Here is a 143,330-nt window from a genome sequence, read left to right on the forward strand (position 1 = left end):
TGTTAGACCGTTCATCCAGTTATTTGACTTTACTTTTTACTGATTTGCACGGTTGCAGTGTTGGATTTTGATTGTCCTAATGCAGGGACTCATTTGGTTGAGTTTTAATATACAAAATTGACGGAACTTTAATGCATGAATAGTGTATTTAATATCAATCTTTGGTACTTGGAGATTTAGGGCACATTTGTTTTGCTCCAAGGATCCAGATTAATCTGCGACGAAAGCTTATAGGCAAAGGCACTCTGATCTTCCAAATCAAACGCCATAAGCCTTTCCACACTCTTGGACATGGCGGTTTCGGGAGATTTTTTATTCGTTATTATTATAGTACTCCTTCAGTAGGACAGGAAACTGAAATCTAAAGAGACAAGCTGATTCTTGTGGCTTGGGACGCATTGCAGAACAGCCTGTGTGGCAGCACTCGAGCACATGATGAAACAGTCAAGGCCAGCTTATCTTTTGTGGGTTTAGTAGTTATGCAAGTCAGAAGCCTAGTTCTGTACTGTTTAGGCAAGAATCCGCTTGTGTTCAAATAAAACTTTTATGACACAAAATGTTCCGTGGGGACGATAAATCATGCCGCTGCTGCTGTCTACGAATGTCGCATGACTCAACAGAAGGTTATGCATACTTTGTGATAGTGATGTTTCTCACAGTCACCACTTTACCTTGCTTTCATCCTGTCTGTGTAGGGGAAGGTGATGGTGAAATAACCGAGGCAACACTTTCCTCATCATCCCTTCAAAAGTGTTTCTTTGAACCAAAACATGTACTTGAGAAATGCATTTGACATTCATTCATTTCAAGACATTAAATAGTTACACCAATCAGATGAAGAATTAATTTTTACAGCTTGGCATTCACAAGCACCCACATATCTGTCATAGATATGGGACTCATTTGTCGGTTTACTAAGTGATGTAAAAAAAAACCGTTTAGGCTAATTCACACGTGCATGTGTGTGACAGAGAGAAAGACACTTCTTCGGCCATTTGTAACTCAGTTTGTATTTTGATATGCATTTTATACTGCATCATGTGTCTATGCGTCTTCCATACATTAAAAAAGACCTATTCAAAATGAGGTGTATATGTGTGTGTGATTAAATTGAGTCTACCATACATTTGCTATTCTGAATGACATGTTTCAGCCTATGTGCATGTATCCTAATAAGGCCACAGCAGCAGCAAATTTGCAGTGCAGGAAATAGTCGAGAGGACAGTTTTGATAGACATATTCATTAGCTGCAGTGTGAAAGAATCTTATGACAAGTTGAAATGAAGATCTCATATCTAATGTGGTGTTAAGAAGCTTTAATCTGCTACTGGTAAACGAAAATAAGATCTGGACAGCAGGATCAGCCAGGCTTTCATTTTATCAAGACCTCTGGCTTGGTGGCATAAATGTTTTTTTGTCAGCTTGGGCTTTGGAGGATTGGGAATTTATTTTTTTCATTATTATCTTACACATTCAGTAGGCTATCATATGGTAATTTACAGGCCTACACTTGTTTCTTTTCTTGTCTTTAATATATATATGAACAATAGGCTACTATTGTTGTGTTTTGTATATCATTTTTTTTAATGCAGCATTAACTGAACTGAGTAGATTGTAAGAAAAAAATAAGTTAAATGTAATGTGTGCATTTTCTTGTGTGAGACATGGATGTATTATAGGCTATTTACTTGAGAGGCTAACAGTTACAACAAGACAGTTCCGGGTCAAGGTTACAAAAAGGGGGGGGAAAAAACGTTCGATTTTTTACGGCACGAGCGTGGTGTTGAGATAAGCTAGTTGAGGTTAGATATTGACTAACCGTCACTAACGTCGGTTTGCTGTTTGTGAGTTTGTTGAAGTTGTGTCTCATCAGTGACAACAGTGTACATACATTAGAACAAAACCACTAGAAGTTAACCAACATTGGCTAGCTGACGTTACGTTGAATGTGAAAAGTTTAGGCGGTTGGGATAACGTCAGCCCCGCCTCGGCTGTGTGGATGTGGATGTTAGATTAACGCGGTAAACCTGTGCTATTAGCTACCATCGCCGGGAGTGTACGAAGAATCGGCAAGATATACTGAAGTAAAACGGGTGAGTTTTTTTTGTGCCAACTCCTATCGAGTTAACGCTATTTGTAGCTAAATGACTGGTCGTGCTAATCAAAGTTAGTTAGTACTCCTCCACTGTATCCAATGACGGAGTTGCGAAAGAGTCCTCGCTAGCTAGCTAGTTTAGCCCTTGCAACTCAACCCATCTAGCTACCTAATACCATTTCAAAGATTGCGGTGCTGAAGTAGCTAGCTAGCTAGCTATTCTAATGGAGGTTCGCTGACTTTAGTTATCGTCTAGCTAAAGGTAACGTCAGCTAGCTTACGTTAACCTTAAACAAAACCATGCCCTTGTTGTGACAATGTTAATTTAGTTAACCGTGTTTTGAGTTGTTGCTGTATTGTTCTGGGAAAAAAAAACTGTTTGAATGTAATAAATTAAACTGATTCGTAAGCCGAGTATATTCGAAAAAAATGTTACCGTCGATTAACATTAAAAGCTCAAACCAAAATTTGTGTGCTAGCTTATTGTAAGGCTTTGTCGTAAATTGGTGTCATCTATTTAACGTATAACGTAACACTAACGTTACCTCTGGCTGGTGTTTAGAGACACCAGACCACATTGATGTTAACATCACACCCCTAGCTAGCTAGGTCTAATTAATTGTAGCCTATTCAATTAGCATAGTTAAGGTTTGGTCTATCAAGTCCCTAATATTCCTCCAACTAACGTTAATGTTAGCTACTTCTTTTTAACAAATGAAAAGGTCAAAGTGCAACTTTTTTTGAAAATCGCTGATTTTTCTAATGTTTTTCTCTCTAATATAAAACATATGGTCCTTTTCTAATTTAGCCGAAGGATATCCTTCGGAGACCTGGCGTTACATATTTGTCCTCTGTGGGGGACATAACACTGAGGCCTTTATTTCAAACACCATGCATGCCCTCTAACATTGTTTGAGTCCTAATGTAATGTACTGTGAAAAGCTTTCTAGCGATGTAATACACATGTGGGTGTTTCCAAAAGGATCTTTTCATGGCAGTAAGGCAAATAATTGATTTTATTGATATAGCGTTTTTGTTCTTCATAGGGATGTTTTTTTATTCACGAGAGTCAACTATAATATATTAAGATTTTAGAAGTGTATGTGTATGTTAATGTTAAGCCTTTCAAAATACACATTTTAACCTATGTCCTTTTTGGGGGATGGTGTGACTTGCTTCTTCTCATTTCAACCATTTCACACTCCAGGAAACGGCAATGACAGAGGGGCAGAAAAGATGTTGCTACATTATTGAGCAAGAGTCAGACATAGATTATTTGTCATGTAGTGATTAACTGATATTGGTTTCTCAAGGCCGTTACTGATTAGTAGTTAATGAAACCGATAACCGATATTTTGAGCTGATATGCATTTACAGTGAAAATGAAAATCTTTAAGTCAAAATTAAGATTTTGGAATGTTACAAACGCCAACACAAAACTTTAGGATACACAGTAAAAGATAGTCAGATAGTGTTGTGGGCGGGACTAGGCCTATAACAATTCCAAATTTTGCTGGACAATTGATTGTCTCTGAAATAATTGCGATTAACAATATCATTGTCTCTTTTAGTGAAATCATATTTTTTATTGATTACTTTTTCAAACAAATTAAAGTTTAAATGAATGCCAGTATACATCTTTTGTTATAAATCACGGTTATGTGACCCAGATACGCAGGTTCACAGCCTACGAAGTAAACAATCCCTTTTTATTATCATAAAACATTTTTTGCCTAATATGAACAAAAAATTGAAAATAGAACATTTATTCCCGTCAATAAAAAACCAAGCATTAATCATAAACATAAACATCTTTTTAGCTTAGAATTGACATCACGATTCTCTGCCACAATTTTTTTCCACCATGGCATGGCATGAACCATGGCAAGACAAAACAAATTGGCAGTACCAAACATAGAATTTGTTTGGCACCTATAGCACATTGTTCATCACCACAAGCCTGTAAACATAAGAGGCTTCAATGAATAAAGAAAATAAAGTACATACTGGCCATTTAAGTACAGTAGGCTACCAAAAATAGTGACATATAACACATTGAACTAAATATGGCCCTGATACAGGCTCTATCTGAACTCCTTGAACATGTCTTTACATAATTTAAACATGTCAATCAACATGCTACAGCTTCAGTCTCTAGAGAAATGGTTTTTGTCAATTGCCAATTTAAGTACAGTATGGAAAACAGAATGATTTCTTAGCACACTCTTTAACTGCTTGCCTTTTATAGAATTAACATTCAACTGGCCATTCACGTAGCTTACCAAAAATAGAAGTTTAACGCACTGCTCTGAATATGCCCCTGAACATGGCTGTAAATAGGCCAGTTGAAACGTCTTTCGGACCTCTTTCCTTGTACGGCTGTGGTTGGCTGATTCTCGTCACTAGTACCTGGGTTTTCATCAGTATCCATTTGGTTTATTTCCGAACTACCGCGCTCGCTCGATGACGTGACTAAAAGGCGCATTGGCTGAGGGTGAAGCCCTGAACTTTGTGAGAGCTGTCCTACCAAAATAAAGGCTGAAAATGCCACAAAAAAAAAAAAAAAAAAAAAAAAAAAATATATATATATATATATATATATATATAATTTTTTAAATCAAAGTCATTTAAAAATCGTGAACAGATTTTTGTAACGATTTATCGGGCAAATAAAACGCCGCTACAGATAATCTGCAAACTGCCAAAAAACGGCCGGCCAGGGCCAATAATCGGTCTATCCTTATTGTCTTACACACACACACACACACACACACACACACGGTCTTTGGTGTTTTTTGCCCCCAACGTCTCCTCCCAGGCAGCGCGGCAATGGTTATGTTTAGGGTTAGCTGCCTGGAAGGCACCGTTGGAGGCAAAAAACACCATCGAGACACACACACACACACACACAATATAACCAGGTAAAAGCTCAATACTTATTATTACATTTCTTAAAAGTGAATTTAATCATATAATGTCAATGTACTGGAATTTACCTTTTGTGGATAAGATTGATTAAGATTGCTGCAGTGTGTTGGCTTCTGGCTGAACTTTGTTTTATACTATTGCATATCTTCATTATTGCTTCTCAGTATTTAATTGCATGCAATGATTAACCGTGTCAATGTGAGTTTCTGTTTTTTTTTTTTTACGTGTGCTTTGGGCCTGTTCTCAGATTTCCCACTGCATCTGCTCTCAGCAAGATCTGGGCAGGCTCTGTCATCGTCCGTGAACATCAAACGCTGTGAGTATTTTGTAAATTTGCAATGGCCAACAATTTAATAGTTTTTGCATCTTTTGAGCTTAATTCTCAGAGTTACAGTAAGGGATTCGCGGAAACACGTATGATTGTTTTTTATTTTATTTATGATCGGATAAGATACTTTTGTTTTATTTGTTTTATTATACAATAGTTTGGTTTAATTTTCAGGAAAAGCAACATTTTTATTGCCTACATTGCTTACAATATAATCTCTCAAAACTAAACATTAAGTGCATTATGGCCATATTACATTGTTTTTAAAGAAAACATTTTCTGAAATGCAATAACAACCTCAAACTAAGGCATTAAGACATTAAACATACATAAACATGACCTTAAGTTGTGCAACTTAACTTTCAGAACTACAAGTTTCAACCTGAGACTGATCTGTATTTACAGGCCTATATGTAAATATTAGTTATACTCAACCTATTTTCATTTATATATTTGATTACAATTAGAGATGTTCCGATACTGCCTAAAACGCTGGTATCGGGAAGTACTGGAGTTTATGCACCGATCAGATACCATGTAAGAAAGCCCTAAAGAAAATCTACGTTAAAGTAGTTTATTTATGTTCTTTTTCCGTTATAACTGACTGTCAAACTGGATAATAAAAGAAAGTTCCGTGCCATTCATGTTTCACAAAGAGTTTAACCTGAGCCAGACCGACAACAAAGATATAAATAATATCACATCCATACAGATGATAGTATTCAGCTGTTAAAATATGATAAAATATATGACACACTGCTATCGGATCGGTACTCTGTATCGGCCGATATGCAAGTTCAGGTATCGGAATCGGTATCGGGAAGCAAAAAATGGTATCGGACCATTTCTAATTACAATGTCACACAGCTCTGTTACACTTATGCTAGTAGATCGTTGATCAGCTTTTTCTCCGTGAAGAGAGAGTGAGAGAAAAAGGTGCGCAACAATCAGCTATTTTTCCGAAGGGATAGTCAACAAGTCGGCTCTTTAGATCAAATTGGGGTCACCACTACGTATTTTCCTGTCTTTGTTTTTGGCAGTTGTTGTGTTTGGTGTAGTTTCATCGTCCAGACGACTCTGTGATTTACTTTTGTCGGGTCCCCTTCGTGGAATGGATGATTAAGTTAGACTCTTTTTTCTGTTGAGATGCTGAAGCATTGACGTCGTGCTATTATTGTGGTAAGCTAGTTCCAGTTTGCAGTAGACACACTGTACAGAGTTTTTGTTTTAATTACGTTTTCACTGATTCCAAACTTTGGACACTTTGTCGTTTTCCCCAGCCTGTCTCTTCTCTCAGCCCCTCACTATTAACGCTCTTCATTTTGTAATCTGCGCCGTCAGTCTTCATGGCATGTGTCGCCAGCAGCGTCAGCCCGGTGTGCGACAGTAATCATCCGTGCGGAAACACCGTGAGCGATACAACCTTGGTAACATTGGTTAAACAAAGCTTCGAGGCAACTCATTTTACATTGAGGTTTTTTAGTAATCCAATTATTGGAGTTACTCGAGGAATCGTTTCAGTCTATTAGGTTGTACTGATTTTAGGGGAATAAAGCATTTGATGATACTCCAAGAAATAACATCACAATAAGCAAACATACCAAAGTAGGCACTGGCCGACCAATTCTATTGCAGAGTTCAAAGGGTTAAGGCTGTTTGACTCCCTGTGGTCTGTACATAAAGAATCATACAGATGTTTGTAGCGGTGAACCTGCTCAGCCAGTCTTCCCAGCTGACCATGTTGAACTGAAAGCGACCATGCGCCGCGACAACTTGCGGAGCACTTTCTACCGTCAAAAGCCGCCGTTAAAGGCTTCCAAACCAAATACTACACAAACGGACATGTTTCCGCAGGAATGTGACTCGTAATTTGGGAGAAATTGGCAACATTTGCAGCCAAGATTACAGCTTTCTCTACCGTAAGCATGTGGCTACATGTATCAGTGTGTGTAACGTAAACACTGCAGTAGCGGGCCTGCCTGGAGCAGATTATCATATAGAGAAAACCCAGCTCGGTATAACATGATGCGGAGCCGAGAGTAGAAAAAAACAGGTGAAACCGAAACTTTCTAAACAGTTGGAAATCTGAGGTTTAATCTCACAGGAATTTCTTTTAAATGCGGTTACCTCAGTATTTGAAGCTTCGGCCACGTTTAACGTTAACATCCGAGATTGTAACATTATAGATATGACCGGAAATACAGAAAACCATAAAAAGGCTCCTTTAAGGATATAGTCTGCAGACATTTCTTGTGTAAAAAACATTTATAGGGTCTTTAATTGAATATCCTCTTGACAGAGAAACAGTTATGTAACGATCTCTAACATTTATGGTAAGATTCTTACTATGTGATATGTGTAACTGTATAATTTACATTTGGTACGTGCCTTTGCAGAAATATTTAAAGAATACCAAGAAGGCAAAAATGTATATATGGTAATAGAATTGCACATCCAATGATTACATCTAAATAAATGGTACCCAAGTACCTGGATTCAGACTATTCTAATGCTTTAAGCATATAACCCATTGAAACATTAACCATCATACAACATTATTTCCAGTGTTATCTTTTTGCATTTATGAATTACACTGCAAGTTGACACCAAGGTGTAGACTGAACTGCCCTAAGCATTTTAATGTCTCTTAACACAGTAGAATACACTAATACGCTACAATAAGTACTTGACAAAGTAGGCTAACTATTTAAAAGTCAGTTTATGGCCTTTGGGGTTTAGGCTCATTACAGATCAAAAACGCACACAAACACACAGGCTGCTCTCAGTGTGTGCTCCCAGTTGTAGACAGTTCCGTCCCTTATTGGTTGAGCCGACACTAAAGAATATAAATATGTATAATTACTTTAGCTTACTAGTGCAGTTAGCAAACGTTAGAAAATGCTACACGAGTTACGTCTAACTAGGATGTGTAACATCGCTTGACTGTGACTGAGGCACCGGTCACGTCAGCGTCTGAGGGCTGGTGCGCTGCGATGAATAGGGGCGAGCTGGGCGCTCCTTGTCCTCAGATGAAGATTCCTCATCTGATGAAAATGACGGGTCATTGATCTCTCCCTGATCCGATTCTCCCTCACTCATGTCCAAATCTAGCTTGTGATATGCCTTGTCAAAAGACGTTTAAACAATACGCGTTGCTAGGCGACCGGCTGTGTTGTGAATGCTGAGCGCAGTGGTATACAGCGGGGGTAAAGAATTACCCGCTGGCGGTTTTAGCTATAAAAGATCATCTTTTCCTTTTCTTTTTATACCACACCCCCCCATAACTCACTAAATGATTAATAAACCCATTTGAGTAATGGATTGAGAGATAAAGGGGTTATATAATAACAGTTACATGCATTTAAAAATGCCTTTCTAGTGTTAAAATAGCTATTGTGGGAAGAGCTGAACAATGAATTGATTAATCGATAGTTGATTCTTAATAATAATTGTTAGGGCAAAAATATCAAACATTTCTTTCTGACACTTTTATCAAATGTGTTGCTTTTTTGTCCTATGTGATGGTAAACTAAATATCTTTTGGAATGTTGGTTAGATAAAACAATTCATTGTCATAATTTTGTGTTTATGAAATTGTAATCATTTTATTGATCCAATGATTTTATTGTGGGGAAGTTAGCAGATTAATAAGGAAAATGGTTTGCATCCCTAATTGTTATCAGTCTTTTAAGTTGCAGGTGAACAATAATTCCAGTAGTGAGTGGCTGTGTTGTGTTCAACGTGTGTTTTTTTTTTTTTCTTTTTGTATGTGTGCGTGTGTTTTCCAGATAACCTTCAGTGCTCAAACGTCTGTGTTGATGAGAGGTGACAAATCATGGGAAGCTGGAATTCATGAAACTGCCAAAATGTCTTCAACCCAAGGACTCCCTACACGTGGGTCAGATGTAACAATTCTCATAACCAGGACTCACTTGCATCCCCAATGTGTGCTTGTGGAGTTTTGGGGAACATTTTGCCAGGAGAGGACAGCAGATTATGAGTGCCTTGCCGAAGACATTCAATCGCCTGGAAACGCATTTCAAGAGTTTGAAGGAAATCCTGGTGACCAGTGCTTGGTTCAGATCGATGGTACTTGGTACAGGTCCCGCATAGTCTCAAAAAATGGCTCGAAATACAGTGTGTTCCTTATCGACAAAGGAAAGACATGTGGCACCACCACAAGTAAGCTTGCCTGGGGTAAGAAGAAGCACTTCCACCTACCACCCGAAGTGGAATTCTGTGTGCTAGCTAACGTGTTGCCAGTCTTGCCTGAAAACAGATGGTCTCCTGTGGCTCTTGAATTTCTGAAATCTCTCTCCGGGAAGTCTGTGAAGGCACATGTGCAAGACGTACTGGTGGCGCACAGAACAGTTCTCCTGCACATCCCTTGCATATCCAAACAATTGTATGAGATGGGAATTGCCAAGAAGCTGTCTCCAGATGTGTTTCATGACTTTGTTCTTAGGTCACTGCAGTCCAACAGCGGGGCTGAGGTGGCTCCAGAGACTCGGATTGCCGTTGGAGCAGGCGAGCGACTTCATAAGAAAGAGGTCTTCATGTACCCTGAGCTGCCAACAGGAACTGTGGAGACCGTCATAGTCACAGAAGTGACAAATCCGCAGCGGATCTTTTGTCAGTTGAAGGTCTTTTCGTTGGAGTTGAAGAAACTCTCAGGGCTAATCACACAGTGCTGTGAGGGCAGAATAACCAATTGCATCGTAAGTCCAGAAATGATTGGGTGTCCGTGTGCTGCAAGAGGAAGTGACGGCAGGTGGTACCGCTCTGTTCTACAGCAGGTATTCCCAACCAACAATGTGGTGGAAGTGTTGCACGTTGACTATGGAACAAAAGCGCTTGTTCAAGTGGAGAGTGTAAGACCACTGGCTGCAGAGTTCTTCAGGATGCCCGTTGTGACTTACGTCTGTTCCCTCCATGGAATCCTTGACAAAGGGGTTGGATGGACTACCAGCCAGATTGACCATCTCAGGGCCCTTCTCCTGCAAAAGACAGTGATTGCCAAATTTGAGTACCAAAGCATCTTTGAGGGCGTTCACTATGTCACCCTTTACGGGGATGAAAACACAAACATTAACAGCTTGTTTGGTTCCAAGGAGAGTGAAAAAACGCATGGAGATTATGCCATCTGTAACCCCGCATACGGCCAACAGCGTTCGGCTCAGCTGGAGAGTGAAAAAACACTTGGAGATTATGCCATCCGTTGCACTGCATACAGCCATCAGCATCCAGCCCAGCAAGAAGGAACTCAAAGAAAGGTGTTAACTCCTGGAAAGGATGCAGAGGAAAAAGAAGGGAAAGGAATAGTAGGGAAGTTGCCAGCTGAAGACCTTGCTCTCAGTTCATCGCATGTGGCAGTTGTTCAGCATGCATCTGACCCATCACAGTTTTGGATCCAGACACAGAACTATGCAAATGAGTTGGATCAACTGATGGATAGTATGTACCATCTATACAAAGATTCAGTTACCACAAACCTGGTGAGAAATCCAACTGTTGGGCTCTACTGTGCTGCCAAGGCAGCCGATGGTGAGTTCTATAGAGCAACTGTGGCTGAAGTTGGTGAAACAAAAGTCAAGGTGTTCTTTGTTGATTATGGAAACACTGAAGTGGTTGACAGGAGTAACGTCTATACCCTCTTTGACGAGTTCAGAAAGCTGCCATGTGTTGCACTGAAATGCTCCCTGGCTGGTGTCAGGCCGAAAGATGGAAAATGGAGTCAAAGTGCATGCGAGTTTTTCATCAAAGCAGTTACAGATAAAGCACTAACTGTACATGTGAAGGCAAAATACAACAAAGGCTATGTTGTCCAACTAACAGACCCTCAAGCTCAGGGAGAAAAAGATCTTAGTACACTGATGTGTAGTTCTAGCCTTGCTGAAAAGGCTGAAACACAGAGACAACCCATAGCTCAAATGACCACGCAACCTGCTATTCCACCACAACTCCCAGATGCCAGGCTGTTAGGTGTACACAGGAACAAAATAATGCCTTTACAAGCCCTAAACACATTTGGCCCTGCCAGTACTGAAAGAATTAGTATATTCAAGGAGCACATGTTTCCCATCGGCAGTGTCCTTGATGTCTGTGTGTCCTACATCGAAAGCCCAAATGACTTCTGGTGCCAACTAGTACAAAATGCAGGGCACTTGAAATTGCTCATGCAAGACATACAGGCTTATTATGCAGGCAGTGAGTTTCAGCCCCTTTTGGAAACCGCTTGTGTTGCTCGCCACCCTGATAATGGAATGTGGTACAGGGCCATGGTAATTCAGAAACATAAAATGCCTGATGTGGATGTGTTGTTTGTTGACTACGGCCAGACGGAGACAGTCGCCCTCTCTGACCTGAGGAGGATCAGCCCACAATTCCTTGCTCTACGTGGCCAAGCTTTTCGTTGCAGCCTCTTAAACCCTGTTGACCCCACGTCTGCCATAAATGAGTGGAATGAAGACGCAATAGCAAAGTTCCACAGCTTTGTGGAAACAGCGGCATCCAACTTAGTGAGTTTAAAGGCCACCATATATGCTGTCATGTACAATGAGCAGAAGATTGTTTTCAACATTGTGGATCTAGAAACTCCATTCGAGAGTGTCTGCACCACTATGGCCAATCTAGTCAAAAGTGCTCCTCCCAAGAAAGCTGCTGGGCCATCTTTCCGTCTGGACACATACTATTTCTCAACCCACAACGTCAAAGTTGGAACTGAGGAACCGGTCACAGTGACATGTGTGAACAATGTTAGTCAGTTCTACTGCCAGCTCGAGAGGAATGCTGATGTGATAAAAGATCTAAATGTCAAAGTGAGCAATCTCTGTCATCAGCTTGAAAATGTCAAGCTCCCGACAGTCTTTGGAACTTTGTGCTTTGCAAAGTACACTGATGGGCAGTGGTACAGGGGACAGATCAAGGCCACAAAGCCGGCGATTCTGGTTCACTTTGTGGATTATGGTGACACCATTGAGGTGCAAAAATCTGACTTGCTTCCAGTTCCCAGAGAAGCTAATGACATCATGTCTGTGCCTGTGCAAGCAGTCGTGTGTAGTCTCTCTGATGTCCCTGCCAATGTTCCCAGGGAGGCCAACAGCTGGTTTGAGACAAGTTCTACAGAATGTACATTTCGAGCACTAATAGTGGCCCGAGAACCTGATGGGAAACTGCTGGTTGAACTGTATCAGGGAAACACTCAGGTTAATTCAAAGATCAAAAAGTTGTTTCGGATCGAGATGCACACAGAAGACAAGGTTGTCCACCATGGTAGAAGAGCACTTGAGGCTCCAGCAAATCGTACACAACAGACTCCAAAAGTTGTCCCACAGCAAACTAAAGAAATGGAAGATCACACTCAAACTATCAAGAAAAACGTCTCCGCCACAAAAGCAGCGCGTCAAATTAGGGATGCCGACATGAATCTGCAGTCAGCCCCAAAGCCTTTACGCAACGCTCCGTTAGAGCTGTACAGACCTCCACACCAAAGGCAGTCAGGTAGAGCGACGCCAATTAACACAGGAAATGGTTCTGAGCCGACCGGTGCCTTTATCACACCAGGAAAAGAGAGTCTTTCTACAGAAACGAAACCGCTCATCAAGTCCAAATCACCTGGCACAGAATGCCAGACAGAAAGCAATGCTGAAAAATTCCCTAAACTTGCAGACCTGCCATCAAAATCTATCACATCAGATATGGAAGCAGAGGTTTATGTCTCGCACTGCAACAGCCCTTTGAGTTTCTATGTGCAACTTGTCAGAGAGGAGGAGGAAATATTCTCCCTTGTGGAAACTCTAAATGATCCCCAGTCCACCCCACAAACCAACGACGTCAAAGACTTGCGACCGGGCGACCTTGTTCAAGCAGAGTTTGCAGAGGATTCCTCGTGGTATCGAGCAGTTGTCAAAGAGATCCACGGCAAAACAATGGTTCTTGTTGAGTTTGTGGATTTCGGAAATACGGCAGAGATGCCAATTTCCAAGATAGGCCGACTCCGAAAGACTTTCTTGCAACTTCCAATGTACAGCACACACTGCATGCTGAGCGAGGCTGCGGGTCTTGGAAAAGAGCAATTGCTTGACCCAGAAGTGGTGTCGGCTTTCAAAGAAGACATCGGCGATGGGGGCGAAAAGGTGCTCAAGTGCCAGTTTATCAGGCAGTCAGGGTCTGTGTGGGAAGTCAGTCTTGAAGACAGTGGCGAGACTGTCAAGTGTAAAGCACCCACTAAATGCTCAACTAATGGTTTTGAAACTGCCCCAGAAAAATTTGAACAAGTCGAGGAAAAACCTGGCCAGAACTCTGACACCAGGAACGTGCCCGAGAACTCGGAGAAATTGTTGCATAACCCTTGCTCTATGCGTTACCACCAACAAGAATTTTTGGAGGGACGGAAGTTGGAGGTCTACATCACAGCTATAAATGATGATCAGACCTTTTGGTGTCAGCCTGCGGACTCGGAAGAGCTTGATAAGATAACTTCAAGTGTCTCAGAAGTGGGAGATGCAGCCGATCGCAAACCTATTGACGCAGGCTCTCTCTCCCCTGGCAGCCCATGCGTTGCTCTCTTTTCAGACGACGATTTTTGGTACCGCGCAGAGGTTGTCGACAAAGATGGAGATGAGCTGTCTATTCTCTTTGTAGACTATGGGAACAAGTCCCAAGTCAACGTTACAAATGTGAGAGAAATGCCCCCTGACCTGATGGAAAGTCCTCAACAGGCATTTTTGTGCGCGCTTGAAGGCTTTGATGCGTCACGTGGATCCTGGGACAGCGGCGCAGTAGATAAGTTGTCAGCGCTCACAGCAGACAGTGTGTTACAGCTGACTGTCACCAGAGTCACAAGAGCAGAAGGACGCATCAAATGCCTTGTGCTGATGGAATGTGAGGGCCAGGTTCTAAATGAAGTACTGAAAACCTGGTGGAAGAGCTCCGCGAGGGAAAACGAACCTGGTGCAGTTGGACCGACCACATCATACGAAAGGCCACTGCAGCGTGACTCAACTGTGCAAGAGACTGCACCCCCCGAGGATCACCTCGAGTGTCCCGAAGGCCAAGGCCTGGATACCGCTGATGCTCGCATTCCCCCTCAGAGAGACCACGGTGAAGAGCAGAGCACCGCCGAGTTTGCGGACACCCACGCAGATGTCTTGCCGTGCGATAGTGGCATAGACGAAACCATGTTTCCTCCACTTACTGACAGAGGTGACCAAAGCACTTTGATCGTGAGCTGTGACAAGAGTGCAGTGGAAACGGAACGAAGCGCTGAAGAGGAGGGCTTTTCGCTGATGGACATTATAGGGCCAGATGACTTGAGTTCTCCATTGGATGAGTCTCTGCTTGGAGAGGTTAATGCCTACAGCATGGAAAGCAGCTTTGACGTCATACATTTTTCTGGTAAGCAACACATTAATTCCTTCTTTTACCTTTTTGTTTACGATTTAAATAAGCAGCTAAAAGTAAATTAGTAAATGGAAATCATGTTAATATGGGAAGTAACATTGTAAATCAATTGGGTCAAGTCACCACTGATGGTCACCTGTTAAGCTGTGGTCAGGGATTGTGTGAAGTTAATAATTTTTAAAGGAAATTCTTTTTTTTTTTTTTCTTTGCCTTTCCAGATCCGACTGAGGAAAGAGATGGCAGCGAGGTTACCATAGCAAGGGATACATATTTTACCAGTACAACAACAGCGAAAATGGTAAATTATGCGACAATGACTTTTGCAGACAGTACGTTGGTGTGAAGGTATACTTGAGTACATATGGGTAAACAGACTTGATGAAATCTAATTGGGCGATGCGTTCTTCCAAAGGTTTCCCGTGAAGCTCTTCGTCCCAGGGAGAGCGTTGATCTGCCTGAGACGCAGGATAACCTTTCTGAAGACTTGAAGCAGGTACATGCAGTTGTTTGTATTGCTACACACTGTACATAAAAGGACACTTTGCCCAAGAAGTAAATAAATAAATAGGCCTACTTCTTTTTTTCTTTTCCGATGTACCTCATTTTTGAATTTCTTGGTTTTACTTATGTGTTTATTCATCTTGTAGAATCAGACTGAATTGGTGCTGCCCTCCTGTGTGCTTCCTGCGTTGGGTGAGGCATTCCATATTCTAACCATGCACATTGTAGGCTTAGGCTTTTAAACTATCTGTATTTTTTTAAGGCAAGCTATCACATTAGCATACAACACACTGTAGCTTTAGGTAATTAAAAAGAAAAGACAGAAAATTGGAGTGCATCTTTGCTTTAAGGGCAATAGGTAAAAATAAGTTAAATAAGTAGTCACACTCAACAAAGGGTATGATATTGAAGGTGAAAATACATTTAAATAGCTAAAATAAGTGTGTGTTATACCTTGTGTTCTTAAATTACTGTATTCTGTGATTATCCCAATAGATGCTCCTACAGAGCAGGAAATTGACAGTGGAGGTGATGTCCCAAAGGAAGAGCTGCCATGTGTTGCCACACATGCTGAGGTAATGTTAAGGAAACGCAGTGTTTTGGATGGTGGTTCTTCCTTTACTTTTTGTTATAACCATAGTCTGTAAAGATGACTAGAGTACCAGTGTACTGTATGACCGTTTTTACAAGACTCATTGACATAGTGTGCATGTCAGTGATGGATAATATGTTCTGTTCTAGAATGACTTGATGACTGGAGAGGAGACCTTGGCTCATCACCAGGATACATATTCAGGTTTAATGACATTATCTCATTGTTTGACATATTGAATTGTTGCTTTTATTTTGATTTAGCATCTATGTGTACATACTCTGTGTGCAATACAAATGGAACAAGGCAAACATGAGCACAATGAACACACATCGGTAGGAGTGGTAATTTCTAGTCTTCGGTCGACACATTAGTTGCTTCTCTAAACAATCGGTCTTTGTATCTGCAGCCCTGCTAGCTGACTCTGACACAGCAGACAGTGAGCTGCAGACCTGCACAGCTCCCTCTCAAGATTCGGTAAAAGATTTGAATCCAAATAATTCTAAAATCACACTGCAAAAAAAATTAAAAATAAATTCTGACATGTTGACAAACGTCTCTATGGCTGCTCAGGGTGACGGGGTTGAAGAGGTCTCGTGTTCTGTTGAAGTAGAGGTCCCGTGTGCTGTTGAAGAAGCGGTGACCTGTTCTTTTGAAGTAGTAGTCCCGTGCTCTGTTGAAGAAGAGGTCCCGTGTGCAGTTGAAGAAGAGGTCCCGTGTGCTGTTGAAGAAGCTGTGACCTGCGCTGTTGAGGAAGAGGTGACCTGCGCTGTTGAAGAAGAGGTGACCTGTGCTGTTGAAGAGGTCCTGTGTACAGTTGAAGAAGAGGTCCCGTGCTCTGTTGAAGAAGAGGTCCCGTGTGCTGTTGGAGAGGCCTGTTTGACAGACGTCTGCACAGGTATCAGATTTCGGTGGCTTCTGAATGAACAGCTAGGGGTGCACGATCCAGAAAATGTCACAATTCGATATTGATTTTTAGGCTCAAGATTCGATTCACAATCGATTTTCGATTCAAAAACGATTCTCGGTTCAAAAATCGATTCACAGTATGTAAATGTAGTTACTTTTCCCATGTGATTGCAGTAGACATACAATTTAAAAAATAAAATAAAAAATGTAAAAAAAAATAAAATATAAAAGAATATGAATTGATTTTTGGAATTCTATGAATTGATTTTGAATGGGTAGAGCTTGAATCGCGATACAAATGTGAATCGGATTTTTTTTTGCACACCCCTTTGAACAGCATAACGTGCCAGGCATGCAATGTGATAACCATTTATACAGTGAGGAAAATAAGTATTTGAACACCCTGCTATTTTGCAAGTTCTCCCACTTAGAAATCATGGAGGGGTCTGAAATTGTCATCGTAGGTGCATGTCCACTGTGAGAGACATAATCTAAAAAAAAAAAATCCAGAAATCACAATGTATGATATTTTAACTATTTATTTGTATGATACAGCTGCAAATAAGTATTTGAACACCTGAGAAAATCAATGTTAATATTTGGTACAGTAGCCTTTGTTTGCAATTACAGAGGTCAAACGTTTCCTGTAGTTTTTCACCAGGTTTGCACACACTGCAGGAGGGATTTTGGCCCACTCCTCCACACAGATCTTCTCTAGATCAGTCAGGTTTCTGGGCTGTCGCTGAGAAACACGGAGTTTGAGCTCCCTCCAAAGATTCTCTATTGGGTTTAGGTCTGGAGACTGGCTAGGCCACGCCAGAACCTTGATATGCTTCTTACAGAGCCACTCCTTGGTTATCCTGGCTGTGTGCTTCAGGTCATTGTCATGTTGGAAGACCCAGCCTCGACCCATCTTCAATGCTCTAACTGAGGGAAGGAGGTTGTTCCCCAAAATCTCGCAATACATGGCCCCGGTCATCCTCTCCTTAATACTGTGCAGTCGCCCTGTCCCATGTGCAGAAAAACACCCCCAAAGCATGATGCTACCACCCCCATACTTCACAGTAGGGATGGTGTTCTTGGGATGGTACTCATCATTCTTCTTCCTCCAAACACGGTTAGTGGAATTATGACCAAAAAGTTCTATTTTGGTCTCATCTGACCACATGACTTTCTCCCATGACTCCTCTGGATCATCCAAATGGTCATTGGCAAACTTAAGACGGGCCTTGACATGTGCTGTTTAAGCAGGGGAACCTTCCGTGCCATGCATGATTTCAAACCATGACGTCTTAGTGTATTACCAACAGTAACCTTGGAAACGGTGGTCCCAGCTCTTTTCAGGTCATTGACCAGCTCCTCCCGTGTAGTTCTGGGCTGATTTCTCACCTTTCTTAGGATCATTGAGACCCCACGAGGTGAGATCTTGCATGGAGCCTCAGTCCGAGGGAGATTGACAGTCATGTTTAGCTTCTTCCATTTTCTAATGATTGCTCCAACAGTGGACCTTTTTTCACCAAGCTGCTTGGCAATTGTTTAGATTATGTCTCTCACAGTGGACATGCACCTACGATGACAATTTCAGACCCCTCCATGATTTCTAAGTGGGGGAACTTGCAAAATAGCAGGGTGTTCAAATACTTATTTTCCTCACTGTAGTAGTTGGCAGTGGATGCAGCATCATTTCTTTGTGTTATCACTGATTTGGCTTTTTCTCCCCCTTTGCACTGCAGATCCAAATGAGCCAAGTGGTGATGACAAAGTCACCCGTGCCAGATATCTCGGCAGTACGACAGTAGAGGAAATGGTAATTTGCTTCAAAAGGTCACTGGCATGTTTTTATACTGGCTTTCAGGCTTTGTGGTGTAGTTGCAGCTCAGCATGGGTAGAACACAGGCGTAATTTGAAACTTAAGGGCGCCTTCACATCAGGGGACCCGGGCTAGGGACAGGAGTGAAAACCAACTGTACCAAAATACAAAAGTGGACTGCTATTTAATGCGACTACAAGGACTTTTTAACCAGTTATGAAACAAGCAAAATTTAAAACTCGGGCACGGTACTGATCAATTGTACCTAATGTGAAAACGCCCTATAAATCTAATCACAGGGGATACCGCAAATTACCATATAAAAGACAGCATTCAAATAACTGTGGCCATCATGAACATTTAAAGGCTGGTTGATTAAACAGCCCAAAAAACAATGTGTGGGAGTTTTCCGGTTTTCCATGTTTTCAATTATGGGAATTTGATCAAGAAACACGGGAAAGGACTGGAATGAATTTGTGTATGAAAACTCCATTTTAGTTGAAGAAGAGAGACGGAGTACGGCATGATTCTGTTGCACTGACAGAGGTGGTGCTGTGGAAATATACAGTACATAATAGCGAATTTATCAAGACAAAGGGTAAACAAGTTTTGAGTTGTATTAACGGGAAAGCATATGAACTGGGAATAAAAGCCTCTAATACAGTTAATTTGGTTGTCTGAAATTGTGTTTCTTTACATAAAAAAACAAATTGCAATTTCTTAAATTGTAGGTCAAGAACGAATCATCGCCGCTCCCTTGTAGGGTGCTTCTTCATGAACAAATAATTGGTAAGTCATCTCTATCACAACATGCATAACACACCATAAGATGGTCAATAACAACTACTGCAGGCTTTGGTTACAAGGTTAATATGCTAAAATATTACAACTTGTTATAATTTTATCCACGGTGGCGGGTAAATAAAAGTTTAACTCGGACACTTTTAGAGGAGACGCACCTTCGTTGGTTAGCTTACGACGAGACAAGCCTGACAATTTTTGTTCGTTATGTAGTAAACACGCGTCAGGTGTCAGACAGGGTACCCTAAAGTTGCAGACCGCGAGCTCACAGAGCCGCCCGTCCAGGTGGCCATGTCGTGGGGCAACGCGAGACCGCTGTTCTGCCGCCTCCTGACTGAACCCAGCGTGAGGCTCAAAACATGACAAGCCATGGCTGAGGCGCCAATGTTTGTAGTCATCAAAACTTGCACTGCTTCTTTAGTGGTCAACCTGAGGTAGATGCTATAATGTAGTCACGCCAAGCGTGAGCAAGGTCGGCGGGGCCAGGCCAGATCCAGAATTGCTCAATGGGGGCGAAAGGGTAGATGTGCTTCCAGCCCATTTCAGACTCTTATTTTACTTTTTATGTGGGTAAACCATGTTAAAAAAAATATTGATCACAACAGAATAGTTTACATAGTTTAAAATGTCTCTGGAGTGGGACTTTAAGTTGTAATGTCACTGCCCAATGTAATAGTTTCTCTTCTTTTTTGTGTAGCTCCTGTTCAAATATGATCTGATAAAGTATGACATGGTGAATTATGAACCAGTAAAAGATCACAATGGAACTGATGAGGATGGGTGGAGGAGCGTTTGTTTAATCTGCCAAACTCATTAGGCTAAATGAACTTTGGTTTGTGTGTGTGTGTGTTTGCATGAGAGAGAGAGTTAGTATTTTCCTTAAAACTTTAGTGCGTAACTTTTTGAAATTGAGCGTCCGTTACATTAAGGTCATTGCCATGAGTTGCTATAAAGCTAATTAAGACTATCAGCTCCACACAACTCTCTCTGTATTTCTCAGTATGACTATGTTCAGAAGATTGTGGTCCGGTGACTTTCCCGCACATTAACTTATTTTTAGGGGCCCGAGTCTGTAAGAATGGGCAACAGCAAAGCTATGCCGTTTGTACAGCAGGGCTGTAGAATCCTATTGTTTTTCTAAAGATTTTTCATTTTTATTATTCTTCTCCGCCTAAAACTCCGACTACAGCCGAAACCATACATGGTGGGGGGTTGGCATTTTCAGGAATGGTCCAGAACTCCGCAAGGACCTCAGGTGCAACAATTGACCCACTTCCACCACTAGGTGGCGCTATAGCAGAAAAAAACCACGTTTGGCCCTATAACTCCCACACGTACACCGTACATTCAAAAACCATATATCCACGCGTTCCCTGGATCCAACTGAATCACGTGATTTAGGCCACGCCCATTTCCGCCTAAACTTTTAGGTGTGAAAAATCGCGATTTATCAAAAACCTACTTTTTCAAACTCCTCCTAGACCGTGCGACCGATCTTCATGAAATTTTGCAGGTAGCATTTCCAGATGGGCCTGACAAAAAGTTAATAAAAAGAATTTTGATAGGATAAAAATTGCACATATTACGCACAAACAAATTTGTGTAGCTAACTATGAAAACGGCAACTTTGCCAGATCTCGGACAAAATAAATGCCATCAATCTTTAGATTCTTCTTTGCCATGACCCTCTGAAGGTCCCCCACGCGTTTTACAAAAATTGGTCACTAGGGGGCGCTACAAGTACAAAAAGTTTATATCTCATGAACCGCTCATCTGATTTTTACAGAATTTGTTGGGTAACATCTAGGGCCACTCTTGAGACCATCCCTTGAGTGGGGTACTGAGGGGTCAAAGTGGGCGTGGCCTATGGGACCCAGGTCCAAATTTACTACTTACACTAAATTGAACAACTTTAAATTTACAGTGTAGATAGACAATGGGTCATGGACTACACATACCAAAAATTACACATGTGGACCACTAGGTGGCGCTATGTTTTTTGCCTTTAACTCCCACATTATACATTGCACATAAAAAATACTTACATCCACGTGTTCCTTGAATGAAGTTGAATCACATCATATAGGCCACGCCCATTTTCGCTTACATTTTTTTTCCGCAATATCGCGCAATGCGCAAAACCAACTTTTTCGAACTCGTCCTAGGCCGTGTGACGGATCAGCACGAAACCTGGCAGGTATCATCTCCAGATGGACCTGACCAAAAGTTACCCAAGGAATTTTGCTACGTTGAAGTTTGCGCATTTGACGACCAAACAAATGTTCCTAGCTAGCTACCACACACGTATCGTATCTCGGCCAAATTAAATGTTATCAGCAAATAAATTGAGATCATTGTTCATCATCCCACTACGATGCTCTGTACCAAATTTGGCAAAGATCGGCCTTTAGGGGGCGCTATAAGCAACGTTTATTTGTTTTGGCCAATAACTCAATGCATTTGAATGGGGAATTTGCAATTGCAATATCTCTGCCACAGTAAATGCAATCAACACGAAACTTGTACTCGTGCTCTGTGCTCGTTCGGCATGCCGCTCTGAGGCTCTGTACCAAATTTGGCGAAGATCGGCCATTAGGGGGCGCAATAATCAACGTAGACGAGTTTTGGCCCTTTTACTCAATGTTAATGGGATATTTGCAATGGAAATGTACCACAGACCTTGCAGCTCACACTTCTCAATATTTACTGAGGTTTGCCTCCTACCATTTTGGCTTTGGCTTTTGTGTGCTCCCCTGGTGTTGTACAATAAACAAACTACTTAACCCACTTGACAAAGTTGCTAGAACCTTCACAGTGGACAAATGCAACTCTTTTCTCTCACTTTTTCAATCCAAAATCAACACCATTCATAGGCGCCGATACTGTGCAATTAAACATTGCAGTTGGTGCTAAGTGGAGAGTCTGTCATAGTGTGATTGGTTATGTTGGTGGCATTGATTTTTAATTTCCCACGAAGCACCCACGGAGGAAAACATAAATCAGCACCTATGACGCCATTTGCAACATCTTGACCACCTCCCCTGCTCCTTCAACCACCACACCTGCCTCCCCCCTCCACCCTCTCGGTCACTCTCATTTCTCACTGCTGTCTCCTGCGGTCAGGGGGGTTAAGAAGTTTGTTTATTGTAGAGAATTCTTAAAGGTAGTCTGCATATGCGTGGAGGTGAACTGTTGACCGCTACGTTTGCAACAGCGACGTGCCGCAGACGTCGCGGCTCGCGCCTCTCGATATTTACCGACATTTGCCTCCCCGCCGCCCGTCTTCGGATTGCACTTTCGCACGCTCCCTGGGACGTCGGGGGCGACTTGCGTGAGTGGCTTGGGCCCTGTCATAACTGCTTGCAGTTCTAGTTTTTTTTTTTTTTTTTTTTTTTTTTTAAACGGTCATGGAAGGCTTGTATCATGTGGATGCGCTGACAGTGTTGTTGTCATTACTTAGAATTCCTCATGGGGGCGACGGAAACTACGCACTATAGCTTTAGGACTAGGAGCTTATGAAATAAACATGCTTGAGTATTGTTGATCTTGTATTATTTTTCACATGCAGTTACACACTGCACAAAAAAGTGGCTGGTAACAAAGTTAAGTGACTGGTAGAATTTTGGAATCCACCAGCCACCGTGGCAGGTGAGCAAAAAAGTTAACTTCCATTGTTGACACAGACCACTGGTGACTACCATTAGCTCCAAAGCTACTAATCATCCTGGTCTACAGAACGGTCCGCGATTGGTCTTCTTAGTCGCTGTTTATATCTTGTTGTGTTTTTGCATTCCATACTGTCTGTTTGTGATTGTCTTCACAGAAGCTCCCTCAGAGAAAGAAATAGGAGACTTTTCCCTACAGGCGATACATAACAAGGTAAGATACAACCCAATTTCTGTCAAATGGAAATCAGTTTTTAAGCAGTTTGAAACAATATTGAGTATTAGGGTTGGGTACCATTCATTTTTTTTTATTTTTATTTTTTTACCGGTACGTGGAATTCGGTTCCCGTAACCAACTATACCTTTTTTCAGTACTTTCCCTCTGTAATAACAAAAAATTATTTCAGTTGTGGTCGGTGAGCTCAGTTGGTAGAGCGGGCGCACATATCCAGAGGTTTATTCCTCGATGCAGAAGGTCCAGGGTTCGAGTCCGACCTGTGACGGTTTTCCTGCATGTCTCCCCCCCCCCCCCCCTCTCCCCTTTCATATCTCAGCTTTCCTATCGAATAAAGGCAGAAATGCCCAAATAAAAAAAATAACTAATTTCAGTTGTAAAAGTAATTCCAAACCTATTTATCTTCTAGTTTTTATTTTCTGTCTTTTTAAATTGCTCTTTAATGTTTCATGTAAAGCACTTTGAACTGCCTTTTTTGAAAACTGTAACCACACTTGCAACTGCTTTACCACGTGACTCACCGTGACTTAAACAAAGTGTGTGTGTGTGTGTGTGTGTGTGTGGACACTTGGCACCGTTTGATAAAGTGATTCGGTCCTCGGTAGTACCGATGTAATTCGGTCGGTACCTAAAGAAAACCAACCCTATTGCGTATCAAGCTGAATGCTGATTTGCTTTGAAGATTTCTTTCACTCAGCAGTCTGTTATTGGCGATATGTTGTGTTCTAGAATAACTCTGAGACTGAAGACGAGACCTCATCTCTTCATGAAGATACCTCATCTTCTCACGAGGAAGAACTCTTTGGTTTGTTGCTATCCTCTTAATTGTTTGTCAGATTCCTCTTGGATCCGTCTGCGTTTCTTTAGAGTATATTTAACTTTGGGTAACGGTTGAGTAAAAACATTGCGACAGGATATCTGTTTCACCTGCCTCTGTGTTTGCAGCGCCGTCATTTCACACAGAGCCACGAGCCTACACAGTTCCCTGTCCAGATTTGGTAATCGAGATCAACCAATGCAATTCTAAAATTAAACGCCAAAAACGTCACGTCACTGACAAAGGAATGCTGTCTTTATTGCTTTTCAGAGTCACCTGGTTGAAGAGGTAACCTGTCTGGTCGGAGAGATCTGTCTGACAGACGTCTGCAGAGGTATCGGACCTGACGAACAACAAAATGTGCCAGCAATGCATTGGGATTACATTCATTTCCAAATAAACAATTCATTAATGTCAAAATAAGTCCACTCCATTGTTTAGTTGTTGTAAAATGTTAACACTGATGCCAATTTACACAAAGGCATGCACGTTTGGCAGTACATTTAATTCCATTATTTTTCTGCAGAAACGGACCATCTTCTGCTGGGTTGTAAGCCTCATACAGATTTTTCTTAATTTCAGACTCACGACATGAAGGCAGAAGGGAGGAGAGCGAGCAGCTGGCGCTTACGCCGCCCGAAGAAAATGAGGTAACTGTTTGCCTTCAGGGAAAAATAGGATGCCTTTCGGTGGTTGAATTACTTTGAATAGAAGTCACAGAGTTGATGTCCAACTGTGTGTTGATACTTGCCTTATAGACAGGGTGTCTGGAGGTAAAAGGTGTGTATTTGTCATGGGTATCATGTAGCTGTAGACTCACTGACGTTACATAGTGTAAATTAGGCACTGAGGACGTACTAGTAACCAGGCTTTAGTTGGATGTTTGTCACAGTGCACTTTATAGGCTGTGTGGGACCTCAAGTGCTCGCCGTAACAGAAACGCAGTGTGACATCTACTGCACAGCTGGCCATGTAACAAACATCAACCAGCACAAGACTTCCTCTCACTCCAGTGATGCACAGCCTCCGCAGTACACCTCAATTAGGGCTGGGCAATATATCGATATTATATATCGATATCGTGATGTGTCTAGATATCGTCTTAGATCTTGGATATCGTGATATGGCAAGTGTTGTCTTTTACTGGTTTTAAAGGCTGCATTACAGTAAAGTGATGTACTTTTACCAGACTGTTCTAGCTGTTCTGTTATTTGCCTTTTCCCCACTTGGACATTATGTCCACATTACTGATGATTATTTATCGAGAATCTAAGTGTGAAGATATTTTGTTAAAGCACCAATTGTCAACCCTAGAATATCGCCTCGATATCGAGGTATTTGGTCAAAAATATAGTGCTATCTGATTTTCTCCCTATTGCCCAGCCCTAACCTCAATACACCTGAGCATTCAGAAGGCACAAAAGTAGCTGATGGTTTTTCAAATACAAACTACATTTGTTATTTCAGTAATTGCTTTGCAGCTACTGAATCCAGAATGTTTGACGTAGTTGGAATCGTGAAATCACTATCATCTAGTGCATTATAGACTGAATCCCGGTTTGTTGTGATGTCGCAACAATCGCTTCTGTGTCTTGACGACTGTTTTTTTTATTTACCCCAATTAAGGCCAACAAGGCAAGGATAATAATATAAAAATGTTTTTATTTTCAGCTGTAATGTTTAAAGATGTGTAGTTAAAACTGGCGGTCCAACCTGTCTGATGTTTCTGCTGTCTAGCATCTTTTCTTTCTTTCTTTCTTTTTTTTTTTTTTTAAGATTATTTTTTTGGGGCTTTTCCCTTTTGTTCGATAGTGACAATGGGGAGAGAGAGTGAGAGGGGATGACACGCAGCAAAGGGCTGCAGGTCGGATTCGAACCCGGGCCGCTGCAAAGGACTCAGCCTACATGGGGTGCGTGCTCTTAACTGGGTGAGCTAGAGGTAGTTTGGGTGGTGTCATTTTCTTTAGTCTGTGGCCCCGACGGGTGAATTAGGTCTCCAACCCAACGTCAGACAGGCATTTTAGAGGAATGACATGACAGTATGTCAGCTCCCGTTTGCTCAGCGCTGTTAAATTTGAATGTTTTTTTTTTACCCGGGAGTTATTGTAAACAAACATTTGATTGGGTCGATGTGCGCATGACTATGCCGGTTATTTGGGTTTTTGGAGTATTCTGGTGATGTGTTGCGCATGTAAACACCAATCGTGGTTTAAGAAACCTGGATAAGGGTTGAGTCTCAGATCCTATACTAAGATGCTATTCAGTAGGCTAAAGTGTGTTGATCACAGTATGTGAGATTTTTTTTTAGTATGTCTGAAACCTTAGTATGAGAACAATAGGAAGTGAATTGCATACTTATTACCGTGATAAAATATTGTAGTATGCAAACACTGGACGCTACACGGCGTAAATATCCCACAATGCAATGCGGTAGTAAAGACATTCATAACAAATGGACAGCGGCCAAGGCAGCTCTTAAACTGTGAAATTATTTTTTTTATTTTTATTCATTTTTTTTGTCACCTGCGGCCGTTGAAATAGTTGCTAACCTTTTCCGGTAATTTAGGCTTTATCGGACGATGCCTGTAGAGGGGAGTTTGGCACAGGTTACCATGGTTACACGTCTCCCACCAGCAAGGAGCCTCTCAGACAGTGACGTAATTACAGCTCAGTGTGTCCAAAAAGATGCATGCTACTGTTTATTCACTCAGACGTAAGTTGAACAATAGTGTACATATTGAGTATGCAGTTCACAGTATATGATATCAGACACAGCCAAGGCCTTATCCCGGTTTTGAGAGACCCGGATATGCTACCTAGAATCAGCGTTGCCAACTCTTTTCCAGCGAAAGTAGCCAGCACGAGTTCCAAAAGTCGCCAGATGACATCATACACTCCTTTGCATATTGGAGACGTCGACACGTATTATTTCCATAAAGCCTATTGGCTGTGTCGGCTGACTGCCTGTGGCCCACAGCGCAAGAGGAGAGGGAGAGAGACCCCGTGCTGTTGGCAGAAGAGCTGCCCTAATGGTCTGAAGTGGCTTTTTAGAAATAAAATCACGAAGGTCTGAAAAGTCGCCAAATCTATCGAGGTAGTTGCCAAGTTGGCAACACTGCTTAGAATACTGATACTGATAGAAACCAGGATACGGTGGCATGTTATCCAGGCCTCTGAACATTCTTTGTCTGAGCTGGTGCCCACAGATGCCCTGTAAACATCATCAAATCCACAAGAACATCAAAACACACTTATTGTCTAAACTCAGAATTTCTTGATGATTTTTCAGGATTTCAGCGAAGGTGTGCTTGAGGAAGAAATGTCATCTTCTGCTGATGACAGCTTTGGTAAGTGTTGCTATTAACAATTTATATTTATTATATCAGTTTAGGTGGAAATGTAACTCTTCGGAGGAAAAGTAACAAATTAAGCATTAAGTAGTAGTGGGATACATTAAAAAGAGAAGTTTCTCACGAGTCTCAAAGGGACAGTTAACCCCAAACTCTAAAGTACATATTTTTCCTCTTACCTGTATTTCTATGTATCAATCTAATCTAGATTGTCTTGCTGTGAGTTGCCTAGTGTTGGAGATATCGGCCTACTCTAGGATTATAATGGAACCAGGCGGCACTTAGCTTGTGGTGCTCAGAGCAGCAAAAAAATACAACTTGATACAGCAATGTCTCTTTCCAGAAATCATGACCTGAGGCACGTGACAGCACGAGATGTAAACATTAATGGCGTCCTTATCGGCAGAGCTATAACATTAGCTCAGGTTAGCTAGCAGTATGGGTTAGCTATAAACTAATCTCCAGCAGCTAGCCCGAGCCTCTCGTCCATGAGCTTGCTTCCCTCTGTGCGGTGATACGGATGGCAGGTGTAGTTTGGTTAAAAAAAAAATAAAGTAGTTCCTACATGAAAATCCTAACAACCAGGTCTGTGGTAACCCAGGTCATGATTTCTGGAAAGAGACACAAGCTAAGTGCCACCTAGTTCCATTATATTGGAGAGAAGGCAGACATCTCTGCAGCCTGTATCACCAACACTGGTCAACTCTGGGCAAAGCAATCTAGAAATTGATAAATGTCAATCTGATTTGTGTTGCATTTGATGCCAAGTAACTTTATTTTTTTCCTCCCCCTTTTAGAGGCCCAGCTGTCACAGATAATTCACCTCTCTCTGATAATCAATGACGACTTAGCTGACATTGTGCTAGTTGAGCAGCAGTCAGAGGAGTAACCAGCCTCTGATCCCTTCATTTGCCTTTTTATCGGCAACATTCTATCAACTGCATATGCCTTAAGTTAACAGGTTCAAGTTCTGTTTTTGTTTTTTTTCTTTGCTGCGTTTGTTCTGTAAGTGCTCAATGGCATTTTTGATTTGTTAGATTGACCTGGCAGGTCGTCTTTGTCCTTCTGCCCAGTGGCTAATTTCATTGTTCCTACTGGAAAAACAACCTTGTGGTTAAAAGTGGCGTTGTACAGTAATGGCTGTAATACCTCAGAGTTTGTCAGTATCCACGTGCGTAGCCAGTGTTAGTTGATCTGTTGTGATAAACTGCCACATCATTCTTTGGAATCTTTTGTTTAAAAAGCTATAATGGCAGATTTGAATGGTTGTCTGGTGAAATGCAGTTTTGTATGGATACATGCATGCCTTTAAGATATATTTATGTTGGCACAATAAATATTCCAGATTAATGGACATGAGTTTTTTTTCTTCCTTGTTTGGTGCAGCTCAACTTTACACAATGTGTAAAGTTACATCTAGGCTTTTATTTTGGTAAGAATAACACGATCACTACCAATAACTAGTTTTAGTCAGCTGGTATTTCTACTACCAAAAATCTAATTCTGATGGTATTTAATGAACATTACATTTACACTGTCAGAATTTCAACATGTTAAATGTTGCTTCAATCGCAACTTGCATTGTTTGCAGAATTTGAAAATCCACATTGCCACACTTTGAAACCATCCCAGTGTCTCATGATGAGGATGTGTGATGTTTGGTTTGAGGTCTGGTGCCTGTGGCCACAATGAGGGTATGTACTCCTGTCCTGCTGAAGAATGTTATGTTGGATTTCAGTAGTTGGACCAGGATGTGTTAAGTTGGCTTTGTTTCATTGAAGACTTTATAAAATATATATATATTACTCTGCTACACTTGTAGTAATGGTGTGGTTTCTCTAGGGTTAGGCATCGTTAGGATTGATTCCGATTCTTTGAAGGGTGGAGTTAAAACGGGGTCACATGCTTATTTCACAAATAACCGGAACGTTTTATTTTGATTCAATGGTGGGTTGCAGTTTTACCGGGCTTTTTCAACGTTAAATAAAGCCACACTAGAGCGCCGCTTACTGTGGCTCCACGGCTGCAACACAAGCGCCTGGCCGCTACGGAAACCAAAACTTGTGCATGTTAAATTTGGAACCCATGATCAGATTTGCAACCAAATCTTCCAAACGATTCCAATAAAGAAACCATTCCACTGGAATCGTAATTTTTAAAACGATTCCAAATAGGAATCGGCTCTTGATGCCAAACCCTACTGCCTGGTGGTTGTTTGGGGTGAAAGGTATGTGGTTTGTTGACTGTCCCCTGAATGAAGATATTTGGTACACAATAAACTTTTTCAATAGAGCTTAACAGTGTAGTTCTGGAAGTAAAAATCCCATTCATTTTCTCCATAAGGATTTTGATTATTAGCCATAATGTCTAAACCATCCGAGGTAGACTTACCATCAATTACGAGGTTGTGAAATGATGGTTTATGCCCCTGTAGAAGCCACAAGTCTGTATATCATGTACTACACTACCTACAATCCTAAGTGTAACGGCAACGTCCGGTTGGTGAAACTCGCCGTTACCATGGAAATGTTTACAGTACCTGCAGCGGCTAGTGAACTGCTACCACTGAAGTCGATTGTTTATCTACATTTTTTGCCGAATCACGTCTTATGGTCCCTATTTATCGTGTAGCTGGTTGGCTTGGTTCCAGGCTTAAAGCCTTTTTATAGAAGTATTTTCTGAAACGTCAATGGATGACGATGCACACTGCCCTTATTACACTGAACAGTTCTTTATCAAGGCAGTTTGTAAGCCTGTAGTATTGTAGACGTTAACAATGAGTAAGCAAACCTGGAAGATGAAGCCACTTAAATAAATGAGCAAAAAATGTATTTGTATACAAACCAGATTTATTCAATTTTTGTCATGGCAGATATTTCAGACGGTAGGTGTAGAAAAGTAGTAGAGGTCTGACGCAGGTTGAGCAGTACTGTGAGCTAAGGCGCATTTTGTCGCAATGCAACCTTTTAGTGTTTGGAAGCTTTTAATGATGCTGGTTTACTTGTGTAGCCGCCCCTCTGTTGAATCAATCAATTCATATCAGATCATATTCAATCACATTGATTGGTTGGATACATTTCTCATTATAGGTCTTGTTCCATAATCAAACTGTAATCATAGTGTAGCTCGTCTCTGTCTGGAGGTCGTAACAGCCTTGGAGACGTGCAGTATTTGTGTGAAATAACATTATGTTCATATACACTCACAGATGAAAATGAGAAATTGCTAGTAAGTAAAGAACAGTGAACAGAAGTGTTCAGCAACATTCAGGCCTTGTGATCTGTCAAGGAAAAGAAATCTATCCTGCTGATGACGTAGAGATGATCTTCTCTAGTTCCAAAAATGTTTTCCTTTTTCCGTTTTTTTTGAAATGCCAAGTAGGCCTGGCTTGACATTTTAGGGAACGTTGTGCTGACTCCCACGCAGGAGGCGGTCCCAGCTACATGCTGCAGGACATGACGCGGTTCAGATGGCAGACTGAAGGAAAGTGACATTAGTTCCTTGAATGAGGTGATCATCTTGGCCGTCAATCAGAGGGTCCCACTGATTAAAGTTCTTCTCTAGACCTGCAAAGTCCAGAATTAAAAAAATGTGCATTTGTTTCAACAAATTGTCAAAAAAAAAAAAATATATATATATATATATATATATATATATATATATATATATAAAAAAAAAACATGGATGGTTCCATGCAACGTTCTTTAGTGTAAAATAAATGATCAGTTCAATACTTTCAATTAATTTGGGTATTTAATTCGATTTTATAACAATTGAAAAAAATTTGATAGGTTGAAAAAAGTGATAAAAATGCTTCAAAAACGTAGGGAAAAAAACAAAACTTTTAAAAAAAAATCGACCATCAGAAAAAGTGACAAACTTCAGAAAGACAGAAAAAAATTCAGAAACGATAACAAAAACGTGAAAAGAAAAATCGAAAGACCTCGGAAAAAGCTTCAAACGTCAAAAAGCCACAAAAGTGTTGGAAAAGGTTTTCATTTTGACCCAGAATGACAAAAAGATGCGTGGTCGACGGGAAGTCAACACGAGGGTTAACAAATGATAACAGACTTATGATAAACCGGCGAGATAATAGAAATGAGTGGCAGCGATTGGGAGCGCTTTCTTGTTCTTACCAAGATGGCGTTGCAGGAAAGCTAGTGTTGCTTTGTTGCTGAGGTCTAGGGCGAGCTCCGGGTCGATCTCTCCCTTCAGCTTCATCAGCTTGCCGATCCAGTTGCCCGTCAGGAAGGTGAAGTCTGGGAAACTCTGGTGGACTGTGCCTCTGATGAATGGAAACATCGCCACAAAGTCAGGAATTTTTTCCATCGAAATCAACACGACCCGACGTTATCTCTGTCCGTTGTACCTGATGGTGATCATTTTCCTCTGGATGACGGCTGAATCCAGCTTCTTCATGCGGCTGATGTTCCCCGCCCACTGAAACTTCTCCGAGTTGATGAAGAAGATCGGCTGTTTGACCCGGGGAAAGATCTCGTCATCTAGAGGGTTCATCCAGGCGTCCAGCGCTACGCCGCACCTGATTAGAGACAGTTTTCAGGAAAGGTTTTTTTTTTTTTTGCAAAAAATACTGTAAATGTATCATTTGAAGGGAGACACTACAGAACACACAAACATTTTCAATTTTGAGGTTTTGGGCTATTTTGCTTCCATAACATGTCTTCTTTCAGACTAGTGGAAAAAAAACTTCTAAAATACACATTTAGGTGTATATTTTACTTCACTTTGTCTATTTGCGCCTGTAGATTTCTCCCAAATTCACCAAAAGTTAGCATTAGATATAATACTAAGATATTAGATAATGCCTCATTTGCATATTTAAACATTAACATTTCAGAAAACGTAATACAAGAAAATAATTGTCTTAATGTCACTGATCAACTGGGCAAGTGTCATGGTATCCGTCAGGTAAAACGTTAACCCTAGTCACCTGTAGTGTCTTCAAAATGTCTGAATTTTACAATCCATATATTTAAAGGCCGTTTGTCAAAATGAGTTTTTCTCAGACTCTGAACTAGAAATCTCCACTTCAGTAGCACATACAACATTTTGCACATTTTGCCTTTATTTATTCTGAAGGTTTTCACAAAGGGGGTTGTTCATAGATCATTTATAGACTGATTTATGTAACATTTTATACCTAAAACATGCCGAACACAGCTGTTGACTATTTTCTAATTTATGGAGTGATAAAGGGATTTCCAAAATTCCCTCGGTAAAAACCTTTAACTAACATGACAACAAAATTAAACAAGAATTTTTGAGCCTGGCTTTATCCAATGTTCAGATTTCTGATCTGCAGATGAGCACATATTTAACAACCGAATGCCTCATTTGCATATTTAAACAAACTTTCTGAAAACTTGAAATACAAAAAAAAAAAGTCTTCATGTAAGTAATCGAGTGGGGAAGTTTCATGGTGATATGTTATTTAAAATATTTTTCCAGCTGAAGTGTCTCCCCTTAAAGCTTTAGTCCGTAACGTTTAATATTAGTGAACGTGCGTTATGTTCAAGACATTACCAAATGAGTTGCTACAAAGCTAATTAAGACTTTCAGCTCCACAACTCTCTCTGTATTTCTCAGTACGGCTATGTTCAGAAGATTGTGGCGTCCGCCGACTTTCCCGCGCAGAAAGTCGAGTGAAGATAATGACCTCTTCTGACGAGTCCATGTTTTTTTTTAATCCTCCGTGTCCTCCTTGGCTACTAGCAACTGCGTGGGGGAGGGGGCCGCGGCGCGATCACGGAAGGCTTGTATCATGTGGACGTGCCAAAAGTTTGGTTGTTACTTAGAATTCCTCATGGGGGAGACAAACTACGCACTATAGCTTTAAGAGAACAATGTTGTATCATATTCCTGCTTCTCTGAAACAAGGGGATACTGTATGATCGTTGAGATCTGGATGTACATTGTGAAGCCACATACTTGAATTTAACCTCTTTGCACAGAGCTTCAATCACTGTTGCTCCACCGAAGGAATGCCCCATCACTGCTATCCGACACAGATCCATGGAGTTCTGTTGGCCAGGAGAAGAGAGGAAATGGACAGTCACATTCTCGTATACAGGCGGCCGCCGTCTTGGGAGCTACTGTCTTTCTAATAAACTGTGCGTACACGTACAATGTTCTCAATGCTTCGGTTAACATTTAGGGACCCTCATTATGCTACCGTTGAAGTGTGGTGATATTTTGAGCCTTTTTAGTGGTATAAATAGCGATTTGTTTTTACTTTCCCTGTGCCCCGAATACTAGCGTTGTAAGCTAATCAGCGGTCCGCGCTAGCTTATTTCAAGCTACAAACACATTTGATTAGCATGAAAACATGTCCAAGAGAACAATAGAGTGGGTACACATCTGTTATTAACCCCTAGGTTCATTTTGCGCCGGAATTGTCCTGTAATTGCAGTTACAAAAATGTACTTGCTTTTTAACCATTTTGTCATTCAAACGTCTCATGAATGAAAAGTGTTCTTAGTTTTACCTGAAGTTGGCGGTGTTATACACCTGAAAGAATTAGATTACAATGATTTGTAAGACGTTTTTCCCATTTTGTTGCCTTATTTTTGGTTTAATTTCCCCTGTGGAGACTTGCAAAGGGCTACGCTAAACAAATGACAACTTATCTACTGTGATCTAGAACACAAAAATACCCCTATGTTCCCATTTTTTCGGACATGATCCAACCTGTATTATCTCTAGCTTCCTGTCTTATTCAAAATTCTATACTGTCATTGTTTTGTCACTAAATCTTGTGTGGTGCTGCCTTGTTGGATGCTTTTAATAAAAAAAATTTTAAAAAACAATCTGATCTCTGTGAAACTAGACCAAGGTTTGTGTACAGGTTATACTACCTCCAACGTCGTCCAGTCAAACTGTGTTTGCAAAACATTTTGCACTGGTGTCCCTGAGTTGATTTCGATGAGTTTATCCAGAGCCAGAATGCATTCATCTGCTCTCTTTTTCACCTGGGAATGACACAAAGGAGTCCCACGGGTTAGGAACGAGAAGGCGAAAAGGAAACGCTAAATATTGCCACGTTGCCACATAAATCCAAGCCTTTTAAAAAAAACAAAGCCAATTTAATGGAGTGCATTATTTAAAAAATGATGGGACAGCATAGATGACATACCAAGATAAAAAAGAGAATACGCTGACGGAACAAGGATGTGGTTACATTGGAACATCGGTGTCATGCAGCATATCGGTTACTGACGTGTGCATTCCAGCTACAACCCACATTGTCCAAAAGAGGAATAAAGTCTCCACCTCTTAGCTTTTATACGACGACTGCTGACTCGTATTATGTAGAGAAACAGGGCAAATCGGGTTCAGCTCCCAAAGCACAGGCGCCCAATCAAAACGTAAATTCTTCTTACCTGTTGATTTCGGAGGGGGAACTCTCTCTCTCCGTGCTTCAGACCCCTGTAGTACATCCACTCTCTTACCAAGTTGTCTTCCTGAGCCGAGCCAGGTGTTTTAGGCACATTCTTCTTGTTTGCCTTCTCTGACTCGGTCTTCTCACGAAAATAATACGTGGCTGAGGCCGACTGGTCTCTGCATTAAAAAAAGAAACGCACAATGCTGCAAAATTAGAAAGAAAAGTAATATATAATTATAATATTGTTAACTGTCTGGTTCCCACTTCTCAACTCGCTGTTTTTCTTTGTCAGATATGAATTGAAATAGAAATTCTTAATGTTTTAGACTGTTAGTTGAACAAAACAAAAAAGCAAATTGAAAAAACCTCACTGCAACTAGATGAAAATAACTTCCTTTATGTTACTAGGAACATTTGGGTTTTTAGCACAGGCTAACAATGTGGTGAAATTTGAGATGAATATAACTTCCTTTATGTTACTAGGAAAATTTTGGGTTTTTAGCACAGGCTAACAATGTGGTGAATTTTCCAGAAACAAGTTGTTGGTAGGATGAGACAAGAGGAAAACTTGAGGTCACAGGTCGGGGGCTGAGAAGATCTGTTGGGCCATACTCCGTCACTAAACCGCTCCTGTGTTCAAGTAGGAATTGAAGTCTGTCTTATCTAGCATCTGTGTTTGCGGAGCCTATCACGTTATCGAATCACGTCATGTGACCTGCGTATTGATTTTCCGTTACTAGTTCTCTCTTTGCCAGACCTTCCTCCACAGTGCTGCAGAGGAGGGTCTGGCTAGTCCACACAGCATTCCGGGATGGGAGGAAAAACGGGCTCTGGTTTATTGGCATTTCTTTAAACCAATCACAATCGTCACTGAGGCTAAGCGCCGGACAGAGCCGCTGCAAAATAGCCTCGGGAAGAAACTTGTTTTGGTGGAACGTGCGTACGTTCAAAAGTAGTTCTAGTCGTGCGAGAGAAAACTCAGATCGGACAGATAGTCTAGCTAGCTGTCTGGATTTACCCTGCAGAGATCTGAGGAGCAGTTAACCATAGTCCTCAGAAATCAACCGGAGATTAGAACGCCAACACAAAGAAAGCGAAAGGAAACGGACATCGGTGAAAGGACATACATCTGGCGGAATTTCCTGTGGCACCGGAGCAGTCCCGGAAGTGGAACGTCGAGGATATAGACTACAAGTTCTCCATCTCTCACACAAACTCAAACGCCAACCCGGGCTCGAGCTTGTGTTTGTCCTCATTCACACTCGCTGCCAAAGTGAATGCCCTTTTTTCCTAGGAGCTCAGTTAATAGAATTGAAATTCTTCCAGACTGTCGTGGTTTTTTTGTGGAAACGGACTAAACAGACCAATGTGACTGCGTGACAAAAGCACAGCTGGCTGAGCGACTGGACTGACCTCTGACCATCACTGCTGTCTCACGTCACAGCTGTGTGGCCTCGGTCACAACACTAGCATGTGCCTTTTTTTTTTTTTTTTTCCCCCCTGTGGCTTTAGCCTGTAACCAGGGATACCACTTCCACCCACACGAGTGACGGACTAGCTGTGGCCATTATGTTCATCTTCGTACGGTCCCCTTGTGTCTACACTGAAAAGAAATGTGATGACCTGGTTCGTACCATTGTCTGCACACCCTTTCCACTCCTACTCCACAGATAAACAGACAGCCGCTCGTAGAAGAGACCTCTGTTATTACTGTCTGACGGGCTAACAGTCAACTGGAATCTCCTCAAAACTTCAGCAAAATATCATCTAACAGTAAAGCTATATTTCTCTCACTATGCGTGGTCACAAAGAAGGTCATTATGAAGAACGGGATCACTTTTAATACACGTAAACACTCAAATGTTCAGTGTGCATGTTGTCAGCCTACAGTTGGAGTATATGTCCAACAACCCTGCTATAAAAAGCTTCCTGTTTTAATGAAATAAATGCTGACATCAACATGAAGATTCAGCTAAAAGCCAACTGTAATTAATAAAAAAATAAAATAAATCTTGTATAAATACCTGTGTTCCACGGACGCCACAATAAAGCCGTGCGAGGCCAACTCTGCACATATAGCTGAATACAAAGTCCTAGGAAACACCAAGGAGATACAATTAAATGACAACTTCGTAGTATCTGAGAAGTGAGCAGAACATCCAATTCATAAAGAGTTAGTACTGTAGCAGTGTTAGAAGGTACTGTGTATACCTAAAAGCTCCAAGGCCATGGGAGAAGATGACTACGGGACATTTGACATTTGATTTAAACGGAGCATCCAAGGAGGCTGGAATCTTGAAGGACCCTGGAACAAACAAATGACAAAATAAAAGCTTTTAAAAGCACAATGGTTTTTGTACAATTTTAGTCCGTTTACTAGACGTTATAGAGACTTTAAAATGACTGATGTCGTGTTATAGATTCAGGCACCGTTCAGGCAACTGCTGGTACCCATACATTTCTACAGCGTGAACATGAACCTGTCTTGCAGAATTGAAACTCACCAGAGTAAGGTCATTTAGAACTGTTGTGGGCGCCACTTCTGCTTTCATTGTTGTCAAAGTGATTCTTGCTTGGCAATGTTACTTGAAAGTGCAACAATAACACAACGTTGACAACAAAAATACAAATGACATGGCACAAGCCAGTTTCTAAGCAGAGCTACAAAGATGAATCGATTAGTTGTCAACTTTTAAATTAGTCGCCAACTATTTTCAAAATCCGTTTGAGTTTCAACATTTTCTGATTCCAGCTTCTTTAATGTGAATATGTATTGGTTCCTTCACTTCTTTAGGACAGTTAACTTAATATCCACATTTTTCACCATTTTCGGACATTTTATAGACCAAACAACTAATCGCGAATATAATCGACCAATTAATCAACAATGAAAATATTCGTTAGTTACAGCCTTATTTTTTTTTTTTTTTAGATAATTTTTTTGGCTTTTCCGCCTTTATTAGATAAGACAGCTAGGTGAGAAAGGGGAGAGAGAGGGGGGAAGACATGTAGGAAATCCTCACAGGTCGGATTCGAACCCTGGACCTCTGCGTCGAGGCATAAACCTCTCGGTATATGTGCGCCTGCTCTACCCACTGAACCAACCCGGCCACTTACAGCCTTATTTCTAAGATGATTTAAACACTGTATAGAAATGAGGGGGGGACCAACGTCTGTTTGGAAGGAGTGGAAGCCATTCAAAACACTCTGGACCATTTTGAGTGAGTAATTAATAAATAAACATTTGTGATAAATGGACAAAAACATGCAACAAAAAAACATGTAGTATGGTAGAGGAAAGAGGTGTAAAACACATTTGAAATGTTCTGCACATTAGGAATTGGAGTCAAATTACCAAAGAGGTAGTTGAAAATCTTTTCACCGAGAGTCCTGTTGATGTTCATGAAGTCCGTTAGACCGTTAAAATACTCCTTGCACGGTACCCAGTCTGGTCTTTCTGCTTTTTCAGTCGTTTGACAAGGATAGTAAAGCCGGAAGAAGCTGCCCTGTTAAGCAAACACACAGAAAAGAGAGAAAACAAGTTGAATTAGCTTGAATGCAGAATTAAGCACACAAATACTAACTCTCCCAAATATCCTGCTCACAAAACGCGTGTGATTATATGTTTTTTGTGTCTCTTTCTCATGCTGAACTTTGAAACACTTCTGATCATCGCTGAACTGCATTTAGCTTATGAAAAAACATCGGTTATCTGAACTGCTGCGAGAGTGACTAATGAATGTTGTAATGGAACTGTTGATCATCTTCTCATTGCTGCTGACTAAACAGTTTTATAGCTGCTAGATTAACTGTAATCTATGACAGTACAGCATAGAGCCAGATATGCTGCCTTTGTCCATTTTACATTCTTTTTTTTAATGTACGGTGGCTTTAAACGGTGCTGAAATTCAGTAGCATTCTAGATAAAACATATTTCTCATGTTCACAATGAGAACGTTTTTTTTCTTTTTCTTATTTTGTTATTTTCTTCTTTATTTTTTCTTGCTGATATTCTGGGTTATTTTATGGATTGTATAGGAAAGCCTTTTTTGGTTGTTAATTGTGTGAGTAACATAATGTGGAATGGACTGGTGTAAACGTGTATCATGTTTTAGTCAATTACACATTCACACAAATTGTCATGCTTTTGTCATTATAATAGTTAACCAAAATAAACTATGAATTTAAGTAATTCTATTTAGTTAATATACCCCATTTCAAAATGTGTCTCTTTTTCTAATTTCTCACTTTATTTTATTTAGGGAAAGGAAGGCCTCTGCTACATTACTTACAGTCATTCCCATTCAAAGCATAGCAAATTCATCATTCATCTATCTAAATCAAAAGTTACACATTTACACGTACAGACCAAGTTAACATATGCTCTGTGGTTAGATGTGTGCTTGTGCTTTAACTAGGGATGAATGATTTGGGGGGAAAAAATTACGATTTTTCTGCCAGATCAACGCATTCTCACTCCCATTGTGTAAAATACGGACGCTTGGTCAGGTTTCTTTGGCGTTGATATTGACCCTAAAAGTCTCCTTTAGCGTTATATCTAAACGGGTTGGCCAGATATTGCGTATACGATTTCGATTTGATTTTTTAAAGTTTAGCTAAAGCTTGAATATTCACTATGTTACAGATTAAACATGTCATGGAGCTTTATAACATGAGACACCATCAAAACTGCTCTAAATTCTTATGTAAGGATGAGAACATAGGTATGAACTGCCAGCAATAAGTGTTTTTCTTTTAATAAGCATGGAACATTGAACAGTCAAACACAGAACATTTATCACAAAAACTAAAGTTATAATATAAAAAATAATTCCAGAGAAATATCCATACTTTCCTGTAAACTGAAATGTCTGCTATATGCCTCAGTTCAATAGCAGCATCTACATGTTGCACCTTCTACGATCATGTTAAATAAAGTAAAACTAAATAAAATCCACTGACAATAGGACATTTTAGCAAACAATCTGTGCTATGTAACATTATTCCAGCATTTAGCTTATGAAAAAACAGTAAATCTAATAATAAAAAGAGGAATAAAAAATAAACTAAATGTTACACCAAAACATTCAACTAAATATTGCACATTTGATTAATCACGCTCTTTCCGATCACGATTTCGGTTTGAAAACGATTCATCGTTCAGCCTTAGCTTTTACCTGTGCAGTGTGGTCCATCATGAAGTCAGTGCAGCCCACAGCATTAGGGCCCTTGGCTGGAGGGATCCCAAGATGATTACTGCAGGAGTTCCCCATGGCGAAGAAACCGAGTGTGTACCTCCTCAAGTCTGTCAAATACAGAGACGCTTGTTTGTTCGATTGAAACAATCATCCTTGACAGGAAGCAGTGGCAATAACCTATCAAGGTGCATAGTCATCACAGGGATAACATGACTTGGCAAAAAAAAAACAGGCAATCAGACTATTTCTGTACAGCTAAATGCTGTACTGATTGCTGATGGCAGATTATGAATACAGCTCCAATTTGAACACTTTAATTGATTGAACAGTATCACAATGCTTTTTCCCCTTTCCCCCCACATTATTATTAGTGAGTTTTACTTTTGTTAATGTATGAGAAATTATAGTTTATTGTTGTCAACTAACAAGTATGCTGTTATCTTCTTTTGAATGAATATTGAGTGTTTGTATGCTCCATGTTTGATTAAGCAAGAACCCAGATATGTAACTTGTTCACATGCTGGGTCTAGTTAGCGGCGTAAGGTTAACCGAGTAGTGATTAGGCTAGAAACTTGAACATGACATACTCCGGGGGTTAATAATCACTGATGTGTGCCGAAGTTCACTTCTTAAGTTTAACAACCATACGTAAACAGCTTGTTTTCAACTAGCTATAGCTGTTAAAGAATGGTGTATTTACGCTATCAATAAAAATGTGGCGTTTCAGCCCCTACCTGCCCTTGCCCAAGTACTCTTGACGAAGGTTAATAACTGTACAAATCCTCCATGAGACAACATCGACCTCAGTTCAAAAGCGAAATATTCTTTTTAACAGACGTTAGCTGTTTGCCACAAAATATAACTATTTCACAAAAAACGAGACCTACCGGAGATACGGAAGTTGTTAGGTACCAATGTTACTACATCAGTTTCGCAACATTACCACGTAACTAATTTGAATTTCTTAGATAAATGCACCGGTACAAGTCACTTGGGAGTGGTTAGTTAGGTGTGTAGATGACAGTGTTGGTGTGACAAGCCACTATTAGCATGGGAAGGGCTAAACCAGAGTGGTCAATAGAAATTGTTTGGTCACTTCGCCGCACGTAACAGTCGCCCGACAACTGGCTGTCTAAAAACAACTTCCTACGTAAACTTAATACAAGTTTATTTAACCTATATACCAAATAGTAAAGGACTGGCTACCAAGCTCATATTATCAGCATAGTCACAGTATTGGCGTCGTTATTACTGTCTTCCAAAGTCCCTCATAAAACTGGGTTAACTTTGTCTACATATGGCTCTAGTTAGAGCCAAGGAATGTGATCGACAGCCATGCACTCTATAGGCACGTGCATTTGTTGACAACAATTATTGACGCTTTGGCAAATATTTGTGTGAAGCACAGTGCACAGCACTCCTTTCAGGGCAGTTACAAACAAACCAAAGCGTGCTATTTTGTTCACTATTTGGCCTACTTGTATCAGCTGTGCTGTTGGAGAAACACTCCGTCTCTGTAGAGGGCAGTAGTGGTCAAAAGTCATAGAAACAAAGCCAGCGGAGTCGCGAAAAACATTAGAGAAGGATGCCGTTTTAGCGGAGTCGACTAAATATAACTAATTTATCCGGGTTAAACATGAAATTGGTGAGTTAACAGACTGTAAGCATAATTACTGTAACCAAGTCAACCCCGGCTGACGATAATAATACGTTACTAAATCGTTTAAGGATACCTCGGATAACGTTACTATGTTAGCTTAGCAGCTATAATAGCCCGGTCTGGTCCTGTCTCATCCACTGTTGTTAACTAGGCAGCTAACAGATATGCCATGCTATGTGAACTATTTAATGTGTGTGCAGTTCCCAGTGAGTGCAATTTGTTCTTGCAATGAGACAACGTTACAGCTGTGTGTGTGACCTACAGACTACAGACTCCGCCTGTAAAATGTGATGCCCTGTTTATCCAGCTTCTGCTCTGTATCTGTCATGTATTTTGTTGTTGTCACAGTAATGTGGTTTCCACGTGTGTATCTCATTTCTTTCCTCCCTTATCTCAGTATTGTCTGTCTGGTCATCCCACATTGCCTTGCAATGTCCTCAAGTTTAAATCCACCACTATCATGTTGGACTGTGGGCTGGACACCACCTCTGTCCTCAACTTCCTGCCCCTTCCTCTCGTGCACAGGTAAGTCCCTGGCATCAGCGTTAGAGGCTTCATGTATTTATTTATTTATTCATTCATTTATGGGTGGTGGATTTGTTCTAAATCACGATGACTTTTTCTTCTTTCGTTCATTTTCCCAGCCCAAGACTCTCCAAGCTACCTAGTTGGGTCTGTAAGGATGGAACAATAAACTTGGAGAAGGTATAAGAAGCTGTTTCTGTTGTATTTGATTCACTGAGTATTTCACCTGTATCTGAACTTCAACTTGTGCTTGATTGTTACTTTGCGTGATAACCTAAAATTGTTTCTGTTTATTAGGTGTATATGCATTAAGATTTGTCTGTGACGAAGGCCTACAAAAGTAAACAAACTAGTTCTTTCCATCTTTCCAGGAGCTGAAGGAGTGTGCAGGAAGAGTGTTTGTGGACTCACAGCCAGAGTTCTGTCTCCCTGAGGTAGTAAACTCCGCTGCCACACATTCAGTATATCGTTTTACTTAGACATTCGTTAGACATCAGTGAAATCAGTGGTGTAGTCTAATGTATTGTAGTGGGTATACTGTACTGTATATGTATGGGCCAGAATGGCACTTTGGGGGGGTGGGGTCTGGGTGTTGTGCCCCAGCAAAATTTTGAGCGTCAAATACTTCATTTCCTGCATTTTGATACACTTTTATGCACCAATTCACAGCTAAAATACCTGTTATTTAGCCTATGCAAAGAAAAAAAAAACACATGACAATTCAAAATATGTCAAAAATATAATGGAAAGTATGTTGTTGTGTGTCATTGCGCATTTTTAAGTGGGTATATGGAAATCCTGGAGCTTTCTTAGTGAGTATACTGCGTATACCTGCGTATCACGTAGACTACACCACTGAGTGAAATGCTTCAAACGAATGATTATGCTGCAGGAAATTATAATGCTAACATGTCTAGGACAGGGAACCAAGAGATTAGCCTGCCTATTTAACTTGTGTTCATCAGTAGGTTTCATTTTGACTGTATGAGTACACCAACGTACCAGCTCAAACTTTCCATTCACCTTTCCTGACTGTGTTATTGCCACAGTTATTGCTATTACTTCCATATGTCAGTAATTCAAATGCAAGTTCCAATGCATGCTCTACTGAAAAATAATAATACATATTTGGTCTAAATAAACTTACCTTTCCCATTTATATTAACTACAGAGAGAACTGCTGGATCTATCTACCATTGATGTCATCCTGATCTCCAACTACCACTGTATGATGGCCCTGCCCTACATCACTGAACACACAGGCTTCACTGGGACGGTGTATGCTACAGAACCCACCCTACAGATTGGCAGGTAAGGAGATACAAGGAACTTCAACTTCCTCATATTGTTTTTATGTTAATTCATAGGAAATATGCATGTTATTTTAAAACAGTCTTTTTCATTTTTATCATGGTTTTGTAAAAAAAAAAAAAAAAATAGATAGCCATAGGTCTTAAAGGTCCAGTGTGTAACGTGTTTAGTTGTTCATTCTCAAAATCTGTGTTGCCCGTTGACAAACTTGTCCTTTTTCATGAATATTTACCATCACTATCAATTCCAAGTATTCCTTTTGGCTTGAAATTTTACATTTGCGTTTGCATGAACTGGAGTAGACGCTCCATATTCATGCGCCATCTTGAAATACGTTAGCTAGTAAGGGACATACAGGACATACTGCTACGCCTTTCGTGTTTTCGCTGTCACACAATAAACTCACTGGTGCTGCTAATGCTGCTAAATGGGTATCGTCGCTTCCCGGCCCCGGCAAGTTTGAAGAAGGAAACATGGAGGACCACACGTATTCAAAATCCAAATTTCAGGAACAGGAGTCGTCTTCTTCAGAAAAATAAAAAGGATATTGAAAAGAGCAACAGACCGGCTTTTTGAAGCGTGAAGGCTAGCGTAGCTGTAATACGTACTTTGAACTGCGTGGCGTGAGAGAGTTGATTGCAATATATGATCTCAATGCTAGATGGGAGGAATTCCCTCATTTTAAACAACCTTCAATTTAATTTTGTGTTTTTTAAAAAAAAAAAAAAATGTATTTTGAAGAATGATGTGTAATGGCATAGCTTATGTTGTATTGGAAACCCAAAAAAACATTGGCTGTGGTTTCTGATGCTGATTCTAGCTGTTATTCTCCTCAGACTGTTGATGGAGGAACTGGTGAAGTTCATGGAGAGAGTTCCCAAAGCGCAGTCAGCCACCTGCTGGAAAAATAAGGAAATACAAAGGTAGGACAACTGTTGGAAAAAAAACAGAAAACATACAAAAAGAATAGTATCTGTGGGTAGTTGTTTATTAATATTTATTTCAAAATGTATGTTTTGAAATAAATTTCAATTTCCCATTATTATTATTTTTTTTAAATTTTAAAATCAAACACTTTGACGTACTAAACACAATCTCGTACTCCGTTTACCTGTAATTTGTCTGTTTTTCTGTCTCTCTATTCATCTTTTCCTGCTTTGGTTTTAATTAGCATCTTTATATCATGCAGTTTCATTTCACTTTCAGTTACATGTCAACAGATGCGTTTAACATATCGTTTGTATATCATGTGGTGATATTAGGATGCTCCCTGGGCCGCTGAAGGATGCAGTAGATGTGTGGACGTGGAAACGAAGCTACAGCATGCAGGAGGTCAACTCGGCCCTCAGCAAAGTGCAGCTTGTGGGTTACTCACAGAAAGTGGTAAGAACCGCTTTTCTCTTAGCCTAGAAATCTAGACGCACCCTAGCGGCAGCAAATGTAATTTGCAGCCAGGGTCAGTCTCTCCGTTGGCTTGCGAGCTGGAAAAACCAAATTCTGGTCAGGCCAATCACATCGTGTATAGAGTCAGTCGGTGGGCGGGCTTAACATAAGGACGGCAGAGTTGCGACGGCTCCGCGTGAATTCCCTGCTACTTGAAAACAAAGAAGATGGCTGCTGCTGCTGGCGAACAGCAGCCTTTCGAATCGGCTTTAGCCGCGACTCTGGAAGACTTAAGTTAAGCACTGAAGTCATTCTTAAAAAAGGAAGATGTGATTGGCCAAAGTTTAATCTATCAACTAGCGTTGCTCTGGTTGGCTACGAGTGCAGAGGGAATTTGAAAGACAACCGTTTATCCCGCCCCTCGGATTGAGCCCTGCCAATGGTGAGTTCCCAGACCCAACATCTTGATGTGGGTCTGGCTTGTCAGGCTACTTTTCTCTTACAATGACTGCACAGTGTAGATATAATACATAGGATGCATTCCTCTTATTTTTTAGTAACACTACAGGGGAAAGGTAGGGGTGAAAAAAAAAAAAAGAAATCGAAAATCATATGCATTGTGATTTCTTTTTTTGCGACGATTTTAAAATCTATTATTTTTTTCTCTAGAATCAGAGTTTTACCAATGATTCTCCTAAATATTTTCTGTTTATACGATAACGCCGACGGCGACTACATCATATCTGTTTCCAGCAAAACAGACCGAGAGCAGAAAATGCAAAAAATCCATGTTATGTACTTCTTTACAAATGAAATAAATGTCAGACTGACAGACATGTGATGTGCATTCTATTTAGAAAACAATTAGTTTTTAGAAATGTCTCATGATATATTGTCTTTAGAAGTGTATTTATTTAACTTTTGCTTTTGTTAAAGAAGGAAAACGAAAAATCGCAACACTCAATACCATCAATTCTAGAATCGCGATAAATGAAAATCACAATACAAATCGTGAAAGAATTGAATCGGGACAAAAGCATATCGTCCCAGCCCTAAGAAAATAGTGTGGTTTATATTTTAATAGAGTGTTTGTTTAAGTTTGTCAGGATCCTTTCTCACGCTGTGAGTGCAAGATTATTATTCTGCTTCTACATTCTACTAAAATACCTGTGTCTGTCCTTTCTGTTTTTCTGTGTTCTCTTACTTCTTTTTGTCTCAAGGAGCTGTTTGGAGCTGTACAGGTCTCCCCGTTAAGCTCTGGTTACTCATTGGGTAGCTCCAACTGGATCATCCAGTCTCATCACGAGAAAGTCGCCTATGTGTCGGGTTCGTCCCTCCTCACCACACATCCACAGGTAGGTCTAAAACAGGCCTGACGCTAGATGAAATTACACACAGGACCTGGGAAAAACCTGCAATGGTCAAGAATGTGATGCTAATATTTCTCGTGTGTGTGTGTGTCTAATGATTAATCAGACTCAGGCAACAAATATTGCACAAAGATAGTGAAACAAACGTGTGTGTGTGAGTGAAAATACTGTGGTCGGGGGGGAGAGGGGGGGGACTGCATTTTAATGAACATGGCAGATTCTTAAATGGTCTCCAAAAAGAAAATATAAACCCTCCTATTGTATGTAAGTTTTCAACCATCACTTTTTGTCAGTTATTTTAAACTCCCTCTGTACTCATTGTAGCAAATGTTAGAGACGAAATAGGAAAGACGAGCTCTTTTCTGACCCAGCTGTGTCATGTACTATAATAAACTCACTGAGACCTCTTTCACAGGGCTGGTGATATTGTTATAAAATATTTCTTCTTCTCTTCTCCAAGCCGATGGACCAAAGCTCCCTTAAGAACAGCGATGTTCTGATTCTGACAGGACTCACCCAGATGCCCACCGCCAACCCAGACGGCATGCTGGGAGAATTCTGCAGCAACCTTGGTAGGTCCAAATGTACCGGATGATGTGAAATGTAAACTGTGTTAAAGCTTGACGATGTTTCAATATTTTCATGTTCTATTTTCTTTCATGTGTATATAAAGTAAATCGCATTGTCTCTGCTGATTCTGAGTGTTCTAATGTATTTCTTATTATTAATCTGTGCCCGTAGCCATGACGATTCGAGCAGGAGGCAACGTGCTAGTGCCGTGCTACTCGTCCGGGGTGATATATGACCTGCTGGAGTGTCTGTACCAGTTCATCGAGAGCGCCAACCTGGGGACCACGCCCTTCTACTTCATCTCGCCCGTCGCCAACAGCTCGCTGGAGTTCTCTCAGATCTTCGCTGAGTGGTGAGGAGCTGTTTGTTAAAAATGAAATAGAATAGACATCTGCCATTGTACAGTACCTAGAAAGGAAACGGTCAATGAAAGAAAAGAAAATGATACAAATATGGTGATGGATTAAGATAAAACGAGTAATTTTTTTTGCCTGTGATTTATTATTCATTCACAACTGTTCAGATGCAACAGCCCATATAAGGGTTGATTAGTGTCAAACATTTACTGTTGTTGGTGCCGACTGATTATACTTTACTGCCAAAATGGTGCATTGCGGAAAATTGTCATTTCTGTGAAACTGTTGGGTTTTCACTTGATTTTCATGTTAGTTGAAAGCATGTAAATACAGTCAAAAACCAATTGTATATTAGAAGGGCACTCGGAGAGCGCAGAGGCCAAGGCATGCCCTATCTCACAATGTTAATGCAGTGAAACCTATCCGATTGTAACGACAAGCCATCTCGCAATGTTGACGAAAGTGAAAACTAGTTTGTGTATCCGCCCCGTGACTCAGATCTGCTCAAAAATGTAATGGGTTCTTCCTTGGCCCATTCTACACCCTTCGAACAAGTATGGAAAAAATCATAATCACAATTATTTTGGTCAATATTTAAATCACGATTTTTTTTTTTTAACATGATTACTCATTGGCTTTCAGAATGATGTTGTATTTGCTGAACTTAAAACAGTGAAACAAAACACCTTGAACTGTGACATTTCCCTTCATACGTTTACCTTTTGAATTCCCCTTCAGAACACAAGACAAAATAAGAGATCACTTACAAAATGTAACGTGCAAAATAATAATTTTTCTCGATTACATTGTTTTTGTGATCGTGAGGAGCTGATATCGAAAGTGCGTTCAAAATTTGATTAATTGCACAGCCCTAATACGTATCATGAGTATCATAAAAATCAAGCCAGTAGTTTTTCCGTAATCCTGCTGACAGACAAACCAACCAACCAACAAACGGACAAACCGAACCGGAAACATAACCTCCTTAGCGGAGGTAACAATACTGCTGATTGGCTAAGGCTGTTGAGAGTTGTTGTCACATGACACCGTACTTGTTCTCAGCCACCTTCTGATTGTTCCCCAGGATCATTCTGGGATATTCTGATGAGATTAACGATTTGTTTCCCTTTTTTTAGGCTTTGCCACAACAAGCAATCAAAGGTTTATCTTCCAGAGCCTCCATTCCCTCATGCAGAGGTGAGTCCTGCTGCTGTGTCTCGCACCAGTGAAGAACGGCACTGCATTTAAGACATAGTGGATATTCAGAAATACTGATTTTCTGCTAGCAAATGAGCACCGAAATTACCATGCAATCACAATTCCCCTAATTATATTAAAGTTCAGTGCCCAGTAATACATGTCAAAATCCTTATGTTTTCATTTACACGTTATTATTAATCAGCCTTTGCATTGGGACAGTATTTTACATTCGGGAAACTCTTTGAATCAGTCAAATACAATGGTAGAACAGGGCACCGTTTATCAGAATAGTCATTAAATAAAAACATGTTTGTAGCCACGAATCACTTGAAATATATGTTGTCTTAAAACAAACAATGGGCAATAAACAACGCTTTATTTTTTGGGCACTGTCAGTGAATAGAGCAGCAGAAGACGGTGATTTGTTAGGAAAGCCATCCTCAGTGAATCATCGTGTACGTGTGTACTCTAGGGCTGCACAATATATCGTGTTTTTTTTTGTTTTTTTTATCGTCCTCGCAATATCATCGTGAAAGGCTGCCACATTTTGCGGAAGACACTCAGAGATTTTTTGTGTTTGTTGAAATAACATATCAGTAGAAATTGTTGAATGACGTCATTCAAGAGCCGGACCTGATTGGTCCTGGTCAGTCAACCAAACTATTTAAGGCTATGGTTGAGGTGAATGTGTGAATTTACCTGATGAAGGTCTAAGACCAAAATGTTGTATTTTTCTAAATAAATTATTGCTTGCGTAATGGTCAGTGTGCGGGACTTTTTAAATTCAATGAGCAATTTGTTGTATTTGAGCAGAATACTGAAAGCAGCAGAAATGCAGAACTGAGTGAGTACCCACTTTAATATTGGTTTATTTATCGCAAGTAATATCGTTACTCGCAATATTCAACAACGTTACTGCATATCGCATGGTTTCCTCATATTGTCCAGCCCTAGTGTACTCTTCACAGCACAAATGGCCATGGTCACAGTCAAAGTGGTGGCAAAGCAGCTTAATTCATGTGATGTGCTGCTAGATGCTGGCTTTGGCTTTTTTTTACTGATGTCTTGAGCTGGTGAGAGAACATGCAGGAAACGATAATGTAGACTTCATTCTTACAACTCCCATGTTGTTGTTTTCAGTTGATCCAAACCAACAAGCTGAAGCACTACCCCAGTATCCACGGAGACTTCAGCAGTGAGTTCCGTCAGCCGTGCGTGGTGTTCACCGGTCACCCCTCTCTGCGCTTCGGTGACGTGGTTCATTTCATGGAGCTGTGGGGCAAATCCGGCCTCAACACCATCATCTTTACTGGTAACTACAGCTGCATTACAAGCACTCCCATGTCATACCCTAGACATGAAGGGAAGGATGTTGGGCTGTAAATATAAAGTATAAAGCTTCTACAATCCTCTGTGACTTTTCTTTCCTACCACCAGAGCCAGACTTTTCTTACCTGGATGCTTTGGCTCCCTACCAGCCGCTGGCCATGAAGTGTGTTTACTGTCCCATTGACACGCGGCTCAACTTCCACCAAGTCTCAAAGCTGCTCAAGGAAGTCCAGGTGCGGTCAACACTTGTTTGTCATGTTACCAACCCATTCACAAATGTACCATTAGCACTTTTTCTCTACCGATTACTGCCAGTTGTAAGAGAAATATAATAATAATAATAGTATTATTATAATAATATTATTGTATTATCTGCCATATTATTATAATAGTGAAAAGAGAAGATGGGACACCTTTTTAAGGACAGTAAAATGACAATGAGAAAAATACAAATAAATTAACAGATGATAGGGTAAAAAGGCGATTAAAAAGTAGGGATGCACCGAATCCAGATTTTTGGGGTTTCGACCAAATACCGAATCCACTGGTTAAGATTCTGCCGAATCCGAAACCGAATACCGAATCCTACTCCCATCCTCAGTCCATTAACACAGTAAACGCATTAATGAAGTAAACAACGTCCACAGCAGTGTATTTTTGTCCTTTTCTAAGGTTCTAAGGTTCGGCAGAAACCGAACCCCATCAAAAAGCCCAATATTCGGCCGAAGCCGAATTCTGGATTCGGTGCATCCCTGATAAAAAGCCTTATCTCCTCGGGCAGGTCGTTCCAAAGCCAAGGTGCCCTGGTGGAGATCACCTCTGGTTTGGAGTCTCGATTCTAGATCAATTAGAAAGGCTCGCCCGGGGATCTAAGGCTGCCAACAGGCTCATTTGTGGTCAGCATTTCAGTGATATAGTTGGGGGCTAGACCCTGACAGGCTTTAAAAGAGCTCAGTAAAATCCTGAAATTCATTTTAAAACAGACATGGAGCCAGTAAAGTGCATCTTGGATTGGAGTGATGTCATGTCGTCAGACAGGCTGCTGAGTTCTGGACCAACTGGAGGCAGAGAGTGAGTTCTGGTTGGTGCCAGTTAGAAGAGAGTTGCAGTAAACTTAGTCTATATCCACAACGTTCCACTTCCGGGATTGTTCAGGTGCCGCCGGATATTTCGCCGTACGTCCCTCTTTTTCGGCCAGAAGTCCGGTACCTTCCGCTTCCTTTGTGTTGGCAGTCTAAACTTCGGTTGATTTATGAGGACTATGGTTTACTGCTCCTCAGATCTCTGCAATCTGTCCAATCTCAGTTTTCTGTTGCACGACTAAAACAACTTTTGAACGTATACATGTTCCACCAAAAGAAGTTCCTTCCTGAGGCTATTTAGCAGAAGGAGGGTTCTAATATAGACAAAACAGGACTGAACGACTTTATTGATGTGTGGGATGAATGTGAAGTCTGAATCAAATAAGCAGTAAATGGATTGCACCTGCAGTAACAGGGAGTTTGTAGAGGGAACATTGTTTGTTAAAAGTGAGGTTGCGAACTGGCAAAGAGAGTGACATAATGACTGGAAAAATATCCTGATTGTCTAGCTACGAAAGGGCTGCCTCGGGGGTTTTCTTTACACGGAACACTGGTAAAAGAGAACTGTTCAACAAGCAAATAAACCAGTCAGAGTCAGTAGGAGTCCTGTGGGTAGAACGGGAGAATGGAAACAATTTTGCATGCAAACAAGTGAGGCCCAAACAAGATGATAGAACAATATTAGATCAGCACTCAGGGCAGAGCAGGAGGGAAAACACAACAGTCCTGGAAGGCTGCACAGGCAAATAGATGGTTTAATTGCAAGGGATTCAGTTAACCCTTTTATTCTTGTAGGATGTAATCTTATCAATACTCATCATGTAGTCAACCAAACTAAAGTCCACTATGTGCATGTAGTGGACTTGTGGGACTTTAGTTAATAAATGGTTGCTATAAATTAGAGCCCGACCGATATCGATACAAATTGTTGGGGATTTAAAAATCCGATATTCCGATATATCAGCCGAGTATGTATTTTAAAGAAACGCGTAACAAAACATAAACCAATTTCCCTAACATTAGTTATTTGTAGTTATTTATGAGTCCTCACTAAAATAATATGATAATGCTGTTTAAAAAAAACAAAAAAATTGTTTTATTGTCACAACAGAACAGAGGAACATTAAAATATATTAAAGTTCTGATAAATAAAATGTATAAAAATACAAACTTAAGATATGAAACTTAAAGTCCTTTTGAACAAAAACACAATAACAACACAAAAAATCAGTGTTGTCAACAGGGACGTTGTAGATCGCCCTCTGGTGGACAAACTATGCCACGCCAACACTCAGAACATGGTTGAAGGGTGTTTCGTCCGTTTTTATTTTTTAAATATTCATTTATCGGCCATTATAAATGCCGATACCGATAGTTTGGAAAATGCCTAATATCGTCTGCTATAAATAGACCCCATTCAGTTTGTCAGATAATTAGTAATCCTCACTTTAACTTTGAAAATGAACTGATGCAGAAGATAGACCTTTTTAATTGGAGTTAAATATTTGTCTCAAAATCTTTTGTTATGTACACAGCGTCCGTTTGTGTCTCCCGAGGAAGCAGCAGCCGAGTTGAACTGGCCATTTGGATGTTTTTACCCGTGCAAAAGTCCAGCTAAGCTAATGTCAAGGGCTGCAGCTAATGCTTATTTTCATTGTCGATTTAAATCTGAAAACGTCAACAGTGTTTTCCAAAGCCCAGGAAGACGTCCTCAAATGTCTTGTTTTGTCCACAGCTGAAAGATATTCAGTTTGCCGTCACAGGAGTGAAGAAGCTACAAAAGTATTTGTAGAAGCTGGAATCAGAGAATGTTTAGAATGTTTTTTTTTTTTTTTTTCTTCTTTTTTTTCATAACAAATGACTCAAACCAATTAATCGATTATCAAAATAGTCGGCGATTCATGTAATAGTTGACAACTAACGGATTACTCTTTGCAGCTCTACTAATGTCAGAGCAGTAGCCACCATATGCCCCAAAAAAACAGAAGCCTCATCAGGCTAAAAGAGTCCCCCATCTCTTAGTTAATGTGATGCAGGCTTTCAATTTCATCTCCAAAACAATGATGGCAGGTGTTAGAAGAAACCACACGTGTCCGGGCAGAGGTCACGCGACCGCAGAGCTTCACGAGCTGCATCAGCTGAACATGTAGGTTTTGTTCCTCTCAGGACTTCTGGCTCAGCCATTTCTAGACTATGCAGACTGATTGGATAATAAAAACCTAATAACACATTCTCCTCCATACCCTGACAATATGTCCCTTATAGTCATGTTAATATTTTGTTCTGCATCAGTGGAAGTTGAGTTATTTAAAACCAGGTATCACAAAACATCACCTTTTCATTTTATTGACATTTTTTTCCTCATGGTGCAAAGTGACTCAGTCCCTTTCTCCTCTATTGCCATTGACTAGCAACAGTTTTGAGAAGTTTAACTCCCTATGCAGCCTTAATTTAAACCCTCCTTTAGTCCTGTCTATCTTCAGTAAAGAAGGCTCAGTCCAGAACATGGCTCAGCAAGTCATGTGTGTAAGTGGGCTCTCACACAGCTGGCGTTGGCTGTCGGACGGTGTGGCAAAAATGCAGGTCTTTGCATTCATTTTGAATGGGGGTAGTGAGTATAGGCTGCGGTGGGGTGTGGAGGGGTTTGCCACAGGGAGGACACGCAAAAAAAACACAGCGGGCCTGCGGCAAGAAGTTGAGGCCAACTTAACTTTTGGAGAAACGCAACTCGACGTCACGCTGCGGTGGCCAATCATGGAACCGGCGATCAGGCTTGTCTGTGTGTTTTGAGGCGGTGCGAGAGTCCCGTACAGGAAATGGGAAACCTCGACGCCTCTATTGCTACCAGAAGAAAGTTTTAAAACGGGAAACAAAAGCACTGAACTGTCGAGGAGTATGTGTAAAAGCCGAGTCGATCTGTCTCGCTCGTCTTTTATTTCTCCGGGAAATGAAGCTGCTTTCAAGTGCGGTCGGGAACGTCGAGATCTATAAACTATCTGACAGAAAACAGTAGTTGTGAAATATAAAGTCGAGACCACAACAGGGTGTCAAACAAATGGGCCGTTTCATTGACATTCCCCCTCACCGCACAACCCTGCGGCAAAACGCTGGATCGCTGTTTTCCCTGTCTGAACGCAGCCTTAAAGCTACTCCCCTCAGATGTCTGTTTCAGCCATGTGTAGCTGATCATTGTCTCCTGTCTGTCCCTGCTGCAGCCCCTCCATGTGGTGTGTCCGGAGCAGTACACCCAGCCTCCCCTGACCCAGTCCCACCGCTCTGATCTGATGCTGGAGCTGCAGCCTCCTCCCATGCCCTACAGACGCTGCTCTGTTCTCAACCTGCCCTTCAGACGCCGCTATGAGCGGGTCTACATACTGCCTGAGGTGAGTCTCATCAGAGCAGTAACTCATGAGGATATGAATATGTTCTTCTTCAACTTGTCTGGTTAAAAAGGACCTAATAGATTCAGTTCAGTTGAATAAATCAGTACCTTTGGAAACAGACAGTAAGTGCATTTTTTAAATTCTCATTTGTTGGTAGGAGACGATGACATATGGTGTATGCAAACCTGTCGGAATGAAAGATCGAAATCTATTCTGTAAATATATATTCACTCCTGTCAGAGCACAGGAGGCCAATTTTTAAGCCTAAAAGTCTAAGTCTTCCTTTCTTAGCTGGCCAACTCCCTGGTGCCCTCTGAGATCAAACCTGGCGTTTCCATGGCAACTGTGTCTGCAGTGCTGCACTCTAAGGACAACAAACACACACTACAGGTGAGTCTTGTGGAAATGTGCCACAAAACATGTATATGAATGTGCTTAACTTAAGCAAAAATTGTGTGTTTTTCCACTCCTGTGTTGCCAGTCGGTGCCCAAACCCCCTCCAGTGCCTCCCAGCAAGAAGAGGAAACGGGTAATGGAGGAACCTCCAGTAGTGCTGGCCCCGAAACCCCTGCTGAGTGGAGCGGTGCCCCTGGAAGCTTTTCTGGCCACATTGCAAAAGGTGTGAAACCTGCTGACATCCGTAGGAACCTCAATGCTGTTTTTATAACAGCCAACAGTTACATTTTGTTCTACTTTGCCCTAGGGGTGGGAATCACCAGAGGCCCCACGATAGGATATTATCACAATACTTACATCACAACACGATATTATTACAGTTTTAAACATGTATTTTGGGATATATTTCAATTTATTTTACTTTTCTTTTTTTCTAAATTCAAATTATGTTCCCATAGAAAATCTTAGTCAATATCTGCTTTATCTAAAAAGATACATTTCTCACTAGAAAAAAAAAGAACTCAACTGCACCATCTAGCGGACTGAAAAGGCAATTGATTTTTATTATTCTAGTACCAAAAAGTGGAATTTTTATGTGCAATTTATATTTTAAAAGATTGATACTTTGCGTCCGTGTACTGATACATTATTGCCATGGAAAATATCACAATACTCTGCTGTATCCCCCCCCCCAACCTTTACTTACTGTACTTTGTCTCCTTGTCATTGCTCTCTCATTCGCTGTGGCTTTAGTATTCCCAAAGGAGATGATTGCCAACGTGATTTTACCACAGCAGATATAAAAAAAAAAATGAAAGGCCGTAACAGTTTTGTGTCCATTGCTGAATGGCATGCAGAAAAACTATTAAAACTTAATTCCGTATCAGAAAAGGGTTTATTGCCCACAATAAGTTACACTTATGTGGAATTATTGCCAAAATAAGTTTTGTGCATTTATCTGGCCCCCCTGCAGCACGGTATTACGGAGGTGAAAGTGGAGGAGACAGCGGACGGACACATTCTGCACCTGCAGGCAGATGACACACTGATTCAGCTGGAGGAGGACGGGACACACATCGTCTGTGACAACAACGAGCCGCTGCGTACCACACTGCGAGACCTGGTGCTGCGCTTCCTGCAGAAACTCTGACCTGAATCCTTTATCGTTAGTTTATTTTTAAACAGGATTTCAGGCTTCATTGGACTGTGGCGAGTAGAAAAAGATGATGGTGTGGAGGAGGACACGACGAAGAGCCGTGAGCTGGACTGTCCCCACTTCATAGTTTTACCGTAAAGTCCAGTTCTATTTTGTAAAATAGTATTTTGTATTAAAAATGTTTCTCAAACATGTTTGAGATCATCTCAGTGGGCTTTTCATTTCTGCATTTTCTACATTCAGGAAACTGTACTATGGTTAAACATACATGAAAACGCAGAGCTCATCAGCTGGTGCTTTTCGAAAGGAGGAAGTAAGAAAAGAAATTCAGAGAAATGTCAAAGCCATATGCGGTAAATTCCTCCAGGCTATGTCTGCTAAATGGCATTTGCATTCACATTATCCAACTTCATTCTATATAAAAAAAAAAAAAAAAAAAGTTAAATGGCAATTTGCAATCACTTATTAAATGTAATCCAGCTCTCATTTCAGTTTGATCAACTCATCAGCTGAAGATGTTGCAAGTTTCCAGAATTGATGATTTACCCACAAGCTCTGAATTTAAAAAGGTAGGAACGGTCAGGTGCTTTAAATTTGGAACAAAATGTTCCCAGCTGTGTCTGAACAACATGTTCTAAGGATGTCCTTTCTTACGAGGGACCTCTATGAAACAGCCATAATAGGCCTTTTTTTAAATTATTTTAACAGAGGACAATTTGACATGTCGCAGTACAAAAAGCACAGGTTTAAATAATAAAATGAATGATGGCTGAATTCCATTTAGCTGCTTCAGTGTTGGGGTCCTGGTATTCACTTACTGGGACACTGGAGTAGAATGAAGCCATTGTTAGTAATACCTGTGCCTGCCAAGTCACAATATCTTAAAGAGGAACATTCACGTGTCTTATATGCTAATTAACCAAATATTTTTGGATGTAGGACAGTTGGATTGTAGGACAGTTGGACAATTGAAGATGGCACCTTGGGTTTGGTAATGGCATTTTATAGAGTAAGCCAAATAATTGACTGGTCGACAATGAAAACAATGGGTATTTGCTGACGTGCTTATATTTAATGATTGTGGATGGATACTGAACGACATGATCTGTCGTATTAGCCTGTTGTTAGCCTGGTTGACACCAGACCCTTCTCAGTTGTAACTGAGTGGGTCTGGGGAACGTTCATTCACAGTTCATTTCCAAAGGGGCGTCCCCAACGGGGAACATAGGACCTTTTTTCTAAAAGAACATAGGATCCGGGGAACATAAGGATGACCCCACAAAAAGCTGCTTGCCGTCGCTGGCTGGCCTGTTGTACAAATTGAGCCTGAAACCTATAAGACAGGTGTCAGCCAAATTAAAGTGGACACTGTTTAGCACCCTTATCTGGATATTTAAAGTGCCCATATTGTGAAAAAAATCACTTTTTTGTGTTATTTTGTGTCTCTGGTGCTTCCACACACATACAAACATACAAAAAAAAACAAAAACATCCATGCTGTTTTGAGTGAGATACAACTTTCTGAATGTGTCCTGCCTTCAGTGTCCGGGTGAGCTGGTCAAAATCTGCACGGCTTTCTACGTCACTAGCTGAGACGAGGGGCCTAGGGGTCTAACCATTAGCATGCTAGCTCGTTCTCAATGGCAAAACACTGCTACAACACACACAAATTCACCCTAATCTACAAAATAAATTGTATACATACATACATATATACATACATGTCCCTGTTCTGCAGGTATTCCACACAAAGTTGGAAGAGCGCCCTCATTTAGAAGGTCTCCCAGCTAATCCTGCCTTGTACAGGCCGAAGTTGCAGAACAGCTAGCTAGCTCATGTAATCCTTACCCAGCTACTGCGCATGTGTGACTGACAACAAAGTTGAGATGCCTCACTCTGTAGCTAAAACAGAGACCTGACAGGGTGAAAAGAGGAGCTGCAGCAATGTGCAGTACAACAAAAATATGGTGTTTTTTTGAAAATTAAACCATGTAAACCTATTCAGATACACTCTCAAATTACAATTAAGAACCTGAAAATGAGCATAATATGGCCACTTTAAGAGTGAGAAAACTAAGGCGCTGGCTTGAGCAGACTGAGTTTGCTGCAGACCAACATCAAATGTGCCGAAAGATCAGCTTTGAAAAAAAAGCACACACACATAACTGTGCCGTCTGCTTCACTCGATGACTGTGCTCCTTTGGTCCCAATCATAATTTGTGTGGTAACTTCCAACTGCATGTTGATGGTAATACACACACACAAATAACTCCAGTTGTCCAGCTTATTTGTGTCACAAAATATTTAATTGGTGCAGGGTTTACATGCAGCTAAAATACATTTAATAATATGCTTTCAATGTACAATATCTTACAGTGGACTACATGCCCATTGCTTTGATATTACAACTGTGTGCAGCAGGAAGAACATTAGGATTGATAAAGGTCAGGGGTTCTCAGTGAGACAAAAAAAAACCAACCTAAACAAAACTCTTTTCCTTTGATACATTAACAAATACCACAGACTTAGACAGACGCAACACTATTTATATTTTTATATATGTGCTTCTGTTAGTCCAAATGTGCTGTATATTAGTCTTCAGGAAAAAGAGAAAAGGTATCATGGTATGTTTGTTGCGTTTCAGCGTTTCAGTGTAGACATTAAAACAGAGGGGACACATTTTGTGTGTGGTTCCAGGCAGGAAGAACAAAAAAGGGGATAATGGTGTTGGGTCCATCAGTCATACTGACAGTGCCATGTGTGTTAATGAGCACTGAGGTGTGGTCCATAAATTCCTTAAAACAGATGTCATTCACCAGATGTTCATTTTTTTTATTTTTTATTATTGACCAGATATTAAACTAAACATTTACATTATAACGAACCCACATCAGCTTTATTAATCCGTGATGTATCAACAGCGTTTTCCCTTCTAGCATACTGTAGCTACAAGCAGTGCATTTGGAAGCTTTCTAGTATGATGGCATCTTTCCCTGGTGGGACCCAAGCAGCGGTAACTTAGTCTTAGTGCACCCTGAGGCTCATTTGGTCTTACACTGACTGTGGCTTTGGGGGGGCGGTGGACAGTAGAGGTAGCAGGGCTTTTAGAGGGCAAGATGCTAAGAGGTTTGACACCACTCTTGTGTAAACTCATTTAAAACCCAGGGAGGGAACCTGACGGTCTCCCTCTGGCAGTAGCAGTCCAACCTCGATGTGAAATGATGTCTCCAACAGTTAGACGTTCAACCCTGTATTCGTCACAAAAAGCCTGTGATCCAACAACTATGCTGCCATTGATTTTTTTTTTTTTTGGAAATATTTTATCATATGATAGTTTACAGAAATTGGTGAATCGCGACATGATAGAAAAGTATTCAAAACGTAGGAACTACAGAGGAAAGTACCAATTGTTTTCCTCCGTGTGTAAGTGAGGGAAATATTAAAGCTGCCACAATGAACCCACAGAATTATCACCATTTACCAGTGCACATATAGCGCTTTACAGCATCTTTCAGCTCATCGTTTGAGTTTACTGACCCCAAACTTAACTGTTTCGGTTTATTTTTGGCTGCGGCAGGCAGCGGTCGTCAGCAAAAAAAGCAACTTGTTTCAGATGGGCCCCCCCCAAAAAAAAAAAAAAAAAAAAAAAAAAAACAGTTTTAAAGAGAAGTTGAGAAATATGGGTAGAGTGTTAGCTTAAACTGATTTTGGATTCCTGGGAAGACATGGTCCACCCTTTATTTCTTCCTAGATTAAAGTCCCTCACCGGTCGGGTACATGATTTGTGTTTAGAAGAGAATAAGCAGTGGAGCAGGAGCTCTGTATGTGAGCTCTTTCTATGATGGAACATTACGTGGTAAAGCCATAACGTCCATGACTTAAGATACAGTGCTGCCACCAAAACTTGCTTGGATTTGTTATTTTCATCTGCACTCTTGCTGTGCTTTATTGGCCAGAAGGGTGAGTCAATTTTGCCCATGGCTGCCTAGAGAGTTGATTTATATGTGATCATCTGAGTTGGGGGGGGGATAAAACCTGATAAATGTGTCCTCTGTCCTGCCAGCTGTTTGCAGTTCATCCTCTCCCTCTACTTGGACTCTTTCTCAGCCTCCAGCAGTGCAGAGCTGATGCCCAGCTTCTTTAACTCCTCCACCAGATCTCCGTTCTGGTGCATCTGGAGCAGGATGTCGCAGCCCCCCACAAACTCGCCGCTGAAGTACACCTGAGGGATCGTGGGCCAGTTGGAGAAGGTCTTGACTCCTGTGGAAGGCAGATGACGTTGGTGTCAGTCAGAAATAAACTAAAACCAATATTGTGTAAGAAGTTTCTGACTAAGAGAATGATGGGAGAAGTATAAAGTATGATAATTTACCGGAAGTACATTTCAGTTAAAAACCAGTTACATATTGTGTTTTTAACCCCTAGGGATGTTTGATTGCTTTTCGTGACAGATGGATTAGCAATGGCAAATCCAAAGAAAAAGACACCGCAGCATCAACTCTGTTTAGCCTAATCATAAGTGAGTTTGAAATGCAAGAAGACTGCGTGAAGAAAAAGATACTAAGGCTGCACGACACAAGGAAAATAAGCAATATGCGATAACGTTGAATATCGCCATAACGATATTACTTGCAATAAATAAACAGATTTTAAAGTTTAGCTCAGTTCGGCATTTCTGCGGCTCTCAGTATTCGGCTAAACTACAACAAATTGCTTCTTGAATTTAAAACAAATGAAAGGAAATCATTTCCAACATTCTTTTATCGAACAAATTGAACATTGGATTTAATACATAAAAAGGCACCCATACAAAAAATTAAGAGCTACATTTTTAAGTGCAGTCTTCTACTGATATTATTAACACAAAGCCTTTTGCGGTGTGTTTAATGTGCCAGTTGATGATAAAAATAATGATATATATCTAAAAGATAACTACAATAAAATGTGTTTATAGCTCAGCGTTAGACTGGACACATACTATTTGGTAGCCTGTGTATTAATATATTAGTTTTGATTGATCCACCCATCCATCCATGGATGGAGTTTTGATTGACAATAGCAATAAATAAAATATTCGAGCATACATGTAAATGATAACGTTTGATGGATAGTGCTGACAGAGTGTGTGTGTTGCCTATTAAGAGTTTGTACAGTACAGTTTTTTTTACACATGAAGATCAATTTACTTCTTGAGGACAATACGGTAACCAGTTACATCAAAATAAAACCTAATATTAACACTAACACAATCGATCCAGCCAACTTAATAGGAGCAATACACATATTTGTATCTGGTTTCACTTGGTAGTGAGCTGCTACAAATATGTTACACAACTGAAGTAGTTAATTTAGGCTAATTTATCTGGGGTGCCTCAGGAGTTAGTACTAGGAATGCAACAGCAATACATTGCTTAGCAATGTATTGCTGTTGCATCATAAGCCTCAATTGAGAAAATGCCATTAAAAGGGCAGGACTGAAAAACATTTCCTTTCCTTGTTCCTTACCATATGTGCTGTCATTGTTCTAAAACACAGAAGGGTTCCAGTTATGGCTGGATTAGCTGTAAAAGACAGGCATGTCCCTATTGATGGTATGGTGTTTGGACCACACCCGTTGGTCCTGCTGCAGAGCACTGATAAAACTTAACACTCCAAAACTAAGTTAGAGAGGGCCGTTGACAAAAGGCTGATAGGTATGGTTGGTTTGACTGTGAAAATTAAAAAAAAATAACCTTGTAAATAAAAAGGACAGTTTTTCAATGAACTGAAATCAACTGTCAAATCTGTTCGCATCAATTCCAAGCACGTAGCAAATTGTCCACAACTTCCACTGTCAATTACAAAGAAGTTTAGCGAAGAGTCACAAGTTACGATGACAACTTGTTGCGGTCGTGCCATTAACAGGTTATCTCAGTTTACTGACCTTCTCTGAGCTCGGAGTCCTCTAATACGTTGTACGAGGCGTAGTCGTCCACCCCGTGCATCCGGAGGATCTGAACCACGGCATTACTGAAGCCACACATGGGCTGAGCCGGCGTCCCCTTCATAAACACCACCACTTTGTCCTTCTTGACCATCTCACCAAGGTCTTTCTGGAGGTCCGCTGACGCGCACAGGAACCGGGCCGAGGCCGACCACACGCATCCGTCGGCCTGCCTGGGCAGATAGACCGCCGCCCCCGACCGCAGACACCTCGCAGTGGATCTAATTAGACTGTTCATGGTCTTTGGTCAATTATATCTTTATACGAGGAGGTAAAAATGTCGTTGCAACTGCCTAACCTTCTTCTGGACAAGCCGGAGTAAAACCAAGTCAGTCTGTCGTCAACACATTTAACTCTCTGGAAAAGGGGCGGGACGTGACCGTTGATTGGACAGATGCGCCCAAACAAATTCTGCCATTGATAGAGCCGCACGTCAATTACATTAGTTACACAAGGAATGCTATTGTTGTCGTGTCGATTTAATACATATACATTATAGTAAGACCCACAAAACTACTATCATATACCTAATCAAATTTGTATTTTAAGAACAAATTTCGATATTAAAAATATACCGGGTATGAGCAAAATATTTATTTCCAGGTTACGAAAGCCCTCAAGAACTTCCGGGGCGACTTGAGCAAAGAAGAAGGACAGCGGTTTGAAAGATGGCGGCGCACACCCAAAAGAATAACAAGCCGGGGAAACCTGGAGGAAAAGAGGCACAGCCTCTGATAATCGCCAAAACTCCTGCAGAGGAACAACGTCTGAAGTTGGAGAGGTTAATGCGGAACCCGGATAAGCCCGCTCCCATCCCGGACCGGCCGAAAGAATGGAACCCGCGGGCTCCGCCGGAGTTCGTCCGAGATGTGATGGGCTCCAGCGCCGGTGCAGGTAGCGGGGAGTTCCACGTTTACCGGCACCTCCGACGCAGAGAGTACCAGAGGCAGGACTTTCTGGACAAGATAGCAGATAAGCTCGACGAGGACGACCATTATCTGGAAAAGGTGGAGCAAAACAAAAAGGCAGCCGATGAAAGAACGGCGAAGCGCAGGAAGAAGCGGGAAAAGTTGAAGCAAAAAAAGGAGATGGCCAAGAAGGCAAAGCTAGAGTCCAAAAACAAGAAGGAAGACGGCGACGGCGACGACACCGAGAAGAGCACAGACAGCAGTGAAGAAGACAAAGGGGAAAGAGAAGCTGACGATGATGCCGAGGCTCCTAGCTTCATCATGGGGAGGAAATAAATCGAGCAGGGTGACCTGCCAGGACTGGGCACTGGTTGTAATGCTCCTTGGTAGCGACAATGTGGATAATCGATTATGAAGACATGGGGCGAGATGGAGACCAGAATCACAATAACAACAACCTCCTGAAAGAAGAAAGAACATTTAAAGAGCACTGTACAAGAGTGTGTGCTTCCTGTTTTTACTACCAGGAAAAACTTGGATGGACTGCCTAGTTTAATAGGCAGAAAGCCCCTCGGAGCGTATGATTTTTGATCACACAATGGTAGTCAGTGTCCCACTTGGAAAAGAGACTGTTGAGACACGATTGATTTTTTTTTTTTTTTTTCCATGATCTCACTAAAATGTTATCTTAGTAGGCTAGTTCTCATGTTTCAGCTAGCAGGTATAATGTCTTCAGGGGCTTCTGGAGCTAAAATATAAATATATATATATCCAAGTTTTCAGAATTTTGACTTGATTGGATTGTTGCGTTGTTGTGAATCCTGTAATGGTATATTTTAATAAAAGACGATATTTGAAATGCAGGTGAGTGTGTATGTGTACATAGTCTATATCCTCGACGTCCCACTTTCGGGATTGCCGCAGGAAATTCTGCTGGATGCATGTATTTTCGCCGATGTCCGTTTCCTTCCGCTTTCTTTGTGTTGGAATTCTAAACTCTGGTGGATTTCTGAGGACTATGGTTAACTGCTCCTCAGATCTCTGCAGGGTAAATCCAGACAGCTAGCTAGACTATCTGTCCAATCTGTGTTTTCTGTTGCACGGCTAAAACAACTTTTGAACGTACACCTTCCACCAAAACAAGTTCCTTCCCGAGGCTATTTTGCAGCAGTTCCGTGCTGAGCTTAGTGCCGCCCGGGACCGGTTGTGATTGGTTTAAAGAAATGCCTAAAAACCAGAGCACGTTTTTTTTCTCCCATCCCGGAATGCTGTGTGGACTATCCAGACCTTCCTCCGCGGCGCTGTGGAGGAAGGTCTGGCAAAGCGAGATTAATGTGTACATAACACCAATCTATATATATGTATGTATATATTTTTGTCTTTGCAGCCTTGTGAAGCTGCTCCTTGCAAGGACCATTGCTTGGGGCACAACAAGGTTGCAGAAAGCAACTCAAAGAATGAAAAGGCGTGACTTCTGGAGGCTCAGGAGTTTCACGTGCGATGTTCCTTGGACAGAGTCCTGCTTTCCACGGCGGTGACGGTCTCGCTCTGTAGCCATCACCTTTCTTGAAGCAGGTAGAGCAAAAGCTGACAGCCAGATGTTGTTTGAAACAGGGGAAGTTCTTCCTGTCAAGCACTGTCAACTGTCACAATAAACGAAAACAAAAATATACTGTATATTTTTAGCATTTGGCTGGTGTATGGTGCTAATTTTGAACCCTTCTCACCAGTCACACAAACTCGCATAATTCTGTATTCATAAACTCCATTTAAAAAAACAAAAACTAATATATTAAACGCCTTTATTGAAATTGAAGTTCTGAGACCTCTGGTCCAGTTATTCGCTTTTAGTCTTAGTTCATGTGCTGTTATCTGCATTGATTTTACTTTGTGATTCTGTTTAATATGCATATTCAGATATCCGCTCTGTTGGAATCCGTTCAGCTTGTGCCGTTATGATTTATAAATGACGCGGCTGAAAAAAAAAAGAAACTGCCAGTCTCTCATAAGTAATTCTGCTCGATGATGGAAGATTTCACTCATTAAACATGCATTGGAGTTCCCTGTTGAGGTCGAATGAGGAATGCAACAGAACTGTAGCAAAATATAGGTCACTGCGAAAAGCATGAGCTGCATTTCACAGCTTGTTTTATACAAATTTCATTTCATCATATTAAGATCCAAAATGATAATTTAGGTTCTGTGTTCTTTAATACAAGTTTTATTTTGATAAAGTGAGCCCATTACATGTTGTGCATTTTTCAAAATAAAATGTCACATTCATTTAGGTTACTGACAATATAAGCAGGTTTTTGAAGCAAATAAAAGCACATTTGTGTAAGTTTGACCTGTTCTGCACAGAAATATGAATGCTGGATAAATTCATATTCACTAATGCATTGTTTAGTATTGAAATGCATCATTTTATAAAAACCTACTCAACGGCAATAATGAGAAAAGATATTTTAATTTTCCACTGTTCATGAATCATTGCCATTATTAGGGCGCCCTGTTGGCCAAGGGGTTAAGTCCCATTCAGACCGACTTTAGCCCTTTGTAAAAAAAAAAAAATAAATAAATACAGCCCTCATTCATTTGACTGCTGGTGTGTGAGGGGGGGGCAGACACATCTTTTGCTGAAATGTGCACATGTTCCTGGTGGATTACTTAGTAATCAGAATGCAGAATGTGTGTTTACCTTGTGATTGTCGAGACAAAAGATAAAAAAAAAAGAATTGCCGCTATGTCCATGATAACTGTTAAGGAAAAACTCAGGAGCAGCACAATTCATTTCACATACAGTACGTGAAGAAGATTCGGGAGACCTTGATGAAGTACACAGGAGCATTTAATGAACGCTCAGTTGAGGAGAGAATTAAGCAGGCAGTACAGTTGAACCACAATGTGTTATCGTGTCGTGCCGTCCCCAACTCTCTGAAGTTCCTGTCTTCCTGAAGGTGTATTTAAACTCACGCTGGAGGCGTTATGTTTAGCTGAACCTTTAAACAAAGATGCTAAAGCCTAGTTCAGCCTATCTCTCTCTCTCTCTCTCTCTCTCTCTCTGGGAAGTATGCCAACGTGTGGCTGGCCCACTGACCTCTGAGACAGTCCTGAGGCAAAACATTCCCTTCTTCTTCATTCAATTTTTGGAAATTCCACCGTAATAACTTTTAAGGGTTATAATATCCTCTCTGTGAGTATTACAGACTCATGCAGTGTTTTTGGCGTCTGAAAAACCTTTTAAGTCATTAATCTGTTAACTCCAACTGGACTTCCTTAATTGTATTTCACTGTCTCACCAGTTAAAAAACACACCAACGTAGCCCCCCCCCCCCCGGAGCTGTTTTAGGGCTCAATGACCCCCCATCCAGTGATGGAATGTAATTAAGTACATTTACTCAAGTACAGCACCTAAGTACAAATTTGAGGTACTTTACTTGAGTCTTTTCTTTTCATGCCACTTTCTACTTCTACTCCACTACATTTTAGAGAGAAATATTGTACATTTTACTTCATTACATTCATCTGACAGCTTTAGTTACTATACAAGTTAAGATTTTGCACCCAAAACACATTTTATGTGGCCGGGTTAGGTCAGTTGGTAGAGCAGGCGCACATAGAGGTTTACTCCTTGATGCAGCGGGTGCAGGTTCGATTCTGACCTGCGGCCCTTTGTCCCCTTTCATGTCTTCATCTGTCCTGTTGAAATAAAGGCCTAAAAAATGCCATAAAACCTGCATTTTATTTATAAAAAATAAAGTTTTGTTATAAATTAAACTACCCAACAATACACAGGCCTACAAGTAACGCTAAAACGAGTAGCCGAAAACACTTAGTTGATTGACAGAACTGTTTGGATCGTTTCCAGTTCCTAAAATGTGAGGATTTTTCTACATTGAGTAGCTTACTTTTACTTTTAATACATTAAGTGCATTTTCCTGATGATACTTACGTACTTTTACTTAAGTAACATTTTCAATGCAGGACTTTTACTTGGAACAGAGTATTTTAGTAAAAAGATCTGAATACTTCTTCCACCGCTGACCCCATCTTTCTCTTCCCTCATTTTATAAGATGGTGACTTCAGCTGTTGGTGATGAGGCCTAGATGCAAGTCTAAAAAAAAAGAGTATCAGTTCCATGTTTAACTGATAAACAGAATTAAAAAAAAGCCCACTTACCACTGTTCTCAGACCATCTCTATAGATTCCACACACAAAGCCAGCCTTTTCATTCCTTGAGTCTGAGCTGAACATGCTTATTTAAATTAACCAAGATTAAAGGTCCCATGGCATTAAAATTTCACTTTATGAGTTTTTTTTTAACATTAATACGAGTTCCCCCAGCCTGCCTATGGTCCCCCAGTGGCTAGAAATGGTGATAGGTGTAAACCGAGCCCTGGGTATCCTGCTCTGCCTTTGAGAAAATGAAAGCTCAGATGGGCCGATCTGGAATCTTCCCTTTATGATGTCATAAGGGGAAAGATTACCTCCCCTTTCTCTGCTTTGCCCACCCAGAAAATTTGGCCCACCCATGAGAAAGAGAGAGACATCATGGCTTGCAAAAGAGTGAAGCATGGTAGTTGGTCAAGGCCACACCACCACCCACCACCTTGCCCCCCCCTCTCTCCTCTTCAATAGCTACAGACACAGAAATGGCACATACTAAGTAAAGCTCATTGTGGGACTGGCTCTAATGGCTGTAATTCTGCACCAAGGCTGAATTTCGGGAAAGAGACTTCAGATACAGTATTAGGGGACCACTAAGGTCTATATAAAAGTGACTTCAGATACAGTATTAGGGGACCACTAAGGGCTATATAAAAGAGACTTCAGATACAGTATTAGGGGACCACTAAGGCCTATATAAAAGAGACTTCAGATACAGTATTAGGGGACCACTAAGGCCTATATAAAAGAGACTTCAGATACAGTATTAGGGGACCACTAAGGCCTATATAAAAGCATCCAAAAAGCAGCATGTCATTGTTGTCTTAGGGTCAAATTTGACCAGTTTTCAAAGTTTCCGTATCAGAAATATGGGTTTCTTTAATTGAATTTTGGGTATTTTATTTCAATTTATAGAATCTCTTTTCCTCCTAGACAACAGATGTGATTATGTGCTGGCATTAAGAATAATAAAATTGTTTCAAATCTGTTGAAGTATGTAATAATCCATCAACAAATGTTCCTCTGTTAGTTTCATAATTTCTGCTTTTTTAACTCCAAAATGACATAAAATGTCATGTACAGTACATGCATTACATGACCATTGATCATGAATTCCAAAAATAAGTGTAAAACTAGTGGTAATAAGTTGGTATGAAGTTGGCTAAGAAGGTGTAACACAGAATTGGGTTATAATACTTTTTTGCATTATAAACAGTTAAAAAAGACCGGGTTAATTTTGACCCAGGAGGAAAACAAGTGCATGGTCGGCGGGAAGACAATACAAGGGTTAATGACAGGCCTCTGCAGGGAAACCATACCACCTGTAACCTTACTCAGCGAGCCCAGCTGATTCCTTCGTTTTAACGATTATGTGACTGCCTCCGCATAGTTTTATGAATCGCAGCCTGCCAATAGGATTCAGTTTGAGTTGTCTCAGGGGACTGGAAGCTAGAGTTGATCAACCGCTCGGAGCGTGTTCAGGCAAGACGCACTGCCACACTCTGCCTTTTTCTTCACCCTTGTACTGTAAGGAAACCTCAGAGCACGTCTAATTCCCACAAGCGTCTGACATTTTGAATTGTTCTGCCGTCATATCTCCCCAATGGATCATAAGTAGACGTGTGTGACAAGTGACGTTGAATGATAATGCAGGAAAAGGCCAACAGGGATTCACAAAAGAAATCAGTGGGAGAGATCAGTGATCAACAGCAGCGTCAAGGTACTGTGACAAGAAATACTGTATTATGCTGATGGTAAATACTGACCCACTGTGTAAAAAATATTATTTTAAATCCATGTATATACAAGAAAAACGTTACTGTACACTTTACATGACAACATTTTGTTGTCTTTTTCTTCCTTAACTGAATTTCCCCATAGTCATTCTCCAGGTAGGTGTATTTGGCATTGTGGCATTGGATTGCTCAATCATGCACACTTTCTTTTTTACTTGAGGATTTGCTTCTAAAATACTCTAGTGTCACACGTAAAATATCAAATGTCTTCATATTCTGCGGTCTTTTGGGGTTAACACATATGCCCCATTTCCCGTTCGCGTTCTGTCAGACAAACACGTTCAACACTAAATGTCCCATGTGCTACACAGCTAAAGTAGGCTTTCAAATATTGTAACAATGTGTTCAATTGGAAAACTGCAGTATTTTCAGTGTCAAGTCCCTGCCTTCTCTTCCCCAGATGAAAGGAAAGCAGTGCAGAGGAGAACCTTCACCAGGTGGATGAATGTGTTTCTGCAGAGGGTAAGGGAACAAATCGATACAGCTTTACTGTGACATTATAGTTTAGCTCATAAATGCAGTCACCAATAAGGTTTATGATGTGTTGTTTGCAGCGTGATCCTCCAATTGAAGTGCACGACCTGTTTGCAGACATCCAGGACGGCAGAATACTGATGGCTCTGCTGGAGGAGCTGTCTGGGTGCAAGCTAGTAAGTGTCAAGTCTCGCATTGACTATCTCCACTGTGGAGATATGTCTGGCTACACCACACATAGGAAAGGAGAAAAATCACTCTGGGTTGTTTGTATTTCTTTAAACCACCATGTGTCAAACTCAAGGCCCGCGGGCCAAATCCGGCCCCTCGCAGATTTTGAACCGGGCCGGATATCAGTTTAGGTTCACAATAAATTTTGGCAAGCCTAACCAAAACCAAAAAGAAGTTTTTTTCTAAGGCTAAGGAACTTTTTTTACAATGCGACAAAAGTTGAAAAAAGTGACAAAAGTGTAAAAGAAAAAAAGATGATAAAATGAAACAAAAATGTTGAAAAAAAAAAATACAATAATGCATCATGCAGTAAAATATATCAAAAATATTTTACTTTTTCAGTGCATGGCAATAAACTAAACATGTCTGGCACTTGTAATGTGATTATCATTTTCCAGTGTGGCCCTTAGTGAAGTAGAGTTTGACAACCCTGCTTTAAACCAATCACATTCGTCTTAGGCGGCGCTAAGCTCCGAAATCAGCGACAGTGGCTCTGCAAATTAGTCTCGGGAAAGAACTTGTTTTGGTGGAACATTTGCACCCCGCAACTGTTCACACAATACAGTAATGTGAGCTATTTAAATTACCTGGATACATGGTTAAATGTAATTTGCTCTTACCAGTGTAACACCGTGTGTACTTTGTCCACAGCAATCCCACCAATCGGTCCCAAACCGTCCCAGTTAGAGAGGAAGTGCCGTAAACATATTCTTAGTAAATCTTTACATCAATCCCCAAAATAACAACGCTGGTCTGCCTTGTTGCACAATCAAAATTGTCTTCAAAACTTGCCATTTTCAGCGTGTAGCTTTGTGAGCATAAAGGATACATAAATTCAAAATACTCAAAAAACATTTCTTCTTTAATAGCTTTACAGGTTTAGGTCGTCGCCTCACCGCATTTTCAGACTGAACAACATTTCCAAAGCCCTGGCATTCCTGGATGATAGACATGTGAGTGTGTTTGCTTGTAAGTCACCACATAGGGATATTGCTTTAATGTGTATTACATTTACATTTGAATCCGTAAAAACTAGATTTCAGTTGATATGTCCTCCCTGTTGTCTTTAAGGTGAAGCTGCTTGGCATCGATGCCTCTGCTATTGCTGATGGGATCCCCTCTGTTGTTCTTAACCTTGTCTGGAACATGATCTTGCATTTCCAGGCAGGTTTTTTTTTCTATCTGTCTATCACTCTAATTTCTTTTATGTACCAATTCACTCCTTGCCTGGGTGTTTGTCTCTGTCTCTGACCTTACACACACTCCTCTCTTTTACTCTAATACAGGTAAAGGAGATGACAGGAGGCCTCCAGAAGCATTTGTCTTCTAGCCTCTCTTCCTTATCAATGAGCAGTTACCCCTCCTCGAGCAACCTCTCACCCCAGCCAAATGACATTGGCAGTTACTCCTGCAACACCATGCCAAGCAAAGGCAGGAAGGCTGCCAGAAAGCCAAAGTACCATGGGAAAGCAATCAAGACTCTACTGCAATGGGTCCAAAGATGCACATCAAAGTGAGTTTGAAAAAAGATCCAACCGCTCAGTGGTTCCCAACATTTTTGTTCTGAGGTACCCCCTCAGCACTGTTAGATGAACTCACGTACCACCTCATCAATTCCCGATGTTTTCCAAATGTATAACACTATTGATAATATAAAAGTGGATATTGTTAATTTTTTCATATGACTGAACTGTCATGTTTCAGGTTGGTTTGGTCAGCTATCGTACTACTACTTGGGAGTGAAGCTGAATGTTTCAACCGTTTAGCCGTTACTTTTAGCAAACTATTTGGACTGTTTAGTCAGTAGTTTTGGCTAACTATTTCAGCTGCTTATGCAATACCTTTAGCTATTTTTTCCTGCCATTTATTCATTACTTTAAGCAAAGTATTTTAACTGTTTATTAAGTAGTTTTAGCTAACTATTTCAGTATTTCAGCTGCTTATGCAATACCTTTAGCTATTTATTTCTACCATTTATTTATTACTTTTAGCAAACTATTTGAACTGTTTAGTCAGTAGTTTTAGCTAGGTATTTCAGCTGCTTATGCATAACTTTTAGCTATTTATTTCTACCATTTATCCATTACTTTTAGCAAACTATTTGGACTGTTTAGTCAATACTTTTAGCTAACCATTTCAGCTGCTTATGCATTACTTTTAGCTGTTTATTTCTACCATTTATCCATTACTTTTAGCAAACTATTTGGACTGTTTAGTGTATTACTTTTAGCTAACCATTTCAGTCACTTATGCATACATTGTAGCTATTTATTTTACCATTTATGTATTTATTACTTTTGGCTACCTGTTTAAATTCCCTGTGTTCCGGTGTTAGAGATGATATAGTCTTTTAATCAAATCATAATTTCAATTTTTTCAAATTAATTGAGCTGCTCCACAATCTTTCCAAGTACACCCTGGCACTAGCAGAAGTTTGGGAATCACTGGCTTACAAAGTCATTTTTGTCAATGAAACCTCCCATACCTAAGCATGTGTGAGCTGGCTGATTTGAAGTTATTCTGTTATGCAATTTTAAACTGCAGTTTTGGTGTGGAGGTGCATGACTTTGGGAAGAGCTGGAGGAGTGGGTTGGCATTCCTAGCCATGATTAAGTCCATAAACCCAGCCTTGGTTGATCTGAAGGAGAGTCTGTCCAGAGAGCCAAGAGCAAACATTCAGCTGGCCTTCCTGATAGCTCATCACAGTTTGGATATACCACCTCTGCTGGAGCCTGAAGGTAAAAGCTTACTGAATAGAAAGTGTCTCACATTGATCAATTTCTATCCACAAAGACAACTATCTGCTCTACCTTCATCTAAACAGTACTACCAGTACCACCACAGTGTTATGATACCACCTATCGCAGACCATTTAAGAAGTTGACCTAACTAGAAATGAGCAGCAAAAGTCATTGCTATATGAAGTGCCACTTTTATTGTATCTTCATTCAAAACTCAAACTGGCCCTCAAACTGGCCCTCCAACCATCACAGTCTACCCTGCTACTCTCCAATGTGCTTCTTCTTTTCACAGATGTGTCAGGCACTTCACCAGATGAGCAGTCCATCATCACCTATGTGTCTATGTTCCTACGGCATTGTTCAGGCACAGATGAGGTTAGTAAGGCTTTGAATAGTTTGACATCTTTCTTGCTGAGAGTTAGATGAGAAAATGAATACCACTCTCATATCAGTCCGTTAAATATGAAACAATTTCTAGTCCACCGTTAGCTTAGCTTAGCTTAGCTTAAAGACATGGGGAAACAGTTAGCCTGGCTCTCTCCAAAAGCAAAAAAAATCGGCCTTCCAGTCCCTCTAATTAACATGTTATATCTCACTTCTTTAATCAATACAAAAACTGAAGTGTAAAAACAACGATTTGTGTTTTACCGGAGGTTATTCTCAGGACGCAAATTTACGTTTTCTAGGATGGCGAAGGAATGTCCCACCTTACTCAGCCTCTGATTAACTTACCCTAGTATTCTTACCCTAACCCTAACCAATCTTACTCATCATGTCTAAACCTAATCAATCCAACCATGAAGGCAATACTAGCCAATCAGAGGCATTGTAGGACGGGACATTCCTTGACCATCATAGGAAATGCAAAATTTGCGTGTTTTCTTAGTACTGATTAAAAAAATAAGATATATCATGTCTTTTAGTGAACCTTTGGACAGAGTCAGGCTAGCTGTTTCCTCTGTTTCCAGTCTTTATGCTAAGCTTAGCTAACTGGCTGCTGGCTGAAGCTTAATATCTAGTGAACAGGCATGAGAAAGGTATCACTCTTCTCATCTATCTCTCAGGGGTTGGTCTCTTCCTTTTAAGACCAAAGACAAATCCATTCACAAACACTATGAACCAAAAACACACTCCTTCGTGGGTATTATTTCAGTGATATAACTATCACTAATAAACCCTATATTACAGGATCATACAACAAATATTGAAGATCCTGAGATCGCAAACTTTGGATCACTTGAGTCAGTCAGCTTTGAAGAGACCCTCGCTGAAGACCCAGAAGCCCAAGCTCTGCTCCAAGGATTGCAGAAGAGCAGCGAACAGCTACTGTGGAAAAGCTGGGCTAGAAGTTCCTCAGGGAGCCCCCGTGCCACCTCGCTTCACACAAGTGAAGCCACGTCACCATTCATCAAAAAGCAAAGCAGGCGTCGAAGCATTTTACAACGCCCCAGTCCACTGGACGCAGGCGTAGTCGGTCAAGAGATCCGATCATGGATGGAGAAAGCGTCTGTGGACCAGGGCTACAGCAAGCCAAGGGCGGATGAAAGCTTTTCTTTGAGCTCTGAAGAAGGAATCTACAGCTTGTTGGCGCTGGACTCAGATGAGGAGGATGCCTACAGCTATATCCTGGATCTGAATAAAGAGGTTTTTCAACCATATAATCAGCTGATAAGTTCAATGGTTGAAGAGGAAACAGTGGAAGAAATGTTCCTGAATGGACAGAAGATTGAATATTCAAAACATCTGGAAGTATGTGAGATGCTAAACGGCACTGGATGTAAACATCAAGAAGGCTCGCTTGCACAAAATGTTGAATCGGAAATCAGGGCTAAGTCATTGATTCATAGCTTGTTTGATTGGGACAAAGGTGAAAGTAGTTCCAGAGAGATGGCGAACAGTATGGCTGTGTTTAGCATGAAGCCAGGGAAAGACAGCAGCGACAACAGAGAGGAAAGTGAAGGTGAGAGAGTTGTTAGAGGACAGAGTAATGATGATAGTGATTGTTGTGAAGAAGAGCAGAGGAAGGAGAAGACAGAAAATGCTCGATTGATGAAGCATGGATGTGATAAAAGAGAGGCTCTTGTAGATGAAACCAAGAACACAAAGCTTTTTGAAGTGGCTATTTGGAAGACAGCGTTTGAGGAAGAGTCTGTAAGAGGGCTTTTTGAAAAAGGCAGACAAGTGAGTGAAAAGAGAGTGGTAGACAAAGAAGAAGTAGAAGTAAATGAAAAAGTATTAACTGATGAGGCTGTATATAAAGTCAGAGACGCCGGTGCAAGTAGCATTAACACAAAGGAAGAAAATGACGGGAAAGACAATGCCCGCAAAATGGAAGATGAAGATAAGGTAGAATACAGCGATGCAGTCACAAATTCAGTGGATTTTGAGGAAATAAGAACAGTAGAGGAGAAAGACAGGAAACGTACGATTAAGAAACATAAACTCACTGACAGGGTGGCAACAAGGATAGATCATCCTGGTAAAACTGCCCCAAAAAATGACACTAATGGAGCCATTAACGTCCGTGGTGGTGAAAGCTGGATTCCTCAGTCATTAAGGTAGGTCTGGCATTTGTGATTTATGAGCACAATTGTCCATTCGCTAAGCACTTAATTTCTGTAAGAACGTTTTAGGCTTCTCAATTTAGCATTGCAAGCTTCTCATTTCTAACTGATCTAAGTAGATTTTGTTGGCTGAAATGACAACTGATGCTAGCGTACTTCAGTACTTCATCAGCTGTAGCTATCTAGCGTAACATAATGCCAACACCAAAACTATGTGAAGTGGATGAAACCGCTGTTTAAAGTTGACTTTTTAATGATCCCAGCACATTTAAAACAAGAACCCCATATGGTCTTAAATATGCGCATGCTGGCTACATATTTGATATAATGCTAAAAGACTGAAGCTAAAACTACATGTCCCAGGCAAAAAGGCAGCAACCTCAGTTAAAGAAAGGAAATGGACGTCTAGGTAGCTCACCTGGTAGAGCGTGTGCCCATATATCGCAGCGGCGCAGGTTCGACTCTGACCTGTGGCCCTTTGCTGCATGTCATTCCCCATCTATCTCCCCTATCATGACTTCAGCTGTCCTATAAAATAAAGGTCTAACATGCTCCAAAAAATAAAGTAGCAGCATTGTATTACAACGTAGAGCTAGCTATTATTATAGTACAGCATTATAACTAAGATTTATGGTTTAATGCTCATATCGTCAAACAGCAGGCTTCCTTTTGACAACAGTAAAAGACTAACTGATGAGTTTGGCAAACGTAACCTATCTCATACTTATCTCAAAACCAAATAAAGAGCAGGACAGAGTTAGCCTAAGCTCTGATACACTAGCATCTTAGCTCACACAGGGCGGATGCTAACAGCTACTTTTGTAATGTAACTTGTAACCTCACAAAATAATGTAGTTAACTAGTTAATAACATTTCCCTTGCCTCGAGAAAAATGATTATTTGGAACTTTACGTTTTTGCAAGTAAACTCTTATTTTGTTATTTTGTGTTCTGAATGATAAAAAAAAAAAAGTTCAAACGGGAAAAGTATTCACAGTCAAGTCAAGTTAATGAGTAATCATGATTTCAATATTGACCAAAATAATGGTGATTATGATTTTTTCCATTATTATGCAGCGCTAACTGTGGGCAGGATGCTAGTTAGCAGAGCATGCTAACGTTTGCAGCTAACACTAGGTCAGATAAACACAATGTTTAATCCATTTAGTACACTTTAGTACACTTAGTACGAAAAAGACACAACACTGAAAACTCTATGTATATTGAATATCGCTCTTAGGACCGTGCCAGGCACACTGCTTTAACAATTGCTGATCAATTCATTTACAAAGACTATACAAATAATTACATTGATTTTTGTGTCTTATCTGTGTGCTTTAATTTAATTTCTATTCCTTCATAATAAATGTAATGACATGAACGCAAAGTGCCTCATTTTAGTCTGAATCTAACACTCCTGTGTTGTATCTCTTGTTCAACAGAGAGGAAGGATTCATTCTTCAGTCTTCAGCAGCCTCTTGTGACATTACCCCATTAGAGCTGGAAATGCTCTTGGTCTTGTGGATCCTTCTCTACAGCTGCTTCATCCTACCTCAAATGAACTTCTGAGTCCCCCTGCAGTGCACTCTTCCTATCAAGATGTGCTCATTAGCCCAGTTTCCAGTAACGAGCCAAACAAGAACACTTAAGGCTTTTTTTTTAAGGCTCTTTATCTGTGTCACAAAACTTCCCGCAAGGCAACATTTAATGATTGTGTTTGCTTTTTGCTGCCAGCTGAAAAAAATTGTCATTTGGGCAATAGTTTTAGATAAAACACATAATAGTGTTAGCCACATTATTATTACATATTTTGTCAGCTACTTGCTCTGTTAATTTGATTTACTTTTCTGCCAGAAATACTCCTTTCGATTTCAGTTGACTTTATCGACCACATGGCGGCATCGCAGCATCACAGCAGCAGCTATCTCACATTACAGACAGTCTTTACAGCATTCTGCCGACTGCTGAGAATCCCATGTGACCTGCTGTTTAATTAGAAGCTGTATTGACATGGTGAGATTAGGCTGATAATATCTAATGAGCACTTTGACATTTCGCGGACTCTGTATCACTGTATGATAGTAAAAGCTGATCGACAATGTAGGCTTTTTTCATGACATTTGTGTGACTGAGGTATAAATAATAATAATTTGTATATTATTCTTCATTTGTCTTCTTGTTCTTTCCACAAGATTGAATCAGTCATGTAAATACTGTATTTCAAGGCGCCGTAGACATTAGATTAGATTCAACTTTATTGTCATTATGCAGAGTACAAGTACAAAGACAACGAAATGCAGTTTGCGTCCAACCAGAAGTGCAAAAAGAGCAGAAAAATGCAATGTGATATTCAAGTATAGACAGGACAAGAAATAAGGTTCAGTGTAGACAGTAGTGTACAGTTGGTTAACAGAAGGTGGTTTAGAGTAATATAAATTAAATATAAATGTGTGCAGTGTATTGGCAGTTACCTTATAAGAGTAGAATAAATATAGCTATGTGATATGAACAATGTATGAACAACATGTACAGATATGTGCAATGTAGCAGCATTGTAATAGTAGCAGTAACATAATAATAGTAGTAAAAAAAATAATATAGATAAATGCAGTGTATTTTTATAAGAAAAACAGAATAATATATGGATATTCAGTACGAACCATATAGACAGATATGTACAGTATGTACAGCGTGTTAACAGTACCATTGTAGTGCAGAAACAGTAACATTATAAGAGTAGTGAGAATAAGTCTATGTGCAGGATGAATAGAATGAAGAGCAGTAGAAAATGGCTATGTATAAGTGTAGTTACAGTATGTGCATAAATAAATAGGACACTATGGGTGGGATAGGGGGCGTTGGAGGCTTAGTTGGTTGGTTGTCACCGGGATGCAGAGCTAGAGTTCAGTAGGGTGACAGCCGCAGGAAAGAAGCTTCCTCTGAACCTGCTGGTTCGGGTGCGGAGAGACCTGTAACGCCTTCCGGAGGGGACATATTAGGCACATGTACAGTGTCTTTGTTGGAATACCAGTGTGTGCCATAAAACTAGAGCAACATTCATGTATGCATCAGTTGCATAAGTGTTCAAAATCCATGTTGACAAGAATGTGCATTAAAGGGGGGAATGAGTATGCTCTGTCCTCACTGTCCGCCACACACACACACACACACACACACACACACACACACACACACACACACACACACACACACACACACACACACACACACACACACACACACACATTCATTGCTGCTGAAATTCTAAGAAACTAAACAAACATGCCGCCATTGTTTGCTTGGAGTTCAACCCACGGGTCAAAAGCTCAGCCCTGGAGATCGATATACTTTCAACACCACTGCCACCCCCGCACAAAGTCACAGTAACAACACTTCCCCAAAGCCGGAGTTTGGCAGGTCTAATGAGAGACTAAGCTGCAGTGTCTCTGAATCAGGCCAGGCCTGGATGGCGAGAGAAGAAACAGTGATGTATAGTTTAGGAACAGAAGCTGAGACTGGGGCTGCACCATGGGTGGAAATCAGACGGGCAGATACTAGTAGCTTCTTGTTGTATAGGTGATGAATGTTGCTGTTTTTGTACATGCATATTTATTTCTCAATACAAGGTTTGAAGGTATTCCTGTAAATTAAGGGTATAAACCATCAGTCAGATGTACACTATTACTTTACAAAAAGAGAAACGTACGCCTTCAAAAAGTCAGTACACTTCCAAAATGGGCTCATTGTGTCAAAGCAGAACCATCCACTACACATAATTTTGAGCAGCTGCTTCTGAAAATCCTGTGTTTTTTTCACCCATCCAGTCACCCAACCTCCTACCTACTATGGTGTAAAATAACACCTGGGTACAGCGTTCGAGGCGGGGCCCCATTCATTGTTATAAGAGTTGCTCAGTGCTGCATGAAGCCAGAAAAGTTCAACCCGGATGATGGGCGCTGCTTCCTCACTATGGGGCCCACAGAGCAGGCGCGCTAGAGTTCTCCACTTGCCAAACCGGCAACTTCAGGTTTCGTGCTCCGCTAACTTGAATAGGTATTAAATGATTTATTCGTGCAGCTCTTCTAGACTTTCCAAATGTCATAGGACTGAATGGATCAATAGCTGATAGTGAAACGAGTAATTTCGTGGAGGTTGTGAGTGTGACGCTCAAAAAAGTGTATCCACTGATTTATAGACTTCTCTTTCGCCATATAATTCTATGGGAAAAAAGTATTTTTGGGCATCACGTGACGGACATGGAAGGTGTAATTCCACTGTTTGGCTGCTATGTCAAATTTTAAAGCCCATCCTATTGAAATCCCAGTGCATTTTCTGGGGGCCTACTACCTACACGGACTTTGTCACTTTTTATACTACATCACAATATAAGTCAGTAGAGAAATGACGCAAAAAATACGTTGTAATAACATGCAACATGACTTAAGAAATTGGTGTGTTATTCAAACGCCTTTTGGTGAGACCAGTAGTATTAATTTGTGTATGGAAGGGTTTAGTGGTGAAACATGTGGTGGTATATATAAGGGTTTGAGTGTGTCCATGTACAGTATATGGCCTCTATAATGGGTGTTTGCTTATCCCCGAGTATACAGTGTATTGATCCATGTCATGGCACTCATCCCCTGCAGTCACTTGCTTTCTGTTGTTGACTATCGTGATGAATGATGCTGAGTAGATTCTAAATCAGCAATAATTACTGCTCTCCACACATCAGTGAGCGAACGCCTGGAGTACAGGCCCCACTAGTTGTAACAAGACAACTTAGAGCAAATCCATTAAAACATTGACCGTTGTTTTCACAGGCGGGCAGAAATCCGTTTGCCTCACTTTCCAACTAAGCAAATCCAACAGTTTAGAAAGCCTCCTGAGGAACTCTGGGGTATCGTCAATATTCTCAGACTCAGCTGAAGTCTCAAGAATATTACAGAAGATGCTGAAACTCATCAAAGGTTAAGAGACCAACCAAAATATCCTATTTTTCTTTGTCAGAATGGATTATCATGAAACTACCAGGCATAAGCGCTTGGTTGAGACCTTTTTACACATTAGAAACTCTCTTTCATTGAATGAACATGCTAAACTATACTTTTTCCCTCATCGCTCTCTCTCTAATGTACACACTTGCACTCTCTTCACTGTCTTTATTCTGTCTTTCTCTGTTTTGTCTGTTCACTACTCTTTTTTTATGTGCCATTACTCAGGCTCCTTATGAGGCAGTGCTGGAGGTGGAAGAGACCAAGTCAGAAGATGGGGAGAGACCTGTCATCCCTTTACCTTTAACAGACCATTCATGCTCATAATGTATGATGATCTCACGGGGCTCATGCTCATCGGGACAATTATCGATCCTACAGAAGTCTAGACTAATACACTCTCCATTGTTGTGCTTTTATTCTTTTGCTATTGATTTAATACTGCATTCACTTACATTAGATAATTTGTATTGTTCCCAATAGTGTGGCATATCATTCTCAGGAATGAAATGCATTATTTTCATCAATTTCACCAAAGTTTCCAAGTGTGTTTTGTTTCACCTCTAATTTTTTCATATTCAATTTTCACAAAATGATGACAATCCATCCAAATGGCAGTAATTTACCCCTGTTACTGAATATCTGTAATTGCAAAAAAAATGATTACAACCCTATTATTTAATTACAAAACCATTTTCTCTTTTGTCATTTTTTTTCACACTGCAATCAATTTCCTCCTTTAACACCTCTTTATCTTCTTAGCAGAAATTGCTTTTTATCTAGGCCTATTCGCCAACACAAAAAGAAAAATCGTGCAAAAGTAGTGTTACATTTCCACACTGCAGTAGAGTTTAGTATCTGCGGGACATTAGCTGACTTTTACCTCGGCATCAGGCAGTGGAGATGATATTGAGCTCAGATGATGAATAGAGGAGAGTTTGATGAATAGCACAACAGATCTATCACAAGTAACAGAAATGTCAGCCTATTAATCAAGAAGGGTCCAACTGACACCTTGGAAACCCCATGTTTTTGAGCCAATAGAAACAACCAGTCCTCCAAACCATTTGATGATATACTGTAGTTTATTTCTACCCTCTAATACAGCGATCTTCAAGGTTTTTTAGGCCAAGGACCCCTTAAAAGAGAGACGGAGCAGGGACCCCCTACTACGTATTGTATAAAATTAAGCTGCATATTGAGCTGGGCCTACAATAGTGTGTAGCTAAAGCCTTTAAACATAGCTTTTTATGGTGCATACACTATTAAGCTATTAAAATAATAATCATTTTCATATTCATATATTTATCAGCATCCTGATAAATATGTGTAACAGTATTTGTTTCTAGGTTGGGGTTTTCTGTTTGTGTGTACCTCATGTGTCTCTTCAGCCCTGCCATGTATGTCTTCCCGCGTCAGCCTGTCTCGTTGTTATCAGTCTTTGTTGTTTTGGTACCACTCTTGGGGCATTCAAGAAACACCCTCCAACTAGAACCGACTATCAAAAAATCAAATCACACACTCCACAGCCATTTTCATTCCAGAGCTCGCCTCCCTGCACGCACATGTTCCACCTATGGGAGGGAACCTCGGGAGTTCCCTCCCGAGGCTATTTTGAAGCGGCACCATTGCTCCGTCTGTCGCTAAGCACTGCCGAAGACGATTTTGATTGGTTTAAAGACCAATAAACCGGAGCACGTTTTTCCCCTACCCAGCAATGTTTTGTGGACTAGCCAGACCCTCCTCTGCAGCACTGTGAAGGAAGGTCTGGCAATGCGAGACTACCGCTGTGGTGATCCTGGGTTTTGTTAGTTTCCTGTTTTATTTTGTAGTCTCTCTGTTTCTCCCGTATCATGTCTTGTTTGACTTCCTGCCTTGTGTTTTTCCCGCCTCTGTGATTGCCTGTCCTGCCCTGATGTGTTTCACCTGTTTACCAGCCCTCATGTCACCTGTCCCGCGTTACTACCTTCGGTGCCTTGTGTATTTAGTCGTCACTCCCCGAGCCGTGGCTTCCAAGTGGTTTTAGCTTTTCAAGTTTTAATTTTCCCAGTGTGTATCGGATTTTGTGTTTGATTTTTTTCAGTTTACCGGTTTCCAGATAGACCTGCCTGACTCAGGACAACTTTTGTTGTAAGCCCTTTTTTACTTAAATATATCTTCCAACTCTTCCTGCTGCCTTTTCATCTACCTGTTTCCAAGTCGTAACAATGGCCCTTTTTCACAGCATACATTTTGACTTGTCATAGTAGGAAAAGCACAGCTGAAATTGATAACCTTAATGATGGCTCAATTCCATCAAGTGTCCCAGTAAGCTATTTTCAGTGAGTCAGCATGCACCATACCAGGGCCTCTCCGAAGTGGAATGCAGCCATCATTAACGGTTTTGAATACACACATGCTTTTCCTACTATGACGTGTCAAAATGTCTGCTGTGAAATTATATTATTGTATTGTTTTGTAGTTTGACATGAAGCAGAATAAAGTTTCGTCAAGAAATACTACCATACAACAGAGTGTATGTCTGGACTGTGGGTGGAAATGCACAGGCACGGGGAGAGCATGCAAACTTTGCACAGAAAGGCCTCAGCCAGCTGACCCAGTAATATTGATGAATGGCTGTGTGATTTAGAATACCAGTTCATGCTATTTTATGGGAAAATGGCGTACCAATTATTTTCATCACAGAAGTCAAGTGAAATTCAGCATGACTTCAGTCTGAAAGGAGTTACCCTACACGCAGGGATTTCTTGTTTTTCATTTGATTTCTTAAAGTATGATTTTATGTTAACATAAGGTTTTGTGATGCATGCATTACAAAACAAATGCATTTTATAGCAGACATTTATAGAGCAGCCCGTTATTGGCTGCCATTGGTTCATTAGCCACGTTGTGCTGAGTGAGTTGCTTTGCATTAGGGAAAATAGTCCGGGCAGATATCTCTTAGCCCAGGACAGAATAGAGGTTGGTCTTGGCTAATGTTTGACCTAACTGTCAGCTGACTCTCCCAGCTCCTGTATATATTGGGGAAGTTTCGGGCAGACTGTCTGCAGCAAAGAGGACATAAAGGTAAGCATGCACATTTTATTGAAACACGCAAATTTCTTTTAAAACTTGAAACTTTAGGTGCATTAGACTTGTGTGTCCTGTTTTTTTCTTTTTAAAAACTGAGGACACATTGAGACTATATATATATATATATATATATATATATATATATATATATACACACACACTCATTCAATACATAAACTCAAAATAAACAAGTTGTTATAAATGTACAACAGTGTCTAGGGCACTCGCATGCATAGACAGCACAGGAGGTAGAAAAGTCAAAGAAACGTCAATGCTATGATATATCAACAAACTGTTCAATACTTCATGTATAACACTCCTAGCTACATCTACCAAAGTCTTCACTCAGCCATAAAGTTATCATGGACTAAGGAAAGGTTTGCCAGATGGAGACTTGTCATCTGGCCAACTAACAGAATACCTTAACTACTCTAAATTAATAAAATGCAACATGTCCCTAACCCATTGCGTAAACGTTGGGGAATTTCAGTCTTTCCATCTGCCCAAAATTTGTCGCCTGGCTATCAATCAGGTTTACATGCACACCAATATTCCACTATTATTCAGAATATGACAATATTCTGAATTTGATACAGGTCATATAAACGGCATGTTCCGTACACAATGTGTCCTGTTATTTCAAAGCCTTCAATCTGTCTTTCTGTTTATATATAAAAAAAAAAAAATAAAAAAATAAAAACATTTCAAAATGTTGTGTAAATTATCAAATGATTTCACCTATTTTGATTGAGCCCAACTTACTTCCTCTGATTTTCCCTGGACAGGCTGTAAAGATGCGTGGGATCTTTGCTAGTTGTGCGCTCTCAGCCCTGCTGCTGGCTGCAGCCTGGGCAGACCACCACCACCACCACGGCTCTGAACACAGCCACGAGGGAGAGTTGAGCTGCCACAAACTGTCCTCTCCCAATGCTGACTTTGCCTTTGCCCTCTACAAACACCTGAGTACCAACGCTGCTGCCGGAAAAAACGTATTCTTCTCACCGCTGGGCATCTCCACCGCCCTGTCCATGCTGTCTACAGGGGCCAGTGGTGAAACCCACCGCCAGCTGTTCTCCAGCTTGGGCTACAGTGCTCAAACCCAGGCACAGGTCAATGAAGCATACGAGCATCTCTTCCACATGATGGGACACAGCCAGGAGAGCCAGCAGCTGGATGTAGGTAACGGTGTGGCCGTGCGCTCCGGCTTCAGTCCTCTGGAGAAGTTCCTGAAGGATATCAAGCACTACTACTCTGCTGATATCTTCAACGTCGACTTCACCAAACCTGCCGAGGCTGCGGCACAGATCAACACCTTCATTGCCAGTAAAACCCAGGACAAGATCAAAGATATGGTGAAGGACCTGGACAGTGAGATGGCCATGGTGCTGATCAACTATGTCTACTTCAGAGGTAGGACACACGCGCATACAGATACATTCTGAAAGGGAACAGAGCATTCACGCAGATAGCCGGCTGTTCTGATGAACACGTAGAGACACAGCAGCTATACCGGTTTAGCCACACGTGTAGTTTACGGAAAGATGCTACTAGGACTGCAATTATAACGATTATTTTCTCAATTAATCAATTAGTAGTTTGGTCGACAAAATGTCAGTGTTTCCCAAAGTCGAAGGTGTCGTCTTCAAATGTCTTGTTTTGTCCACAACTTAAATATATTCAATTTACTGTCACAGAGCAGTGAAGAAACCAGAAAATATTCACATTTAAGAAGCTGGAATCAGAATTTTTACTTGTTCTTTGATAAATGACTCAAACCGATCAATCAATTATCAAAATAGTTGGTGAATAATTTAATAGTTGACAACTAATGGATTAATTGACTAATCTTTGCGGCTCCTAGATGCCAGGTATATGTTAAACAAACCAGTCTGAAAGATAATGAAAGAATGCAAGATAATACATACTGCCACATTATGCAAAACCAGGATCATTTGAGTTGACCTACAGAAAACTACATAACCCCCCTCCCCACTGCCTCGTACAGGACAATGGGAGAAACCCTTCGATGGGAACCAAACGCACAAGGCAGACTTCAATGTGGACGAAGCCACCAAGGTCCAAGTGGATATGATGAAGAGGAATGGCCGCTACGAATACTACCAGGACGCCGACAACCACACCACGGTTGTCATGCTACCCTACAAGGGCAACACCTCCATGATGATCGTCCTGCCCGATGAAGGCAAGATGAAGGAGGTGGAGGGCTACATCAACAAGGACTACATCAAGCACTGGCATGACTCGCTCTTCAGGAGGTAAGAGAGGAATTTGATTTACTTTTAAATCCTTTTCATCATGGTTGTGACGTGTGTTGTAGACAGTAACGGTGTGCTCATTTGCGGGATTGTAGGGAATGTGTTTGCATGTTTTTGGGGTGTTTATGCTGAATAAAAGATGTACAGTACCAGTACTGTATTTGATTTGCTCAAGGTGTCCATAATAAGTACAACTCAATTTGACTTAACAAGCTGTAAGTCTACTGTATATTCCATTGATTGACACTGGTGATGTTCTGTGTTTCTCAGCTCTGTGGATCTGTTCCTGCCAAAGTTTTCCATCTCTGCTGAAGCCTCCCTGGACAGCCCACTCAAAGAACTGGGCATAACCAACGCTTTTGCGGACAACGCTGATTTCTCTGGCGTGTCCGACGAGATCAAGCTCAAAGTCTCAAAGGTAGGATCAGCAAACAGTCCTCCACATGTTTGTAATGGGAATGGAAATGGCAGTTACTTATGGGGAAATTTTAACAGGGGGGAACTTGTGGTCTAAAGGTTTAGAAAAGCGTGCTTGTGACCGGGCAGTCAATCCCAGCACCTTCCCGGTGTGATTGTGTAACTGTGCGAATGTGATCAGAGCGTTTCTGAAAAATGATGCCTCTTTTTCTCTGAAACTTCCCTGAATAAATAAAGGTTACTAAAAAAAAAAAAAACAAACAGAAGATTCTCTAAAAATCTTTTGAACACCGCTTTTATTTTAGGAATCTACCCAAAGATCATAAGTACACCAAAAGTGAACCAAAAGTCATAGCTATGTCTATGGCTTTGCTCCATGCTTAAAAAAAAATCAATTGCATTATTTTGGAAAAACACCAGTACACCAAGTCACATATTCTGCAAATGTTTATAACTTTTCCTCTAGAAAAAATAACCCATACAAAACGGGAAGCAAAACTTTGTTGAGAAGGTTTAAGGATTGTTTAATTTGTTTGTGAAAGGAGGATTGAGTACTGACTAATGTATACCTCGTAATGTGAGTTCAAACTATAAAACGCTGAAATAACCTTAAATTGAATCGTTTATGCAGAAATTTGTTACATTTTTGGAATGTACGAATGAAATATCTTGAGTGTTTTTTTTTTTGGTTTTTTTTCCCCTTTCTTTTGACTTATGTTTGTCTGTTTGAATTTTTGTTTCCATCACCTTTACCTCAGTGCAGATTTGACCGGTCAAAGTACACTTCTGTGCGTTTGGAACTGTACATGTGTTTATGTAAAAAAAAAAAATAAAGAATTTCACAAAAACATAGATTAGAGTAGATGCTGCAAAAACCCTTTGCTAAATACAGTTTTCCTAGACCTGCGCTCTAATTCGACTCCCGCTTCCTCCCCAGGTGTCCCACCAGGCAGTGCTGAGCGTGGACGAAACGGGAACAGAGGCAGCAGCCGTCAGCACCATCGAGGTCATGCCCATGAGCATGCCTGAAACGATAAAACTCGACAGACCCTTCATGGTCCTCATCCTGGAGCACTCGACCAGGAGCATCATCTTCATGGGAAAGATCAGCAACCCCACAGCCGAGTAAAGATGCTAGGGAAAAGATGAGTGTTACATGTGTTCCTTTTTCACACTGTAGTTGGGTTTTTTTTTGTTTTTTTTTTAGCCAAAGGACATTAGCTCCTTTTTTTTTTTACCTTAGCATTTGCAAGCCCTGTAATGATGTCACAGTGATATTAAGAGCCTTGGGGGGGGGGGATGATAAATGGACAGTTTGATGAACAAGATGACAGATCTATCATGGAGTAACAAATGTCTGTCCATTAATCTGCTATGCCGTCTGTCAACATGACACATTTATTACCATCTGTCATCTGAATCTGGTTTGGTGTACAAATACTGAAATGCAAAATTGTATATTGTATCCAGCTTGACTATGTGATGCAGATAACTAAAACATTAGATAAATCTTCTTTTTTTTTTTTTTTAAAACGTGCTTACACTCATTTGGCTATTGCTGTTTCAACATGGTGAAGTGAAATAAAGAATTTTTTAATCTGGGGTTCATAGATCTAATTATTTTACCAAATGGCTGTATATAATGAACTAATGTTGAATTATTTAGAGAAGGAACTTTTTTTTTTTTTTTTTTTAAGGCAGAAATGTGTGCCTTTACATTTCCCTCAAGCTGATTTTTGTATCTGTGTGATTTATAAGCTCATACCTATTTAATGCAAGTGTAGTCCATATCCTTGACGTTCCACTTCCGTGATTGCTCCGGTGCCGCAGGAAATTCTGCCGGCTGCATGTATTTTCGCCAATGTCAGCCTCCTTCTTCTTTCTTTGTGTTGGAATTTTAATCTCCGGTGGATTCATGAGGGCTGTGGTTAACTGCTCCTCTCCTAAGATCTCTGCAGGGTAAATCCAGACATCTAGCTAGCTAGACTTGAGTTTTCTCTCGCACGACTATTTTACAGCGGCTCCTTGCAGAGCTTTGTGCTGCCCATGACAATTGTGATTGGTTTAAAGGATATGTGGACTGGCCAGACCCTCCTCCCCACCGCCGCGTGTGGATGGTCTGGCAAAGCGAGACTAATGCAAGTGTGACACACATTTTTAGGCCCCTAATGCCCCAGCGGTTCTTTACCCATGTGTTTACTGGGTTGGGTTGCATCAGTAAAGAGAGCCTTGCCAGAAATCTCTTGACACAGAAGAGGCTGCTCCTCGTTAATTTTGAATAGAACTCTCAGCTGACTTGCTTGGAATGGTGAAGTGTCTGCTAAACCGCTGCAAAGAGGACACTAACAATAAGCATGGCTCTAAAAAAATGTGGGTGTTAATTTTCTAAGAATTCAGTGATATGTAATTTTCTTTTATCTTTCACCCTCCACTGTCTCACACAGGACAGTCGGCGACCCCATTCCTCCCTTTACAGGCAAACACCGCCATATATTCTGTATTTAAAAGTGCAAGTAGCCACCGTGACGCCACCCATTGGTTTGTGGACTATAGTCTTTGCACCTGAAGATTCATATGAGCTGGCTCCTTAGTCTTGAAATGACGACCCAACAATTTTGCCTCCTCTTTCCTATCCCGGAATTAAAATGGGTCAAGAAACGTATTGAGTAAAACACCTCAGTGACGTGTAAAGCGTAGCCAGAGGGTAAAAAACAATAGGAAGGCAGACTTCTTGAAATTTAACGAGTGCATATTTATTTAGTGTGGCCAAATACATGTATAAATGAGACAAAGTTTAAAATAAATAGACTAATTTTAGGCTATTAATAGAAAACTTGAGCAAATTAAGAAAATCTAATACCAAATATAACAAAACACATGCTTCTGACAGCAAGGCTTACACGATTGAAGGACACTTTACAAGGTAAGTAACACCCCCAATTAGCCCTCAAATGCATCAAACAAACATGAAATATCTCTACACACAAGAAAACCCCATCAGTTTGTTTGGTCCAATGATTTCAGTGATGACATCATCCACACCATAAACATACAGGAAATGCTGGGTGGCTCCTCCCCAAACATTCCTGAATGTTGGACCAAACCACGGAACAAACAAAAGGTGAGTGAGAAGAAACAAACAATTAAAACTATTAAAACCTGCAACTGCAACTAAATCAAATGTATTCTTTAATATAATGTGTTGTTCTGCTGACAATAGTATACTGTGTGTATTGTACCACACAAAAATGACTTAAGAATGATTTTGTTTATCTACATAGTTTAAAACAAGTCACTTTTTCACCATTTTTTGCACCCTTCTCCCTGATTTGTAAAAACTTTTGGCAATTTGTAGTACTTCCAAATGCCCAGTCCGACAGATTGGTACAGCCAACAACACGGAAATAATTGACCATTTTAAGCAACAATAAGGAAAAGTTGTGAGTTCAGTTGCGTTGTTTTTGTTCAGTACCTCCAAAATGGCTGACTTCCTTATTGATGACGTGCCGTGAAAACGCTGCTATTGTTTTAAAGCCTCAAGTTTGGTAGTTTGACCGTCGCCATCTTGGTTTTTTGGAGCCAAAAGTGACTATATTTGGACGACAGGGTGGAGCTGGGGTGGAGTGCTAAGCTTAACGCTAAGTTACCAGCTAGCACTAGCTAGCTGGCTTGGTTTGCAAAGTGAATATGTAATTCACATTAGCTGTGATATTAATTGGGATGCTAATTTTGGCTAGTGAAAAAAAGTGCTTCAAACAAAATGTACTTACAAACTTAAGAGCATCATGTTGTATTAAAGAAGACTTGGAAGAATTGATTGAGACTATAAACGTATTAGGAAATGTTTACTGAGGTAATAAATCAAGTGATAACTAGGGTCATATTTTATAAATAGTTATATAGTTTTCCTTGACACTGACTGAGAGTTGAGATTGGAGCAGATTTAACAGAAATAACAAATATTAGTCTGTTCATCTATTTGTAGTCTTTCACTAATCCGCCATTTACCATCATTTTTTCTTTTCGTCATCTGAACCTGTCTAGGTGTCTGATGTTCTAAATACATCATTATTTATCATGTCTTATTGTAAATGACAGTTAATAGAAGACGGTACAAAGCATCTGCCGACTCATTTCAATCTGGAGAGACAAGTGAATGCAGAAAAAACGTTTATTATTATCACTACAGATATAAAATTATTAAATCTCAACAGAAATTCTTGGAATTGAGGAGTGACTGCTTTAAGCAGTAGCCAGATAAGTCTGTGATCTTGTGATCAGCAAGCAAGTCAGAGATGTACTGAGGAGCTAAACCGTTAAGTGCTTTGTTGCTTTAAGCAGGATTTTGAAAGTGATTCTGTATTGTACCATACGTTTGGTAATGAAGTAATCTTTTCTATGAATGTCATTCCCATGCAAAAACAAAACAAACATGCATCTTTTTAAATTAAATGTATTCACACAGTTTTAAATCTACAGAAAGAAAAATCTTCTCTGATGCAAGAACTACAACATTTATTGGAGTAGATAGGTGAGTTTTTATTAACTCTACCACGACGATTCTGCTGAGGCCAAAACCTGCAAGGGCAGACTGATCTCAGATTTGCATCTATGCAGTTGCGGCAGATATGGAGGAGAACAGTTTGGGTAAGTGCACACATTTCATTGAAATTATTGCATATGTGCTGGTTTTTAAAGATGTGCATCTTGTAGCGAGGGAAATGGGTAATTTTTTATAGGCAGTGGCCCGTGCTCTTGGGGAAAAAAGGAACCAGAGGGCAGAGAGATGCTGAATGACCCATATTGCCACAGGTATGGCATGGCCGCCCATTTGCATGAACAACAGTTCAGTGTCTAAGACCGACTACTTCATGCAGAGGTTTGATTGTGAAAGGTAGAATGCTGCTTTGCAGAAGAGAAACTTTGTGGTGCTGGTAAAATATGTTGTTCCCATAACTTAGGCTTAGGTCCCAATCAGCAACAATTGTATCCAATTATCAGGGAAAACTGTGCATATCGCATCATAGAAAATACCAAAAGCAACTACAAATTTCCCAATAGCCATGTCTCTAGTTAATCTGGGAATTGCAGATTTAATGTTCTTTCCCTGCAAGATTTTTTCCCTTAAGGCTCTGACACACCAACCCGATGGCTGACCATCAGCAGAAAAGGCCAGAGTTGGTCAAAATAATGCCTCGGAACACACCGAAGCGAGGCCGACTTGATCGTTCGTTCTGCTCGTACGCGAGAAGTAATACGTCTCCATAACAGCAGGCGGCACTAATCTGTATTGTCGCCCAAAAAATTTAAACCGGCAGCTGATTGGACGAACGCATCAAGTGGGTCTGGCTTCTCCCGAATTTCAAAACCGACCTTAATGGCAGCTCGGAATATGATCTTGTATTTTACGAAAATAGTTCACCGAAATGTGTTTCTGAAAACATTTTAAGCGAGAAATAGGCCATGCAGTTGCTGAATCTGTCTTCATTTCAGATTGACAAAGGTCAGTTTAAAAGATTTTCGTCAGATTTTGAGAGGCGTTCGTCACGCTCATCCCGCTCATCATTTCCGGGTTAGCACTCCACCAATCAGATTGGTTATTGAGTCCGACTGCCCACAACAAGTCAAATCAGCCCAAATGAAGGCCGACGGTTCCTCCGACTGACAACGGCACGGAACACACCGAACAGACTCGAGTCACTGACCTCGCCAGACTGTCCGACGGCCGATTATGGGGTTGGTGTGTCAATGCCTTTAAGCGAGAAGATATGTTTGTTACAGAGGGAACATACAGCCTACCTAGCATACGAGCAGCGAGAAAACAGAGAGGTCAATGGCCTTATGTGGTAAAGTTATGGGATGGGGTAAGCGTCCATCCTCTGTGCATGAAACAAATGAAATAAAAATACTCAGGTGTTTTGATTGAATAAATATCTTATATTAAAACATCTCGGTCTCCCTGAAACATTCCTTGATTAGTAGAATCAGGAACCACAGAAATCCACCACAATAGCCTGAATGGTGTTGATGTAGGGTTGTAAGGGCATTTGGTTGATGAGCAGAGCTGGCAGAGGACACCTTACACTTGGTTTGAGGAGCTGAGTGGTGTGTTTTCTTTGCGCGGTTACAGCTTGGAGCGGTTGTAGGGCTGGTTGCAGGGGCTTCCTCCCGGGCTGGACATTCACAGATTACCTTGTTAGCCAAGACTCGTAGCTGTGAAAGCTACAGGCCTCGAGCTGGATTAATGCCTTGAGCATAGAACATCTCCAGGATCTCAGAACCTGTATCAACTTGTACTGAATGGTTTAACATAAAGGGAAATTAAATCATGAACTGGCATTGTATATATTATTTTAATGCCAATTTGGTAGACATTGTCCAACCCTGGTATCCAGCCAACTTTTGTACGTGATGGTTAATAAAAAACAGTGGTGCATGTATTGCACTGCTGACACTAAACTTGTGTTATTGAGCAATTGTTTCAAAATGCAATCCTACTGACTAATAGCTGTTTCCACTACAGCTAATGCATATCCTAATAAATGAAAAGACTAGAGGCTAAAAGAATCAACAATTAGTGCTATTTATTTAAAATAAGTTACCATTTCTTTTTAGAAATAATTTAAAGTGGAAATTACTGAAATAAGTTGCTTCATACTTCCATCAAAGGCTCCTTGGTTCTCTTGTATAATTTATTTTTGTGATTATTTGATGATTAATGTAAGCTTGTGTGTATGCAACCTTTTACAGTAAAAGTCTCACCGGTGGTACTTTAACCATTCTGTGTTGCTGTGTGGTAATGATAAAGATAGCTTGGCCAGACATTTCCTGGCACAGGACAGAAAAGGCTGGACCTTGTTAATTTTTAAAAGATGTGTTGGCTGACCCTCTTCGATCTCCTGAATATAAAGATGAACTTTCTGCCAAACTGCACCAGAGGATATCAATGGTAAGCATGGACCCCTATTGACATTAGCTAAATGATTTATATAAATGATGAGGACTTGGACTTATGTTGAAGTGACATTTGTAATTTGTGAAGTTTAGAAAATAACTTTTTGTGGTGTGGAGACAAAGTGTTACAATAGAAGTGTATAACTGTTAAGATTAGATCATCACTGGGTCCTGTTTAAAAGGTACTGAGCCTACCTTCTGTCGACTTTATACTTTTCATTTATCATGTATGTAATATTTCTTTTAATGTAACTTGAAACTTTAGATGTATTAGACTTAAATGTGTTGGTAAATATCAGATTTGAAAGTAAAACTTTAAGGATGTGACATAATAATGTAATAATTGGGAAGTGTAGAGCTGTTTATAGGCTAAACCATATCTGTTTGTCCTGTTTTAATTCAAAGCAATTGGTCTACTTCTTTCCATTAAAAAAAATCATTTCAAAAGGTGTGTACATTATCTATTTCTTCTATCACCTATTGTGGTTGAGCCCAACTTACTTCCTCTGATTTCCCCTGGACAGGCTGTAAAGATGTGTGGGATCTTTGCTAGTTGTGCGCTCTCAGCCCTGCTGCTGGCTGCAGCCTGGGCAGACCACCACCACGGCTCTGAACACAGCCACGAGGGAGAGCTGAGCTGCCACAAACTGTCCTCTCCCAATGCTGACTTTGCCTTTGCCCTCTACAAAAGCATGAATAACAAAACTGCTGCTGGACAGAACATCTTCTTCTCACCGCTGGGCATCTCCACCGCCCTGTCCATGCTGTCTACAGGGGCCAGTGGTGAAACCCACCGTCAGCTGTTCTCCAGCTTGGGCTACAGCAACTTTACCCAGACCCAGGTCAATGAAGCGTACGAGCATCTTTTCAGCATGCATGGAAACAGCCAGGAGAGCCAGCAGCTGGATGTTGGTAACGGCGTGGCCGTGCGCTCCGGCTTCAGTCCTCTGGAGAAGTTCCTGAAGGATATCAAGCACTACTACTCTGCTGATATCTTCAATGTCGACTTCACCAAATCTGCCGAGGCTGCAGCTGAAATCAACACGTTCATTGCTAATAAAACCCAGGATAAGATCAAAGATATGGTGAAGGACATGGACCCTGATATGGCCATGGTGTTGATCAACTATGTCTACTTTAAAGGTAAGAACCAAGTTAAGGTCCATGTCTTATAATTTCAACAGGTAAAGACAGGTATGAAATTATGGAGACTGTTCTCTCCCGAAAAACGCTCCCATAGATCATTTGTTCAAGCCGCAAATATTATACTTAAATATTTACGTTTTTACAGTGACGGCGCACACTAGAAGTAAATGATGATGGCAGCAAAGCAGGAAGTAAGGTGACAAGGGATAAGAGCACCAAAGGAGAAAGGTTGGGGTGGTTGATGGTTTAAACAAACACAGGACTTTCACCCAAAAGAGCGGGCTTCAACCTGTTTGAAAATAAAAGTAATCAGAAAAACCTCTCCCACCCCCCACCCTCTGCGGTCTCAGGGAAAACAAAACACACCAATATACAAGAAAACAAAACAAAAATCCCACCTTGCCTAGTCGCTCTCTTCTAATCGTTGTGGTGTTGAGGTCATTAGGACTGATACTTGTGCTGCTTCGTTTTTCCATAGGTCTATAGTCGATGACTTGGCTTTGTTAATCCTTGCTGTAGAGAGCTCCAGCATAATTATGTCTAGAAAGTATGCCGACCACTGTTTTATGCAAAGCGAGTGGGGGGGGGAAGCCAGCGTTGAGCTATCATTTTCTTGGTTGCGGTTGAGCCGGCTAGCCAAATTTTCTTGTGTCTACCAAGCAGGTGTAATTTAGAGTCGTCATTAAGTAACCAAACAATCGGGTCACTAGGAATTCGACATCCTATCACCATCCATCCATCCATCCATCTTCTTCCGCTTATCCGGTAACGGGTCGCGGGGGTAGCAGCTCCAGCAGGGGACCCCAAACTTCCCTTTCCCGAGCCACATTAACCAGCTCCGACTGGGGGATCCCGAGGCGTTCCCAGGCCAGGTTGGAGATATAATCCCTCCACCTAGTCCTGGGTCTTCCCCGAGGCCTCCTCCCAGCTGGACGTGCCTGGAAAACCTCCCTAGGGAGGCGCCCAGGGGGCATCCTTACCAGATGCCCGAACCACCTCAACTGGCTCCTTTCGACGCGAAGGAGCAGCGGCTCTACTCCGAGCTCCTCACGGATGACTGAGCTTCTCACCCTATCTCTAAGGGAGACGCCAGCCACCCTCCTGAGGAAACCCATTTCGGCCGCTTGTACCCTGGATCTCGTTCTTTCGGTCATGACCCAGCCTTCATGACCATAGGTGTATGGTTCCATCCTATCACATCAGATATTATTGACGTTGTTTTATTCCAAAACTCATGCACCTGCTGACACTCCCAGACCATGTGTAGGAAAGTTCCAGTTTGTTCAGGTTGACAGAATGTGCAATAGGGAGTAGGAATGACTTTAGAGATGTATCTCTTCTGAGGAGTCCAATATGTCCTATGGCATATGTTGAAGTGGATCTGCTGGTGATTTGGGTTTGCAACAGTGGGAAATGTTGTCCCAAACTGTCTCCCAATTAATTACGTTCCCCTCAGATGCTCAGCTCTCGCTCACATTTCTTTACTATTGGGCCTTCTCCTACTGATACTTGCATCAGTTTAGCATAAATCCTGGACGCTAATCCTCTCACAGAAGAATCAACAAGCCATTTAGTGATTGGGTGTGTCTCAAGACTGTTCCCCCATGGCACTCTATAACATTTTAGGGCTGATCTTAAGCGAAGATAAAGGAAGAAGGATGTACTAGGGACCTCAAAGCTAGCTCTCAGGTCTTCAAAACTTAACATACCTTCATCATTGAATAGCTGGTCTAAATACCTCTGTCACTCCACTGGTTACAAGTAAAGGGTTTGTTACTATACATTAGGTGTGCATTGTGCCATATTGGGGTATTCAAATGCCACTTATTGGTGTATCGTAGGTGCTCCTCAACCTGTTTAAAGTTGGTCAGTGTGTTGGTGATAATAGGGCCATGGGCTAGCGTACACTTTTTTGGGCACACACCTGCAAAAGCAAGATCTTGCAGTCTTAGACTTCCAGTGAGGTTTTGCTCTATTTCTCTCCATGGGACTGTAGATGAGGGGTCCATCCACACGGGACCCGTAGCTGAAAGGCTCTGTGGTACACTTTAAGGTTGGGGCGGGCCAGGCCTCCCGTGTTTGTGGTATGTTGCAGGGTAGAGTATTTGAGCCTAGGTTTATTATTCCAAATATACTGCCAAATTACGGCATCAAGTTTCTTCCAGAAATGTATTGGTGGGGGTAAGGGGATAATTGTACTTAAGAAATTAACCTGAGGAACTATGTTCATTTTAACAACAGCAATCCTGGACCGTAGCAATGTCAGCAGCGCAGACCACTTGGCCAGATCTCTTTGAACACTACTTCGTATAGTTTCATAGTCCTGGACAACTCGCTGTAGCGATGCGTGAATGGTGAGGCCCAAATATGTCATTTTGCTTTGGGTTGGTATTGTATCACTAATAGCTGATGTCACCTGTGCGTTGTTCAACAGAAGATTAGATTTATTCCAATTGATTTTATAGCCGGAGATTGAGCCAAATTCGTTAAAGATCTTAAGAATTTTTGGGACAGAGTCCTCAAGGTCAGAGATGTACAGCAAAATATCATCTGCAAATAACGATATTGAGTTGTTATTGGATTTAATCTGGATATTACATATTTTATTTTGCCTTATGGCTTGGTTCAAGAGAGATCGCAAATGGCATGGGAGATAGCGGGCATCCCTGTCACGAGCCCCGTGCAATGGGGAATGGCTGTGAATGCAGGCCATTGGTTGAGACTATGGCCATGGGACTCTCATATAAAGTACGTACCATGTCAATGAATTTGGCTCCCAAACCAAGCCTCTCCATTACTTGCCACAAGAAGCTCCACTCTAGGCGGTCAAAAGCCTTTTCCGCATCCAGTGATAAAACTGTTGCTGTTGTTGGAAGGTTTTTGGCTTCTTCTATTACATGGAATAATCTGTGTGTATTGTCTGCAGCGTGACGCTTTGGTATAAACCCTGATTGGTCGTGGTGGACTAGCTTCTCAATAAAGCGTTCTAGGCGTAGTGCCAAGACTTTGGAATAGAGCTTAATATCCGTCCCAATGCTGGGCCTGTAGTTTGAGCACTCCGTAGGATCTTTTCCCTTTTTGTGTATGACCGAAATTAGTGCAGTGTTGGTTTGTTGATGAAAGGTGCCCCTCTCTATGGCCGAGGTTAAAGTTTGTAAAATGGTAGGTCCTAGTATGTCAAAGTATTGTAACAGAAGTTCTGATGGAATTCCGTCCAACCCTGGTGTTTTCCCTTTCTTAGCTGTTTTTAACGCTGATTTAAGTTCCTCTAACGTTATAGGTTGACCCAGTTCTTCTGCCTCCTCTGGGTCAAGAAGAGGCAGGTTTAGCTCTTTCAGGAACTTTTGGCACTGTGTTGGATCCACATTGCAGGAGGATTCATACAACTTTGATGCTGTTGATAGCTGATAGGTTGGATATTCACATGTTTCAAATGTATTTCATAGCTTGTATGTAGTGTACTACACAATAAGGATAGTCTGGGGACAACCTTCACCCACAGGAATAGATTGGAATGTGTGAATCTATTAGAAGCATCGGCCATAGTCTGGATTGTGTGAGTACAAAAAAAAGTATAAAGGAGGAGTTATTCTGATAGTTCACCAAGAAACCTTGGCATATACATTTGGTGCATGTCAACTGTTCTCCCTTTCATGAAAGTTTGTTTGTTGTGTGAATAAAGCTGCATTAGTCTGATCTCATTGGACTCAGCATTTGTCAATAAAGCTGCATTAGTCTGATCTCATTGGACTCAGCATTTGTCAATAAAGCTGCATTAGTCTGATCTCATTGGACTCAGCATTTGTCAAAGTCTTCATCTCATTTCCAGATTTTTCCCAATATCAATAGCAGCTCTGGATTCGCTTTGTTTTAATTTCAGAGGAAGCAATATGCTTGGTTTGCAACCACTAAAATAGTAATTTTGCCTCACTATGTGCATTATGAATTCAGTTCTCTTTCTTAGCAAATAATTTAGGTCTGCTCGATTTGTGACTAAGATAGTATGTGTAGATTTAGAAAAACACGTTTTTAGAGACTGCTCTAACGATTTACAACGTTTGTCCAACTCCGCAATCCTTGCCTCTCTTTTTCTTCAAATTGACCACAAAGGAAGATGTGAAATCTCTAATAAATCCTTTAGTGGCTTGCCAAATGTATGCCGGGTCCGAAACTGAGTCAGTATTGATTGATATAAACTCCGCCAGCTTGGCTCTAAACTCTGTATCAAAAGCTGTGTTTTGGAGAAGGGAATTGTTAAATTGCCATTTCCTAGATCTTTCTCCTAACATATCAATAACGGAATGTGGTTATCAGCGCATTGTGATCAGACAGAATTGCTGGTTCTATTGGTGTCGTGTGGAACATTGCCTTTCACAAGTTCACTGGAGCACAAAATATAATCAATGCAGGAGTGGGTGAGGTGACGTGTGGAAAAGAAGGTGTAATCCTTGCTAGTAGGATTGTGCATCCTCCATATATCTGTAAGATGGTGGGATTCCACAACTGCTTTAAACATGTCCGATATGCGTGTTTGGGCTTTAGTGTGATTGACCCCTGATCTATCCTGATTTAAATCTAGTACTCCTATTAGAGGTTGGGAACAAACGACCCATACAGTCATTTGGTTAGGTTTCTAGGAAGGAATGATGATTGTAAAGCATTATTCAACATTAAAAAAAGACTATATATAGTTTACACTGACATATCTACATTACTGTCCTCTTCCCCTGTCCACTGCCTCATACAGGACAGTGGAAAAAACCGTTCAATCGGGACGAGACACGCAAGATGGACTTCATAGTGGACAAGACCACCATAGTACAGGTGGACATGATGATCAGGACGGGTGACTACGACACCTACTGGGATGTCAACAAGCACACCATTGTCATCATGCTGCCCTACAAGGGCAACAGCTCCATGATGATCATCCTGCCCGATGAAGGCAAGATGAAGGAGGTGGAGGGCTTCATCAACAAGGACTACATCAAGCACTGTCGAGACTCCGTCTCAATGGAGTAAGAGGAATCTCTATTTTTGAATCCCCATCCTCTAGTGATTGAGAAAGTGTTGACATTAGATTTACTTAAACAGCAAGTAATGTGTAATAGGGCTGCACAATATATCAGTTTTTTTTTTTTTTTTATTGTTGTTGCAATATCAACATGTGCAATAGACACATCGCGAAAGGCTGCGACATATCGCGAAAGGCGCTGAGATTTTTGGAGAGTATCAGCAGTGGTGGAAGAAGTATACAGATCCTTTACTTAAGTAAAAGTACTAATACCGCATTGCGAAATTACTCTGTCACAAGCAAAAGTCCTGCATTGGAAATGTTACTCAAGTATGTAAGGATCATCAGAAAATGTACTCAAAAGTAAAAGTACTCAATGCAGAAAAATGCACACTTTTTCAAAAAATGGAAACGATCCAAACTGTTCTGTCCATCAACTCAAGTGTTTAATCAGCTGAATCATGACAGCTGTACTTGTAGGCCTGTGTATTGTTGAGTAGTTTAATTTATATTAAATACTGCATGTGTTTTGTGTGCAAAAAAATCTTAATTTAAGTATCAAAGATACTGTCTGATGAATGTAGTGGAGTAAAAAGTACAATATTTCTCTCTGAAATGTAGTGGAGTAGAAGTAGAAAGTGGCATGAAAGAACTTAACTTAAATACAGTACTTAAGTAAATGTAATGTTCTTAGTTAAATTCCACCACTGAGTTTCAGTAGAAAACTACACTTTAAAGTGTAACTATAGTTCTTCTTTTTAAAGGTGCCTTTTATGTTCAATAAAATGTTGGAAATGATTTATTTCCCTTTTTTTTTAATTCAACAAATAATTAGCTGTATTTTAGCAGAATACTAAAAGCAGCAGATATGCAGAACTGAGTACACTTTAATAATATATTATTATTAAATTTATCGCAAGTAATATCATTATCGCAATATCCAACAACGTTATCGCATCGTTTATTTTCCTCATATTGTGCATCCCTAATGTGTAATTTAACTAGACAAGCAGTGATATAACTGTATATTCCATCCAATGTGACACTGGTGATGTTCTGTGATTCTTAGATATGTAGATCTGTACCTGCCAAAATTTTCAATCTCTGCTGATGCTCCCCTGGAAAACACACTCAAAGAAATGGGCATAACCGACGCTTTTGAAAACAAGGCTGATTTCTCTGGCATGTCTGACGAGGTCCCGCTCAAAGTCTCAAAGGTAGGAGAGGCAAACATTTCTTCTTAAGTTCTTATGAACATGGCAATATGCCTACCTCACTGCATGAGCAGTGGTTCAGGAAAAACTGCAGAATAGAGACTTTTAATCCCAATGCAGCCCTCTACTGCGCACTGTCAAGCCACAATTACATACGGAAGATAGTCTGGTTACATTGTGTACAGTGTTGCAGTACTCGATCAGTCTTGGTCTTAAGACCGATCTCAAGACCACTTTTTGAAGATCTCGGTTTCAGAATCGACCTCATTTTTACTTGGTCTCATCTCGGTTTCAGATATAGAAGACTCAGGATTTTATTTCAAGACCACAACTGCAGGGATATCACTAAATTGCCTGTGCATTGTCTAATTTGATGTGTCACATCATTACTGTGATAAGATGTAAAACTTCCTTCCTGCTTCAAATGCAACTTGACTGATTTCTGTTTTGAAATTTGTTACTGTTAACCTCCTCTCCCCGCCCTCTTAACAAACTCTCCTAAGAGAGTGAATCTCGGAGACAGAAGAAGTAGTTCTGGCACAGGTCTGGTCTTGGTCTTCACTCTGTCTCAGCCCCTCAAGGTCTTGGTCTTGTCTTGGTCTCGATACACTCAACAATGATTGTGTCCATCCGGCATCGGACTGTTGTAAAACAACCACAGAAAAATTGTAAATCACTTAAATCGCTCCGCTTATGACTTCCTTTAAGATAAAGTTTAAAAATAATTCCCGTCCCAAGTCCCAGATGACAATACGTTTCCTCTGAGGAAAGGTCTCTACAGGATTTCTAAACTGCCAGTGTGATATACCATGAGGTGGCCCTGAATGCACCCACCTATGATTTCTTCTACGCTATAATTGGGACTTTCATTTCAGAGAATTTCTGAGTTTTTTTTTTTTTTTTTTTTTTTTATATAGCAAATTTATGACTTCAGAGAATATCCAAGTATTTTTTCTAGTAAATTTACGGCTTTAATCTCAGAAATTTCAAGTTTTTTCTCGAAATATTATCCCCCTCTGTATTTTTTTTCTTCTTTTTTTTACCTACAACGGCCCTAATACACAGGTGTAGTTTTAAAGTAAACTCTGACTGCCTTCTTTTTCCTCCACAGGCGTCCCACAAGGCTCTGCTGAGTGTCACCGAGATGGGAACAGAGGCAGCATCCTCCACCATTCTTGAGATGATACCCTTCAGTATGCCACAGTCCGTGAAAATTGACAGACCCTTCTTGGTATTCATCCTGGAGAACGTCACCAGAAGCATCCTCTTTATGGGCAAGATCAGCAACCCCACAGCCATGTAAAGAACCATGACCACAGGTTGCAGCAGCCATAATGAGAAGCTGCTGGAGTGTTTTTGCATGTAAGCATGCACACCTTATGTCTTTAACTTTGAAAAGATAATAAAGGAGGACACTGAAAACAGAAAATAAAGATTTCTTTTTTGTATTCATTGTGCAACATGACATCAAATACACAATAAATGGATACAAAAATTAATTAAATGTGATTTAAAATAATCTTAGACTTCCCTAACAGTGTTATCTGACTGATACCATGACTTAATTTGGTTTGTTTATGGTTTGTTTGTTTATTAAAAGGATCCCCATTAGTGGATGCCGTAGCAGTCAGCTACTCTTCCAGGGGTCCACACTAGACACGCAATACATACCCATTACATCAAAGACATTCCATTACAATAATATATGTAAAATCACATTAATATGCAATCCACTTATCCACGTCGAGGTAGAGGGTGAAGCTTGGGCGTTCTGAAGTGACTGGAGACGAGCATCTATAGCCTGAATGTTGTTGATGTAAGGGCATCTGGTTGATGAGCAAAGCTGGCAGAGGCAACCATACGCTTGGCTTGAAGAGCTAAGTGATATCTTTGCAGCCAGGAGCTTTTGTAGGGCTGGTTGTAGGGGGCTTCCTCCCTGGCTGGACATTAACAAATCACCTCTTTGTTGTTCCTTTTTTATAGATTGTTTTTGGGGCATTTATTATACAGGACAGCTGAAGATGTGAAGGGGTCAGAGAGGGGGAATGACATGCAGAAAAAGGCCGCAGGTGTGGAATTTAACCTGTGGCCGCTGTATCAAGGACTGAGCCTTAGTACACGGGACACACGCTCAACCAGGTGAGCTATCCAGGCGCCCCACACAGAGTTAGCCAAGACTAGCGAGAGCTCCAGGCCTGGGGCCTGGAGCCGGATTAATGCCATGAGCATATAACATCTCCAGGATCTCTGAACCTGCATCCTCTCATCTTGTATCCAAACCATTTAGTAATGGTTTAACATCGAGCTAAATGAAATCTCATCGTGAAAAACTGGCGTTCTATAAATTATTTTAATCTTTCAACTTTCAATCTACTCTCAAAAGGAATCCTGTTGACTAGTGGCTATATGATTTACAATACCAATTAAAGGTATTTTCTGAAAATAAGTTCCTATTTCATCAATCATACCGCTACTTGATATTGTCACAGCAGAGGTAGTTCTAAAGTGAGGATTTGCAGTTATGTCAAGGGAAATTAATTTACATGACTTCATATACCCTTTACTAACATGCCACATTGTATACTGAGTGCCTGTGGTGGACACTGTCCAAGGTAAGATGTCCCAGGTGCCCCACTTAAATCCATGATGGCTCACAGTTTGGCGTTATATTAAGTAGATTTGACAAATCAACACAAACTACTGTAAAACAAAATACTTAAGGGATGATGGTTTATTATTCCTGAGTTGTGTCCTTCTGTCGTCCAATGTGATGTTTCAGTCTGGACCAGTGTTGGGGTAGTTACTCAAAAAAATTGATTACACATTACTAGTTTTTTTTAATGTAATGCCTTACTTTACTAGTTTACTACTTTTATTACTTTAGTAGCTTGCAAAATTGTTCCTGTCTAATGGCAGCCGTCCGCTCTTCATTATTTGTATCTTGCCCAGTATGTTTCGGAAAGATGGCGAACATTTCCTCCACTATGTATGCTGCCACAAGCCCACTTATCTCTGCTTTGTTTACCTGCTGCTGAAAATCAAGTCTTGGCTGCTTGGTTTGTGTCGGCAACATGTTCTTTTCATCAGCGTCCGCGTCACTCAGGGTCTGGGGGTCTTTAGCGACTAGCTTTGTGTTAGCATGTTGCCTTTGCAGATGCTTGGACAGATTGGAGGTTGTGTTTGTGGTGCAGGAGAGGTGTTTGTGGCCTGGGCACAAGTTACACTTTATAATCAAGTGTTTGTCCTTTCGCGCAACTCATTTGAAGTAATGGGCATACCTCCACCGCTCAAAAGACGTCTTCTCTTCAGCGGTGGCTCTGCCATTTTTGTTTCGTGTTACGCAAACTCGCACGAATAGGGACATTTGATTTGTTTTTCTCTCCTCCCGTTATGCAGATAGTTGAAGAACCATTAACGCAAGTAACACAATCATTTTTTGATTAGTAACTGTAATGTGATTACTGAAGTTATCAACAGTAATGCATTACGTTACTGCGTTACAGGCAAATGTAATCTGATTACAGTAACGCTTTACACTGCTCTGGACACATGGTCATATGGCAATTTGATAGACATTCTACCAACCCTGGTATCCAGCTGACTTTTGTATGTGATAGTTAATAAACAGTGGTGCATGTATTGCACTGCTGACACGAACTTGTGTGTTATTGAGCAACTGTTTCAAAATATTTCAACATGAAGCGGAAAAAGACTTGGGATTTGATATGTTATTTAACTCATATAACTTGAACATGAATACTACTATCAAGATCCATCCTACTGACTAGTGGCTATATGAATCACCAATTACTGCTATTATTTAAAAGAAGTTACCATTTCTTTTTCCAGAAGGGATTTGGGAAGTGGCAATGACTGGAATGAGTTGCTTCATACTTCAACCAAAGGCTCCTAAATCCTCCTTGTATCATTTTTGTCATTATTTGTGTGTAAAGTCTCACCAATGGTACTTTACCCGTTATTTGTATTTTGAGTTGTGTTGTGAAGTGAAGATAGCTTGGCCAGAAATCTTTTAGCACATGACAGAAAAGGCTGGACCTTGTTAATTTTTAATAATATGTGTCAGCTGATCTGATCTGATCTCCTGAATTTAAAGATGAATTGTTTTGCCAAACTGCACCAGAGGAGATCGAAGGTAAGCATGGACCTCCATTGACATATGCTGAATGTTTTATATGAATTATGAGGACTTGGACTTAAATTGAAGTGAATTAGCTTTTTGTATTTGTGAAGTTTAGAAATTAACTTTTTCCCTGGACAGGCTGTAAAGATGCGTGGGATCTTTGCTAGTTGTGCGCTCTCAGCCCTGCTGCTGGCTGCAGCCTGGGCAGACCACCACCACCACCACCACGGCTCTGAACACAGCCACGAGGGAGAGCTGAGCTGCCACAAACTGTCCTCTCCCAATGCTGACTTTGCCTTTGCCCTCTACAAACATCTGAGTACCAACGCTGTTGCTGGACAAAACATCTTCTTCGCACCGCTGGGCATCTCCACCGCCCTGTCCATGCTGTCTACAGGGGCCAGTGGTGAGACCCACCGCCAGCTGTTCTCCAGCTTGGGCTACAGCAACTTTACCCAGACACAGGTCAATGAAGCATACGAGCATCTCTTCCACATGATGGGACACAGCCAGGAGAGCCAGCAGCTGGATGTCGGTAACGCTGTCGCCGTGCGCTCCGGCTTCAGTCCTCTGGAGAAGTTCCTGAAGGATATCAAGCACTACTACTCTGCTGATGTCTTCAACGTCGACCTTACCAAACCTGCCGAGGCTGCAACTGAAATCATTCATTGCTAATAAAACAAAGGATAAGATCAAAGATATGGTGAAGCACCTGGACCCTGATATGGCCATTGTGCTTATTAACTACTTTAAAGGTAAGAAGCTATTTCAAGTCCATGCCTCATAGTTTACCGACTCACCACATGTTAAATAAAGCCGTTTTAACAATGAGTCCTCCCCTGAAAAACGCTCCCATAGCTTGTTTGTTCAAGACGCAATTACGACCTATAGTTTCTAGTGACGGCCCCCAGTAATTATGATGGGCGCAAAGCAGGAAGTTCCCAAATTTCCATATAAGGAGAAAGGTTGGGGTGGTGGATGGGTCAAACAATCATAGGACTGTCACCCAAAAGAGCGGGATTTAAACCCGTTTGAAAATAAAAGTAATCTGCACGTTTTTTTTCACTTTAGGAAAGTCAAATTCAGTGTCACGTGCGTAACTCGTAATTAAGTAACGGCTGATTTAAACTCAAACCACAATCGTTTTCTAAACTTAACCAAGTAGTTTAGGTGCCTAAACTACTTAAAGTTTTTGGGGTCTACATTTCATTTCTTGCACTGTAGCTATGTTAATTTTATACACTTATTGACTAGCTCATTTCTTACTCTTATTTTTACCTTCAATCTGACTGTGAGCAACTGCAACCGAACAATTTTCCTGACGGGATCATATTCTGATTCTGATAAACATAACCAAACTGTGACCGTTTCACAACGTTAAACACGTTTAAAACCACAACCGGCATTCTCTGGTTTATATATGAGGAAGGAAAACGCTCCTGTGGGTCGTATTAGAGGGTAGGAACAAATGACCCATACAGTCGTAAGAACTTGTTGGAAGTATGATGATTGAAGAGCATTATTCAACATTTAAAAACAAATGACTGATATTTTACGTTGATTACTGTCCTCTTCCCCTGTCCACTGCCTCATACAGGACAGTGGAAAACACTGTTCAATCGGACATGACACGCAAGATGGACTTCAATGTGGACAAGACCACCAAAGTTCGGGTGGACATGATGATCAGGAGGGGTGATTACGACACCTACTGGGACGTCGACAACCACACCATCGTCATCATGCTGCCCTACAAGGGCAACACCTCCATGATGATCGTCCTGCCCGATGAAGGCAAGATGAAGGAGGTGGAGGGCTTCATCAACAAGGACTACATCAAGCACTGTCGAGACTCCGTCTCAATGGAGTAAGAGGAATCCCCATCCTCTAGTGTTTGAGAAAGTGTTGACTGGATGACATTTTACTTGAAACAGCAAGTAATGTGTAATAGGGCTGCACGTTATATCGCTTTGTTAAAAATCATTGTGATATTAACTTGCGCAACAAACGCATCGCAAAAGACACTAAGATTTTTTTAGTTAATTGAAAGAGTATCAAGTAGAAAACTTTAGAAAACACTTTAAAGTTTAACCGTCATTCTTTTTTAATGGTGCCTTTTATGTTCAATTTGTTCAATAAAATGTTGGAAATAAATTTTTTCTTTTTTTATATTCAACAGTGAATTTGCTCTATTTTAGCAGAATACTAAAAGCAGCAGATATGCAGAACTGAGCACTCTTTAATAATATATTATTTATCGTAAGTAATATCGTTATCGCGATATCCAGCAACGTTATCACATGTTTATTTTCCTCATATCGTGCAGCCCTAATGTGTAACTTAACTAGACAAGCAGTGATATAACTGTATATTCCAGCCATTGTGACACTGGTGATGTTCTGTGATTCTTAGATATGTAGATCTGTACCTGCCAAAGTTTTCAATCTCTGCTGATACTCCCCTGGAAAACACACTCAAAGAAATGGGCATAACCGACGCTTTTGAGAACAAGGCTGATTTCTCTGGCATGTCTGACGAGGTCCCGCTCAAAGTCTCAAAGGTAGGAGAGGCAAACATTTCTTCTTAAGTTCTTATGAACATGGGAATACACAGTACCTTCCCCACTGCATGAGCAGTGGTTCAGGAACAACTGCAGAATAGAGACATTTACCCCCAGAGGATGCTGATAAAGACCCCTAAGCTTCTACATTTGTTCTAGACCTGCGCAGTATTAGGGCCATTGTAGGTAAAAGTAATAACAGTGAGAAATATTTCACGAAAAAAATTTGAATTTCCGAGACTATAGTCGATTTACGAGGAAAAAAAAAAGTAACTTTTCTGAGATTATAGAGTCATAAATTTGGGAGAAAAAACTCAGAAATCCTCTTAGATTAAAGTCACTAATTTATGAGATAAGAAACTTGGAAAAACCAAGCACCCACCTATGATTTCTTGACAAAAAAACACTATCCTTCAGAATTATTTTTGTGTGTTAATTTATCCCTCTAATTTCAAAGAATTTCGGAGTTGTTTTTTTTTCCACGGCAAATGTATGACTTTATAATCTCAGAAAATAACCAAATTTTTTTGCTAGTAAATTTACTACTTGATTCTTTTTCGGAATATTACCACGGCTCCGTAATATATACATGTATGTTTTACCTAGAATGGCCCTAATACACCAGTGTAGTTTTAAACTAGACTCTGACTGCCTTCTTTTTCCTCCACAAGGCTCTGCTGAGTGCCGTCGAGATGGAAACAGAGGCAGCATCCTCCACCATTCTTGAGGCAGTATACCACAGTATGCCCCGACCCGTGAAAATTGACAGACCCTTCTTGGTCTTCATCCTGGAGAACGTCACCAGAAGCATCCTCTTCATGGGCAAGATCAACAACCCCACAGCCATGTAAAGAAGCAAGGCAAATAAGAACCATGATCACAGGTTGCAGCAGCCATAATGTCAGTAGCTGCTGGAGTGTTTCTGCATGTAAGCATGTACACCTTATGTCTTTTACTTTGAAAAGATAATAAAGGAGGACACTGAAAATGGAAAAAAAAAAAGATTGTTTTTCTATTCATTATGCAACATGACATGAAATACACAATAAATAGATACAAAATATTTAAATATGATTCAATAATCTCATCCTTCCCTACCAGTGTTACCGGACTGATGCCATGCCTTTATTTGGCCTATAACCCATTAGAACCCAGACAGAATTTCCCCTTAAAGGAAAATTTTGGGGGGCATAACACAGACTAAAATAACAACATAGAACACAGACTTTATTTTTTAAATACCCCCCCCTTTAGTGTCTAGATCTGAAATGTTACATATATGTCACATTGGGCATTTGTAGTATTTGTTTTTCCTCATTTGATAATACATCAGCTCGACAGTCTTTTTGCTTAGTTTCACAGATTTGTCCTTTAATTATCAATTAGTTGTGGCCCGTTTCTAAGATAATCAGTCATTTTTCATTATAAATCCAGCTATGTAGATCAACTGGGGGAGAGTACTTGGTAACATCATCGAGCCGCGTAACAGTTAATGTTTTTTGAGCCGATGATACAGTGAAGAGAGGATGTATAACCAGATGGCCGTCAGCCTCACAGGACCCCTCGCCCTTTAACCTGTCAACAGTTGCTGCAGGAGTGTTTACACAATCAGTACACATACACTTTGTCTCCCCCGTCAGCACCCACACACAGTGACTTCTGCGAAGGACATGCAAGAAGTGTCTGAATCAGAAAGCTGAGTGGGCAGCTCTTTAGAACCAGGCTGTTCTCATGATCCATTCGTACATATAGATAATATGTACACTGTAATTTGTAAGTATTCAGTGTATTTATTGCTGTATGCACCACATTGACTGCCGCTGTATAAGAGCCCGAAGAGCCCCGCGTAGGGAGGAGGTCGGGGTGGATGGGTGGGTCATAAAACTAAGAGCTTTCAAGCCAGGGAGCAGAGTTCATGTGCCGGGGGAAAAACAAGACTTTCACCTAGGAAACGTGTCGTGTCCCGGGAGTACTACTGAAAGGTGCTGTAGGTAGGATTGCAAAGATCCAGGACTTAGCCAAAAAATGTGAACATCAACAACTTCTCATTGCCTCCCCCCTTTCTTTTAAAGCCCAAAACAGTCTCCTAAGCCCCTCCCCCCACAAGGGAGAATGAATGCGTGTGCATGAGCAGTGATTGACACGTAGTTAGACACCCTCCCTGACCATGATTGGTGCATCTGAACAGGGAGCGGTGGATTTTTGCAAATCGCACTACAGGCTGTAGGTGGTGCCAGAGGAGCCAGATTTTTTTTTTTTAATTACTTGCTTCATGTAGTTCTATTGGAACATAGGGTCAGTTTCAGCAAATATGACAGAAAGTTAGTTTTATAAGGCTTACCTACTGCATCTTCAAGCGGACCGGTGTTTTAACCCAAACCACAATTTTTTTTCTAATCTTAACTAGTCGTTTTCATGCCTAAACTTAACTGTCGTCGCCGCATGACGCTCACTTTTGTCAGCTAAACTCAACTGCAACGGCCTCTGAAACAACCAGCAGCTCACGGTGACCGCTACCCGGCTTACAGTAACCTTTCCTCGGCTAAATTTAATTGTTAAGACCGGTGAGCGGTCGCCTAATTTTGTAGGATATCATACAAATTGCTGTGCATACGTTTTTGTACGATATCATACGAACCCGTTTATGAGAATGCGTTGTTAGAACAGGTACCGCTGAGGACTGAGCAGTTTAGAAGCTGCACTGGTGTAGGCATGGTGTCACTTTTGAGCTGATTTGTGTTCTATATATGTGTATATGTATATGACCCATAAAAAAGTTTAGAGGACCATACCCGTATTCTTGCAAGTTTTATTGTCATAACTAAAACATCATGTACTATACTGACCATTTTTGTGAAATATTTTTTTTAATGCACGCTGTTCAGTTTGCCAATTTTTGGATGTATTTTTCCTACTATTCCAGTCAGATACTGCTTTCTATTCATTTCTGTGCTGCATGAAAATCAATTAGCAGACAGACAATTGAGACTTGCTTGAAGTGTATAATCTATTGCATTGAACATCAAGTTACATTTTATTGTCCTGGCAATGCAGCTGAAGTGCATTATCTCATATCAATAGGGTAAGAATTACTAAAAAAACCCAATGCAGACTTGATGACACTGTGATAGAAAATTCAATGTCAAACCAACAGCAAACTGGAATGTCAAAAACAAAGAAAACCAACTACATTCAAATATCTAAAAGACAACAACACTGTTGTCACCAAAGGGTTAGCTGTTATGTAAAGTGTGATTTGTAGTAAATTCATTCAAGGGTTCGGCTGTTTGGTTCTCGATGAAAGGATTCAGTGAATGTTGCGTTGAAGATGATATCACGGCAGTTTTTTCACGCCGGCGCTATGGCGATTAGTAGAACGCAATGCATATAGCACACCCTGGTGCATGCTGGGAGGCTTCCCCACACCACACCTGTCGGGATGCTAAAATATAAAGTGGTTAATAGTATTGCTATGGAGTAAACAGATGGCTTGTGTGTATTTATAAAGGTGTAGATGTTCAGAGTAATCACTGCTGCGTGTTAAATATTGCTTTTTGCACGTATTTAAATGTTCTCTAGTAGGGCTAGGCAATATATTGATAGCGATATATGAGGCTAGATAAAATTAAATTTTGGATATCGTAATATGACGCAAGTGTTGTCTTTTCCTGGTTTTAAAGGCTGCATTACAGTAAAGTGATGTAATTATCTGAACCTACCAGACTGTTCTAGCTGTTCTATTATTTGCCTTTACCCACTTAGTCATTATATCCACATTATTGGTGAGTATTTATCAAAACTCTCGTTGTGTTAATATTTTGTGAAAGCACCAATAGTGAACCATACAATATCGCCGCAATATCGACATCAATGTAATGGGTGAAAAATATTGTGATATTTGATTTTTATCCATATCTGCTCTAGTCTCTAGTTTAGAGCTAAATACTCTGAATGTAACAAATAAAAACAAATGTTTTTTTGTTTTTTTTTACATAGTATCTGCCCCCCCTCCCCCCCGCGCTCTGGAAAACATCACAAACTCAACATCATTTCTGCACGTACGCACAGGGATGTGTTCATTAGTGTCGAGCTCTGCGACTCTCCGTCTTCCACTGGTGACAATCTCTCAGATCTCTCCCTGCTTTGGTTATTATTCCTGTTCGAAGAAGATCAAATGCGTGGTACGCATACAAATCAAGACATGATGTGACACATTGTGAAGTAGGCATCTATAATGCATACACCGTCGTCGAGTTGTGGGAGTCCTAACGCCACTTATTTTAGTCTGCCGCTCTCGCCGCTGGCAGACAGACGAGAGCAGGGAAAAGATATGAACAACGAAGTGATGAGATGACCGGCTGTTCTCAGGTTCTTGTCATCAAACGTTGCATATTCCAGTGTTCAACACATGCATGTCATGTCAGCTTCAAAAATTTCGTTTGTTCACATACCAGCTGTCGTAAGGTGTGATCGCATGGTGCTTCTTTCTGAATAATAGTGTAAATGTTTCCTTTGTTTATTTGGTTGTGGTTGGTTGTTTGTGGAGCATGGAAGTGTCTTTGCTAGTTTAAGACCAATGCAGTAGTCAATTTCCCGTCCAGCGCCCCCGTCGTTTATATAGCAAATGCACCTGCGCCCATCTGTGCGCCCATGGGCGTGCTGGTCTTACAGGGAGGTGTGTTCAGGTGCATTCTTGACGTATTGCTTTCTTGAGGGCAGCGTAAAGTGATCACGCCACTGACCAACAAAAACCTATTTTAACAGCACATACGTAAAATGAGCCTAGGCTCACGCACACTATGCTTGTTACACACACACAGGGACGCGCAGCAGTACGCAAACATGCAAAAGATTAAAAATAAAAATATTACAATGTGAAATAGTATTATATGATCTGCTATCATCTTCTTCTCCTGAAAATCTCTCCTTCCTGCTTGGCAAATCCTCCATCATAATAGCAACGCGCCAAAGTCCAAACGCACCTGGCTTTTAAAGGGAATGGGAGATGACACTCTGATTGGTTTATTGCATGTTACACCCAAAACACATCTATGATTAATTAAGACACTAAGTACAACCCTTTTGAACCATGCCTGGCGCACGGACCCTTTTTTTCCGTTGTAAAAGTGGATTCGTACACGCCCTAAACGTGCGCCAGGCGCTTCACGCCGTGCGCTTAAATCATTAAAATAGGGCCCTTAGTCTTGCATTGCCAGACCAATCTCCACAGCGCTGTGGAGTAAGGTCTGGCTGCACCACACATACACTCCTCTGGATAGGAGAAGAAAAAAACGCTCTGGGTTGTTTGTATTTCTTTAAACCAATCACAATCGTCTTGGGCGGTGCTAAGCTCCGGACGCAGCAGAGGTGGATCTGTAAAATAATCTCGGAAGGACCTTTTTTGGTGGAACATTTGCACCCAACAAAAGAACACATATTAAATGAAATTAACTGTTCACACAATGCAGTAACGTGAGCTATATAAATTAGCTGGATGCATGGTTAAACTTCATTTGCTCTTACCAGTGTATCGCCGGCCCGTGTGTAATCCGTCGGAAGCAAATCCCCACCAATCGGTCCCAAAACGTCCCAGTGAGATGGTAAATGCCGTAAATATGTTCTTTGTAAATCTTTACAATCGTTCACCGAAAGAACCAAGTAGGCCTGCCTTGTTGCACGATCTAAATTTAGTAGCATGCTAGCTCGAAGGTTGTTGTTTCCCGAAACGAACAGAGTTTGAAATGGGCAACACTTGGGAGAGTGACTATTGAGCTTCCATTCATCAGGTGGTCAGAAACATCAAACTACAAATAAATGTAGCTCTGCATCTACTGAAAGTGTAAATAAGCAACGGCTTGCTAACACGTTCGCCATACCAACTACAAAAGTGGTGATTTGTCAGTGTTGTGTTTACAGCTCGTCTCTGCTGGCCCCAAGTGGCCAAGAAATTTGTTAATTTGTTATGTAGGTTTTAGATTTAGGAACTTTTGCTGTATAACTAAATATGAGCATCATTTCAGAGTATTTTGCATTTTGATGTGCGTTGACTCAACTGAACTAAACCAGGCAGGTGTGAAAACGCCTTTAGTGTTCCATTTTTTTTTGCATCCCTCTTGTTTTTATGCATGGCAGTGCCCTAGATGACAGTGTGTACTCTAGGCTTCGAACAATTTATCGTCTTTCTTTTCCTCTTTGACTTAAGCTATGATTATTTACATTATTGTATGCTTATTTTATTATATATATTTTACATATGGTATTATATTATTATTATGAATATGTTATTAGTGTATTTTCCTTGCATGGTTTAAGTTGTATACCCTCTGAATGTTATAATGGGTGTGGGGTGGGGATTATCAAAGCTGTGTTATGAAAAATTCAGAAATAAACTATTATTATATAACTATTACTATATTAAACTACTAAATAATCAATTTTCTAAGCATGAGTAGCTGCTGGCAATCAGATGTCAAAATAACCCTTAAACTGAGCCTGTTGCGTGATCATTTTGTAGATTGACTTTATGCCCACACTGTATTCTCTCAAACAGCATTTCATTCAGATATAGGACCAGGCATGGATTACAAACGTCTCTGTGCGGCTTTCTGGCTTTCTTTTGGTTATTCTAGTTTTAAGTTATTCTGACCTGCACAAACGTAGAAACCACAGGGTTTAAATAAACTGAGAGAAGTCAGATTAAGACGGACAAAGATGGCATAACTTAAAACACAAGTGAAGATTTATGCTGTTAAGACATTTCTCTGATGATAACCCCAGCACCATTCTATAGGCTTTCAATCATGACATGGTTAGATACAGTGAGAACAGTTGATTTGTGATGATTTAATTACATTTTATCAGAAATCTGAGGACCATAGAAAAAACGGACTGTATTCTGCTAGCTAGCGCAATGTTTCCCCCTTGCTACTGTAACAGTGGTGAAGAAACCACAGTCCGATGTGGGCAGCCTAGCAACTGCACTGAAACACATACAGAGATGCAGTCTCAAGTCACAATTATAGATTTACAAACATAAGACCATGGATATTTTCAATAGGTTTTCATTCATTCTCTGTCATTATGTCAAAATTCTCCTGGGAGGACAAAGTATGGTTTCACAGCAACACTTGAGATGGGATTTTTATGCTCAATAAACCACCAAATCAGTTTGAATGAGCTAAGATGAGATCAACAACTTTCATTTCATTGATTCATAGATCAGTTACCATAGGAAACTAGAATACTATATGCATTCTGAACATCTACTGTATACAAAATGAAGCATTGAAAAACAACAATAAAAGGTGATAGATACTATAGGCTATATACCTAAAGAATAGTTACTACAAAGCACACAAATATCACAAATAAGCCAGAGGTTGTTCGCTGTCTTACAAGTCTGTGTTCTCTTCTCTCTGGTTCCCTACATGTTAGCTCAGGCTGTTGTCATGAACCGTTCGTACATATAGCTACAAAAAGTAATGCACTGTAATTCATGTGTATTCCACTTATTTATTGCTGTATGCACCACCTTGAGTGCTGCTGTATAAGACCGCTCTGGTCCATGTAGCGAGGAGGGATTCATAAAAAACAGGGCTTTCAAGCAAGGGAGCGGAGTTCGTGTCCCAGGGGAAACCAAAAGACTTTCACCCAGAAAATGCGTGTTCATGTCTCGGGAGTACAACTTAAGGGGGACCGGTGTTTTAAAAAAAACCACAGTCTTATCTTAACTATTCATTTTGGTGCCTAAACGTAACGCTCATCGCCACCGCATGACGGTTATTTTTTGTCGGCTAAACTCAACTGCAACGGCTGCTTAAACGACCGGGGCCTCACGGTGCTCTGTAGCCGGCTCACAGCAACCTTTTCTCGGCTAAATTTAACTGTAAAGAAAGCTACATTTAATTGTCATGCGACCGCGTAATTTCGTAGGATATCATACGAAAAGTTTCCATACAATATTATACAAACCCGTTCATGAAAATGCAATGGCTAGCTTAATGCATGAGCTGAAGCTGTGGGGAGGAGGGAGGAAATATGGCTGAAATCCATAACTTAAAAGTTGTCTTTTGTACTTGTACTTGTACTTTTTTTAGCGAGCTATCTAAAGTTAGCAACTGAAGAAAACCCATTTCTGTTGCTTGTACCCTCGATCTAGTTCTTTCAGTCACGACCCAGCCTTCATGACCATTGGTCATTGCCCGGTAGATCGAGAGCTTTGCCTTTTGGCTCAGCTCTCTTTTCGTCACAACGGTGTGGTAAGCAAATGCAATACTGGCCCCACTGCTCCGATTCTCCCCGGGCCAATCTCCCGCTCCATTGTCTCACTCCCACTCGCGAATAGACCCCAAGATTCTTGAACTCCTTCACTTGGGGTAAGGACTCATTCCCTACCTGGAGCAGGTACTGCATCGGTTTCCTGCTAAGAGCCATGGCCACAGACACAAGTGTTTTTAGCTCCAGTAGAAGAACTAAGCTGTTTAAACTAACACGCCCAAACCGCATATCTCATGAACATTGTTGTATATTGGGCATGCGCGTGCCGGGGTAAACAGGAGGCAGCATGTATACTCCGCCCGTTGCTGGTAGTTGCCATGGTAACGTTAGTAGTTTAGTCTCAGAGAATGAGACGTCATGACCCAATCAGGCAGCGAAACATCGGCGTAAGTTTCGGTGTTGCCAAAGGTCTCCGTTTGCGGCCGTTGAGATTATTTTTTTATTTCTCCGGTTTAGGGGCTCTTATATGCCAGAGCAGGGAGAATGCAAGGTGTAAACATAGCAAAAGATATTCATTTTTAAACGTAGCAATGTAAATGTAGCCTTAGAGGTGCTAATCCTCATCCCAGCCGCTTCCCACTCGGCTGCGGACCAATCCAGTGAGTGCTGCAGGTGTCCGATCGATGATGCCATCAGGACCACATCATCTGCAAAAAGCAGCAATGAGATCTCCAGCCCACCAAACCGCAACCCCTCCCCACTCTGACTACACCTCGATATGCTCTCCATGAATATCACAAACAGGATTGGAAAATGTTTGGTTTGCATCAATTTGTTATCAATGAGATAGAATTTCGCTGGAGTACATGCATGCAGCGTTTTCCAGTGAATCCCTCATGCTTAGGTAGGTAATCTGAATCCATCACAGAAATGGCAGACTCTGCCACTAACAATAAAAACGTATATAAAGAGATGATGTGACAACGAATGTAACAACGAATGCATTGAATGATTTTCACATTCATCTGCTGGAGGAGGAAAGCTTCTCTGGGCTCACCTTAAACGGCTTTTTGAACTCATGGACGTACAAACGTATGAGTCTAATTTTGTGACATCACAACCAGTTTGGAAACCAGTCATGGTTTCAACGTGCAGCTTACACACGTGGGAACTTTTAGATGAAAGATATTTGCATATTCACAGATTCTGCATTTTTCAATGAGTATCAAGGAGTAGAATGAATGAATGAATATTTTTTTATTGTTGTGTCATGCATACAATAAAATATAATATATTATAAAATATATAAGGACCAGATGCCCTAATTTGTGCCATAACCACAAATTAACCTTATAGTCTTTTTTGCCAAGCTTTAGAAACAAAACTCTAACTTCGCCAACTTATAAATATTAAAAGTAGAAGTTGTTTTAAAAAAAAATAATTTACAGATTTTTTTTGGTGGAACAACCATATCAGACATAAATTATTATTCACAATCACAACATAGTATTTTAATATGTTTTCAAGCATTTAAACACAAGCAGATAAGCACTCACCCAAGCATCTGTTAGATAGTGTGGAAAAAAGGATTTAGCTTTCTCTTTACTCAGCAGGACACACACATACACACACACACACACACACACACATGCACGCACACGCACACGCTCACGCTCACACTCACACTCACACTCACACTCACTTACACCAGTAGGTGGCACTGTTGTGTCACGGGAACAGCGCGGGGGTCCTTGCACCTTGCCATTGTTCACTTAGTGTTCTACTCATTTGAGTTTGTAATTTAGACCAAAAGAAAAGCACAGCCACTCCTCCATTCATTGCTCTACTTTACACATCAAAGTCAAATGAGTTGAATGCTGGGAAGGTCATAGAAAGGCTCTTTGTCCTATCATCTGTGTGTTAGCTGTGCCACAGTCTCAGCCAGGGAAAACACATTAAAAGGGGAATCTACCCAAAAAGAGAGCAGCTTCTTTTTCTTCAATCAACTTGGACAGTGTAAACAGGTGCTAAAAAAGCAAGAGCCAAAGCTTTAATGTATCTCTGTGGAGGAAAAAAAACCATGGGCTTCTATCACAGATAAACACCTTATTTATTTATTTGCAATAACAGTGAGATAGGGTTGTTTATTTACACAAGTCTTGGGTTAAGCTCCAAGATCATAGCGGAAATAGCTTAAAATTCCTTTTCAGGGTGTATCTCTAATTAAGAGGCACCCCAGGAGAAGGGACTAAAATGTTTCTTCACACAGGCTTTGCTATATAATCAGCCATGAAGACAGTGACATATTAAAGGGTAACTTTGAGGTTTTTTTCAACCTGGACCCTATTTTACTATGGTTTTGTGTCTAAGTGACTGATGGGAACAACAGTTTTTGAAATCGGTCCCGTATTATGCAAGGTCGCTGCAGTCGGCAGCAGTGAAACAAGCTACGATGTAAGTTATTGGCAATTGCGCACCTTCAATTCTACAAAAAGGGCTGTTTTTGCCACTGACATGCTCAGATTATTATTCTAAGTGTCTGACACCATTATGGAAAGGATCCCTACAGAGATAGACCTTTTTGTGATAGAGTAAGATCCTTTTGTAAAACATAAAAACACCCCCAGAATAGCCATTGGGGTGGCAGTAGCTCAGTCTGTAGGGAGTTGGGTTGGGAACTGGAGAGGTGCACAGTTCACCTCCAGGGCACTGCCAAGGTGCCCCTGAGCAGGGCACCAAGCCCCCAACTGCTCGGTGTGCTCATCCATGTGCAGCCCCCTCACTCTGACATCTTTCCATAAGTGTATATAATGTATAGGTCCTGAGCATGTGTGTATTTCAGGCCTGTGTGTAATGTGTGGGATAAATAAAGGCATGTCTTCTTCTTCTATCTCCAAGCCCACCAGACTCCATTTAAATAAATAGTCATTTTCTCATCGTAAAACCCTTTGCTGCGTGTCATCCCCCATCTCTCTCCCACCTTCCCTGTCTACCTACTGTCACTATCAAATAAAGGGAAAAGCCCCCAGAAAAATCTTAAAAAAAACCATCATCACTCAGGTTTGGTTGAAATAAACACATAATTTAACCTTTGGAAAAATGCCAGCTCTATACATACTAAAAAGCATTGTTTATTTAAATGGAGTCTGGTTGGATTGGTGATACCAATTTCAGAGCGTTTTCTGGTTAAAAAAAAACATTTTTATCTCTGTAAAGATCCTTTCCATTAGATCCTTTCTTCCCGAGGCTATTTTGCAGCGGAACTGTGGCTCCACCTGGCGCTTAGCGCCGCCCATGACGATTGTGATTGGTTTAAAGACATGTCAATAAACCACAGCACGTTTTTCTCCCATCCCGGAATGTTGTGTGGCAGACCAGAGAGTGGAGGAAAGTCTGGCAAAGCGAGACTACATAAATGTCAATGATAAAATCCACTGAGTACTATACCCATAGACATACTGAATGTCTGGTTATAACCTTGTTAAATGTGCATCAAAGCCGACACAGAAGAAGAGGCAGGAGCTAGGTTGACAGAAGGAGGCTGCTCCTGCATCAAAGACAAACAATAAGGAAACTGATAATGTTTATTAATTATGTCTGCCGTGCCCCAGAGCATAGAAATGTAAAGCGAGAAATCTTACACCTTTCATGTTGAAGCCTCTGTGGCAAAAAGGGGCTAAACTCACAAGAAAGTGAACAAAAAATGTTTGCATGCACATTTTGTTGTGATGTTTTATTACAGTAACTCATGCTGACAGTCCAAAGCGTATCACTCACTAAGTGTGCTGACCTGTGCATCTGTGCCCACGCACAAACACACACTCTACTATTCCTGTGTGTGAAGCCATCCTGAGTGGCGATGGCTGCCGTCTCGATGCGTTTGAACGTGTTGTTCGACGCCGTGACCCTAAAATCTAAGAGTGTCTTCGCTGTTGACGAAAAGGATTAGACGTAGCTCGTTTCAACAGAGAACCCGCTGTGTTGAAGGATTGGCTGCCTCTGTGTCTCAGTTGTACTGTATCAAACCAGGTCAGTGGTAAGACAGCCGCTGCGTTTCGTTATTATTCCCCTGTCATATCGCATCAACCCTACACAATCATACCGCTCTCCCTTGGTTCTGGATACGTGTTGATACATGTGTTGACTGTTTTTTTTACACCTGCAGCTCTAAGGTGTGCAGCTGATCCATCACGTCTAATGCTTGGTGAAATTGCTTAAGGTCTGTTTAAGACACACACACACACACACACACACACACACACATTTATATTTAAATGTCATCTGCATGTCGTGGTTGAAAGGTGTGTTAATGAGAAGAGGGGCGGTGAGGAGACAGGGGGTGGAGAGGTTGACGGACAGACAGACACACACACACACACACACACACACACACACACACACACACACACACACTGGATAAACAGGAGTACATTTCCAGGATAACTGCCTGACATCCGGATGTCCCTCGCCTTCCGCTCCCTGTGTCTTGCCGTTCGCTTCAGGAATCAACAACAAACTTTGAGCTAGCAAGCTACACGCTGAAAAAGTTTTGAAGGAAATTTGGATTGTGTAACAAGGCAGGCCTGCTTTGATCTTTCGGGAAATGCTTGTAAAGATTTACAAAGAATATGTTTATGGCATTTACTCTCTAACTGGGACGCTTTGGAACCGATTGGTGGGGATTGCTGTGGTTCTAAGCGCCGGACACAGAAACGATGCCTCAGCAAAATGGTCTCAGCGTGTAGCTTGCTAGCTTGAAGGTTCTGGTTGTTGTTTCCTGTAGCAAACAGAGTTTAAGGCTGCATTTACATTGCTACGTTCTGGTTAAAAAACGCATATCTTTTGCTACATTTACACCTCGCATTCCCATTGCTCTGGCAATTCAGAACCCCAGAGACATTTAAAAAGACTTCTAATCTGTTTTGGTTTGGAATCTGTGGGGTTGTGTTGCAATCTCAACACCGACACCAATGTTTCGCCACCTGATTGGGTCTTTTTGGTGATGAAGTCTCGTTCTCTGATACTAAGCTACTAACGTTACCATGGCAACTACCAGCAACAGGCTGAGTATACATGCTGCCTCCTGTTAATGCCCAGTATAAGAGATTCTTCTACTTCTTCTACTGGAGCTAAAACATGTTTGGCTCAATACTCATGCTCAAAAACCAAAATGTAGCAATGTAAATGTAGCCTAGGAATGGCAACACAAAGAGACCAGAAGGTGAGGGACATCCAGCGGAACATCTTGCAATTGAACTGTCGTTGATCCAGACTAAGTTTAAAACTTAAGTGCGTAGCGTTTTTATATTAATGAACGTCCGTTACTTACATTCAAGCCATTGCCAAATGAGTTGATACAAAGCTAATTAAGACTATCAGCTCCACACAACTCTTTCTGTATTTCTCAGCATGGCTATGTTCAGAAAACTGTGCCGTCCGGCGACTTTCGCACGCAGAAAATCGAGCGGAGATAATTACCTCTTCTGAAGAGTGAGTCCGTCATGTTTTTATAATCCTCCGTGTCCTCCTTGGTTATAAGTGGTGGTGCGCGAAAACAGAAGGCTTGTATCATGTGGATGCGCCAACAGTTTTGTTGTCATTACTTAGAATTCCTCATGGGGGCAACGGAACCTACGCATTACAGCGTTAAAGAAATGCCAACAACCCAGAGCGTTTTTTTCTCCTATGCTGGAGTGTACTTGTGGACTAGCCAGACCTTACTCCACAGCGCTGTGGAGATAGGTCCGGCAATGCGAGACTGACAGAATCTAGAAGATTGACATTGACACATAAGCAGCCCATATAAACCTTCCTTCCTGGGAGTGTTGTCGTGTGCATCGATGTGACTGTAGAGCTCAGACTTTCCTGTACAATTATTTGGTAAGAGCACACTTTAAAGAACATCATCAAGCAGTAATGGAAACAGCAGCACATTAGGAGCATTGAACACTGATTAAAATCCTGTTAAAAACACACAAAACAGCAGGACTCACAGTGGCGAAAGATCAGAGTGTTGAGGAGTGGGAACAAATCAGGAGCTAACTTCTAATTAACAAGTCAACAAGTACTTCCTCTAATTCAAGATCTATAAAGTAAATCATGATAACGTTACTTCAGCAAAGAAACAGGGTTAATGAGCCGGTTTCTAATGATTAGTTCTTAGATATCTTTGAATTTGCACACTGGCCATTTTCACATTTGCTTCTTATTAACTTTGATTTTGGAGCTGAATACAGCAGCACACAGTTCATGCATTATTTTTACTCACTTGTTATGCAAATATTAGTAGATAAAAGTGATGGTATTTCCATACTACATATTATTTCTGCACCATTAGTAAGTCCATCTTTCCATGATTAATACATGTAACACAAGCAAAAACCCTTTAATCATCAATTCAGAGCATGTTTACATTAACATTCATTCATATCCATATGCCATCTTAGCTAATACAGTCTTCATAGATGCTAGCCAATTTACTGTGAACTGATATGTGTTGTGGTATTGGATTATCCTCTAATTTATGATAGTTTAAGATCGATAACGGCAAGTTATGCGCCTATTACTTACAAATGTTTACGTTAATATCTTCATCATTTCTAACACTATGCATAGCTACTACTATCACATATGGATGTGAATATTAATGTGCTCTTAATATGGTGATTCAAATGGGTTTTTGTGTTTTTTTTTTATAAATCTGTTGTCTCTGTTGTGAATTAATAACCAAACTTTTTGCTCCAACTTGAACTATAAATTCATGAATTAATAGTGCAATTTGGAGCAAAAAGATTTGGAAGGATGATGGTTGAGGGAACATAAAAATGGTAATTAATGCTAAGGTATTCACAAAGCAATGAAGCTCTCCTAGCAACGACACAGCGTGATGCACCATTTTACCGGAGGATACCGGAAAATAGTAACTTCTATGTATGTAACAAGTCATGATTAATAATTGCTTCTGTGTCATTTCAGACCAGAATTAGAGTTAAATGCAAGCAAGGTGTAAATATGCAGACAGACCAATGAGATCTACTGTATGTTAATGAGCCAGTGTCATCAGACACAGTGTATAGCAGCCTGTTTTTAAGTTATTTATTATATATTTAATATATTATATACTTATTGTGATGATTTCTTGATCATGCTTTATATGACTTATATCATAATTACTTATCATGATCTGACATACTATATCAATATACACAGTGGTTCTCAATTCACTTACATGTCCTTAGGATTAACTTAAATAGTAGTTATATCCTGATTGTATTGTTTTGTATTTTAGGTGTTATTAATGGGATCTTATTTATAATGCTTTATAGTGACGGTTATTGGGAACCACTTGTTATAGAAGTTATTTTATTCAATTGTTAAAATATCAATATCACACTAAGTCATTTGTTTAAAGGAGTAGTTTGACATTTTGGCCAATGAAAAGATTGATACAACTCATGTCTGTCTGTTAATTATGAAGCCACAGCTAGTTGCCAGTTAGCTTAGCATAAAGCCTGGAAACAGCTAGCCTGGTTCTATCTAAAGGTAACAAAATCTTCCTACCAGCACCTGTAAAGCTCACCAATTAACATGTGATATCTCATTTGTTTAATCTGTACAAAACCAAAGTGTAAAAATTACAATTTGTAGTTTAAAGGACAACCAGTGAAGAATCCAAGAAGTCATTGCGCCCAGCTAAGACCAAATGACTTTATGACTTTAGCCCAGCTAAAGTCATTTAGCTGACGCTTTTATCCAAAGCAACTTACAATTGCTTATATGTGTCATTGGTTGATGTATCACAGTGGGAACCAAACCCAGGTCACTGACCTTTAAAACATGACAGAGGCTTAGCGATGCTAACCATGGCCCTGTGTTCATTATTATAGAGGTCAACTTGTTTTTGGGTGGTGTTGTCCATGTTTTCGTCTAATACTTTGACCTCACTGTTTGTTTACACTTCATCAGAGTTAATTGGAACATTTTGGTTGCCTGAAAATGTCTTGTTCAGCGTTCGTTAGCACCTAGTCAACCAAAGCTAGCTAGCGTTGGCTGGTTATTAAGGTCTGCCGATTTTTAACCAGCTTTGTGTAGTGGCGTACATCCAGAGGAACGGCAACAGTACCCGGAGGTCCACGTTTTCCCGCCAGCAAAATTCTGCTGGATGACTCGCATCAGAAAGGTTGAAATCTGCGACTTTAGCAGCGCCATTGAAACCATACACACAACATTGGCTTAGACGCATCATCCTCCTCAGCTCCACCCTTCCTTCCAAATATGGTCCCTTTTGGCTCCAAATACCAAGATGGTGACAGCCAAAATGCAAACTCCTGGCTTCAAAACAGCGGTCCACAAACCAATGTGTGATGTCACCGACGCTACGTACATTATTTTTACAGTCTGTGGTCATGAGGCAGTATTATTAAATGCCACTAAATTCTGGATCCATAGACTGGACTCCATAGCACAAAAAACCCTCCAACCTTTGTCTCTCATTTCACATTAATAGAGTAAAGGAGCTTGTTTCACTTTATGTCATATAATTAGGTGCATGTTTACTTTCCCAGGGGCAGGGCTAAAAGGGGGGCACGAGGTGGCACCCCCCCCAAATCCATTGGGCTAGAGTGCTGTCAATCGGACAGTTCCATTGGATCAATGATTTCCATTGGATCAGAGCACTGTCACTGGGCTGCCTGTTCTGCCAATATTCCCAGCCCTTGTCACATGACCAATTAATGTTTCCATGACGACTATCCAAAATTCGGATACAATGGAACTAGCACTGGAATTGTTGTTTTTTAAAGTGGCAGACTGAGCTTACAGAAAATGTGTATTGTATGCGTATGTCTATTTTTATTTTTTTTAAATTAGTAATGAATGTGATGTTTTATTTAACATAATTAAATTGGGTTGTTCTGTCCTATCCAATATTGCCTATATTTCTAAACAGATTTTCTATGCTGTATGCTGATAAAATGTCCCCCCGTGCCCCCCCTGACTGATTATTGGTCCCCCCTGTGCCACCCCACTTAAAAAAATCTTCAGATAAATAAATGATGAATGACTTACTTTGCTCTGCACCTGTAGTAAACTGTTACATTTCAAGTGCATTGTTGTGTCCGGAGGCACACTGATGCAGAGCTGTAAAAGACTGCAGTTGCTGATCTGAACCTCTACACTCTGAATGTAAGCAAGGGCAGCTTTTGACCCAGTAGTGTATTCACAACATAATGCAAACAAAAGCTCAGGTGTACTCTGAGATTCAGCTGAAATGTAGAAAAACTAGGAGCCAAACAGGGTAGTGTCATCACTGTCCAACTGCTTCAGGGCAAAACTTCATCACCTCTGCGTCTTAACCTCTCACCTCAATGCCTTCACCTATTATTTACCAAGTTTCCACATGATCTGAATCTGAGAGCTGCTGCCGAGGACATAGCTGCAGCTGAGCCCAGCTCCTATAAGTGAGCGAGGCGGGTGCATGATGATTAGACAAAACCCATCTTGTTCACCGTGGCTTAGAGTAGACTATAATCAAGATGAATGTTTGTTTTTGATTGCCCGCTACTGTCGAAAACTCTGAGATGTAGCGGCGTTTTTGATATCGAGGGGGAGGGGGAACTTGGCTAGAGACAGAGTGGCATAGAGAGAGAGAGAGAGAGAGAGAGAGAGAGAGAGAGAGGCCGAGAGAATCAATGCATCATCTATTATGTCCAGTGCCTAATGAAAAGGCTCTGCTTCAGATGGAATAAAGTGCTGCCAAGGGGAAGTCTTCAGAGGCCTTCTCTGTCCTTTAGCTTGATGTCATGATCAGTTTAATACTCCGGCTGCTTTTCCTCCGCTATCGATCCGCTGCTTACTGTAATGGCTTTTGTTGCACAAGCATCATTCAAACTGCACTTCATTGCTGTTGTTTCTCTTCTCTTCGATTCTTTCTGACACCACTTATCCATTTAGGCACTAAATTGCTATCTATCTATCTATCTATCGCCAACTATTTTGATAATCAATAAATCGGTTTGAGTAATTTTTTATTAATAGACTGATTCCAGCTTCTTAAAGCTATAGTGCGTAGTTTCTGTCGCCCCATGAGGAATTCTAAGTAATGACAACAACACTGTCCGCGCCTAAATGATACACGGCTTACGTGACTGCGCACCGCCCCCACGCCCCCTTCACGCAGTTGCTTGTAACCAAGGAGGACACGGAGGATTAAAAAAACATGATGGACTCTTCAGAAGAGGTCATTATCTTTTATATTATATTACATTTACTCAAGTTTCTGCACTCGAAAGTAGCCGGACGACACAATCTTATGAACCTAGCCATACTGAGAAATACAGAGAGAGTTGTGTGGAGCTGATAGTCTTAATTAGCTTTGTACCAACTCATTTGGCAATGGCTTGAATGTAACGCACGTTCATAAATATAAAAAACTTACACACTAAAGCTTTAAATATGAATATTTTCTAGTTTCTTGACTCATCTATGACTATACACTAAAAATAATCTTTATGTTGTGGACAAAATAAGACATTTGAGGACGTCATATTGAGCTTTTGAAACCACTGAACCACTTTTTTACACAATTTTCGGACATAAAAAGACTAATGGATTAATCGAGAAAATACTTGACAGATTATCCAAATGAAAATATCTATCTATCTATCTATCTATCTATCTATCTATCTATCTATCTATATATCTACTTACCTACCTACCTACCTATCTATCTCTTGTGACTTAAACTTATAAGTTGATGTTGTACAGTATATAAATACATATGTCTGTTACCTGCAGCATGAGCCCATAAATCAGTGTGATGTAGGCCGTGGTGGCTTCACTGGGTCTCAGATGTAGCCTCAGTGGGACAGCAGAGTGGAGCGACGCCGTGTTGCATCCTCGTTAAAGTGCTCTCCGCGGATTATGTGTCCGCTGGCACTGTGAACCATGGCCCTGAGATATATAACATCTCATTACCGAGCCATCATATAACCCTCATGTTTATAAATGTTAATGCCTGTGATTTATATTTAAATGTCATCTGCATGTCACGGTTGAAAGGTGTGTTAATGAGAAGCGGGGCGGTGAGGAGGCAGAGGGTGGAGACACACACACACACACACACACACACACACACACACACACACACACACGGAGATGTCAGATGAGAGGAACATTGCGAGGGAATGAAAAATGAATTTCCCGTCGTGACTTTTATCCCTCCACCTTTTTGTTCTTCACTTTATGCTTGGAAATTTGTCATGAAAGCTGCTTGTCCCATGTGGCATATTTGCAATCAAATAATTATGGATATCTCTCCTTTAGCCACACTCAGAACTGACACTTTCTTTTGTGCCAGTTTGTGCCGGCTGCTGACGATTCCCTTGTTATTGTGATTAATAATTTGATGTACAGAACAGCGTGTGCGTGGTGTGTGTGTATCTAACTTCAGATGGCATCTCACAGATACACTGACAAATATCTGTTTCTGTGGAGGAGATATAAAAAAAAAACGAGGGAGAGTCCCTCCCTCTGCTCCTCTCCTCAGGAGGTGACACACTTCCACATCAGAGCTGTAGCTTATTAGTGTGGCAGTGTGAGACCAGTGGTACGGTTCAAACGCTTTTGCTCACTTTCAATTACGCTTTTGGAGATAGATTCATATTTATATCTGGGAGAAATGTGATCATCAAAGCAAACAAAGCACCGCACTCAGCCTCCTCTCCGTCTGCAGCTTTGGATGAGAGTTAGAGATCCTGATTTGAGCCAAACGATCGAATTTCATCGCTGCACAAATAAATGCAATTCTTATACACTTACACAAGATAGATCAGATATTTTCGCATCGCTCCGCGTGAACAAGAACCTGGTTTTAATGATGTGGTCTTTGATAGGTTCCATGACGAAGCGAAGGTTGCTGAAAGTTTGGATCAGATGGACCTGATAGCCAGGAAACACAGCGGAAACCAATCTAGACTAGAAGACTAGTTTCCTGAAGCAAAACAGGTAATGTGTTCCAGATCCCTGGCAATAGATGCCAGTTTCAACACTTTCAACAAAGATATGACCTTCTGCCTGTTTTGTTTTTTTGACTTCCTCCAAATCCGGCTTGACCGACAGGAATTGTATTCCTGATTTTGACTTGGAGTCACACAGCTCTAATTAATCTCCATCGCTCCCCTTTGCAACATCTTGCTGTTTGTCTCACCCCACCAAAATTCTAATTTGGGCAACAGAGCAGAGGCTGGGTTGAGTTGAGGTGAGATGAGGAAGCAACAACCACCACAGCAGGAATGCGTGTTAATTGAGGCACACCCCAAAAATAATGCTCTCTTTAAAGCTGTACTTATCAAAGTTTTTATATCAACAATGGATCAAATGACTGTGTGATGGGAAAGTGGTTGTGTGTAGTGACAAACCCACAGATAATTATCACCCAGCTTTGTTGTTGCTCTCAGATCTCTTTCAGTTTTTTTTGTTTTAGTTTTTACAGCCTACAAGTTTACTCTTTTGGTTCATTCTCACCTCTCTCATCAGACAGCAGGCAAAGAAGCTCTGATAAATTCCACTGTACTGTATACTAGCTTCTCAGCACTAAACAGCAGACAGTCAGAGCTAGCAGCTAGCTGGTGAACACAGTGAAGCATTTAGCAGCTAAACACAGTGAAGCGTTTCGCAGCTGAACGCAGTGGAGCGTTACGCAGCTAAACACAGTGGAGCGTTTCGCAGCTAAACACAGTGGAGCGTTACGCAGCTAAACACAGTGGAGCGTTTCGCAGCTAAACACAGTGGAGCGTTTCGCAGCTAAACACAGTGGAGCGTTACGCAGCTAAACACAGTGGAGCGTTTCGCAGCTAAACACAGTGGAGCGTTACGCAGCTAAACACAGTGGAGCGTTTCGCAGCTAAACACAGTGGAGCGTTTCGCAGCTAAACACAGTGGAGCGTTACGCAGCTAAACACAGTGGAGCGTTTCGCAGCTAAACACAGTGGAGCGTTTCACGGCAACCCCCCATAAATATTTATCAGCTTTACTTTAAAATACAGCGACAGTAAAAATGTATTTCACACTATAATATGGTTAAACTTTGCATTTGATCCGCGGGTCACATGCATTTTCTGGCCACTTAGGGGGAGAGGAACTCCACTTAAAGATGAAAAAGCAACATCGACATTCTATCAATTTATAAAGTTTTTGTATGTGTTAGCAAATAATTAACTTACATCTAAAAGATGGAGATATGTTTCTGGCCATCTAACAAATGTACAGAACGTAAGTCCAATAATCGTTCTTTTAGCTCTGTTTTGGTCTACACCAACCATTAAGGATAATATCTGTCACTTAACCTTTATGTTCACAAGCTAGTTGCTAACTTCTTACGTTTGTCTGTTGTTTGGCAGGTAGTACACACTGGGTTTATCAGAGCTTTTGTTTTTACTAAAACATCTGCTTGCCACAACTGGATATAAGGTAACTGAGAATTGGGTTTGTGGGCCTGAAAACTAAAACAATAAAAAAGAAAGTTAAAAAGATCTGTCAAACTGTTTTGAATTTGGTGATATTTCTCTGTGAACCTTGTCTCATAGTCATTTGATCCATTGTTCATATAAAAAATATTGATCAGTGTTGCTTCAAGTTACTTTCACATTTGGCTTCAACACAGCCATGGTGCTTGCCACTTGGATGAACCTTCGCAGTCCTTCACTCAAAGTTATTTTACAGTGATTTTCTCTTCTCAGTCTGGCATTGAGATCCAAAAATCCCCTACAGCGACTCCATCCCTGTACTGTATATATCCCTATATAGTCAGAGCTTTCCAACTGCTTATCAAGTTTAGATGGAATGAGACAGGAACACCTAGAGTTTAACCTTTTACCTGCAAGAAAATGCAAGTAATCGCTAAAGGTCGTCAAACAATATGTTTTCTCAAGTGGCGTGCGTGCGTGCATGTACACAGATTAGTTTGGCAGGGGCACAGAAACCACTGCAGACTGGTTGATGATAATAATAATGCGATGTTGGGATTTTTCAAATAGCTATTAGTAGTCTATTAGTAATTTAGTAATAGCTTACGTTTACTCAAGTGGTGTGTGTGTGTGTGTGTGTGTGTGTGTGTGTGTGTGTGAGTGAGAGAGCGAGGAAGACAGAAAAACCTTTCTTTACACATCTTACTTTCACACATTATTTTCATCTGACTTTCATTAAGAATCAAGTAAGTATTTGCTCAAGTCCAGAAAGACCCCAGTGATGAGCTGACTCCGTTCAGTAATGCGAGTATGAGAGGGCATGTGTGTTTGCGAGTGACACTGCGTGTGTTTGCTGCTGCGTTTTGAACCTCAGCAGTGTGTTTCTGGTTATTCCTGAGATGATTTGGCCTTTTGTTTATCTGCCCGGACGAAGCGGCTCTGCGTGTCTCGGCTCGACAAGGTTGTGTTGGTGTCTTGGTGTGTTCCAGCAATAAAGCGGCCCTGCCTGGTGGTCTTGTTGTGCAGTGTTTGGGCGAGCAGCTGAACGACCAGGGGGTGAATGGGCTGTGAAGTCCTTGTGTGAGCACAGACAACCACCTACAGTCCCCAGAGGGGCTTCTTACACTACGTGATTGCCACCGACGTTATTGTTTTCCCTTTGATGCAAAACCTTTGTCACCCGACAGCAGTTTGCAACTTCACTCCTTTTTTAGGAATGCCTTGATTCAAGCAGGGAAACAGATTTAGTTGGAACACACATGCATGTCTTTTGTAGAACTGGATTATTTTGTAGAAGCTGAATTTTTTTTTTCGTGAAGTGGTAAATCATGAATTAAAGATGAGGCTGGAGTTTTGCTATCGCAGTGCGGTGCTGGCACTGAATAACAAAAAGCTTGGTCATTTCAAATTTCTGCAAATGCCATTCACGTCACATCCCGCTGCATTTTACAAATGCACAACTTGGCCTGTGTTTATACTGTTGAGTACCCAACACCCTTACAATTCCTCAGCCAGTATAAATAGAACAATGGTGGCCAATCTATACCATAAAAAGCAAACCTTTCAACGTTCACTGGTGTCCCTGATGTTGCCATGGCAACCATGACCAACCGATCTGCAATGTAGAAGGAGAGGGAAACAGACCAAAACCAGCCAACAAACAATTTACCATCAGCTGGCTAATTAATGTCAAAAAACGACGAGCAAGGCGATCATAAAAGGGACCTTTTCTTCCAACACATTATCACTCCCATCGCGTCAAAAAGCAATACTTGATCAGGTGCCTTTGGCATTTGTTATTGACGCAAAAAGTATCCTTTAGCGTCAATATTTAGACGCACTTAGTTGGGACTCTTGGCGTCACTATTTGACGCTCTCGGGACTCTTGGGTGAAAATACTGTGTTGTTTGACCCATCCACCACCCCATCCAACCTTTCACACCGTCTTTCATACTACTTGCGACTACTTGCTCTTAATACTACGTCATCTTACAGTGCTCGGTGGAGCTGCTGCTATGCCCGGTGCGTCTCATACAGACGCTAAAGGGTGATTTTTGTGTTGATATCTGACGCTGAGAGCCATTGACCAAGCATCAGTATTGGACGAGTTGGGAGTGAGAGTGGGTTGTTTCTTCTCCCACATCCTCGGATCTTATTGCGTAGCTGAAAAGCAAAACCAGAGAGTCATTCTCTACATAATTCGTCATCAGAGGGCGCGTGTGGGAGAATATATCATGGGTAATTGAGCTGGTGTGATGCTGGGCAGTGTCATCGTCAGGGGAGAGATAGGCGAAGGGCTCCGGAGGAGAACAATCAGAAAGGCTTAACAAGCTCTCACTGGCTTCTCACATCAGTGTGATTAAACCAAGCTGTTGGAACAGGCAGCCCGTCTGAATCTTTCAGGGACAGCCAAGAGCAGGACACTTACACAGGGCAACACGTTTCTAAATAATAAGGCATGCTCATATTCAGAATTTGAAAAAATTCATCAGCAGGGTATTAGGCTGCTCAAACAACAATATGAATTGTGTGTATCGTGTTCAAATTGCAGTTGTCTTGTTTATTGCCATCACCCAGAATTATCCTCCACCTGCTCAAAAATCCAAGTTTAGCTAATACATAAATCTGGTGGATTCCACATGGTGCTCAGGAGCTTGACTAAAGTCCTAGATACACTAGAAAGTCGCACATCAAAATTCATTGCACATCTTCATGAAACGTGGTTTTAGAGGCTTGGTGACAAGTGTTGAACTTGATGCAAATAATTTGCACAGATGGGACTTCAAATCCAAAGAGTGATTCCATTGAAATTGCCATGAAATGTTGCCCTTTAAAAGGCTGGTGTGATGACCAAATGACACTGTCCATTAAAGATAAAGATGATTAGACATAGCATCAAAGCAAAGAGTCAAAGAGTTTTAACTGTGTGCTAAACCTCTTCATTCCATTCTTATACTGTATATACTGACTGTCCCCCTAGTTTTCCTTTAATCATAAACAAATGCACAATAACTTTCAAATAGAGGAAAAATAAGTTAACCAGAGTGCCCGGTTCACAAAAGTGGTTTGCAAGCATGGCTTACACACAGGCCTGCATGTGTGTATAGCTTTGCTATATGCCAGTTCATCTTCATTTTTGCACTGATTATTTTCTTTGGCATTCATTTAACTTGGTGGGTGGTAATTATCTTATATTATTTGGTGATATAGTTTTGTTTTGACTGATCAGCCTAGTATGATAGTGTGACATCTTTGTGCAGTTTGTAGGCTTTTTGTTTAGATTTATATGTTTCGAGCACCCCTCGGGAATATACATGTCTGTCGTCTATGATCTGGCTTTACATTGTCTTGACTGAAAATGATCAATTTAATTACAGTGATTATATCATTGTATGGGCTTCATCAGATGTACATTGTCAGCCTACATAAAGTGATGTGTGAAGAAGTGAACCGAAATATACCGTATTGGTCCGAATGTAAGAAAACTTCTTCAGATGTCGTTATACGCCTGAAAAGTCTTATATTTAGGGGTATCAGCTTTTAAATCTCAATATACACCTTTGGTTTATTCAATGCATTTTTATTATCATTATTTTCAGATTCGGTCTTCAAAAGTCTTTTTTCCAAAAATGAGTCTTGAAAGAGAGGGGGTTGACTCGTCTTATAATGAGAAACTCAGGGGCGGTACGGTACTGTTGTTGGCTGTTAAAATGAGGGACAGATGGTGTATGACAAAGCAAATACAATAAATACAATGCAAACAAGAAAAGAAATAGGAATGAAGATGTCAGAGGACTGATTGTTTGGCTAGACAAAGCCAATAACTCCATCATTGAATACACGAGAAGAACAGTAATCACAAAACATTAAATATGAAATTCTAGGAAAGTCATTTAGTTTACTTTATTGTAATCACCTCAGAAGGAAGAGAGTATGTGAAATCATAAGTTTGATTTGCTACAAATTGGGTGCTCGAGAAACAACTCCAGAAACGTTATTGATAATGTCTTAGTGTTTGTTACAGGGCTGATCACCATTGACAGTAACTGATCTTCTAACCGTTGATACCCTGAAAGCTCTGCATAAGGAATACATCTTTGTTTCTGCAGAGCTGCAACGTGTGAGGCCTAAATGTCCAGAGGATAGAGTAGAGGGTCCAGCAAAGAGGCTGTCGGTGGAACTGCGGTCAAAGAGATGAGTGAGGAGGCGAGAAATGGCGATGTTTTTAAGCATGGATAATATCTCTGAGCTTTGGGAGGGAATCAATGCCAATCCCTGGATTTGCTTACACGGTTTTGGTTTCCACTGGATGTCTCATACACTTAAATGCCTTGGGATGTGATTTAAAGAGGATCCTTGACATTTTGATTTTTTTTGTTGGCTACAGGCTGCAGACTTTTCCCTATTGTGGGAAAGCATGCATTGGCTGTTAAGTTTCTCTGTAATGTCCTTTTGGACCACATTATTTATTTCCTTCAGCCTGAGCGTCCACTGAGAACCGCGCATATTGTGAACGGTCAACAAGCTGAGAAAAAGTTGGCCATTGCTGAAATTGTTATGCTCTTCGTCTTTCAACAGTTATTCAAAAAGTTCTGTGCTTCCACGTTTCCCTTGTGATGGGATTTTAATGGACAATAGTTTTGCCTAGCGGGTGCAAAATAAATGACAGGTTGATTGCAGCCAATCAAAGTGTCCCAGTTTTCTGCAACCCTTGATGAAAGACTGCAGGGTTTAACCTCCAGCTATGAAAAATAATAGAGAAGAACTGCATTCATCACTGGGGTCAATGGTGAGCTCTGCTGCAATTTTAGATATTTGAATTCATTTTCAATGAGTGTGACCTACTGTCTACTGCTTGGGAGCCATGGTTAAAGCTAAAGTAACTACAACATAAAATGGTGCACACGGTATGTGGACAAACAGTATGTGATTTGACTGGTAAGACTTTGTATTTGTCGAACATCAACACGTACCTGTATTGCTGATAATCAGCAAGGATTAAAGCGTCAAGTTAACCAAATTACAAAACACACAATAATTACTTAGTGGAAGTACTTTTACTGAAGAAATTGTCTCTATGTCAATTGTTCCTATAACTGTTGACAGTGTGTTCAATGGATTATCCACAGTAACGGACACAAAGCAAATTTTGAATCCTCTGTACATCACAATGACAAACTAACACGTCCACTGTATTGGGGTGGAGGCAGAAAACTCAGGAAAGGATATCTCAAAACCTGGACATAAGTAGTGCTAAGTAAGACTATTTGTGCAAAGCGACCCTTTAAAGGAACACGTCGACTTATTGGGACTTTATCTTATTCACCGTATCCCCCAGAGTTAGATAAGTCCATACATACCCTTCTCATCTCTGTGCGTGTCATAACTCTGTCTGACGCACCCACCGCTAGCCTAGTTTAGCCCAGATCCTGGAGGTAACCGGCTCCATCTAGCCTACTGCTCCCAATAAGTGATAAAATAATGCCAACATTTTCCTGTTTACATGTACTTGTGATTTGTATAGTCACAGCGTGTACAAATAACAAGGTCACATGAGACACAGCCATCTTCTAACCGTATACATTCTGGGAACTATATTCTCAGAAGTCAAAGCACTGTTGGGTGGAGTGATTAGCGCAACACCTGAAAAGCACCGTTGTTACTCTCTGCTCCTCACCACGGGGTTTCTCAGGTGCTGCGTGCAAATCTAACTTATCTAACTCGAGGGGGATACGGTAAATAAGCTAAAGTCCCAATAAGTCGGCGTGTTCCTTTAAAGTATTAGATGGACATTTGGGGAGAAAATGCACACACGCTTTCTTGTTGAGAGTTAGATGAGGAGATCAATGCCACTGTTTTGTCTGTATGCTTGACGCTAGAGCCAGTAGACGGTTAGCCTAGCTTAGCATAAAGAGTGAAAGCTGGGTGTAACAGCTAGCCAGGCTCTTATTGAAGGTAAAATAAAAAAACCTCAACTTACACGTTTTTTTTAAAAGATTTTTTTGGGGTGTTTTGTGATAGTGGATATACGGGAAAGGGGAGAGAAAGGGGATGACATTTCGGATTTGAACCCAGGCTGCTGTCAAGGACTCATCAAGCATGGTGTGTACACATATCATTTTTGTTAAATCCATAGAAAACCTTAAGTTTAAAAAAAATGGTTTCTGCACATGCAGCTGGGGATTAAAACCGCCCAGAACATCATGGGCACCCATCTACCGAGCATCAGTGATATTGGTGAGGCGTCTGAGTTGTTGTAGAATGACAGTATACAAACATTGTAAAACCTCAATTTGGCTTTCAATCTGTATGCTAAACTAAGTCCAGTTACATATTTACCGCACAGATACAGTAAGATTGATATCAATCCTTTTATCTAACTCTCGGTAAAAAAATGAATAAGTGTATTTTCACAAAATGTAGAGCGATTCCTTTAAAGATAAATTGATAGACAAGACGAAAACCAATTTATCTAGTTTTAACAAATGAATGGTCCAAAAACCTTAAGGCTTTGTGCCGAAACGCGTTAGCATTCATTTCATTGTGACGCGAGCCCAATTAAATAAGTGAAATGAGAGTTTTTTTGTCCTCCTTAACTTGGGAATATGAGATATGCTAGCTTTTCTTTAGTTTAAGTTTATTTTTGAATTTCCAAAATATCAGTCTCACCCTCTCTGCACTACACTCAACAGGATAAGATAAAAGAAGAAGAAATAGTCTAAAATAGTGTTGTCTGAAGCTAACATGAATCTAAAGCAACATACAATTGATCTGCACTGCTGGAGATCCCCCAGAATAGCTAAGGGAACCTTCAGTCAGTCCATGTTAACGCATTGGATTGAGGCAAAGACTGGAAGGGTGACTTTCTCCTTTTCAGGTTTCATAAAGAAAAGGTCTTGGACTCACTACCTGAGGAGCTCCCCTTCAAAGAAACACAATTTTCACTTTAAAAGGCAGACTGATCCGCCACCCTCTTGCGTCGCCCTTCTCTCTCCTTCCTCTTCTCCCCGGCTCTCCTCTTGTGTCCACTGAGTGGACTGGACGAAGGACGATTACACAAATCTGTCACCCAGGAAATCCCGATACTTTCTTTCCTCTCAGACAAAGAGCCAGTGATAGGTGATGAGTTTGTAGCTGCCGGGGGATTTGACAGACTCTGGGGGAATAATAAAGCAATTTCAGCCTGCCAGAAAAGTCAGTAGAAGGAGAGGGAAAAACACACGCGAGGAGATATTAATCATTCCGGTGATAGCTACTGTTTTTTTTTTTTCCAGTGGAGAAATGAGACGAGTGGCTTGACCACAGCATTAACTGTGGTGTCGAAATTACACATTGGCCAAATAAAGATCTATTGTAAAGGGTGAGAACTCAAAAATACAGGTTTTATGTGAGTGGTAGGTTGGGGGGGGGGTTAAGAACCTGGACTGGTAGTATTTTATATAGATTATATATAATTAAATATATAAAATATATAGCATTTAATGTACCATGTAGTTTGAAATAAAATATAGCCTATATTTTGAATTGAATTATTGGACAAAATGGGACAGGGTGGAAAGGGAGGAAGATCAGCTGGAAGGATGTGTGGGCCAAGGAAGCAAGGCGACTGAGCTTTCTCATCAGAGATACAGTATACGTATATGACGCCCTGCTTAACACCAGTTAATCTTCATCAGTGGCTGGGTGAAGATTCACGTAGTGCCCTTTGTTCCACGTCAGCGTCCCTCAAACACATTTTCACAGTGTGTAGTCTGGATCAACGGAAGTACGTTTCCAGGATAAAGCCTGACATCCGGTGCATAGCTCACGGGCCAAATATTAGGCCCCTTACACTCTCTATGTGTTGCTGTTCTCAAATTCCCTTCGCTACAGGAAACAACATCATCAACCTTCGAGCTAGCAAGCTACACGCTTAAAATGGCAAGTTTTGAAGAAAATTTGGATCGTGGAACAAGGCAGGCCTGCTTGTTTCTTTCCGTGAATTTACAAAGAATATGTTTACGGCATTCACTATCTAACTAGGACGTTTTTGGAACGATTGGGGGTGAGGGATTGCTGTGGATGAAGTACACACGGTGATACACTGGTAAGAACAAATTACGTCCAACCATGTATCCAACTAATTCAAAAGCTTCAGTTCAAAATTGTGTGAACAGGTAAGTTCATTTAATATTTTATGTGACGTTTTCTTTTGCGGGGTGCAAATGTTCCACCAAAACAAGTTCCTTCTCAAGACTATTTTGTAGAGCCAACGTCGCTGCGTCCGGAGCTTAGCATCGCCCAAGACGATTATGATTGGTTAAAAGAAATGCAAACAACCCAGAGCGTTTTTGTTTCTCCTATCCTACAATGTATCTGTGGTGTAGACAAACCTACTCCACAAAGCTGTGGAGATATGGCAATGTGAGACTACACAGGGTGTAAAGTCAGCCTCACCCAAGAATGTTAAATGTGGCATCACAACAAGTGCTGAAGAGCCTTGCCTCCACCCTAGAAAACAAACAAGCTGCTGGCAATTCCCCAGCAGCATCCATCCCCAACAAACTACTACGGTTGTCCGTTTGGGCCCCGAAGTGGCATGACAGGACAAACCAGAGTGGGGTGTTTCTGAGACACCATTCACTGTTGAGCCCTCCAGAGGCGTCGTGGGCTCAACCAAACGAAATGTTAAGGAAGGAAGATGCCCACTTTAAAATTGCCTGCATTGGATTTAAACAGCACTACTCTGTCATATTCAAATCAACTGGAGACTGCGTACAAGCTGATATATGGGTCTGATAGACGGAAGGCTGCTTGAACCGTCTCCAAACTGTGATTAGTCACCTCCCGCTGCTGCTGCCGCCTCCTCTGTGTCAACCTTCCATCGTAAATCACTTCATTGTTGCGTTCACCATCAGCAAGAAGACTGTCTTGGAAGTGCTTGCACAAATGATATTAACATCGTGTCCTGTGTTTTTGAAATCTGAATATTTTATTGCGTGATATAGTTAATTATATAATACTGTATGTTTAATTTAAAAATGTAGAAGTACAGTTCTATTGCTTTAACTGTATTATTTTTGTCCAAGTATGTCCATGTATATGAGAGGTAAACATACACACAAAATATAGTTAAATATATTAAATATACAATGTGTGTTGCATATATTTAAAATAATATACATTAAAATATTAAAACATTTAAATGTACAATCATAGTCACATACAGTATGTATGCAGAAAAACATACATTTTCAGGAAGTAAAGGTAATAACATTTTGCCATACTTATAGTAATAAGTGGGATATTATTTTAAGATATTGCCTCTACAGTACAGTGAAGGCAGCAGATGCTGTGTATTGGGACAGTGAAAGAAAATATTACCAAAAAATACATTTCTGACTCTACATAACAAAACACGGGGTGATTATCATATATCACTGTGGACCAGACAAAACAACATATCTCATTACAGAGCACTTCTCACCACAGACGTTTCTCCGCTGCAGGGGGCATCGCGCCAATGTAAATTGCTTCAGTCAGAAACTAGATAACTTTCTCACTTCATATTGTAAATCCACAGATACAGAGGTTTTCGGAAATGCAGTGTCACAGTGATATTTCACAATGACAGCGGCAACTACTATAAACCTCCCTTAAGCTTTTTATGCCGTTTTTTCCCCTGACATCCCATCCATCATTAACTGTCACGTCATGAAGTTCCAGCAGAAAAAAAGGAGAGTTTTTTATTTTTCTTCCCACTCATCAATCGACATTACAGAATTTTCAAGTTCAGCTCAAACTGCACAAACCTGCTGCGTTGTATGAGGCGCCATGTGGCGACAGCGGGCTCGTTTGATTACAGAAATGATGTGCTCTTTATTATGGTAATGAGTCTGTTTCAAAAACAGCACCTTGTAACCTTTGCACCCTAAGGGCATTCAGTTCTTTTGAGATGCTTCTTTAATGGGCAAAGCCGACTGCATAATCAACTGCATAATCAACTGCAGGTTGACATTTAAAACGTGAAAATTGCAAACTGGAGTGCTGTGTGTCCCCACTGGTAAGTGGTGGAGGTAGAGGTGGTGTTTGGTGGCGGCGGATGGGCCCAGCATCTGCTGAGAAATTATCTTTAGCTGCATCCTGGAGGCAGGATCCTTAAAGTGGCTGTCCCTTTTTTAGACAAGGGCACTTTGGCTTTATTTGACAGTTCACAGCAAAGAGAGGCAGAAAATGGAGCGAGAATCACTCAGAGAGAGAGAGTTCAACCTCTTCTCATAATGACATAAAGTGATGCAGCTTCATGGTTTAAATGCTCTGGGGTCTAAGCCATTTTTTCCAATATTGGGTCGCCTGGTTTCCTTGTGTAATAATGCTTGTATAATCTCAACCCTGTCATGCACAATCAAGTTATAGACATCATTTCTTTCAGGACAACCCGGGCTATCAGGATATGTACGCTACAGGGATGTCACATGAATGTATAAACTGTTGTACGACTATAAATACAAAAGAAAACACGAAACAGAAATTAAATCTCACAGAAATGTATGGGAATCACACAGCAAACAATAATACGCTTTTGAAAGATGTTGTCCCAAGTCTTAGCAAACAGAATAAAACACTGTAACTAACCAGAAAAGTCCACATGCTTTTATTCATAACGTTAGTTGTGCCATCTCCAATGCATTTCCTGTCTGCTATGAAACATCAGGAGGCCCGATCAAACTCAGGTACACATCTGGGGCTGCCTGATGACCTGCAGCGCTGCCTGCAATACACACACACACACACACACACACACACACACACACACATACACACACACACAGACACACACACTACATGAAAGGCCCTCCTGCTTCTATCAGGGTGTAGGGTTATCGTTTGGCTGAGTGAGCTTCCTTTCTCCTGCCATCACCACCTGTCATAGCAGATGAAAACACCAAATAAGAAGAAGATAGTCAGCAAGACAGCCTCTGACTGATTGACACACTCACCTGACAACATTTTGGGAGTCAAGATGGCCGTGGCTAACAGTAAACAATACCTTTTCATATGAAAAGATTTGTTTTTGTTCTGGAATTATCGTGCAAAGTCTCAGAAAAGACACTGCAGTTCCCGGCTAGATTGCAAAGCTTGTAGAAGGTCAGGATCACACAGAAAACCTCTTTGGAAAGGTCCAGATTTTAGCATTTAGCATATATATATATATATATATATATATATATATATATATATATAAATATATATATATATATATATATATATACAGTATATATATTAGTCCTTCCAGAAAAATGCGGAGTTTTTTTGTGATTGTTGTGGGCAAAAATCCTTGATTATGCGGCACGTTTTCTTAAAAAATGCGATGGAATATGCAGGATATTAATGCAATTTTATGCGATGAAATTGCGGGAACTTGCAAAAACTATGGTTTCATCATGGCTTCATTGCGGGGTTTGCAGCTTTCCGATGATGTTCACGTCACGTAATTACGTCACTTCATAACGTTCCCATGGCAACAGGGGAAAATGGCCGCTCTTGTGTGAAGTAATCCTTTTTTGCAACGGAAATGCGGAGATTATGAAATCATGCAAGCCCCGCATATTTTGCGCAGAAATCGGCAACTTATGCGGCGAAAGTGCGGCGTATTTGAAAAAATGCGGCCCCCGCATAAATATGCAGACTTTGGCTGATTATGCATTGGATTATGCGATCGCATAATCGCATTTTTCTGGAGGGACTGATATATATATATAAGTGCTTGCCTGAAGCGATACCAAGATATCAAACATCACGCAATTTGATTGGATGGATTCATAATTATTGGTTTATTGTACTAAGACACTGTAGTTCCAGGCTGGATTGAAAAACTTCTGGAAGGCCTACAGTGGCATGGAAGACCTCACTGAAGCAGCGCATCTCCTTACCCCGATTCTCCGCTGGGCACGCCTGTGCTGCATTCCGGCTGCGTTCCGGTTTTGTTCCGTCCTCTGCCGCGCGCCATACCGCCCCGTGAGCGTCTCAGAAGCAAGCATTGACTTGAATGGCTGCGGCTGCTCACGGGAGTCGCGGCGCATCCAGAACGCAGCGCAGACGCGCCCGGTAGATAATAGGGGTTAACCTGAAACGCAAGATGGTTTGTTAACGCAGAACCATCTGGGAAGCCGTTATTGAAAACTGTTTGGGCAGACACTTTTAAAAAAAAAAAAAAAAAAAAAAAAAACTGGCAGGTGATTGGATGACCCATCTGTCTATTACGTCCGCCATTGTTGTTTTGAACAAAGAGTCTACACCAAAACCACGCCCGTAGCTGCCTGTAGCTCCTCACAGGACTCTGATTGGTTCGATGAGCTGGTAGTTCAGACACAAACCCATTATGTTGGAGCCTGACTAAATGGATATTCGTGTGATACATGATGCCGCGATTATCATATCATATCAACTTGTGATATCGTGACATTCCAGCTGCCTTGCCAGGAGAGCATCTTTCTGCTTCTAAATAATAAAAAAGTCTCTACCTTGTATTGATCTTAAGATATTGAACATGAAATAAAATGTGCAAAATGCAGGTTTGTACTTACAAATTGGAGGACACAAGGGCATAGAGCTGGTTTGATTAAGAGTGGTGCAGTGAGTATTACTCATACACACACACCACACACATACCCACATAAACAAACCCAACCTACAATCCCCTTCACACACATAGCCTCACTCTTGCGATTCCGCTCGGCTGCGCCTCACCACACAGTGCAGCGCTCTGGTTCAACAACTCCCTCTGTGGGGAGCGAGGGAGGCTGCTTCAGCCCAGCCAACCATTGAAAAGTCATTATTACAGTACTAAGTGATGGATAATTTCCAAATGATCTCCACGTACACCTCAACAATTAAGCCACCAGCAAGGCAATTACAGATCGGCAATATAACGGTGGGACACTGATATATTGCCTGGCTTTAACCTTTTGGCTAGCAGACAGATTAGACTTATTAAGCCACAGCATTATTGGACCTATAAAAATCGTTGTGCAGCCATATTAGCCCACATAACTGCAGAGTGGACATTCTTCTTGCTGGAGGACTGTGCGGGTAGAGGAGCCGCTGAAAGTGGTGTTTGAGGGGAGAGCAGAGGAGAGGAAATGAGAGGTCAGACAAAGCTCTGCTCGCTCATAACACTAAATTCACCCTTTTCTTTCTGGCAACATTTTGTTATCATATATTTTGTGTTACGATCTCAGGTAGGGATGCGCATACTGTGAGATCGATACTTCGATACTCACAAGCTACTCATTTGATATTGATTCCTTTAAAAGAAAGTATCAGAATGAGAGAGAGAATGGCAGAAAGGAAACGTAGGGTGGTGTGGGCTGCTACTTAAAAAAAAATAAAAATACAGCAAGATGCAAGTGACAAGAAAGTGCTACACTGCACCATCGCACTTAAGTCGCACACATAAGTTGGGATTTTGAGGACTGTTAGCCAAGAATGAGTGATGTCTGGATAGGCCATTGTGGCTAAAACCCCCCTTTAACCCTAATCCTTTTTTTGTGGTGGCTGTGACTCAGAGGTAGAGTGGACTTGAGACTTGACTGGGACTCTAGCTCAAAGACTTGGGACTTGACTTGGACTCTAGCTCAGAGACTTGGGACTTGACTTGGACTCTAGCTCAGAGACTTGGGACTTGACTTGGACTCTAGCTCAGAGACTTGGGACTTGACTTGGACTCTAGCTCAAAGACTTGAGACTCAACTTGGACTTTAGCTCAAAGACTTGAGACTCGACTTGGACTCTAGCTCAGAGACTTGGGACTTGACTTGGACTTTAGCTCAGAGACTTGGGACTCGACTTAGACTCTAGCTCAGAGACTTGGGACTTGACTTAGACTCTAGCTCAGAGACTTGGGACTTGACTTGGACTCTAGCTCAGAGACTTGAGACTTGTGAGAGCATCTCTGCTACACAGCAGCAACACGGGTAACCTCTTTAAACATATACATAAAGAAAGCACACCCTGAAAGTTATAAGGAAGCTAAACAAAAACAAGAAGATGCCCATACATCCATGTCTCCTGAACCACAGTCTGTCCAAAAAAAGATGTTGCAGGAGAGTTTTCAGAAAGGCAAAGCATATCCAGTTACAGTACGGGCAGCACCGTTATTAGTTACTTTCTCTGCCAAGTAAGTGGCAGAGGTTATGTTTTTGCCATGTCTGTCTATCTTCCCTAAATTCCTAAATATATTTTAAATGTTGTTGTAGTGACATTAGGGTAATCAGAATACAAATATAAATCCAATTCAATGTTATTAATCCACAAAGGCAATTTGATTTTGGGCATAAGTAAAAACAGACATTTGCACGGGCAGAGAGTTATAATCAAAATAGCTGTTTGGGACTATAAAAGTCATAAAAATAACTAAAATATGACAATTCAAATCCAGCCCCCATTTTGTAATGATAAACTTTAAACATTTCCAGATGATTCCCAAAGAAGCAAGAGAACAACTGAAGCTTATTTGACTGTGACGGGACATTTTATTGACCAGAACTGGCAGATGCAGACTTGCACTCTTGAGTCATGCAGTCCATGTAGCTGTACAGCACACAGCAGAGAAAATATCTGATAACTGGGGCATTATTGGCAAGGTCCATGCTGTTATTATGGACAATGGAGCTACATGTAATGTGGTCTCAGCTGTGCTAAAACATCTTAACTCAACTTAGTTGTGCTTAGTTGTCCATTAAGGCTGACATGAGTCTATCCTGGAGAAATGTGGTGCTGTTGTTTGGTTCTTCCACCACAGCACCAAAGTTTAGTTTAGTTTGTCAGTTTATAATGTCGTGGACAGTCCCCTTTAATTAACTGTACAGTAAAAGAAGCAGCTTTAGCCTCTACGGCTAATTTCCAGGTGTAGTCCCCGGCCAGTTGTCAATAGGCATCTTTAAAATGCAATGGTTAAAGAAATTAAAAATAAATAAACTACATTACATTTATAATCACAGCAGGCCTAAGCAAAAGGGAGTAAGACATACAAACATGTGGCACACAATTGGAGCAAACACAAACAAGCAAGCACAGATGATGGCAAGCAGTTCATGCAATAAAAATGATACAAAAGAGACAAGGGAAAGGAGAATGGTTACAGAGGCCACATTAAAAGCACATACAAGACATAACATGGAGGCAGGCAGCACAGATCGAGCGTCAATAAGACAGCTATCTGTACGGGAGAGACCGGCCACACCACACATGAGCCCTGGAAAGCTCT

The 143,330-nt window shown here is 40.8% G+C and overlaps 8 protein-coding genes, 1 non-coding gene and 1 pseudogene across 28 annotated transcripts; 8 read left to right on the plus strand and 2 right to left on the minus strand.

Annotated features, from left to right (window-relative positions):
- Positions 1-1,726: 1,726 nt before the first annotated feature.
- On the plus strand, positions 1,727-28,787 carry tdrd6 (tudor domain containing 6). Of its 13 annotated transcripts, none has more exons than XM_036005093.1 (20): positions 1,727-2,093; positions 5,271-5,339; positions 9,140-14,747; positions 14,972-15,051; positions 15,166-15,246; positions 15,401-15,446; positions 15,750-15,829; positions 15,996-16,050; positions 16,256-16,323; positions 16,420-16,557; positions 16,651-16,744; positions 18,480-18,562; positions 19,297-19,354; positions 23,190-23,245; positions 23,996-24,071; positions 24,212-24,264; positions 24,354-24,417; positions 24,666-24,733; positions 27,373-27,430; positions 28,231-28,787. In XM_036005093.1, exons 3-20 carry the CDS (start codon positions 9,170-9,172, stop codon positions 28,320-28,322), a joined length of 6,828 nt encoding a protein of 2,275 aa, XP_035860986.1. In that variant the 5' UTR covers positions 1,727-2,093; positions 5,271-5,339; positions 9,140-9,169; the 3' UTR covers positions 28,323-28,787. The 13 variants fall into 13 exon arrangements, with proteins under 13 accessions (XP_035860986.1, XP_035860988.1, XP_035860991.1 ...); XM_036005095.1 differs by having other exon boundaries at positions 16,420-16,533; positions 18,489-18,562; XM_036005098.1 differs by having other exon boundaries at positions 16,420-16,533; positions 16,675-16,744; positions 18,489-18,562.
- A 1,478-nt stretch (positions 28,788-30,265) lies between these two features.
- On the minus strand, positions 30,266-41,086 carry pla2g7 (phospholipase A2, group VII (platelet-activating factor acetylhydrolase, plasma)). 2 transcript variants are annotated; one of them, XM_031295432.2, is made up of 11 exons: positions 40,921-41,086; positions 40,013-40,140; positions 38,191-38,341; positions 37,047-37,140; positions 36,860-36,928; positions 34,834-35,011; positions 34,309-34,422; positions 33,383-33,474; positions 31,803-31,973; positions 31,570-31,718; positions 30,266-30,999 (listed from the first exon to the last, which is right to left on the minus strand). In XM_031295432.2, exons 2-11 carry the CDS (start codon positions 40,106-40,108, stop codon positions 30,899-30,901), a joined length of 1,215 nt encoding a protein of 404 aa, XP_031151292.1. In that variant the 5' UTR covers positions 40,109-40,140; positions 40,921-41,086; the 3' UTR covers positions 30,266-30,898. The 2 variants fall into 2 exon arrangements, with proteins under 2 accessions (XP_031151292.1, XP_031151291.1); XM_031295431.2 differs by having other exon boundaries at positions 40,768-41,027.
- A 42-nt stretch (positions 41,087-41,128) lies between these two features.
- On the plus strand, positions 41,129-55,967 carry ints9 (integrator complex subunit 9). Its single transcript, XM_031295430.2, has 17 exons — positions 41,129-41,678; positions 42,091-42,218; positions 42,338-42,398; positions 42,590-42,652; positions 43,390-43,529; positions 44,366-44,452; positions 44,792-44,912; positions 46,133-46,267; positions 46,743-46,854; positions 47,024-47,204; positions 48,345-48,405; positions 49,549-49,720; positions 49,846-49,970; positions 54,035-54,202; positions 54,494-54,592; positions 54,684-54,821; positions 55,572-55,967. The coding sequence occupies exons 1-17, from the start codon at positions 41,670-41,672 to the stop codon at positions 55,746-55,748; spliced, it is 1,977 nt and encodes a 658-aa protein (XP_031151290.1). The 5' UTR covers positions 41,129-41,669; the 3' UTR covers positions 55,749-55,967.
- A 2,430-nt stretch (positions 55,968-58,397) lies between these two features.
- glrx5 (glutaredoxin 5 homolog (S. cerevisiae)) lies at positions 58,398-62,099 on the minus strand. Of its 3 annotated transcripts, none has more exons than XR_004104275.2 (3): positions 61,678-62,099; positions 59,750-60,014; positions 58,398-59,576 (listed from the first exon to the last, which is right to left on the minus strand). XR_004104275.2 is itself a non-coding variant. In XM_031295429.2 (2 exons), exons 1-2 carry the CDS (start codon positions 61,973-61,975, stop codon positions 59,842-59,844), a joined length of 471 nt encoding a protein of 156 aa, XP_031151289.1. In that variant the 5' UTR covers positions 61,976-62,099; the 3' UTR covers positions 58,398-59,841. The 3 variants fall into 3 exon arrangements, 1 of the variants encoding a protein (XP_031151289.1); XR_004898343.1 differs by having other exon boundaries at positions 58,398-59,560; positions 59,617-60,014; XM_031295429.2 differs by having other exon boundaries at positions 58,398-60,014.
- A 251-nt stretch (positions 62,100-62,350) lies between these two features.
- On the plus strand, positions 62,351-63,321 carry prkrip1 (PRKR interacting protein 1). The gene has a single exon (XM_031295428.2). The coding sequence runs from the start codon at positions 62,406-62,408 to the stop codon at positions 62,979-62,981; it is 576 nt and encodes a 191-aa protein (XP_031151288.1). The 5' UTR covers positions 62,351-62,405; the 3' UTR covers positions 62,982-63,321.
- A 702-nt stretch (positions 63,322-64,023) lies between these two features.
- On the plus strand, positions 64,024-64,299 carry LOC116047032. Its single transcript, XR_004104298.1, has one exon.
- Positions 64,300-66,388: 2,089 nt separating this feature from the next.
- zgc:100997 (uncharacterized protein LOC445211 homolog) lies at positions 66,389-76,785 on the plus strand. Of its 3 annotated transcripts, XM_036005513.1 has the most exons (12): positions 66,389-66,927; positions 68,090-68,295; positions 68,418-68,533; positions 69,010-69,071; positions 69,164-69,259; positions 70,184-70,267; positions 70,386-70,478; positions 70,601-70,827; positions 71,859-72,052; positions 72,348-72,430; positions 73,244-74,613; positions 76,061-76,785. In XM_036005513.1, exons 3-12 carry the CDS (start codon positions 68,455-68,457, stop codon positions 76,185-76,187), a joined length of 2,415 nt encoding a protein of 804 aa, XP_035861406.1. In that variant the 5' UTR covers positions 66,389-66,927; positions 68,090-68,295; positions 68,418-68,454; the 3' UTR covers positions 76,188-76,785. The 3 variants fall into 3 exon arrangements, with proteins under 3 accessions (XP_035861406.1, XP_035861408.1, XP_035861407.1); XM_036005515.1 differs by having other exon boundaries at positions 68,090-68,533; positions 70,184-70,283; XM_036005514.1 differs by having other exon boundaries at positions 68,090-68,533; positions 69,201-69,259.
- Positions 76,786-82,658: 5,873 nt separating this feature from the next.
- On the plus strand, positions 82,659-101,131 carry LOC116046956 (alpha-1-antitrypsin homolog). 2 transcript variants are annotated; one of them, XM_036005168.1, is made up of 5 exons: positions 82,659-82,675; positions 92,853-93,471; positions 98,222-98,492; positions 99,558-99,705; positions 100,814-101,131. In XM_036005168.1, the coding sequence occupies exons 2-5, from the start codon at positions 92,862-92,864 to the stop codon at positions 101,003-101,005; spliced, it is 1,221 nt and encodes a 406-aa protein (XP_035861061.1). In that variant the 5' UTR covers positions 82,659-82,675; positions 92,853-92,861; the 3' UTR covers positions 101,006-101,131. The 2 variants fall into 2 exon arrangements, with proteins under 2 accessions (XP_035861061.1, XP_035861059.1); XM_036005166.1 differs by lacking the exon at positions 82,659-82,675 and adding an exon at positions 92,223-92,323.
- On the plus strand, positions 83,406-107,477 carry LOC116046958 (annotated as a pseudogene).
- LOC116046957 (alpha-1-antitrypsin homolog) lies at positions 83,434-86,977 on the plus strand. 2 transcript variants are annotated; one of them, XR_004898302.1, is made up of 5 exons: positions 83,434-84,091; positions 84,687-84,957; positions 85,228-85,375; positions 86,312-86,636; positions 86,684-86,977. XR_004898302.1 is itself a non-coding variant. In XM_031295426.2 (4 exons), the coding sequence occupies exons 1-4, from the start codon at positions 83,476-83,478 to the stop codon at positions 86,501-86,503; spliced, it is 1,227 nt and encodes a 408-aa protein (XP_031151286.1). In that variant the 5' UTR covers positions 83,467-83,475; the 3' UTR covers positions 86,504-86,724. The 2 variants fall into 2 exon arrangements, 1 of the variants encoding a protein (XP_031151286.1); XM_031295426.2 differs by having other exon boundaries at positions 83,467-84,091; positions 86,312-86,724.
- Positions 107,478-143,330: the final 35,853 nt, after the last annotated feature.

This window comes from Sander lucioperca, chromosome 9 (genome assembly GCF_008315115.2).
Source record: "Sander lucioperca isolate FBNREF2018 chromosome 9, SLUC_FBN_1.2, whole genome shotgun sequence".
Taxonomy (NCBI): Eukaryota; Metazoa; Chordata; class Actinopteri; order Perciformes; family Percidae; genus Sander; species Sander lucioperca.

Coding starts and splice junctions, on each gene's coding strand:
- LOC116046956 (XM_036005166.1), top strand. Junction 98,493..99,557: donor CGAGACTCCGTCTCAATGGA/GTAAGAGGAATC, acceptor TGTGATTCTTAG/ATATGTAGATCTGTACCTGC. Junction 99,706..100,813: donor TCCCGCTCAAAGTCTCAAAG/GTAGGAGAGGCA, acceptor TTTCCTCCACAG/GCGTCCCACAAGGCTCTGCT.
- pla2g7 (XM_031295431.2), bottom strand. CDS start 40,831: ATGTTGTCTCATGGAGGATTTGTACAGTTATTAACCTTCGTCAAGAGT. Junction 38,342..40,012: donor TGATGGACCACACTGCACAG/GTAAAAGCTAAG, acceptor TTTGCTTAACAG/GGCAGCTTCTTCCGGCTTTA. Junction 31,000..31,569: donor TTTCCTGCAACGCCATCTTG/GTAAGAACAAGA, acceptor TGGACTTTGCAG/GTCTAGAGAAGAACTTTAAT.
- zgc:100997 (XM_036005513.1), top strand. CDS start 68,455: ATGATAATGCAGGAAAAGGCCAACAGGGATTCACAAAAGAAATCAGTG. Junction 70,268..70,385: donor CATTCCTGGATGATAGACAT/GTGAGTGTGTTT, acceptor GTTGTCTTTAAG/GTGAAGCTGCTTGGCATCGA. Junction 72,431..73,243: donor ATTGTTCAGGCACAGATGAG/GTTAGTAAGGCT, acceptor CCTATATTACAG/GATCATACAACAAATATTGA.
- tdrd6 (XM_036005088.1), top strand. CDS start 9,170: ATGAGAGGTGACAAATCATGGGAAGCTGGAATTCATGAAACTGCCAAA. Junction 24,265..24,353: donor CAGTTCCCTGTCCAGATTTG/GTAATCGAGATC, acceptor ATTGCTTTTCAG/AGTCACCTGGTTGAAGAGGT. Junction 24,418..24,665: donor TCTGACAGACGTCTGCAGAG/GTATCGGACCTG, acceptor TCTTAATTTCAG/ACTCACGACATGAAGGCAGA.
- prkrip1 (XM_031295428.2), top strand. CDS start 62,406: ATGGCGGCGCACACCCAAAAGAATAACAAGCCGGGGAAACCTGGAGGA.
- glrx5 (XM_031295429.2), bottom strand. CDS start 61,975: ATGAACAGTCTAATTAGATCCACTGCGAGGTGTCTGCGGTCGGGGGCG. Junction 60,015..61,677: donor GGACTCCGAGCTCAGAGAAG/GTCAGTAAACTG, acceptor TGCCTTCCACAG/GAGTCAAGACCTTCTCCAAC.
- LOC116046957 (XM_031295426.2), top strand. CDS start 83,476: ATGCGTGGGATCTTTGCTAGTTGTGCGCTCTCAGCCCTGCTGCTGGCT. Junction 84,092..84,686: donor CAACTATGTCTACTTCAGAG/GTAGGACACACG, acceptor TGCCTCGTACAG/GACAATGGGAGAAACCCTTC. Junction 85,376..86,311: donor TCAAGCTCAAAGTCTCAAAG/GTAGGATCAGCA, acceptor CTTCCTCCCCAG/GTGTCCCACCAGGCAGTGCT.
- ints9 (XM_031295430.2), top strand. Junction 43,530..44,365: donor CCCACCCTACAGATTGGCAG/GTAAGGAGATAC, acceptor TATTCTCCTCAG/ACTGTTGATGGAGGAACTGG. Junction 48,406..49,548: donor CTCCATTCCCTCATGCAGAG/GTGAGTCCTGCT, acceptor TGTTGTTTTCAG/TTGATCCAAACCAACAAGCT.